This window comes from Rhododendron vialii, chromosome 3a (genome assembly GCF_030253575.1).
Source record: "Rhododendron vialii isolate Sample 1 chromosome 3a, ASM3025357v1".
Taxonomy (NCBI): domain Eukaryota; kingdom Viridiplantae; phylum Streptophyta; class Magnoliopsida; order Ericales; family Ericaceae; genus Rhododendron; species Rhododendron vialii.
In genome coordinates this window covers 28,059,279-28,174,356 of record NC_080559.1, presented here as the reverse complement: position 1 = coordinate 28,174,356, position 115,078 = coordinate 28,059,279, and the positions used below count along the sequence as shown (strand labels likewise).

The 115,078-nt window shown below is 38.0% G+C and overlaps 12 protein-coding genes across 30 annotated transcripts; 5 read left to right on the top strand and 7 right to left on the bottom strand.

The window, feature by feature from the left end:
- The first annotated feature begins 6,518 nt into the window (after positions 1–6,518).
- Positions 6,519–10,380, top strand: LOC131319577 (remorin-like). Its single transcript, XM_058349910.1, has 5 exons — positions 6,519–6,973; positions 8,656–8,721; positions 8,826–8,913; positions 9,498–9,579; positions 9,963–10,380. The coding sequence occupies exons 1-5, from the start codon at positions 6,778–6,780 to the stop codon at positions 10,155–10,157; spliced, it is 627 nt and encodes a 208-aa protein (XP_058205893.1). The 5' UTR covers positions 6,519–6,777; the 3' UTR covers positions 10,158–10,380.
- A 221-nt stretch (positions 10,381–10,601) lies between these two features.
- Positions 10,602–16,130, bottom strand: LOC131319576 (transcription factor MYB17-like). Of its 4 annotated transcripts, none has more exons than XM_058349907.1 (4): positions 15,657–16,130; positions 14,324–14,550; positions 12,290–12,419; positions 10,602–11,458 (listed from the first exon to the last, which is right to left on the bottom strand). In XM_058349907.1, the coding sequence occupies exons 2-4, from the start codon at positions 14,454–14,456 to the stop codon at positions 10,855–10,857; spliced, it is 867 nt and encodes a 288-aa protein (XP_058205890.1). In that variant the 5' UTR covers positions 14,457–14,550; positions 15,657–16,130; the 3' UTR covers positions 10,602–10,854. The 4 variants fall into 4 exon arrangements, with proteins under 4 accessions (XP_058205890.1, XP_058205891.1, XP_058205889.1 ...); XM_058349908.1 differs by having other exon boundaries at positions 14,324–14,516; XM_058349906.1 differs by having other exon boundaries at positions 14,324–16,130.
- A 12,267-nt stretch (positions 16,131–28,397) lies between these two features.
- LOC131319575 (transcription factor LAF1-like) lies at positions 28,398–32,203 on the bottom strand. Its single transcript, XM_058349905.1, has 3 exons — positions 31,902–32,203; positions 29,998–30,127; positions 28,398–29,167 (listed from the first exon to the last, which is right to left on the bottom strand). Exons 1-3 carry the CDS (start codon positions 32,029–32,031, stop codon positions 28,564–28,566), a joined length of 864 nt encoding a protein of 287 aa, XP_058205888.1. The 5' UTR covers positions 32,032–32,203; the 3' UTR covers positions 28,398–28,563.
- An 11,644-nt stretch (positions 32,204–43,847) lies between these two features.
- Positions 43,848–49,000, bottom strand: LOC131319573 (pre-mRNA cleavage factor Im 25 kDa subunit 2-like). Of its 2 annotated transcripts, XM_058349897.1 has the most exons (7): positions 48,765–49,000; positions 48,308–48,353; positions 45,405–45,498; positions 45,228–45,301; positions 44,774–44,860; positions 44,455–44,565; positions 43,848–44,190 (listed from the first exon to the last, which is right to left on the bottom strand). In XM_058349897.1, the coding sequence occupies exons 1-7, from the start codon at positions 48,998–49,000 to the stop codon at positions 44,119–44,121; spliced, it is 720 nt and encodes a 239-aa protein (XP_058205880.1). In that variant the 3' UTR covers positions 43,848–44,118. The 2 variants fall into 2 exon arrangements, with proteins under 2 accessions (XP_058205880.1, XP_058205879.1); XM_058349896.1 differs by having other exon boundaries at positions 43,848–44,565.
- Positions 49,001–49,092: 92 nt separating this feature from the next.
- Positions 49,093–55,346, top strand: LOC131319574 (uncharacterized). 6 transcript variants are annotated; one of them, XM_058349899.1, is made up of 7 exons: positions 49,095–49,238; positions 49,484–49,560; positions 52,759–52,819; positions 52,898–52,989; positions 53,080–53,225; positions 53,790–53,871; positions 54,959–55,346. In XM_058349899.1, the coding sequence occupies exons 3-7, from the start codon at positions 52,783–52,785 to the stop codon at positions 55,070–55,072; spliced, it is 471 nt and encodes a 156-aa protein (XP_058205882.1). In that variant the 5' UTR covers positions 49,095–49,238; positions 49,484–49,560; positions 52,759–52,782; the 3' UTR covers positions 55,073–55,346. The 6 variants fall into 6 exon arrangements, with proteins under 6 accessions (XP_058205881.1, XP_058205882.1, XP_058205885.1 ...); XM_058349898.1 differs by lacking the exon at positions 49,484–49,560 and having other exon boundaries at positions 49,093–49,238; XM_058349902.1 differs by lacking the exon at positions 49,484–49,560 and having other exon boundaries at positions 49,147–49,283.
- A 5,538-nt stretch (positions 55,347–60,884) lies between these two features.
- Positions 60,885–62,503, bottom strand: LOC131319572 (WD repeat-containing protein RUP2). Its single transcript, XM_058349895.1, has one exon. The coding sequence runs from the start codon at positions 62,353–62,355 to the stop codon at positions 61,213–61,215; it is 1,143 nt and encodes a 380-aa protein (XP_058205878.1). The 5' UTR covers positions 62,356–62,503; the 3' UTR covers positions 60,885–61,212.
- A 7,084-nt stretch (positions 62,504–69,587) lies between these two features.
- On the top strand, positions 69,588–77,509 carry LOC131319567 (DNA mismatch repair protein MSH3). Of its 2 annotated transcripts, XM_058349882.1 has the most exons (12): positions 69,589–70,629; positions 71,297–71,488; positions 71,804–71,968; positions 72,408–72,506; positions 72,601–72,858; positions 73,339–73,593; positions 73,680–73,811; positions 74,166–74,426; positions 74,513–74,584; positions 75,353–75,502; positions 75,820–76,311; positions 76,884–77,509. In XM_058349882.1, the coding sequence occupies exons 1-12, from the start codon at positions 69,697–69,699 to the stop codon at positions 77,196–77,198; spliced, it is 3,324 nt and encodes a 1,107-aa protein (XP_058205865.1). In that variant the 5' UTR covers positions 69,589–69,696; the 3' UTR covers positions 77,199–77,509. The 2 variants fall into 2 exon arrangements, with proteins under 2 accessions (XP_058205866.1, XP_058205865.1); XM_058349883.1 differs by lacking the exon at positions 71,804–71,968 and having other exon boundaries at positions 69,588–70,629.
- Positions 77,510–77,617: 108 nt separating this feature from the next.
- Positions 77,618–82,491, bottom strand: LOC131319571 (pentatricopeptide repeat-containing protein At2g20540-like). 2 transcript variants are annotated; one of them, XM_058349894.1, is made up of 4 exons: positions 82,252–82,491; positions 79,680–81,641; positions 78,825–78,926; positions 77,618–78,266 (listed from the first exon to the last, which is right to left on the bottom strand). In XM_058349894.1, the coding sequence occupies exon 2, from the start codon at positions 81,327–81,329 to the stop codon at positions 79,692–79,694; it is 1,638 nt and encodes a 545-aa protein (XP_058205877.1). In that variant the 5' UTR covers positions 81,330–81,641; positions 82,252–82,491; the 3' UTR covers positions 77,618–78,266; positions 78,825–78,926; positions 79,680–79,691. The 2 variants fall into 2 exon arrangements, with proteins under 2 accessions (XP_058205877.1, XP_058205875.1); XM_058349892.1 differs by having other exon boundaries at positions 79,680–82,491.
- Positions 82,492–83,449: 958 nt separating this feature from the next.
- On the top strand, positions 83,450–87,791 carry LOC131319568 (splicing factor-like protein 1). 5 transcript variants are annotated; one of them, XM_058349887.1, is made up of 3 exons: positions 83,457–83,554; positions 84,656–84,780; positions 85,302–87,791. In XM_058349887.1, the coding sequence occupies exon 3, from the start codon at positions 85,307–85,309 to the stop codon at positions 87,500–87,502; it is 2,196 nt and encodes a 731-aa protein (XP_058205870.1). In that variant the 5' UTR covers positions 83,457–83,554; positions 84,656–84,780; positions 85,302–85,306; the 3' UTR covers positions 87,503–87,791. The 5 variants fall into 5 exon arrangements, with proteins under 5 accessions (XP_058205867.1, XP_058205869.1, XP_058205870.1 ...); XM_058349885.1 differs by having other exon boundaries at positions 84,656–84,827; XM_058349884.1 differs by lacking the exon at positions 84,656–84,780 and having other exon boundaries at positions 83,450–83,554.
- A 192-nt stretch (positions 87,792–87,983) lies between these two features.
- On the bottom strand, positions 87,984–94,789 carry LOC131319570 (single-strand DNA endonuclease 1). 3 transcript variants are annotated; one of them, XM_058349890.1, is made up of 14 exons: positions 94,588–94,789; positions 94,278–94,435; positions 93,288–93,349; positions 93,071–93,198; positions 91,990–92,041; positions 91,814–91,886; positions 91,621–91,694; positions 91,227–91,286; positions 90,951–91,107; positions 90,402–90,501; positions 90,197–90,279; positions 89,762–89,862; positions 89,146–89,276; positions 87,984–88,685 (listed from the first exon to the last, which is right to left on the bottom strand). In XM_058349890.1, the coding sequence occupies exons 1-14, from the start codon at positions 94,653–94,655 to the stop codon at positions 88,160–88,162; spliced, it is 1,773 nt and encodes a 590-aa protein (XP_058205873.1). In that variant the 5' UTR covers positions 94,656–94,789; the 3' UTR covers positions 87,984–88,159. The 3 variants fall into 3 exon arrangements, with proteins under 3 accessions (XP_058205873.1, XP_058205872.1, XP_058205874.1); XM_058349889.1 differs by having other exon boundaries at positions 90,927–91,107; positions 94,588–94,767; XM_058349891.1 differs by lacking the exon at positions 94,588–94,789 and having other exon boundaries at positions 90,927–91,107; positions 93,071–93,202; positions 94,278–94,329.
- Positions 94,790–96,036: 1,247 nt separating this feature from the next.
- Positions 96,037–99,042, bottom strand: LOC131319566 (uncharacterized). Its single transcript, XM_058349881.1, has 2 exons — positions 98,673–99,042; positions 96,037–96,307 (listed from the first exon to the last, which is right to left on the bottom strand). Exons 1-2 carry the CDS (start codon positions 98,853–98,855, stop codon positions 96,233–96,235), a joined length of 258 nt encoding a protein of 85 aa, XP_058205864.1. The 5' UTR covers positions 98,856–99,042; the 3' UTR covers positions 96,037–96,232.
- A 3,015-nt stretch (positions 99,043–102,057) lies between these two features.
- LOC131319057 (F-box/LRR-repeat protein At3g48880) lies at positions 102,058–107,950 on the top strand. Of its 2 annotated transcripts, XM_058349163.1 has the most exons (4): positions 102,165–102,216; positions 105,474–105,554; positions 105,653–106,051; positions 107,064–107,950. In XM_058349163.1, the coding sequence occupies exons 3-4, from the start codon at positions 105,693–105,695 to the stop codon at positions 107,620–107,622; spliced, it is 918 nt and encodes a 305-aa protein (XP_058205146.1). In that variant the 5' UTR covers positions 102,165–102,216; positions 105,474–105,554; positions 105,653–105,692; the 3' UTR covers positions 107,623–107,950. The 2 variants fall into 2 exon arrangements, with proteins under 2 accessions (XP_058205145.1, XP_058205146.1); XM_058349162.1 differs by lacking the exon at positions 105,474–105,554 and having other exon boundaries at positions 102,058–102,216.
- The last annotated feature ends 7,128 nt before the right edge of the window (positions 107,951–115,078 follow it).

The following is a 115,078-nucleotide window of genomic DNA, read 5'->3' as shown; positions in this document are numbered from 1 at the left end:
TTGCATCAATATTGTTAACTTTAAAAACAATTGGCTTTTGATTATACCACTGTGGATGGCCTAAGAACTTTGTTCCATGTATGTACTCAGCTCTGGTTCAAGGCCTGGAGGCTGATCTGAGTCTGGCCCGGACTTCACTGGGTGATCTGTAGGAGTTTCTTAAAGCCCAAATATACACAACTTGAGGGCCATTTTGTTGTATTTGAAGAAATAGGGGGCTTCATAAAACTTTTAATTTGAAGTTCGACTTTTGCTTACTTCTTTTTTTTTTTTTGTTTTGTTTTGTTTTTGATCGGCACGTGCTTGTTATCAAATTTTGCGTCAGTCCATACAGATGTTACTTTGTTCCGACTCTAATTGGGTCTTTCACGTATTGACAGTGAGATTGTTCTTTCAAAAAAAGTGTCATTTGCAGTCTAATAGTTTAACTCTGGTGTTGAGTACCTGGGTTTGGAATTGTGGTCAGTGCGTATTCTTTTGTGACATGTTCAACTTTTTGGACCTCAAAGCATACAAAAAGCACAAGGAATCAAACTCGGAATATTGTTTACGCACAGGCTGCTTTTATTGGAAGAATATAGAATGCTGTAATGGTTGAAACAATCGAACTTTTGAGTGGCATGTATTTGACAGGGTAGTATGTATATGCATCATACCGACACCTCCGTCCCAAAAAGATTGGCCGGTTTGTAGAACGAGAATTTAAACATAATGCATTGTCTTTTAAGGAAAAATTCAAAACCTTTTGCCGCTACCGGAAGACAATGAGTTCTTTCAATGTATCAAAAAAAAAAAAAAAAACTTTTTCATTACCAAAACTTATTCAAAATTTTTGTTTAGCAGAAAATTTGACATCCTTTCAGAGACGGAGGAATATATGGGCCAACCCATTACGAAAAGAACACATTATGTGTCCAATCAAAAGTGTGGTTCCTAGAGTTTTGTTGCACGTGGAAGTAAATTTCAGTTATGGGACCACTAGAATCGGACGGCTGGGATTCCCCCAAGGGGGCTTGGCAGTTGGGGGAGAACTTCTTCGTCCAGGGAATCTTTAACGAGGAGTCCGAGCTGGCGTCATGGACACCTCATCATCGTCGCGGAATCTTCCAAATTACTATCTCATGGGGCCCCCACAACGTGGCACACTTGCTGGCTTTCGCGATTTTACCCTCTCAACACAAACTAGCCGACACTCGGCTCCGACAACTCGCCCTTCAGTTTTAATGCTTGTGCAATTCCAACCCGATTCTTCCTCACCAATAAATTTGAATTTTATTATTATATCTTTTAAAAAAACGAGTTTAAAAAGTTCACATCGGGCTCTCGGAAGGGAAATTATTCAATGCTCCGGGAGTTTACTTCCTCCTCTCACATAACATGTGGGGCTCACACGAAATTCACATATAGACTTTGCATGTTATGTGAGAAGAGAAAGTATATTCCGGAATACTAAATAATTATCCCTCTCGAAAACTGAAAACCAGCCCGGTGATTATCTGCCAATAAGATACTTATATTTTTGTTTATGCGTGGCAGATGGATTGCCACATAGCAAAGCCAAATGTTTTCGTCGAAAGAAAAACAAGTGAGCCATCCAACACATACACATGCTCTCACGTGGGTCCTTAGATGGTCGCTTTCTACTGGTTTTGAGATGTGGCTCTTGGCCCGTCTCATGGTATTTCTTGTCTTCAAAGAGGATATTTGGGGCTTGAGAATTTGCAAAGACTTCGAACTCTCTTTGATTGTTATTCCATTAATTCTCGCCAATGTATATTGTATGACCAAAACAAAAGAGAGGAAAAAAGTGGTTTTGTGGAGTAACACATTGAGAAACACCTATTCGGTGTTCCTATAGGCTTCTCCGCCTCACCACGTGTTAGTATAGAATTTACTAGCAAGCGTATGAACTCCATGTCTACGTGTTAGAGGAGAATCTCTACGGAATCTACTAGAAGTTGTACGATTTCATTAATGTCCACACGTGGTGGTAACTAGAAAGTGTATAAACTCCACGTCAACGTATGATGGGTTCTTGTGGTTTTTTCTAATGCTATTTTATACAGAGAGCAAAGGAGATGAACTTGTAAAAAAAAAAATGTATATATGAACTCTGCGTCAACGTATGGTGGAAGAAAACCTCATGAATATTTGTTTCTCGTGATGTCAATTGTCCGGTAAGAATATGAAACTCTTGTTAATTAAATTTTTAATTTTCCTTGGGCATAATCCCAACTCCCTCAAGAGCCACCCGAGTATTCTCAGCATGATCAGTTCTCGACAGGTAACGGTGTGGCCTCTAGCTACTTCGGCAATGATCGAGGGGTTTGAGGCCCTACTGTGCAACCAAAATTTACATGAGCTCATTTTCAAGTCCAAAATAGTGTTCAGATATCGTTTATTTTCATTCGTTCATTGAGATCACTTCCGTAAACACGGAGCTAGTAATCCAACATTAATAGGTCACATCAGGACCTCTTATATGTGTGACCTTTAACAGCTTGTTTGCAGGACAGATAAGATTTTGGGTGGATAAAAAAGAACAGTGAATATGTTATAAGGGGTGATTAGTTAAGGAAGAGATATTAATGGATGAATGTTTTGTTTGAGACGAAATAGTTCACGAGGGAGGGGAGTATGTTATCCCCGGACTATTTTATCTGTTTTCTCAATCGCTACCAAAATCGCTACCAAACACCGGATTAAGAGGGAAGAGGATAATTCATCCGTAATTCGGCAGAAAAGAAAACATAAACAAATACTAGTAGAATGTTGGCTGTATCACATGACATGTACTGAGTATCTATTTCGGTGACAGTAGCGTCACTTGTGTTTTTATTTATTATTATCAAAAGAAAAAGAAAGATTGTGTCATCACATGCCAATTTGAGAAATACTACTCCTAACAAGTGGCTTCTTGCCAATTCATTTTTTTTTTATAATCCGGGTGCGAGCCAACTTAGGCGACTAATCTCTCCGTCTGTTAAGAATTTAAGAGGCGTTATTTAAAGTTAGAACAAAATTCTATATGGACTGACTCAAAAAAAAAAAAAAAAGCTCGTAAATCTAAGGCATTGATCACCGGACTATCGTTGGGTGTTTCTTTCCATTTCTTGTTCTCATTGATGATCGGCAGATATTTTTTGTGGTGGAAAAGAAGAAGACGATCTATTGAGAGAGTGTGAAGAGTGATTGATTGCTATGTGGATATGTAATAAGCCGCCTTCCAATACCCGCGACAATCTAATCCTATCATCAAATCAAATGTAAGAACAAGGTGGGCCCATTATTACAAGTGGGGAAATTAACAGAAAATAGTAGAATGGAATTTGTCGTCGCTCAAATGCTTCGTATTAGGGCTGGAAATGGTGGGAATTTTTTTGGGTAATTAAAACACGCAGTGGGATAGTCATGGTTTTTTTATTTTTTTTTATTTTTATATATTGGGGATGGTTACGAGACACAACCTTAATAAATATGAAATTAAAATAAGCGAAGATATGCAATGAGTAATACTTTTTGCAATGAAGATGAGAATTCAAGTAAAATACAGTATTCTTTAGTAGTAAAATTTAATTAGAGTGGAATTTATGTTATAGTAAAAAAAATAACGTATTTATGTAAAAATATCTAGAGTATTTTACATCATTATTTGCCTTTGAATTTATTTCTATTTTTGTTTATTGTTGGAACATTTCTAAAATATTAATGAATATTAAATGTAACTATTGGTGAACGGTTTTATTCCAGGAGATGTGTCTATTTAGGTTAAATGAATTAACATAAACATTGGATTTTAAGCACAAAAGGTGTGTCTTTTCAGACTAAATGATCAATAAGTGTGATCAAACCAAAATGTATGACTATTAAGGTCGCATGAATAGATATGACTATTATGAATAGACATGGCTATTGAAATTAATCAATGAGATGCAATCTTTGGCTAATAGTCATAGTCTATGCCTATGAAAAGGCAAATGATTTTGCCAATTCGAAGTTGAGAGATAATCAGAACAATTCTGATTGTTATTTCTCTCTAGAATTATCTTATACATTTGTTCTTGGCAAGCTCGTAAAATTCGATGGTATTCGGGTCTCTCTTCGTTAGTGCATAATGCAGTTAGATAACAGTTGGAGACTAAGATTCATTTTTATTTTGGAGGCAACTTCACTGTAACCCGGTACACACCAGATTCTCTCGAATTGGTGGGGGTGAATATCGTCTTAAGGACAACGACATTGTAACGTGACTTGAAACATCTCTGTTTATCCTCTTTCATCAACTACGACGAAGTTGCACCAAGATTTCTTTCCTTCTTTTTTACTAAGGATTTGATTTGAATTTTGTTTTTGTAAATTCTAGGGTATTAGCTAGGAAAGTATTTTACTAAAACATCATTACTCTCTACTTGTTTAAGGATGGTTATTAATTACTGTACTAATAAAATCTATTTAGAATTCTGATCTCTTATTTCTCCACTTTACTTTATTTGGTATTTTTTGGAATCAACAAATTGTTTGACGCATTTACTCTTGGATATTCTTAAACTAAACATGCTTAGAAAAGAATTCTGTTCTTTGGAGATCCGTCGCTAACCAATAAATTTCAAACTCGTTGAATTGCTTTATGTTCTTCTTAAGCTTTCGCGACTTCAACTTTTGATATTTTCTGCATATTTTGCTAACAGAAGACGAAATTTAACAACCACGAAAAGCACACAAGATGGTAAAGAGTAGTTATTACTCCCCCTTAACCAGAAAATACCAAATTTGGAAGTTGAATCAGACTCCATGGTCATGATCCAGTTTCTTGCTACAAATTGGGATGAAACACACTAATTGAGTGCTCTATTGAATGATTGCAAGTACCTCTTGTAGCAGTTAGGGGTGATGGAAGGTAAACATACCTTTAGAGAGGGCAATGCATGTGCGGACCGGTAGGCAGATTTGGGACTTCAAATGGATATGGGGTTTCATATTTTAGATAATATGCCTAGTTGTATTTCTTTTCAATTAGGGGCGGACGCCCAGAGGGTTGCATATCCTAGACTCATGTACTCTTCTAATTTGTTTTATTATAATTCTAGTTTACCAAAAAAAGAGGCTCTTGTTAATATGTGCCCCAAAGGCATATGATAAAATTGCATTAAATGTTCTATTTCACTCTACTTTTTACAGGAAATGTAAAGATTATGGTAGAGTAATAAATTGTTTCTTTAAGAAGACTCAGTTTTTTTAGTATGGGACTGAAATGCCCCCACGTTACTCTTCCTTCCCCATCCCCTCCACCAATCTCTGCAAATCTTCCACAGGGACCCGAATTAACCATTAAAAACCCTCAACATTCGAGTTAAAAAAAGTGAAAAATTACTCACCAAAATCTAACGAATTCAAATCAGATTAATAAAGCTGAATGAATAAATTGTAATTTGCAAAAAGGCTAGGTTTGTCTTACTAAGCTGTTTCAATTGTGTTTTGTCTCTTTTATTCAATTTTTTTCGTATTTGTTCAATTTTATGGATTATTGGTTTGTGTCGATGAGAGAAATCTAAAAAGTTCAAAATTAAGTTTAATTTTTTTGAATAAAAATAAAAATAATCAAAAAAATTTATCTGTGTTGGATTATTTGTCTTTATTCAAAAAAATTAGTTTTGAACATAATTTTGTACTTTTCAATTTTTTCTCGTCGAGAAGAACCTATAATCCAAAAAAAAATTGACATAAAACTAAAAGTGCGAAAAAATTCCAAATTAAGGCAAAAAAAAAAATTCAACTATCCAGCCAAAAAAAGATTGACGTAAAGAAGGAACGTTTTTTGTTAATCTGTTGAGTTTTTTAATTAATATTGTGTTTGTTGAGTTTTTGAATCTGATGTGAGTTTCGTAATTTTCCAATGATTTTTGATAGTGCTCAAGAACGGAAATTAAATGCTGAAGAGGGGCTAATATAGGATGTTTGGTAGGAAAATGGGTTATAGTTTGGGTAAATTGGGATGCCAAAAGACAATAGAAGGTGAAAGGGAAAAAAAAAAGAAGAAAGAAAGAAAGAAGGGAGCACAAATAAAATTGAGCGGAGCGAAAATTAAGGGGTATTTTTGTCTCCACAGACATGTTTTACTTTTTATCCAATATTCCAACTACTTTCACTACTCTCTATGAAAGTGGGGTTTAATTGAACATTATCGTGTACTTTGGAGGCACATATTAACAAAACTCTAAAAAAAAGAAAAAAAAAAAACGAACAGTCATGTTCATCAAAATACTCCTATCACTTGCGTATCTTTGCTTTTAGCTTTTCCTAAAACGGATATTTTCACCAATTGTCTACTCTCTCTCTCTCTCCCCTCTTTTCTTTCTTTTCTCAATTAGTGATGTTCGGGCCAACTTATTCGCATCTCAAATAATTTCTTTTTTGGTCCGGTCCAGGCGAGGATCGATCCGGTCAAGACAAGTGATCCTCGCCTGGTCTAGAAATTCACAAGAATTAATTTCTTGCGGCTTAAGTCCAAAAATTGAACATTGATCAAATGCATGAAGAGCAAATTCACCGACGAACCCAACTAAGGCTTCTCTCTCATAACGCATACGCACACTCCGTGCCAGCTCTTAATTGGCCACCCATACCCACCAAATCCAGCTAGTCTAGCCAGCGACAGTTACCCCTTTTCCTCTCTTTCCGCTCCCTCTCTCTCTCTCTCTCTCTCTCTCTCTCTATCTGTCTTTGAGTGAGTTGTGGGATCATCATCTTTCTCTTTCTTGGTAGCCGAAAAAGAAAGAAATGGCAGAAGTTCAGGAGCCCAAGAAGGTTGAATCTGAGACCCCGTCGGAGCCTCCACCTCCTCCGGCTCCGGCCCCTGCTCCAGAACCCACCGAAGCTCCGACAGACGTAGCTGAGGAGAAATCCGTCATTCCACCACCTCCCCCTCCTCCAGAAGAAAAACCCGATGACTCCAAATCCCTCGCCGTCGTCGGACGTAACATCTCTCTCTCTCTCTCTCTCTCTCTCTCTCTCTCTCTCTCTCTCTCTCTCTCTCTCACGCACACTCACACACACACACACAACAAATATTTATTTCAATTCGATGTCTTTTTGGGTAACTAGTCCAATTCTCTGTTATCTTGAAGAATTCCGAAAGTCCTTCGGAGTTACTCTGTCGGGTGAAAGATGCGATTCAATTCATTCGCTATGTTTTTTTGTTGTTGCGGGTATTGTGTCCTGAGACAGCTTACACGCACACTAATTCTTACAGCACCTGCCCCTCCCACAACTGTTTCACACGCATAAGCTTGGGTTGAGGTGGCCCCAAGAACCTCCAACTTCCAATTGATTCTCTACGTTTGTGATTTGAATGCTGATTTTGGCGCTCCACTTTTGTACGGAGGCCCTCCACTTTTAACGTGAAAGTTACTAGTAACTTCATAAACAAAGTGGAGCACCTGCGACAAAAGTGGAGCGCGAAAATTATTTTCCTTGTGATTTATGCAAATGTTTTTGTTTCTTGGGAAGGAAAAAACTCGATCTGAACTTGATAATTCTGTTAGTACTGTTTTGGTTGGTGTGGAGTTTTGAGTATAGAGACTCAAAATCAAGAATTCTGATTTATATGTTTGTCCTCCTAGAGTTAGAAGAAGATTTATCGAGGGTTTAATTTTCTTTTCTACTTTGTTCTTTAGAAATTCTTTTAGTACTCTCTTCTGTTCATATCCTAATTTTGTTTCGTATTCAGCATAGGAGATTCTGGATCCGTGAATTCATCTTGTGGGTTTAAGTTGTGAAGTTGGGAGCTTTTCTCTTTTAATTTAATTATAGATTTAATTTTTAGTTGGTTAGCTTGCTTAACTTCTTGCTGGTTCCGGCCAATATTGCATAATTTATTTGTTCGAGCTTTCAGATTTTGAGTTCAAAATAAAAAATTCAGATATTCAATGAAAAGCACTAATCAGTTAGATAACCACAAATCTGGAAATGAAAAGCCAGTGAAGAGTGCCTGTAAGCAGTTGTAACACCAAAATCAGGAAATGAAAAGCCAGTGGATCTCTCTCTCTTTCTGTGCGCGCGCGTGTGTGTGGAAGCTGTTATGCAGGAAGGATTATTTTTGGATTTAATATCTTTTGACACTTGGCACGGAGTATACTCTATTTGGCCTTATGTTTTTGTCAATACTAATACCTAATATGAGCAAGAAACAGATTCATTAATTTGATTTGTAAATAATTAAACACAGTTGGGTGACTTAATAATTAGTTCACAAAGTATAGCCTATTGGTGAGTATGATCTTTACTAATTTCTTAAAACAAACAAAACAGATGCAATCGAGAGTTAGTTTAGAAAATGAGTATGATGTACTATCTCATGAAAGTGATCATGACGACTATGTTTAATGGTTCAATTCTATGTGTTTAAAGGGACTTCCTTGGAACAATTGAACCTATGGTTCAAGATTAGGGCAACTAATGATCATAGGAAGTTATAAGTAGTTCCCTATTGAGTTCTGTTGGTACGAACTTGTGTATGGCTTAAGAGACAGGAAAGTTGGCAATTCTTGGCTTGTGTAATGCAGTGTCCTTAAGTTTTGAAATCCCAAACAAGAACCTTCGCAAATTTCGCCAATCTTATTTTTTGTTATAGTAGTTTCTCTTTTTTTATCAATGCAGATATTCCAGATTCTGTGGATGAGAAACCTGTAGAAGAGAAACCTGCTGAGGGTTCTATCAACAGAGGTAACAAGAAATTACTTGAGTGTTCCTCTTTCTACCTCATACGAAGCTTTTTCTACCTAAAACAGAGCTTGAATTATTAAAAGCGATTATCTTACTTTTTTCAGATGCTGTTCTGGCCCGAGTTGCCACAGAGAAGAGGATATCTCTAATCAGAGCATGGGAAGAAAGTGAGAAGTCAAAAGCAGAAAACAAGTAAGGGTATTCTTGAATAGAAACCACTCTTTTTTTTTTCCTCAAGAACTGCGAAGTTTATTCTGCCGAATTACTATGACGAAGTCATGATGATGATTATGACTTGCAGTTTATCTTCACTATTTCCGCCAAATAATTCTTTTACGGAAAATCAAATTTGACGAGAAAATCACTGAATCCGGACCATCTTAATCTGACATATTAGCGCTACTCTATTTTGGCATCATAGTGAAGTGCGGGTGGAAGTTCACCCAATAACTGAAACATACGACGTTACTGCAGGCATTGTAGTGTATTCTTGGGCTTTTTTCTTGATCAGATCGTGATTGTGGATTGTGTATTGTGTATTGTGTATTGTGTATTGAATCTTGCGTTATTTCTGTTACCATTTTCCCCTTCGACATTGTTCGCAAAAAACAATATGCCAAGGATTATAGGCACCGTGATATGCTTCTGTTTTATGTTTAAACCCATTAATAGTCTGAGAGTCCTGGGTCTAGGCTATATACATTGTCAGATATTTGTTTCCCAGTAATCAAAACAGAAATGTATACCGGACCTTACAATCTGAAATTATTGAACAGAGCACAGAAAAAGCTATCTGAAATTGGAGCATGGGAGAACACCAAGAAAGCTAATGTAGACGCTGAGTTGAAAAGGATGGTGGTAAGAAGCTTTTTTTCTTTTCTTGACCAGTATGTGTTTTCTGTGTGCTTGCAGTTTTGCAGACCACTATGTGGTGGGAAACTGTTTTTGGTAACGAAAGCACCCGTATTTTTCGTATCTTACTCATTTTTAAGCAGAATGGCTTTGCAGAATATGATGTTTTCCCAAAAATTGGGTTATATTTTTTACAAAACACTCTTGCAAAACAAGCTTCAATATGTCAACTAAACAACGATATGATGCTGGGAAAATAAGTACGGCAAACAATCCTCAAAACTCCAACCGAACATAGATTTCAAAAGTGGGTACAATTTTATGTCAGCACACTGGAAAAGGGGTAGTTTTTAATCAGAGCAGATATTGTTTGTAAATCATGTGAGCAGGAGAAACTGGAGAAACAAAAGGCTACGTACGTGGAGACCATGAAAAACAAGGTAGCAATCATCCACAAGGAAGCAGAAGAAAAGAGGGCAATCATCGAAGCCAGACGTGGCGAAGATCTTCTCAAGGCGGAGGAGATAGCGGCCAAGTATCGTGCCACTGGAACTGCTCCCAAGAAACTGCTTGGGTGCTTTTGAAGATGACAGAATCTAGTCCGGTTCGAACTCATGGATTCCTGTTTGTAAAGTAGCTTCTTTGTGATTTATTTGTCAACTTATTCGATTGAGTGTGGTGTAGTGTGTTTATTTGCCGGATAATTTGTTACTGTTCATTTTTCTGGTGTGCATAGGGATGGATTTGTGTTTATACCATGTGGACAAAATAGCTTATTGAATTTGTAATAAATAGGTTTGGTGTGTACATCTGTATCATGTAAAGCATAGAAATGCATCACGATGAAAAATTCACGTCTCCGATATAATTCGAGGCTGTTTGAAAACAAATTTGCTAATAACAGCAGGGATACATAGCTGAAGAATTGGAAAAAGCAAAAAAAAAAAAAACTTACTCCCTCAGTCCCAATTTATTTGTCCGTTATGGGACGGATAGAGTATCACCGTTTACGCACACCCATTGAGCACTTGCGGAAAAAAAACCCCCATAATATAGCATTGTAAAATGTAAGGTAGAGAACAAAAACACATCCAATTATGTCAGGACCTTGTAGTTACCAACTTAACATCAAAACTGGGGAAATCGTTTTTCACTACCCGAGCCTAATTTGGTAACCATCAGGTCCAATTGAAGTCTGGGAAGCTGTAAGGTGAAACTCAGTTAATTTTACTAGATTGGAAATCATAATCTATAACAGAGCAGCACCATCAGCTCTATTTGTTAAAGGAAAATGGAGACATCATCTGGCTGTCCTTGTAGGAATCCCATATCGTTGCCACCCGGGAAATCTAGCAGCATCTTCAACGCTGAATCCGAAGAGTCGTCTTCTAATTCATACGAATTCGAGGAGTCTGAACCCACCATCAAATCATCTGTGAAACTTTTGGGACTCTTATACTCCTCCAGGCATTTTTGGTCACCAGAACCAGACCCAACTTTCATCGATGAGGATGTTTGAGATGTTTTTGGGCTTTGGCTTTCTCTTCCATACTGTTCGTTAATCTTTCGGAATGATTCGCCGACCTCAGAATTCCATAGACGAAGGAAGAAATCGGAGTCTGTTTTACCAGTTGACGGTGGATTGAGAACCGAGTCCATCGACAAACGGGCTTCAGCCTCTACCCTGGCGCTCTCCCACTGTGCCATGTGGGCAGTTGATGGGGACTTGGGTTTCATATCGATCGACTTTTGGAAGGAAGGGGATAGTTTGGAGGCCTGCATGTTAAGGCCCAAAAATAAGTAGCGCTTCTTTAGATGGGAGTTCCAGAAGTTTTTAACCTCGTTGTCTGTTCTTCCTGGTAGCTGGGAAGCAATGGCAGCCCACCTGAAATTTTTTGAATTCAGTTCGTGTGAAACCGGAAACTGCCCATAGTTTGCATAACTGCAAGAAAGTTTAGAGAACTAAAGAAGAGAAACTTTTTCTGGGGAACGAACAGCCTAAAGTTTAGAATACATCAGCGTTTTCATCTCCTAGGGCCAAGATGGAATTTATCCAAGTAGAGCACAGCAGAATCAGCAATCCCATATACATCACTCAACCTCACGAGTTTCTCTAAGCATTCCCTATTCAACAAAAGTGTGAGGTATGTACTAAAACTGAGGGAACATGATTAATGAAAAGTGTTATCTATTTTGCTCAGCTCGAATGAAGCTCGTAGTAACTCTATGGTGAGTTCAAGTTTATTGGCAAGTCTTACAGGGTACTAGTTAAGTTCTGATAACTACCCCGGAACATTAATGGAATGTATGACAGTTGCTGTCACAAAATTCAATCCATATATAGAGCTGTTAAGTTCCAAAGGAGGAGAAAAATTACGCAACATTCCAGCAATCCGACTTGGCACATTTTCTTTATGAAAATTTTACTAGTGTTAGCTCATGCTTGTGATGATCTTGGTATGTGATTGTTGTACCTGCAAATATGTCATCCCAGATACGGTTTGCAACAAGTTTGTGTGTATGCTAAGGAGCAACCTATGGACCATTTCGACTCTCGTGAATGTGAAGCAGGATGAAATCAAACATCCAAAAACAACTGGCAGTGATATGACATGATCACTAAGTCAAGTGAACTGTTAAAAGACTTGGCAATATCCTCAAACCATATTCAGTGAAATGGAGCCCATGGATGTAAGGGTAGAGGAAATTTTATTACTTGTTACCAAGCATGCCATGAAGCTGGATAATAGTACTCTCTTCTTCAGGAGTGAAGGGACCCCGTTTAATGTCGGGGCGAAGATAGTTTGACCACCGGAGCCGACAGCTCTTTCCGCATCGACTGAGACCTAATACACAATTAAAGTTCATGATTTAAATTCAAGGACTTAGAGAACTACAGGCTGCATCCTACAAAAACAAGAAGCCACAATGAAAAATAACAAAAAAGTAGACATCCTAATACTTGAAGCATGGATGCTGGGATAGAGGGACAAGGGGACTTATTAACTGCAAGTATATTTATAGAGGCTAAAAAAAACTCTTATAGTTTTGATTGGTGATTTGTGAAACTCTACGTACATACAACCTTTCTAGTTTTTTTCAGGAGCTATTGGCATAGTAGTAAACTAGTAATCATCGTTCTTTGTTTAAGGCTTTACGGTGAGGTTCTAAGTTTCTGTTCTTTTTGGATCTTGGCCTTTACCAAGCCTTGAACCCTTGACCTTGGGGTTTTGAGGAGTAACACCACCCCCATCAGGTCAAGGAGGTTCTAAGTTTCAAAGTTTGTAAACATCCAGTGATCATAATGGACTTCCAAATCTTTCCTTTTCAACGAGCCACACTTCATACTGAGATACTCTTCTCGAACAAATGTCTTGCGATTACTAGGGTGCCAGCTTCTTTAGTCAGTTTGTTAATTTCAGATGCGTTCTCTTCTGTTTTGTAGCCCTATGGGCAGTTTTGACAGATAAAAGAAAATCCAAGGCCTTCTTCTACAATCTCTGCATAACCAAGAAATAAATAGGTCAAACTTCAGTTAGACCCCGTGTGGTTTAGTTGATGTGCGGTTTGAACCCCTGACTTCTCATTTATCAGCACGTAAATTCCCTGTGGTTTGTGGACTAAGTGCCCAGTCACATTTTTAATTCGAACTGACAGAAAGTGTATCTCACACGGACCATTCTTAAGAGTGAGTGAGTGTCATCAAACAAAAAAACCCTTGGGCCTAAAGAATCTCAATCTTGCCATTACTTTCTCCACCCCCAAGTTTCAACCAGTAAATCAATTTCTCTGCTGCCACAACATGTTCTCCACCACCATTGAGGAATGTTTTCACTTCCATTTTCCCAAATCCAAAATCCTATTTCAAAAGATAGATTTTGACATACCTATAAAAGTAGTATTCATGGATGATAAATGGAGATAGAACCAGCAGACTCAGGCCAAGGAAGTAGATGAGGGTAGCAAGGTCAATTTACAAATTTTATTAATTTTCTTGTGTTATTTTATTAGCAAGAAAAGGTGGAAATTGGAAAATAGAGATCCCCACACAATCACATATGCACATGAACTTGTCCGCAAACAAACAAACAAAAAAACTTCTTTGTGACTTTCGTAACATCCAAACAATAGAGCATGACCAACTTTCTTCCTAACTTTTCATCCTCGTCAGATAAATAAATGCGAGAAAACAAGATTTCTTTTGTTCTTTTCCTCTTCTTTTTTTTTTTTTTGATAACTCGTTGTCCGGACCAGTTCACGCGCACCTCGACTCACCTCGACTAATTTTATGAGGTCCCAAAGTTAAAGACCGGAAAAATCCTTCGGTGACCCTGAGGTTTTGAATGTTTGGCTTCCGTGGAATTCGAATATGTGACCTCAGATAATATATACATTTATTTGTTTTTTCAAATCCACTCGGTCAAAACCTTTAGATTGTTCTTTCCTTTCTTTCACTGTACCTTTTACCATTTTCACTTGCTAACAAACCAAACAGACCCTACCACATGAACTTGTGAGAGAGAGAGAGAGAGAGTTTGGGGATCTACACAGAGCTATTAAACCAACAAATGAGCTTATCCGGTGCAAACATGTATCTCAATTGCATCAAGTAATCAAAGAAATCATGCCCAATCCAATAAGGGACAATATGATGCTGCTGGTAATCATAATGAAAATGATAATCAAGAATTATAGCAAGTGATTTATGAAGAGAAAAATGAGGAATTTAATAGTAATTAATTAAATAAACCTGCTCGCTTGGGTAGAGAACGCCAGGTACCATGGCCGTGTTCGGCAATGTAGTCGACAAGTACGTTGTCTTCTTCCGGAGTCCATGCTCCCTTCCTCACTTGATCTTTCTCACAGCAAGGCGATCTCCCCATTCTTCTCTCTCCTCTCTCTTCTCTCAGATCTCTCTCTCTCTCTCTCCTCCTTTCGATCAACTGGTACAGTAGTAATTGATTCACATACCCATTACTGCTATCACATGAGAAAACTAATGTAAGTTAGTACTCCAACTAGTTAATGAAAGTGGTCAGACGTCGAATCTCATCGTATTAAATGCCACGGATCCTCTCTCTGTCTGTGTCTCTCTCAATCAACATCTACCGAAGCTTATTATCGCCGACATCCGGACGCCTCGAAGACCGTCTGCGACTTCGCCTTCAATTGCTTGTACTCTCTTCACACACACCCACACAAACTGACTCTTTTTGTCACGTTTTCGAGAGGGAAGGATGGAAGGACAGATCATGACAGCCTTAATTAAACCCCGCAAGCATACGGTGAAATTGATCTCCAGAATTAGTCAAAGATTAGTCAAAGAGCGCAAAAGTTAGTCCAGACACTTGAATTGTTTAAAAATAAAAACTTAAGATTCACAATTAATTGGGTTTAGCAAAATGAATTTGTTTACACCATGTCGACGACATTGTGTTGAAATTCATTCATAAGAATATAAGAATTTACGAGCGTCTGACTTGCTGACTGTCAGTTAACTAACTGCAAATCTCCTCTTTTATTGAGAAGTAATATGAAAATTGATTTTGACACTCTAATTTTAACTATTGACGCTACACTATTTGTAATCCCCTACTTGAAATTACGACATACCCTTGCATGTGTGAGAAAATAGATTAACATTAACAAAATAAAAAATAATTTTGTAATTTTACAAAGGATAAAGACAAAAAAAGAAGAAGCTAAATATGAAGTGGAAAAATCACTTTAGTTAAAGTTAGATATTAAAAAATGACATTGGCGGAGAAAAGGACAGGTCACAAGATTTGCAGTGAAATTCGAGCTTTATTTATGCAATCTCACCATTGACAGAAACAAAACAAGAAAAACAAAATACTCCCTTTTTTTTTTTTTTTTGAGGAAACAGAAACATAACTACTAAAAAACTCCTATAGTTTATACTTTATAGACACCCAAATATATATGTACGGAGCCTTTCAAAAAAATTTACTCCATAAATTTACGGATATCAATGTGGACATGCGTGTGCATGACAGACAGAGAGAGAGAGAGAGAGAGAGAGAGAGAGAGAGAGAGAGAGAGCTATGAGGCGTGATTCTTACCGGGAAGTTATGGGTGAGGTTGAGGAGAGTGGAAATGGGGGCACATTTTAGAGAGAGAGCAGCAGCAGCAGAGTTCAGAAATGGTGGACAGTGAGAGGGGGAGGGAGAGGACTATTTGTGTACAAATTGGGGAAACTGGGTTAGTTCGACTAGAAATTTATAAGGGGTTTTGCTTGGGAATCACTTTTTCCGTTTCGATTCTTTTTTTTCTTTTATCTGTTGGGCTCTTCTTCTGATGAGAAAAACACTCTCTGTTGTTCTTTACGCGTGCCCTCAAATAAAGACAACAAAAGAGTGTGTGATCGGAAAAAGAGAGTAAATTTCAGTCGACAAAGAAAGAGAGATAAGAAAAGAACAGAGGAGAGATTGACCTCTTGTGTTGCTGACTTCAATTCTACTGCTACAAGCCGACCATATAGACCGAATCACTGCTGTCGTGGTGTGAGATGATGATGGGTATCCATCCCCATGTGCTACCTAACGCTTTCGACTTTTGCGCAAAGTCATAGAACGGGAGCGAGAGAGTGAAATCTTTTTTTTTTTTTTAAAGAAAATGTAATTGTTGAAAGTATTGGACTTTTGAGCAAAGTCGCGGAAACAGGAGCGAAAGAGTGAAATCGTTTTTTTTTTTTTAAAAAGAAAATGCAATTGCTGAAAGTTTTGGACTTTTGCGCAAAGTCGCGGAAAGGGGAGCGAGAGAGTGAAATTATCTTTTAATGAAATTGTAATTGTTGAAATTTGGGGAAACAAAGCTTTGGATATATAGTTTAAAGTCTCGATTGATCGAGCTCCATCCCATTAATTGTAAATAAGTATTTATTTTTAAAGAATCGAAAAAGAAGAGTTAAGTCGCCTAGGTTGTAACTTTTGTCAATTGGCGTCCACTTTTTGTTTTGTTTTTTGGCATGATAGAATTTTAGAATAGAATGGTAGTAGCAATTGTTAAATTAATGTGACAAAACACTCTAAAAAAGTGTTACACGATCGTTGGGCCAAATATCGAGGTCTAATTGGCATCAACGTGACTATACCGAAAATTGGTGATTTGTTACGTACTGAGAATAAGTTATTCACAGAGGTGGGCAATCTCATCCGTCTGTCTCAACAATGAATAGTTGAGATATGTTTTTAAATTTTGACCGGTAATAAATATCTTTGATCTCAATAATAGTTTGTTTTTAATCTGAATCGTTCAAAACATCTCCGTGAATAAGTTATTGTTCTCTTTGTTACTATGCAAAAGGATGTGAAAATTTACGATGTTGCCCTCCCTTGGAAGCAATGTCAAAGATTAGTAGGCCCTATTCCACATTCCAAAATAAGAGAAAACCTATCAGTACCAACAAGAAACGTAAGGAAATCGTATGGACGGCCGCGCCGGGCCGTCTCTGCCAACAGGACGGCCGATCCAAGCAGTTCAAAACTTCTAAAAAAAAAAACGAGGGGGTCTTTGCGAGAATTAACGGCATCTGATATGTGTACGGTGCTTGATCTAAACGAGAGGGTCTACACGATGTCCCTATGTTTCTCGTCGGTACTTATAGCAGCTCTCCTTAAGAAATACAGAGTAAGAACCTATTTTCAAGGCTTAAAAATAATGGGTTTACGAAAATAATTTTTCAATTTTTTTTGCAATGTTTGATAGATTTCATCGAGATCTCTCAAACGAAATCTATATAACATATTTTTTAATTTCAATAAAAGTTTAAAAATTATAAATAAATATTTATTTTTTAAGAGGCAAACCAAAACTCCACCGTACACTATGAAGCATCGAAAATGACGGACTCGGTCAAAAGATCACCTTTTTTTTTCCAGCTTGTGTAAGATTTTACCGCTGTCGGGTACTTGTACGGATCAAAGTATAATGGTGCACACTGCACACATTCAATAAACAAAATTAATTAAAAAATCATCCTAGGTAGCCATACCACATAAATTTGGTCGGGAAGAACACATTCGTTCAAAAAAAATAGCTGCGGCTAGGGTTTTGGTCTAAAGGAAGGGGTCTGCCCCCCTCCCTACTCCTCTTCTCTCCTCGTGTTTGCGTGTATCCCTTCTGTTTTGCACTTGATTAAGGTAGATGAGTGGCGCTTTCAAGCTCCGGCATTCAGGCTCCGATAGTGCCATGTGGATTTGTTTCCAGTCCGTCTCCTCCTTATCTATTCAAATCTGAAAGATGATGGTCGACAGCGGATCATAACATCGAGGATGGGGTTAGGGTTTTTACTGTAATTTTTCCCCTTTGTTTGATGATTTCTGTCTCAGACAATTCTTCCAGTTTAGTTTTTCTAGATCCGGTGAGGAATTATTTTCTTAGTTATCTTTAAAATGGGTGTTGTGGTTTTGGATGGTTTTGTGCTAAGCTTGTCCCAGATTAGTGTCAGACTTTCTAGAAGCGAGGGCTCCTAATTTTGCTGGCGTTCTCTCATTGCCTCGAGCCGCCGACGAATTGGCTTTTAGAGATCAGATTTGTGGAGGAGTTTCCATTGGTGCTCTGTATAAACTTTGATTGGACTATCTGCCAACCTTGGGGGATTGGTTGTCGTGATCGCAAACTCATCATGCCTCGAATGTTGTTTTCGGTGAGAAGAGAACATTAGACTCGCGCTTGGATTTCGGCATTAATTTGCCCCTGTCGTGCCCCCATCCGACTAGGGTTTTTGTAGTATTTTCCTTTTCACCGTATTTGGAAACCGTTTGGGTAATAAACTTCAAAGGAGGGTGATCCAATTACTCCTATGGTCGAACTTAAATTAAGGGTATTATTTTCTGTGAAAAGAGAAAAGATATACTATTTCTTAATTTGGTCCCATGATTATTTTTACACTTTTGTGCTTAATATTACATTAAGTTATACATGGACATTTTTTTTTTAATTTTTTTGACTTGTAAATACGAAGTTGTATACCTGTCAAGATGAACAAATATTTTAACATATTCTAAAAGGGAAATAAAGGCAAAAAATAGAGGAAAGGGAGTATTAAAATGCCCTTTGACGGTAAACAAAAAAGGGCACTAATGGATTACAGTAATCCAAATTCAGCAGAAAATTAATGCTTTAAAACACATTGAAAAGATAAATTGAGATTCTCTCATGTGATCATCTGCATTTGAATTCTCAGGTGATACGCATAAAAATCGCAACGGATCCATTCAACAACATGATCCATTTGTTTGTAAACATCGATGTTTTTAATGTCTATCCTAAAAATCAAGTCGATAAGATATCGACAAAGTCTTTGCCGAATTAAAAGGTAGTAATAGACCAAGTCTTAATTTGCCGATTTATGATAGTCAAAAGGGTAATGGACAATTACAATTAGACCATCCATTTCTCTTGTGATAAAATATGATTCGTTAAGATAAATACCGATATGCAATTGACGTAGTAATTTTTTCCATTGATGATAAAAACATGGAGACTGTGTCCGCTTTAGGTCTCTAAAACCAACCTCTCTATGCGTACGGTTCTCAATAAATTTTTTCTCGATTATTATTCACATTTATCTTTTCTATTTCTCTTTGGCTCATTACCCCAAAAACCTAAACCAAACTAAGTCTGAACCTTTATAGTGAACGGCTTGAATCATCAAATGGGATTGTGGTGGATGTTATCTTGAAGAACCACTTAAGGGATTATCAAATCCATGGATATCGATTCTTCTCATTCAATAATTTCTATCATTATCACGTGGAGTGATAAAAAAGAGAAAATGACTAAAAAAATGGAAATCAAATAAAATTGCTTACTTATCGTTTGATATTTTATTGGAACTATGTTAATAAGTGCTTAGAATATTTGTGAACGAACCTTTCAAAGAAAAAAGAAAAAATATTTATTAACATCACTTTCGAAAAAATAACACTCCATTAACATGCTTTGAAATATTTATTCAATCACGTGAAATGCGTGTTAACAAGAAATACATTTTTTACTTTTTAAAAAGACGTGTAATTACCAACTCTTAGGGGTTTTTTTCGATTTTCTCCTCCTGGTTTGGGTTCAGTCTATTAGGCCTAAATCAGTTCCTCCATGTGGCTTGGAGAAGATGGTCTTTGGATGGTCAGATAGGTATATCTAAGACCTTATTATCACTATACTTTGTGTTATGAGGTAATGAATCTTATTTTTGCTATTTCAAAAAGAAAAAGAAAAAGACATGTAATAATTTTTAAAATAAAATGAGGCAGCAGTTTCAACATTGCTCATTTATTCTCCTTTTTCGAATAGATCGATTCAGAGCTAAAAATTTGTGTTCTGGAGAGGCCAGATAATTTGAAACAGTTAGCAAATAAAACGATAGATTAAAAAGGGATGTTCGAATTCCACGAAGGCCAAACATTTCAAATTTTGGGGTCATTGCCCGCTAGAACTTTATTTGGTTCTTAACTTTAAGGTCTCGAAAGTAATCAAGGTGCGCTCAAGGTATGTCGAAAACCCGGTTATAAAGAATAAAAAGGATCGGATGATATTTGTAATAATGGGTAAGGGTTGGAGACAGTGCAAGTGTGTAACAGACAAAAACACAAACTATAATAAACCAAATAATTCGAAACCAACAATTGTGTCCGTGGCATTAAATTACGAATCTCTTAAATTCATCTCTTTTCTGTATTTTGTTAATGCTGCAGAGGTTAAATTAAAGTTGGATCAAGTACTAGCCATTCTGAGGCAATCAGATGGTAATTAAAGTCCTCCAACCCCATGAGACCGGTTGTAGGACTCGTGTTCACGGCACTCCTTGTGATAGATTCCGCAATTTTTTTTTTGCTTGCGGACTTCTAATCTCGACAAGCTTTTTGCGTGCGAACTTCTAATTTTGACTGTCGGAGATCAAAAGTAAGCATGCAAAAAAAACTTGCGGGATCCCTCATAGGAAGGGGAGTACATAATATTTTTATTTTTACCTGTTTTAGAGCGACCGATCCAGCCGTTCATTTCGGCATAGACGACTCGATTAAGATTCGAGTCACCAATTGCCGAGATGAGCGGACGAATCGGCCGCTCTGCACTGCTTTAAAAGGTGTTACTTGACAACATCCCTCAATCCATATTTTGGACTAGGTGGGATCTCATCCCCCGCTTTTCTCCGTCTTCAATTATAGGCTTTAGCTTAAACTAGTGGGGTTCTCTCTCTCTAGTTTAAGGGTAGATTTTTGAGAAGCCAACAACCGGCCAGATCTGAGTCTAACTGTGTCAGCAACTGTTCAATGTATGTGCGCGTGTGCGTGCATCAAACAATTTTAAACACAATTGTGTACGTATGCTCACTAAGTGTTTCTTGCGTGTCGAGACCAACCTCAACCAATCAAGTTTTGATTTCCCCCACGACGCAAATTACAAATTAAAGGACGTGCATGTGCATGTGTCTTTTTAGGTCCCATGAATCTGTGTCTATTATGAAGAGATGGGCCTCTGTCGCCTATGAATCGGATGGATGGGTGTAACTAAATAAACATACGTCTATTTAAGGTTTGGTGTTAATTTAATTTTATAGGACTATTTTTGTCTTTAGCCTTTGCATGCCAATACGAACTAATTAGGATTCGTCGTCTCATGTGATCGTCCTATGTTAGGAGCGATGAGACTCACCATAGTTGTATCCTAATGTATGAGTCGTTTGTTTTAAAAGTCTCAATATGTATACATATAATTCACGAAATCAATAAGTTAAGTTTATTAGGTATCGTCAAAATATTTCGTCGAATTACACTAACCATTTGAGATGTCAGAACTCTCATTTGTTCACCTCTCAAAACAAATGTGAATTGTTAAAATAAGTATCGATGTCAGATAAACGTGATTTTTCACCACAAAATTTTTACATCAAGACATTCAAAATAAACGGCTCAACTATGAAAATGGGTCGTACTTACCTTAAAGTGATCACAATGAAAGTGATCATTTTTAACAAAAGACTTCTTAGGGGGTTGGCAAAATAAATAAATGACTACCACAAAAGAATTTAACACGTGGAATCATATCTAACACATGTACTCCTCTCTTAAGGACACTTGTTAATATGCATGGAATAACTCATTTATTAGGATAGAACTCTGGTGAGTCTCATCTCTCCTAACATAGGACGATCACATGGGACGATCGATCCTAGCTAGTGCTGCAAAGAAAGTACTATAATTACATAAAGTTTTGCTAATCAAAAATCATAGCGGCTCGTTTGTTTCACGAGACTAATATGCAATCGCATAAGACACATAACTCATTTGACGACCAATAATTGGATTACATGCTTAATTTGGACTGTAAGAACTTTGCCCGAAGCCGTTTTAAAGCAATCATTAGCAAAATCCGAAAGTTAAACATTTGGTGAACCAAACAGGCCCATATTTTTCGATAGGAAGGAAACATACAATAAAGTTTCTGTAGATTGCTTATCCAAAAAAAAAAAAAAAAGTTTCTGTAGATGATAAACATGCATTGATTTCTGCATTAATGATTAACAAATCATGAACCGATCATTTAAATTCATCGATAAGATTAAGTAACAAAAGAAAATACAAGCATTTGAGCTTCTTAAATATTGCGACGCCGTGAATCTATGTACCGCCCCTGAGCAAAGGCGAGCAAGCCACTTATACTTGTCTTGGGCTCACATAGTTTTGCTAAAATGAACGGGCCTAAAAGATTGTGTAGCATTCATTAAATATAGGTCTATAAGATGATATTCATTCAAATGTGCATATCCAAGAAGAAAAAATTGATTATACGAGAATAATTAGCACTTTTGCTGCTAAAAATACAAGAAGGCTTATCTTTAGACGGTTTTTTATATATTTTTTATCTTGTTGAATACGCATAATTAGAACCTTAAAAATATTATTAACTACATTCAATCTTAAAATTATATAACAACTCACCACTCAGCTCGTTTGCATGCCTTTTTTTTTTTTTTTGATCCTCGCTCGTTTGCATGCCTAGCCTACCCTTTTCCAGTTGAATTGTACTATCTATTTCTATTAACTTAAAAAACAAGACGTTAACTTCCATTCTCTTCTATCTTTTCTTGTTAAATTCCATCCTTATCCAAGTGCAAGAAATTAAATAATAGCATCTCTATGTAGTATATTGCCACAATTTTACTCAAATGTACTCCCAAACAAACAGACGGTAATTATTTGAAGAAAACTGATTTTCGCGCTCCATTTTTTATTGATGATGCTTCGATTTTAACATAAAATTACTAATAACTTCATGAATAAAATAAAATGCCATAGATAAAAAGTAAAACGCGAATGTTAATTTCGTTAAAAGGAAACAATTACCCTGTCTGGGTTGTCAAACTTTTCAGCCACCCCTGGCCTATTTGGGCTTTCATCGTCAATCAATGAAGGGCCTACTTTTGAACTTGTACAATGCCTACCTACGACTCTTAAATTCATCCGCTTTTATTTCTCGGCCCCACCTTACCCACAATGTCCTATCTTTATCAGTCCTGCTACACGCAGGGACAATCCGCAGGGACAAACGCGTTTAGCCCCATTTAGATCCCGAAAAAATTTAAAAAAATATTCATAAAGTTTTGAATATTATTTTATGGGGCCCTGTAAAAAATCAGCTCCAGTGGATATCGGTAAGTATTACTTTTGGAAAAGTAGGGGCGAATTGACAGTTTCGCCCCTACTTGTCCAAAAGTAATACTTACCGATATCCACTGGAGCTGATTTTTAACAGGGCCCCATAAAATAATATTTAAAAATTTATGAATATTTTTTTAGATTTTTTTGGAATTCAAATGAGGCCAAACGCGTTTGTCCCTGCGAATTGTCCCTACTCTTAGTTTTTTTTGGATCTTTATAGGCTTTATTATTTATAGCCTTCACTCTTTGGGAAATATGTAGTAGTATATCAAGAGAAATGATTTTGCCACTCTTTGTATTTTTGCACCAAAAATATATTTATAGGAGAGTGACGTTAGTAAAAAAGGGAGTAGTAAAATCAGCAGCCTATATCGAAAGATTCAAAACATAGCCTTGGTGAGTTCCCGGGATACTCCCTCCGTCCCCTTTTTTTTTTCCCATTTTGGGAGTCCGTATCATGTTTTAATTAATTATATATTGCAATCTATAATATTTTAGGTGATTTTAAAAATATAATTTAAAATAGCTCATTGAAATCTATTAAACAAAATTTATATTGCATATAATCAATATTACCAATTAAAAATTATAATTAATTTTTTAGCCGGCTAGAATAGGATGATGGACAATAGAATGAAAACAGAGGGAGTACTTAATTTTTTTTGTCTTTGGACTAACGGCAATAAGCAATTTGTTTTCACTATATGATATTTTGACCCCGTAATCAATGAAAACACAAGCTTTAGTCCATTTGCTGAATAACGGAAACTCATCCTCAATCCAAACTTTTGATCCCCGTAATCTGGTGTACATAAAACCTCTTTTGCGGGTGTGGGTATGTGTGTATGAGAGAGTGTTGTGGTATGGTATGGTTTGGAATTATGTTGTGGTATGGTATGGTATGGTATGGTTAGGAATTAAGGCCCAAACTAGTACTCATTCCGTCCCTAAATAAATGTCCGGCGCGCAAAACTAGGCCTTCAAAAAAAGCATTTGTTTCGTTAAAAAAATTAAATTTTTTTCACAAATCAATAGATAGCAATAAGTTCTATTGTATTGTGAAAAAAAATTAATTTTTTTAATGAAAAATATGCATGTTTTGTAAAGCCTAATTTTGCGCGCCGAACACTTATTTAGGGACGGAGGGTGTACTTAAAATTCATGCCCTGTGAGTTGTTCGATAAACAAAACAGTTACGAATCTTTGACAATTCCTCTTCAAAATATGTCAACCTGACTATTTTTGCAAATAAAAGAAAAGAGTCAATCGCAGTTTATTTTGCGAATTATTTATCTTGCTTGGAAGATGTAAAAGATATACTGGAACATTGCGATTACGCACTCTTCGAATAAATTTTTTTTTCTTGGTCAACGAGATTCGTTCGGTTATATATGTTTCTTGAAGAGACATACAGAAAAGAATCCAGCTTCTTACCCAAAAAAAAGAAAAAAGAAAATAGTCCAGCTCAAATGGATAAAGTTTTGGATGGATAAGGAATAAAACTGGATACGTTATGAGGGATTAACTAAGAGAGAGGATTGTCTTATACTCGATTTGAGTAATTGTTGATATGGGTAGATAAGAATAAGTGAATAACAATGTATGATGTATGAATTTACTTAATTGTTATCATTAAATAATTATATTGGAAATACAAAAAAGATTTGAAGGTCAATTTGGTCTTTCTCCCCACCCGGATAAGCTTATCCTAAGATGGGGAGGAATTAGCTATGGCCCCTCGAAGAGCATAAGCTCTCCCCCTTTCCCTTATCCCCTTTCTTCTCTCCCTACCAAACACCATCTTCCTTCTCCCTCTCTTATCCCCTTCTTAACACCCACGCAAACAGGCCCCAGAGACGTCAAATTCGCCTCAACCTATTGACAAATTACCAAGATTGGCACTTGTCCTCCAACGGTCCAACAGCAATTTTTGGAGGATTTTTAAAACATGAAATTCTATCAAATTTTAATCCTAATTTCTCTAATGTTCATTTTTGTAGCAGTATGGTGAATTGGGGACTCATCTCCCCTCCAGTTTCTTTACCTCCAATCTCCCCTTCAGTTTGTGTTTTGTGGGCTCTAGCTGATAATCGGAACTGTTTATCATGTAGATCTTATCGAGACGAGTGAACTTATCAAAAATCACGTTCGTCGGATTTATTTGTATTGATATCTGATTGAAACACATTTATTTGTTAAAAATGGTGTCGGGCACACTGGATAGGAACCTGTGCATATGTTCCGATCAGGTATCAATACAAATGTGATGAACGTGATTTTTTGATTAGTCACTCGTCTCAACGAGATCTACATGATGAACAATTCTGATCATCAATGTGGGCCCTATATGGGCTCACAAAATGCAAACTAGAGGGACAAATTGGAGGGCAGCTAGCCATTACTTCTTCTCTTTTTTTTTTGACAAAAGTGAGAAGTACTGCATTGATAAAGCCCAACGGCACTTACATAACGAAATTCATTATAGATAATTTGGACAAAGCCAAACTAATCATCTAACTGCTGAAACATAACAAAAAAGAACGAGGCGATTATTTTAATGATTGTGGATCTGAGAGTATATTAGGGCATACTTCACTTATATTCCCTGTGGTTTGGGTCATGTGAACCTATACCCCTGTAGGTTTAATTTGTTCACATTGTGCTTTATGGATTTGTGCAGATGCACCCAATTAGCGAAAAATAAAGCAAAATCCACTAACATAAACGATGAAAAGTTCAATATCCCCTCATCTTCTTCCTTGAATCTAGCTACCAGTTTCTCTCCTATACCAAAAATTAAATCCTAACTGTTGTTGTAGAGCTTGACGAATATTACATCCATGCCAAAATTCAAGTCAATCAAAGAATGAAAATCTCATGGTAGAATAGAATTTATTATGAAGTAGATATTCAAATTTATACTTTTTGTTTAACAAAAATAATTTTTTTCAATCACTAAGTTATTGATGTCCACTACAAGAAAATGCGGATTTAGCAACACAACGAAGTACATTGGCAAAAGTGTATATGGGTTGGCAAAGGTTTTCGCCGATGAAAAATTTTGTGTCGGCAAGCTGTCGGCGTTGATATGTTGGGAAAGAGTTTCGCCGATGTGAACTGTCCTTCATCGGCAAAAGTATAGTTACAGCGACGCGGGTTTGCATCGGCAATTTCTGTCGGCAAATAGTATTGTGTCGGTAAAAAGGGGTATTAAAATCAAAGAGGAAAACACTTTTGCCGATGAGATTTTTGCATCGCCGAAAGTCAATTTTAAAAAAAAAAGTTGCTACTGCCGTTATATTTCCGCCTACCCCATGCTTCGAACTGTGGACGTCAAGTCACCGTGTCCTAGATCTATCTACCAACTGCACCAACATACTCTTCAATACTAATTTTGCAATATCTATCATATATCACTTACATACGCAGTACATATACAGTTTTACACTAGATACAGTATAACATACTCTTATATATAGTGTTACTAGTACTTTGCCCGTGCCTACGACACTATGCATCCCGGTAGTGCTGTAGGCACGAGAATTTTTGTAATATAATTTGTTTTTTTATGTTAACGCCAGAAGCCGAGCAGTAGGTAAAAAGAACCGATTGCATTTTTGTAATATATTTGTAAGAGTGTAGGTGTTTTTTTAAGAGAGTTGAAGAGCACACATCAACCCTTGGATCAAATGAATCTCAGCCCTTCTTTCAACTTGTATTTGTGTGGTCTCCACACCTTTGTGTTTTATTAGGTAAATATAAGTACTTTATATATATTTATAAAAATATATTGTATATACATTCAAATAACACAAACACATATACAGAGACGGAACTACTATGGGGCTTATGGGGGCCTTGGTTCGGAATTTTTTTTTTCGAAATTTCAATATTAATATTAGTTATTTTTTGATTTGCTAGGAACACTTGGATATTGTATTTTTTATTGGATGTTATTTGACATTTAAATGAATGTTATTAGACACTTGGATATTAATATTAGTTGTTTTTTTTTTTGTATTGGATGTTATTAGACATTTCGTATTGTATATACTCTCTCTGTCCCACAAAGTTTTTTTTGTCCACAAATTTAGAACCTAAAAAAAATAATTCAAACTCTCTTTTCGTATTGCATATACTCTCTCTGTCCCACAAAGTTTTTTTTTCCACAAACTTAGAACCTAAAAAAACAATTCAAACTCTCTTTTCGTATTGTATATACTCTCTCTGTCCCACAAAATATTTTTTGTCCACAAACTTAGAACCTAAAAAAATAATTCAAACTCTCTTTTTGCAAATTACTAGAAATCCATGTGTTCTTTAAATTTTTGCAAAAAGTGAAAATTTAACTTTTGCCGACACAAAAATGTCATCGCCGAAAGATTTATCTTTTGGCGATGCACATTCTATCGCTAAAATTTCCCCTTAGGACAATCACCGACACAAAAATGTCGTCGCCAAAATGCTGAACTTTTGCCGATGCACATTTCGTCGCTAGAAAACAAATTTCGTCGGCAAATATTTCGCGGGAGAATATTTCCCGCCAACCTTACTTTTGCCAACAACATTGCCGATGCACTTACTTTCATCGCCAAAACATCTACATTTACCGACACGAACTAGTTTTGCATCGGCAAAAGCTTACTTTTGCCGACAAAAAATGCATTGCGTCGGCAATCGGGTCGCCTTTGGTGCATTTTCTTGTAGTGGTCTCGTCGACATTACTTTTTACAGAGACGCCCTACTCATTGATTAATACATTACGAACGGCTCATATAAAATTTGTAATATATTGGTTAGATTTAAGAAGCGTGTATGTGAGATACACCTCCGTTAACTCGGATAGAATTGGATGCATATACAATTTTTTCACAGAGCATAGGTGGTGCGGATGCAACAAAGTAAACGTAAGGAGATGTATCCGCACATGGTTCAAACCACAGCAGATATAAGTGAAGGTTTCCCTATTTGTTATCTTGAAACTCTTGTATTCTTATTTCGTTATTATTAATGGAGTTCGTACTATTAAAGACAAAAACTACGAGAGAATCCTATATAATTCACCAAAAAAAACAACCAAATTCAAAGAAAATGACAAAGAAAAAATGTGAATGTCTTTCAACATAAATAAAGGGATTATTCAGAAGCAACTGTACACAGTAAGCTCCAAATTTCTTTTTGAAAGAAAACAATTTAAAAGAGGACCTTTTACACCGTAGGATTCTGAAGTCCAGTTTTATTCAGTGTGAGAAATTGAGGTTTTTTTTTTTTTTTGTTCCTGGAAGAATAACACCTCGTACGTAGCTCATATATACATTACGCCATTGGTCATATCGAAATGGTTGCACATATCATCCTCAGTCTCATTCACAAAACTACCGAACCCGCTTTCGGAAAACCAATCTCCTGACTTGATGAATTGCGGATTGAACATTTCCTCAGCGGAACCATTGCTTGATTCCAGCTGAAACTCGCCGCCAACCAAACCCTGATCGTTCAGGAATCCGTTGAGAAACGAATCCGGGATGCTTGGGTTGCGGTGATCAGAAGGATCCTTGGAAACTGAATTCCCGAATCCCCCCTGCCTTTGAAACTGATCCAGTGCTAGCCACTCGGCAAATAAAACCTTCGGGGTTGGCATGTTGCCTTGTGCCATGGCCTGATTGGCCTCGGTTGATGATCCGTCTGCGAACTCAAAAGACTCGAAGCTTGAGTTTCGGTTTGTGGAGTTCAGCGAAGAGATTGAGGATTCTGTGAAATTTCCAGTGCTTGGACTTGTGTTTTCGGTTTTGTTACGGAGGTGGTCAGCGTGTTCTGCTTTGGCCACTTTCTTTTTCAGATAAGAATGCCAGTAGTTCTTTATCTCGTTATCTGTTCTTCCGGGCAGATGCTGAGCGATTTGAGACCATCTGATCATTTGCACAACAAAAGCTGTTATTAGCCTCCCAGTCCCAAAGGAAAGGTTTCACATTCTCGTCTTTGAAATGGATTAACAAAAAAGTTGGACAGAAAAGCAAGGGCAACTTTTACTTCTATCATTCCAAAAAAACGCTACTAACCCATCATTTTGGTGAAGAATTCTTTATAAGAATTTTTTGGGTTGGAATAGAGTTCTCCAGGACCCGGGATGCTACTAAGCGGGGTGCTAAGTGGCATCCGGCCGTTCATTTCGGCATGGATGGTTCAGATTAAATCTGAACGCATACAGATCTGAACCGTTCATTGCTTGGTCAAAATTCAAGCCGTCGATTCTCGAAAAGAATGGCCTCATCGACCACTCGGCACAGCTGCCAAGCGGGGGCGCTTGGAAGCATCTCCCAATCCAAATTCTCCGTGCAAAACGGACATTTTATATATATTTTTTTCAGTCTTTCTGCTTTCTCGGGGCCAATGTTAGTTGCGATTGCAACGCAAAGATGTTATAATCAAAAGAACAATTATTCTTTCACTAGAAGGAATCTTCCCCCACATAAAGCTGATGCTAGTCAACCATGAGATTGTACAAGAGAAAGGTTCTTATAGGGGTAGTTCCACCGTACGAAGGTGCCGCGCGCCAAGTTTCGGTCACTATTGTCTAAACGGTATTTGTGATATATTTTTGTATTTTGCACTTGTTTTTCACTATTGAAGACAAGTCATTTTCTCTAACTAAATAGAGTAAACAATATTTTCAACGAATTGTCTTTTGCCATTAGGATGAAGAAAAGAAAATTTAGTGAAAAGTACTCGGCATGCTTACTTGTTGCCTAACATGCCATGGAGACTCAGGACTCTCTCCTCCTCTTGTGCAGTAAATATTCCCCTCTTTAGGCCAGGCCTCAGGTAATTAATCCACCTTAGTCTGCAACTCTTTCCATTCCTTTGCAATCCTGAATGTAATGTAAAATAGGATATCACAAATGTCAACCACAAGGGCATATTAGACAAATCCAATACTAATCAACTTAATCATTAATCCCTTCCCTTCGACCTCTCACAAAGTTTTTTTATTTTTTATTTTTATTTTATCGTTGTTGACTCAAGCTATATAAATTGGTTCCCAAAATTCTAAGAGAATATTAAAGATCCCTAAAACCAATCATTAGGATTTGATCAGGCAGCCAATCAAATTGATCGGATCATGTATTTTTGTTTTTACCACGAGTCCGAAACACTTGGATGAGAAAGACAAAGCCAATCATAGGATCAGTTTCAGGTTAATTTTACTTGTTTATCTTCTTTAGTGAAGTTTTTTGTTCCCTGTGTGGAACTTTTCCTATACCCTTCGTGGATATTATTTCATTATACTTTATCATGAGATCGTACCCACTTCATATGGATAATCAGAAAGTTGAGAATCGTTCTTTCCAACGGAAGGCTCCGAATTTTGGGTCTTTATAGCCCTTTGGGCATTTTATGATGATGATAAAAAAAAAAAAAAATTCATAGGATCAACTAAAGCAACTTAGGCAATCTCGAAAGTGAAGTTAAAAAATGTGTTAAATGACGCAAAAGTACAAAATTGAGGCTTAAATATGTTTATTATATTACAAATTACGTAGTTTGTGAATGGATGCTGCAATAGTTGTTTTTTAAAAAAATTATCTTTTGGGAGCTGTTAACCTATATGCTGAAGTAATTATTTAAATTAAATATAGGTGAATTATCAAAAAATAAATTGATAAATTAAATATAGGAACAAATGTACTCAAAGTCCGTCCTAGTCCTTTTCTCTCCCCTTCTCTCTCCTCTAATTACGCAACCAGGATTTAGCGGGGAATCACGTGGTGTCCCAATCCCTTCCACGATTACGCATTTACATGAGATTCATAAATTTAATCGTGGATCCCATATAAACGTGTGATTGTCGGGAGGTGGGACAGCACGTGACAGTGAATCTAGAAGACTAAATATTTTTTTTCCCGCTGCCCGGCCTTCTCCCTTTTGGCTTTTTGTTTAATTGTTCTCCCTCCCTCTCTCCTCTCTTATGGTCTCAAATAAGTGATTATGCTGTGCACAACACAGTTAACATCTTTTGCACCAGTTAACTACACAGTTAACATCATACCTTATGTGGTACGACCTACAAACAACTTAACTACAATATCGAAGCTGGAAGTGATTTTGCCACTCTCCTCTTCTCTAACGACACTCTCCTTTTTTCATAGAACAAATTACCTAACAGAGGCACAAAAGGGAGTGACAAAATCATTTCCCTATCGAAGCCAGCTAAAATAATAGAATATAAATTATCTGAACAATTTTATGAATTAACACTGAGTTTAGTGTCTGTGACGGTTGGAGATGGGTGCACACTACAACAGTCAAAAGGACGTAATTTTGAGCTGCACTGCGGCGCTCTGCAGTGCGGGCTGCACTACAACATCCCTGCATGCATCCCTTATCGCCATGCTTGTTATGTCGGGGTTCGAACCCACCTAAGCTCTGCAGTTTTTATACAGAGAATGACATGCAAATTAATTAAGCTGGGTATGATCATTCAACCTCCAGCTTTTTTCTTTTCGTTTATTTATGATAATTGCAAGATTTGATTAACCCTAAACCGAAAGAATACACAGACCCCATTTAACCTGCAGCTTGATCAAATACTATAAGTTGGCTTAAAGAGATTATTTGGTAACATAAAGGAAGAAACGAACTTACCGGCATTGAGAGGAACAGAGGTCCAGCAGCCATGGCCATGTTTGAGGATGTAGTTCCTGAGCCTTTGATCTTCGTCTGGTGACCATAATCCCTTCTTGTGCTTCAGCTGTTTTGGCTTTTCTATCCCCATTTTTGGGGCCGGGAAAGAAAAATACTGTTGGTAATTGTTAATCAATCACCAGTTCTAGAGAGAGAATTATGAGAACTTAAGACGGAGAGAGAGAGAGAGAGAGAGAGAGAGAGAGAGAGAGAGAGAGAGAGAGAGAGAGAGAGAGATGATGATGATGATGATGAGATGACACGGTTTGTGAAAATGAGGTTTATGGAATTTAAAGGAAAGATTAGTCGTACCATGCTCCTAATTGTTGTGAATTAAAAAATGTTCAAGGAATAATTAAATTTGCAAAGCTTGTTTTCATTTGAGGGGAGCTTAGAATTACTCCGAGGGATAGCTCAAGTGGCAGTAAGGATGAGCTGTAAATCCAGACATCACGAGTTCGAAACTTAGCAAACTTTTGATCGAGGCTAGACCGCTAGAGAGAAATCTCTTTTGAATCTCCTAGGCCCGATAGGGCCAGGGAAGAGAATAGTCGAAGTGCGCATAAGTTGGCCCAGACACCCTAACCGTATGTCGAAAAAAAAAAAAACCCGGAGAGAACTTATAATACCCGCCATCGCCCCTTTGTTGTTAATGATAATGATAAAACAGTGCGTTCGTAATTGACTTGTGTAAAAAAATGAGTTTCATTTTGATTAGTTTTTGTCCCCTTTGGCGGATTTGTAGCCTTGGACCACAAATGACTCTTGGAGGCCAGGCCAGTTTGTATTGTGTCACCAACCAGGCTGATCTCAAATTAAAATTGTGATGACATATAATATGTGACTCCATGTCACTCCCTCCCCCTTGCAAACCTAGGGCTAGTTGGTATGCAGTAATGATTGTTTTTGGTTTATAATTGTTTTTTTCTTTTCTCGGGAAAAGTTCAGTAGTGTTAGTTTTTGGTTTATAAAATGTTAACCGACACCAGGGAGAAAGGGAATGTGTTTTCATCTGCAAATTGCTCTTAAAATTTACTTCCTCCGTCCCTAAATAAGTGTTCGACGCGTAAACCTAAAATTTTTAAAAAAATGCATTTGTTTTGTTAAAAAAATCAAATTTTTTCCACAAATGAATAAATAGCAATATGTTCTATTAGATTGTGAAAAAAAATTAGTTTTTTTAACAAAAAATATGCATTTTTTATAAGGCCTAGATTTGCGTGCCGGACACTTATTTAGGAACGGAAGGAGTAACAAAACTGCATTTTAATGAAAGTCTAAGTCATATGCCTCGAGGAATTTAGGAACTTTTGCTTGCATTTGTGTTGTTTGATTTACAAAAGTGTCGCGGCATACTCGCGTTGAGTGTTTGCCACCCGCCCTGCCTTACGATGAGGGGTGATTTGCGCGGTCGCAAGGACACCTTGCTTTGGGGTCTAAGATCTCTCCATGAGTAGGGGCCGGGAGTAATTGTCAATGCGATTTTGTGTACTTGCATGTTGCTAACTATAATTGCCTCGCACACCAAAGAAAACACATTGCAAGGTCTGAAAATTCGAATATTGGTCATATTCACGGACCAAAAACTCATGCTTACCTCATGATTTTAGTGATATAACTCTGCCTTCTTCAATGTTGACTTTTGTCGAGAAAAAAGAAAAAACCCAAACACTACGTACCTTCATGGCTTCATTCTCAAGAAGAGAAAATTGTTTTAAATGCGCTGATGATTCTCATTTCCTAATACGAAATCAACCTCAACCGGCCAATTTTTACTCCATCATTGGTTCCTGAAATTTATCGGCACCTGTTTGGATCGATTCATTTTGCTTGCATGTTTGTCACAATTTCGGTGTCTCTGCTTTTGCCTTTGATCATAGTTCATCATCATCGTCAACGGCATACACATTCATTAGTGTCGGCGCCATATTCCTACCGACCATCGTCCAGATTTGAGTACTCCTTTGGTTACTTGCTCTCGGGTTATTTACCTAGGGTGTTCGGCACTTATTTGGTCTTTGGTAAGAAAGTATTCATTACTAAAAAATCACATTAAATCATCGAGTTCCATGACCTGATTCGGAGTACTAGATTCGCGGTTGGGCGATTTTTCTCTCGCCCGACCCTTATTGTTTAGAAAAACTTTTTGGTATAACGGGGATAGGAGGGGTGGTGGTATCCCTTTCGGTCTGTTTTCAATTCTTTGGTCATTTTTTGAGCACATTTAAATGATTGGCTCTGTTCATTTTGTAGATCTCGATAAAAAGATTAATCATTCAAAAAAAATCTTGTTCATCGGATTTCAATAAATACATGATCGGCACACATCAATATTGAAGAAAACAAAAACTAGATCAAAAAACACACTGAATCGCAACCCAATTTTTATTTTTTTGTAATTTTCATGTGTGCCGATCATGAATTTACTGAAATCCAATAAACACAATTTTTGGTATCATTAATGTTCTCGTCGAGATCTACAAAGTGAACTGACTCGATCATCAAAATATATTTGGGAAATGGCCGTAAAATTGAAAATGGACCAGAGGGGGACACCACCACCTCTCCTATCCTTGGTATACATAAAAGTTTCTCTATTATTTATTATCACGTTTCTTGTTTTTAAATAATTAAATAGCCATCAAGAGTGGCTATTTAATTTCTCAAAGATTTGCAAATGATTGCCCGTTTTCCAGGCCACTTTTATCAAGTCGGTGATCACAATCAGAACTTGGGTTTTAATTCCACATTCCATGGAATGCTAATTAAATAGTTGGGTAGCGGATACTTAATTTCACTCGTGTTAGAATTTGTAAAGTTCGTGATTTAGTTTTGAAATGAAAACGATCTAGGTGATTTTTTGGAGAATGACAAGAAATTTATTATAATATGAAAGAAGAAGTAAAATAAAATACTCTCGTCGTGTGCAACTATTACAAAAGGGTCACAAGCATTTTTTTTATTGATTTGAGTACAAAAATTACACTGACGGCCACCTTCGTAAAAACTACTAGTGGCGAGAAAACATAGAGATGTACTGACAATCAACGCTTAACAAGTTGCAGATAGTAGTTACGCAACCGACAACCCTTATTCACAGAATTCTTACCAAAGACCAAGTGCCCAACATGGGGGGTGGGGCGGCGTTGGGTGGGTGGGTTTGTTAAGAAGGGGAATAACAGAGGGAGGGAGAGGGAGAAGGAAGATGGTATTTGGTAGGAGGAGAAGAAAGGGGGATAAGGGAAAGGGGAAGAGCTTAATGCATGTTCTTGGAGGGGCCTTAGCTAATCCCATCTTAGGATAAGCTTATCCGGGTGGAAAGAAAGTTTTGCATTCCCAATGTACCTATTTAATGAGAGCATTTACGTAAATTCATACATCATTCATCCACCTAATTTTATCAATCCATATCAACTACTACTACTTAAACCAAGTATAAGCTAATCCCTCCTCATAATATATCTAATTCTTATCCACCCTTCTTCCTTATTTACTCAAAATCTTATCCGTCCGACAAACGAGACCTAAATAAGAGTTGCCGGTAGCGGTACTACCGTTTGCAGCTTGTCATGCATTGAAATCAATAAAAATACTAGTTGTGACCCTTGTTGTCATTCTCTTAAAAAAAAAGAAATTCATTTTTCGCCTCGATCGTTTTCATTTCAAAACTAAATCACAACCTTAATTTACAAAACAAAATAATTAAGTCGCTTGGAAAACGGGCAATCATTTGTGAATCATTGGGCAATTAGCCACACTTTATGAATTAGCTATTAATTATTTGATTATTTAAGAACAGGAAACGTGACAATAAATAAGGGTGAGATCAAAAATCGTACAACCGCGAATCTAATACTCCGAAACCAGCTCATGAAACTCGGTGCTTTGGTCCGGTTTTTTAGTAAAGAGAAAAATACTTTCCCGATGTGAAAAATCAGTATATATACCACTGTGCTTTGGTCCCGAGCTTTTTCTTTTCTTTTCTTTTCTTTTCAAAAGATTACTTCATTGATAACGAAGAGAGTACAATGAACTGGCGATCATCTCAAAAGAGGAAAAATAGCAACTACAATGGGGCCTAAACACCAAGAAAAACATTCAGGATCCCACATAACCAAATGCGCAAACAAATGGAGCACAACTCTGATCAATGCAACACCAGACAAACAACTATAAAAAATTAAAACACACCCACATAGGGGTTAGGAAAGCCCCCTCAACAAGGGAGAAACAGAAATGATAGAGATACCTACCAGGGGGAGGGTTTTGTACCGGCCGTCTCCGGCCACCGGACGATTGATCCGAGCCTTCCAAAAATTTTAAAAAAAAACCCGATGAGGCTTATGTGAGAATCAATGGCATCAGAGATGTGTAGGGTGCTTGATCCGAGCACCCTTTTTTTGTGTATATATGTATATGTGCATATACACGAAAAAAGAGGTACTCGGATCAAGCACCATACACATCTTGGATGCCATTGATTCTCACGAAAGCCTCCTCATTTTTTTTCATAGAATTTTTGGACGGCTCGGATCGGCAATCCGGTGGCCGGAAACGGCCTGGTGGCGGCTGTCGGTTCGGTACGAAATCCCTCCCCCTGTCGGTACATATAACAAGACTCGGAAAAAATAGGGGAAAAAACCTAAATCAAAACATAAATTTCTGTAGTCGTTGTCCTTTCCTTCGCCCAGCTGCCTTAACCCACTATCCTTTGTCACTAGCAGTAAGGGGTGTGCACGGGTTTGGCGGGTCGGGTTTGGTCCCGACCCCGACATGTCGGATAACATTATTTTAGGCTCCAAATCCGAACTGAACAAGTGGTAAGAACCGTCCGCGAATCCCATTTTTTACGTCGGGTCGGATCAGGTCCAACGAAAACCGATTTAATCTTTATGAAATGTCGGGTTGGGTAAGAAACGTACCACTCCCAACCGAAATTTGATTTTTACCAAAAAATAAATCAGTACCCAACCGAACCACATGTTCAGCCCCGCCCAAAACCCTTCGGGAGGGTCGGATGAACGGGTTTTTTGCACAGGCCTACTAGCAGTAGATCAGATTCGCAATAGACAAACCGAACTAGAAGCAGACGAGCCGACATGAGACAGCCTCCAGCGGCGCCGGCGCCGCCGAAGACAACCCCCTTCGATTGTGGCATGAAAACAGAGGAGAAGAGAAAAAGAGGGAGAGAAGACAAAGAGAAGGAGAGAGAAGCCGATTACATAAGAGAGAGAAGAGAAGAGAAAAAACTCACAGAGAGGAAAAATCCCACAGGGGAAGACATCCCTCCCCTCCTGCCGCTCAATTTGGGTGTGAAATCCTGGGGAGAGGGGAAGGAGGAAGGAGGGCGGCTATGGTTTTGGAATCCTAGAGAGAGAGAGAGAGTTTTACCCGTTCCCTTTGGTCCCTAGTTAGAAAGGTGAAAAATCTTATCAAATGGATTGGTAAGTGATATGCCAATAGTACTTTCGGTTCTAAACCGATTGAACCACACGCTATTAGATACGTAGTATATGTGTGTATACAAATGTAGTAATTCTATGAAAGAATTCCGTTCAAGGATAGGCTCATCCATAAATGACGTCTATTAGATTTACAGTAGCTTTCAATGACTTCTACTATAAGCGGCTCGTACCAAACCAAACCGTAGGTAAAATAGTTCGGGTTGGTTTGGTTTTCTTAGTTTCACGGGCCACTTTAATCCTCGAAATCACCGTCAATCCGTACGAGTTGGTTTGGTTCTTGATTTAGCAACAATATTTGTTCTTCTATGTACTTAATTTGCCAAAGCCACACCGACACTTTCTGATCGACTTTTGAAAATTTAAAAATGTTTTGGGATTTCTCTCGGAAAAGTCTTTGTTTTATCACACTAAAACTATGTCTTCAGAGTATTCAAAACTATTTTTGCTAGAAAGGAGAAATATATAATTAAGATACGACAACGATTGGTGTTTTGTTTTCAGTGTAATAATTTAAGAAAACAAGTGTTCTGATAAACCATATATTAAAAATCAGCTTTTTTTCTTCATTTTTTTTGTTCAGGTCCTAGTTTTATATCCCACCATATTCTTTTTAATATATAAATATACTCTGTCAAAGCTTGTATTAGTAGGCTCCCTAATGAAAGTAGTATTTTACTAATTAAGAAGTTTCTAACTAAGGAATCTGAATAAACTAATATTATTATGTCAACCCAAATTCCCATTGGCTTGTCGAGAATATGTCGCTTATTTCCCTTTAAATAATATGTAGTAAAATTACACATTTTTTCTTTTAATAATATCCAAATTGATCATTCGATATCTGATCGAAAGGGTACACTTATTGATCAAATCATGATATTAAAAGCTTGTGTAGGAAATGGAACTAATTATGGCTTTGTTTGACAGTACTGTAATATGCCCCAATTCTTAAATTTAAATTCCTCCGAACTCATTTTTTAAACTCACCTTGGTAAACATGTCAAATGATTCCAACAAATCATCTCGTAAAACACACAAAGAACAATGGTTTCGTAAACAATCTATTCCATCAAATATCAATAGGCACGTGAATAAGTTGTATTTTCGTTATCAAATGAACAATTTATGTTATAATTCCGTCCATTTTATAGAATAAAATGCAATAAGTTCGCGATGTGTTTTGGTATGTGGTCGAATTGATTTTTCGTAGACATGCTCTTCTTGAGATTTGTACCAAATGAACTGTACAAATCATGATGGTAAGTTCAGGATGTGCTAAAAAAAAGTGATAGCTTGAGATATGTGATATGTATGGGAGTTATCATCATAAAAAAATTACTTGTAGGACCGATCATTCATAACATTTTATTTCGTATCGTAACTTTTATACTAAAAATTCGTAACTTTTCATCATATGATTCGTAACTTTTGAGTAATACATTCATAACATTTTGGGAATCATAACATTTTAGTGTATTTCAATGAGGGTGCATATGATACACACCCAAATAAGGGGTGTGTATTGTAGCACTTCCCTGGAATATATGTTGTCGATAAATCTGTACAAATCCTGTTGAGGGGCTTTCCTAACCCCTATATGGGTGTGGTGTTACAATTATTGTTTGGTATTTGGTGTTTGCTTCTCTGGTGTTGCGTTTATCCGAGTTGTGCTCCATTTGCTTGCGCAATTGATTGTGTGAGGTCCTAAACGTTCTTCTTGGTGTTTAGGCTTCTATAGTGGTTGCTAGATTTCCTCCTTTGGGATGGCTGCTTTTTCGTTGTACTCTCTTCGTTATTAATTAAGTATTCTATGATAATTTGAAAAAAAATAAAAATCTGTACAAATCGTCATTAGCTTCAAGATAAATCAAGATATGAGAGAAATTTCAAAGATGGAAAAACATTTGTTTTAGGAAAGTTGAAAGAATTATTATTTCTAACAGTACTAGCTAGTACTTGGTGAATTCCGCTTCACAAAGAAAGGAATAGCCAACATCGAAGGATAAAAAAGTCACGTCACGAATTTTAATGGAATTTTTTTTTTTTTTTTACTGTCAAAAGTTCTTCTAGGCTATGGAGGCATGATCAGGTCAGTTTGGCAAATTCATCATTTGGGTATTTTGGTCCTTAGCCCACTTAAAAAAAAAAAACAAGGAATTGAAGGAATAATCTGAATCATCATTTTGGACTAGTGTAGTACTTTAAAAAAAAATATCTGTTTCGTATTAGTCTTCGAGGAGTTTAATAAGCACACATTAGACACTTCCATACGACAACATTTCTTTGGACATTTACTTTATGGATCTCGTGAAACAGACCAATGGATAAAATTCAAGGCAGTGAATTTGTGTTAAATTTAATTAGTAGGTAGGTAAGAGATATAATAATTTAATAGCTTCTGTAGATATTTGACTTGGTAATCATGATTAGCGTTGCGCTTAATGTTTGTACTAGGAGATTAAATAATAATGACAATAATATAATTACAATACTTGTGCAAATAACCGTGTTGCCAAATGATTGATGCCTATGACATATTAATAGTATATGGTTACATTATCGAGTAAATAAATCAACAAAACAGAGAAGTTTAATAGTAGTAGCTTTCATCAATAATTCTTCTATTAATATTGGGTGTGAATCCTCTTCTTTTCCACTGGTTTATGCAATTGTATATGTATATGAATATATTGTGGGAGGTATTAGAGCTTGTGGGAATTACTTATTATGTAACAAATTCAGCAGGGAATCTGACTTTGCTAGCTAGAAATGAGATTCCAACAATTCAAAAACTCCATAGGATGAGATCAGCCTGTTTCTGTTATGCTTTAGACTCGATTATTTTGTATGCAAATTGCAAAGCATTACGGTTGGCTTAAATGTCGAGGCCTGAGACTTAAAGGTTTGTTGTCTCTTAAATTTGCATGTTTGAAATGTCACTAATGCTATATAGTATTAATTCTTTTCGGGTCAGTCCATACAATATAGCTTTGCTTTGGTAAAAATTGGGACTCGCGCAAGTAAGCAGGGGAATTAATCTTCCAAAATTAGTCGAGGTGTGCATGAGTTGGCCGCTGAATTATCAATGAGAAATTTGTATGCAAATTGCACATTCAGCACTTTTCCCAATGTTTGTTCTGTTTGGCGGTATCGGCAATGTGGATATAAGATGCCCTCCTGGTGCTGAAGGGAAACAACACACGCTATGTGGATTAATAATTCCTAAGTCCAATTTGATTTTCGATTTTTTTTTTAAGAAAGTGCAAGAAATTCATTACTACTACAATGATAGGGTCCAATTTGACATTCCCTGTTTACTTAAAAAATAAACTGAAAACCCCTTAGTGGGCATGAGAAAGAAAATAAGTGCCGTCTCCGCGAGGTCGCATTTTTCAAATCTCACGGAGGCCAAAGGGCCACTGGAGGATTTGCTCGATCGTTAACTTCAGAGCTTCGGAATTACTCGACGTGCGCACAAGCTGGCCCAGACATCCGGTTATAAAAAGAATTCGACGAGTATGAGGGAGGCTATGAAAGTATGCAGTTTAGTGGGTGTACGAGTAGTTTTTTTTTTTAATAACTCAAGTGTCCGCCGCTTACGTGCACCTCGCGGGCACAAGAGATTTGTAGCTAGATCTCCTTTTGATTCAATGTTTTTTCCGAAGTGACTAGTGCAGCCAAGGTTTTTGTCCTGACTAAGCTTTGAAGGTAGCAATTGGGACTAACGAGTGCACGGACCATTATCATATATATATGCTGAGTAATTTTGATAGTCATTTATTGATCAGATCTACCCGTTGAGATTCGAACCTAAGATCTTTTACAAAAAAAAAAAAAAGTCTCGTACCCTCGTAGCCGATCATTTACTTAACTCCGCCTGTTTAGATCACCTTTCGTTGCAACTTGCAACATCAACATGGTGGAGGGGAGGACATGGTTAGCTAGGACCGAAGATTGTTCAGCTAGCTAGCCTGTGTAACCAGCGGCCCAATAGCTCATGCCAATCGGCCTAGTATTGGGCCGAGATCAGCAGATGCGAGGCGACAACAAAGTCCGCGATTGACAAAGCCCTGACCGATAATGGTCGGGGCAACGTGGCAGGACACAGACGAGTACTTGGCCACGTTGCATTGACACTATCCAAGTCCAGGCGTTATGGAGGGTGACGTAAGTAAAGAGCGAATTGCATGTCGAATCAGGGTGACCCTGACACTTTGGGTCCCACCACATACAAATTTCTATTTCTTTTTTCCTTTTATTTCATTGTGAAGAGTTTCGGCTACATCAATATGCGAATCCTAACATATGTAACGGTTACCTCACGTACCGAACACAGTGTTGACTTGGGGTGCAAGTCACTAAGGCGGGATGTACTTACAGAGGGAGGTTGCTCAAGACCATTGGGTTCATATGTTGCTCCCCTGCACTGGATGCACATATGTATTACCTATTTTATGTGCCCCTAGACACCTTAAAGTGACATAATCATCAATATACATTATGAATCTCCTACTAAAACTATAGCAAAAACTATTGATGGGGACGGTGCTATGTGTTCCCAAATGAAATCTAAGTGTTTAAAGTAAAAGTAGTTTATTGTCAATCCGAAGGGGTTTGGTCAAGCGGACATGAGAAAATAACTAAAAGGTTTGCACCTTAAAAGGTCGTGAGTTCGCATTTCACGAAAGCCAAATATTTCAAACCTTGGGACCATTGGAGGTTTGCCCGATTGTTAACTTCAGGATCCCGAAATTAGTCAAAGTGCAAGCAAGCTGTGCTGGACATCCGATTATTAACCCCAAAAAAAAGTAGGAGTAATTACTTTCGCAAAGATAGTGACACTATTATTTTGTATATTGTGACACATCAAAACATATTGTAGTAGTGTATAAGTTTTAAGGAATATATTATCATTAGCAAATGGGGGCAATCCGTGTCGTTTTCTGTCATCCCATGGCGTTAGGTGATGCAATTTAGGCCACGCTTGCCATGTTATTAATTAGGAACACTAAGATTAGCAGCAGATTAGTTACGGAGATAACACAAAATTAGGATACTGAGCACGGGCTTGATCGTTCCTTGTCACCCCTGTTTTGGCGTTAATGATACTCTCTCTCTCTCTCTCTCTCTCTCTCTCTCTCTCTCTCTCTCTCTCTCTCTCTCTCTCTCTGTTACTTCAAAAAGTTATACAAAACTGGGTGAAAACCTCTTTCTTGATTGAAGTTAAGCCATTTACCCAATAAAAAAAAGCTACTAATATTCTGAAAGAGAATTGGTAAACGACTAGAAGCCTTTGAATTTCAATGTTCTTATTTTAATTAAATAAAAATCACTTACCAAATTCTCTTTCGCACAGAATATCAAAATGGGTTTGGTGGCTAATTGAGTTTATTATTTAAGTTTATCTCCACTTCAACTACTACTTGGAAACCCCTATATCCCTTGGTTCAAGTCCAGAAGCTTTGTAATTGCAATTGGGCAGTAATACTATAAAACCCACAAGTCATTATCAGCATGAATAACGAAATTTCCATCTTCCTCGTGATTTGTCGAGTCTTTTAAAATAAAAAAGACAGACTGGTTCGGGAGTCACCGACGAGCAGATTTTTGTCTTTACATCACTTTGGAATTCTCATCATCCATTGACTTGGTGAGCTTGAGCAATTTGAGACTCTACGTAGGGGATCCGGGGGCGCCACCAAGCGTTCCCTGCTAAGCAGGCAAAACGGCGCCGTTTTGACCATGTAAATTGAGGCTCTACGTCGGTTTTCACACGCTTAAAAGTAGTGCCTATTTTGCCCGTTGATACTGGGCGTATAGGTTGGAATGCTTGCATCTCACCTCAGTGTAGGCAGGAATACTATCCAACCATGTAGGACATGCGGCCCAGTTAGCACTCACCCAGAAGGAAGAAACTAGAAAGGTTGTCCCTTTTGGAGTCTTGGGACTTAACCTAAAGATGTCATCATAGGGCCGAGCTAAAAAAAAGATGTCATCATAGGCTTGTTCCTCTTGAGCCCAAAGCCCAAAAAGCCTGGCAAAGTTAAAAGTGCGTACCCTACGCCATCTTATGTGTCCAACCTGGACATCATCATCCGCCTCCACAATGCCCCCCGGGATGAAATTTCTAGCTGGCATGGCAGAATACAACACTCCGTAGCACTAAATTTTTGGATCGAATGATGCTGCATTGCTGCTCGCCCGCTAGTTCCAAGCGGAGGCTACACATTTAATTTGACCAGATAGTTCTATTCATCAAACATTGTTCCACATTGTTATTCTCTCTGAGAAACATGTTGGATTTCACTTGGCAAGGAATAGAAACACCACAGCATTATTCCACCCAAGTATTCATTCCAGTATAGTATCATGCCTAACCCCATCCCCTAGAGCAGATATAAAAACGAAAGATTCATGCATAAAGCTTTACGAAGTCACAAACTTTCAAAGAAAATAAAAAACATTTGATTCGTAAGATTGTTGTCATGACTTGTAGTCAGAGTCTACTATGATAGCATAAGTACCTAAGCTGCCTCAATTAGTAGTAGCACATATCAATAAGGAGTAAATTAAAGCCCAACATTAGAGGGTCATCCTGTAGATTTGGATCATCCTGTCATCTACAAAATTTAGAACTGAAACAAACCAACTTGAATTCTCCATGTCTCCTTCGAGATTCTGGTTCTGGTAAAAGCTCCTGGAGTCGATGAAATTTATGCATGGATCATGTTGAACTGAAACCTAGACAACTGCTGAGGAATGGTGGATATAACAGGCCCGTATCTCTGCCACCAAACAAAAAAGAAGGGTTTTAAGAGTTATTTGATGAATTTGACATGGTAGGGGGAGGAGGAAACGGAACAGCTTACAGAAGACATCCCAAGGAATCAAATCACGCAATCATGATGGGGGAATCAATGATCCAATGCAATGACAGAATAAATTTGAATCTTACAATTGATTGAGACAAAACTGAAATCGGAAAAACTAAATGAAAAAGAATAATGAAATCCACTTTGGAAACTGGAAAGTGCTTCTTCCAACCATACCTGAACATTATCATAGAGTTCAAACAATGGAACAGCAAGAAGTTTCAGATTTTTTGGCACGGCAAAGTACTCTCTTTCAGAAAGGTGAACAAGGTAAAGCTTCTTACATTCCTGCATTACCAGGCAGAAGGATCAGACGGCAATGAAAAATATTAGGCAAACAAGGAGGTGGGGAAGCAATCCATTCAAATGAAAAAGATCTATGTAGTACACAACAGTTGAGCTCTTCGCTGCCAAAACTTCCCGTCGATGTGAGCTCTTGGGGAAGATCGGCCTGTTATCAATTGCAGCACAATTCCATTGTACTCCATCTGTTTACCTTAGGTTTTGATATGTGGGGAGGGCAATATGGATACATAATGGTTTCAAAATTTGGTCTCCACCAAACAGCTACACACTCTCCTATCTGCAATTAGATGACAATTACAAAAATAAGGTCCCATTAAGACTAACCACCAAGTACTCTTGCAATGAATTGGAATGAGAAAATAATGGCATCCAGTCATAAACATGCATGGATCCACACACACACACAAAAAGGTCATAAACATGCGATAACATGTCCCCACCAGAAGGCCTAATCGTCTTGAAATCTTAATCCCCATGAAATGTAGCATTTTTGCAAAACATTTTTAACATTAGTTTCATCTCTTTTTTTTTTTATCAGCACATTAGTTTCATATTGTGCGCCACCCTCTTCCATTGGAAATCATATACGTTTCCCTCTTCCTCCGAACCAGCTTATACACGGAAATTATTATAGTTCATAGTACCTGCCAATCTGGTTGAAGAGTAGGTGTATTAGCACCAAGTTTGCTATTTAGTTTTCTTTTCAAACCTTCAATCTCTGCAACATTAATAAAAGAGCATAAGAACTAAAATGAATTCTCAAACAGTGAAAAAATACACTTTATGAACAATCATACAAGGGAAGTCAGAAAACATCGCACCATTCTCCCCAGGTTTCAGACGCCCACCAGGAAGTTTACAAAACGTGTTTCCAATTTGCAGAAGAAGAATATGAGGATGGTTATGCTCCTGCACCTGTAAGATTAAGCAACCTATTCAGCATTCAACTGATAATAAAACACTCAACACTAACAGCACGATTTTTAAAGCAATTTTGTGATATATGTCTTGAGGCATAAGTCAGGGTATCGATTTAGCTTAGCTTAATACTTAAAAAAGAGAGGGTATATCTAATGACCAGGAGGCGATCCATGAGCATGTAAACTACACTAACTCATTCGATCATGAATTTAATGGAAAACATATATAACTTAGAAGTTATTGTCATATCAATCAAACACCAGGTATGTAAATTAGAAATACGCACACACATACCAAAACTTAGGCATCGTTTGATAAGTGTGATAGATGTGGTGGGATTCATAATGAGATTGGATTAGGATAGGATTCGTAATGAGATGGGATTAATAGTGAGGTTGTTATATCACCCCCTCATGTTTGTTTTGCAAGGGATTCGACGATAGGATTGTTAATAGCATGTTTGTCTAGATCCGGTTGGGATAGGATTATACCATTATTCCCTTTTGTACCCTCAAGCCATGAGAATAAAATAAGAATTTATAATAATATTAAATCAAAAACAAAAACAAGTCTAAAAAATTAACTTTTCTCTTCATTCATACTACAGAGCTCCATGTTGAGGTTGGCGGCTGTAAAAAATTACAAAATCATTGTCCAGGGAAGTGCACGAAATCCCCACCATGGGAATTATAACTGAAAATCCCCACCATGGTGGGGTTTATTATTTCTGAACTTCTCCGAAAAAAACACAAACCGCCGGAGGCTCACTGGAGCTGTGCAATAGTTACGTCGATGTGAGTTTTCGTACTAACCGGAAGGAACTTGATCCGTCTATTTCCAAGTCTTCACTCTATCTCAGTGGTAAATGTCGTCGGTTGACTTCAGAAGAAGAGACGCGAAAATAGGGGAGAGGGGGATAAGGATTGTGAGAAACGAGGAATATATGCTCTGAGTAGTTTGGGAATTAGTTATTTTTTGGCAACTGAGCAAGGGGGACTCAAGATAGGATTGCTAATACCTGGTCCATGGTGGGATTCCTAATCCACCAATTTTGCCAGATTGATAATCCCATGTGCTTCATAGTCCGATCCTCACTTGCGAAACTAAACACGGGATTAGGGGCCCCATGGGTTTACTAATCCAATCCCATCCTCTAACTCACTTATCAAACAAGGTAGAGTACTATCAATGCTATCAGCTAATAATGTGTCATGCATCATCTATGAAAATAAGAGTAATAGAGAGCTAAGAAGTAATTAGGGAGCACTAGTTGCCTATACATATAGACATCCTGTCATGTTCACAGTTGAACCCAGAAGAAGCACACAAGGCTCTAACTTAAAACAAGGTTAAGGAAAGGTTGTATAGTCTTCCCAAATTCTTCTAGGTTAGGTTAATTTACTCGACTAGAAAGGGGGCCAAAAGACACTACATTCTTTTCTGCTACATGGACAATTAAAATGGAGCTGCTAGTTTGTATATAAAACACCACGTGTCTATCAAAATGTATTTGACGAAAAATTTATCACATAATTGTTTAAAGTAATGTGCCAATGAAATATGTAACTGGATAAGTGTAAAACATGCATCTTCACCATGCCCGTGGAGTCTATCTCAGTTAACACGAAGTTATGCCAAGCAAGGGGCCCACGGGGAATTCATCAGGAGAAGTTTGACAGCTGCCCTAACTGGATGTCAATCCGAAAAAGGAAAAGCATAGCAGAAAAGAAAAGATATGATAAATTATGTGCAGACGAGGTCCTAAAGCTGGGTTGGGAAAGCGAGTAAAGTTCTATTACAAACACCGCTATCCAAAATCCCAAGTCTGCATTGTTCAGGCCTAGCAGGTTCAAGTTGCCCAATTTACTTGTCCGTTTCCATACAAGATTACCAGGGTGAAAAAGAATGTTGCCAGACAAAATAGCAATTACTTATTAGTGCTGTGAGTGAGCATCAGGTTCTATACTGACACAGAGTTAAGATCCAGTCATCTTTGGAATAGCAAATAGTGATCTTGTAATCTCACAAATAACTGACGAAGACAAATTACATGATCTTGACATGATTTGAGCGAAGAACACTGTAATAACCAAAAGAAAGGGTGCACGTTATTTTATTTATATGCTTCATTCGTTCTGTCCTTACTTGCATGACAAAAGGGAAAGACAACACATAGAATCATCACTAAACCAATTACAAGCACATTCGAATTCACAACTTTCTATCCCTGATCAAATCAAGCACCAGGGAGATGATAAAAATCATGTTGAAATAAAGGAATATTGAGGCGAGATCGACGTGAAGACAGACCAAAAGATGTTAACCCTATCCATCAATCTTTACCCTTGAACTTTTCTCTAGGTATATATGCTTTTGAAAACCTACCACATCTTAGTCAAACCTATCGAACAATGTATACTTTAGAGACCCAAACCACTGGAAAGTTCTGTTTGTTCCAGTTTCATGGGCAGAATCAAAATTCGAGTCAACTTCCAAAGGTTGCAGCTTCCACATCAGACTTCCAATCAAACCCCAAACAGTTGATGATACCAGAAACCACAAAATCACTCTTCTAGATCGTTTCAAGTGTACGGGTGCTCTCAGAGAATGAGAAAATTTGAGTTGGACAAATCCAACTTCTACTTAGACAAGACATAAAGCAGGTGTTTCCAGTCTAAATTGAAGTTAATTTGGACTACCCCAGCCAACGGTTCCATCAGAGAATTATCCAAAAATAGCCAAATGCAATCACAACACACACATCAGAAACTCAAAATGTGTACACGTGAGAGAGTAAGAATACCAGTAGAATCGCCTCAACGCTAGTCCGCATTCCTTCTTTCGTATAACTGTCATACAAGAACAAAACAAAGCAGTCAAAATCTCAACATTTTCCCCTACAAAACCTAAACACTGAAATAAACTTGGGAGAGAAGCTTCCAATAATGCAGGACACTTGGCCGCAGTAACATAATCTAGGGTTTCGTTACTAAACTATGCTCAAGATCGAATTTTTTGAGCTCCAAAACGGTTTACCCAGCGATTATATACATATATAGCTTTGATAATTGAAGTTAGATTATAGAATTTGAATTGGTTTTGTTATTTTTCCCACTCGTATTTTGTTCTAGAAAAGATAAAATTCTGTTATCTCCATAGGCCGAGGTCTCTCCCCGTTTACTTTTTTCTGTTTCTAGATCTGTTTCTAGAAGCACAGGAAACCTATAAACCTAGGCGAACTAAGGTTTTCCAATTCTTACTTGAGTTTCATACGAGCAAGGCGATCGGCGACGGAAGTATCTTTCTCCATCTTGGGCTCCTTGGTTCCGAATGTGTAGCTCGATAGCGGATACGTGTTCATACCCATCCCCATCCTCCCTCTCTCTCTCTCTCTCTCTCTCTCTCTCCTGTGGACTGACCGGCGAGTGATCGAGAGAGGGGTTTGAGGAGCAAAAATGCTACATACACAACAACATAGAGCACAGCATGACGTCATCACTAAACGACATCGTTCCGCTTACAAAACAAAAAAAAACAACAACGCGTTGAAACAGGTTCCGCCTTCCCAAATTCAGTGAAGAGAAGAGAAGAGAAGAGAAGAGAGAGGGGACCCAACCCCAGTGCTGCCCCACCGCCGGCGACCACCACAACCCAACCCCAGTGCTGCCCCACCGCCGGCGACCGCCACCACCACCGGCTTCTGGGCACTCCGACGGGGTTACCCCACCACGAAGGTCTCTCTCTCTCTCCTTGCTGAAGAAAAAAACCCCTAAATTGAGGTCCTGGAAAAAACACCCCTAATTCGAAAATTAGGGTTTCATTTCGAAAAAAACCCTAAATTTTCTTGGTTGACATATCTAGTATGGCGTTTTCCCTCAAATAGTTTATTTTTCCTTAGGCCTTGTACAGTGAAATTGAGCATTATTTTGTGTTTCTTATTCTATCAATGATATTTCTGTGATTTTGGTGGCAAATCCAGAAGATTTAAGTGTGGACTGGTTCGATACTTATGAGGGATTGAGCGGTAACTGAATGAATCAGAAACTTTGTATCTTGGTAAGAAATTGGTACATGCACTTTTATGGGTTGGGTTTGTTCAAGATGTAACGAGAGCTAGTTCAATTGACTGCATTGTCCAACTCCTAAAGATCCATGAATAACATGAGACTACCTAATTATATTTTGGTTCTGATCTGTATCTATGAGTTTGGCCCTATTAACTGTAATGCAGCTCTGTTTAGTTTTGTAAAAATGCTTTGTTATGGAAACTCTATCAAATTAATTGCTCATACTTGTGTTTTATCTGCTGCACTAATGGTGACATTCTGACATACAACTGGCTATTCCATTTCCTCAGACAACCTTGTTTTTTCTTTTACTTTGGTGGCAAATCAAGAGGGAAATCCTTTCACAGCATCACTAGGAAATTGGCTTGGGCTACTATGGTGTATTACATATGGCAAGAAAGGAACAACATGGTGTTCAAAGGAACCCAAAGACCTCAATTTTCAGTCCTTCAATTTCTTAGATGTTTCTCTTGTTTTATTTCTGGGCTCTATCAGTACATGACACTAGCATTTGGCCAAAACCCAAATGCCATAATAGCTCCGTAGAAGTATATTTGTTTTGTGTTTCTGAAAATAGACTAACCATGATGATTCACACCCACAAATGGAGCAAAAGGCATTTTATACCGTTTATCAAGTACGTTGTGTCAAAGGACACAACATCACCGAACTCCTTACAAGTTGCCCTACTCCTTGCATCAGCCTAGAATACATTCCTTAGTTGACCCTCATCATCCAAATTCATTGCAAAAAAGAAGTCAAATTGTCAGCTTTCATCTTCATGAAATAATTGTGCATCGCCTCAGCATCTCCTTCCACAGCTAGTGAATGTCGCCATTTATCCACATAATTTTGGCAATCTTTCTAGATATATGGAACCTTACCAGGTCCCCCAGCCTCAATCTAAAGTGAGTCATAAGTCTTGTTCAGTTGGATCCCGGTTCTATCATTCAATTCAAGCTTTCTTTTCATGTGTTCATCGAGTACCCTATTGCTCTTGAAATATCTTGCCTTTCTCGGGCTCTAGTCATGATTGTGCTCTAATGCCAACCCAGTTTAACCTTCATTTTCCATCCGGGTGTATCACAACGTAACGTGAGCTGGACAACCAATTTTTGCTTGTGGCCGTGGTCTAACCGGGTTGCTTGTTTCACCCTTGCCTTTCCAACACGACTGCATTCTATAGTTACATCCTTCGACTTTCCATCTTTTCCCTTTCTCGATGTTCTTTTTGCCACAACAAACCCTTTTTCTTTAGCATATCTTGAGTAATGCAAATAAGCTTCCTCCGATGTATCAAATATCATTCCCTCTTTCGGTTCTTCAACTCCATGTATTTTATGTTGCCTCCTTCCCAACTTCGGTAGTATCTATTTCATCACATTCTTTGTTTGAAGGACTACTCCATACCTATTGTTCATCTCCATTGTCTTCACTCCATACCGCTTCTTCTTCTCCACACTCTTTGTTTGGAGGCATTGCCGACGGAACAGAATTTGGCAACATCATCTGGTAAAAAAAAATGAAACAATTACATACATGCCAAATCCCATTTTGCCAAAATAATGAACTGATAATTCAATGAATAGACTGAACAACGATGTAAGATAAAAGAAGCTAAAACACAAGCCAATTCGACACTCAATATATCTCAAGCTAGAACAGTATATCTCAAGTGCAATACATTAATTGACTCTAGATTTGACAATTCGACATTCAAGCCAATTTGACTCTGGGTTCAAAATGAAACCCTTATTTTCGAAACACATGGAACCATTAAAGAAGACACTAGCGAAGCAAGTAACTCTACCAATGATTCGTCCATTCAAAATACCAACCCACACCCAAGTAATCAGTAGATGATTTTGGCAAGCTCATATTGTGATACACTGTCATGAATTCAGTGCAAAACCTACTAACCCCTAATTCGAAATGAAACCCTAATTTTTGAATTAGTATTTTTTTTTTTCCAGCAACTCAATTTAGGTTTTTCTTTTCTTTTCAGCAACTCCTCTGTTAAGGGTACTAATTGAAACAAGGAGAGAGAGAGAGAGAGAGAGAGAGAGAGAGAGACCTTCGTGGTGGAGTGCCCAAAAGGCGGCGGTGGTGGCAGTCGCCAGAGGTGGGGGAGCACTAGATTGGGCTGCGGTGGATTTCGACAATTGTTATAAATGGTGCCCCTTTTTTGGACATGAATTACATTTACAGTCCACGGCTTCAATTAACTCAATAGTTAGGCATGCTACTCTCAGAGTTTCAGGTAGCTGGAAACAATGTTCTGAACAAAAGTAGATGTGCAAGATAAGATGACTCCTTCAATTCTATTTCTGTCATCGAGTGCCTTCACTGGTCTACTAAAAACAGTGTTTCTTGGCGATTGAACACTAAAAAGTTACTTCCATATAAAATTGATGTTCAAGATGCTTTTCTGGATTTTGGAAAAAGTAGCGTTCTCGACAGATTTACTACATTAGGTTTGTTGATCTGTTCTAGTCCTTCCCTTGGCAGAAATTATATCTCTTTATCTTGTAGTTTCGCCTTAGTTGCATGAAGCGGGAGCGGGTGCAAGTGTGGGAGCAAGCGAATATAGAAGCTCCCAAGGTTGGGAACCGTATTCATATGTTACGAGAATTTTGTAGCAAAGAATACATACTCTAAAAGTATAATCATTTTAGGGAGTAAAAACATGGTTCAAGACCGTAAGAAAAGGGCTAGTGTTACAATGTATGGTTTTCTTTTCAAGGTATCATGACTTGGGCTGTATCTGAGTTAAATTGAAGACCAATCTATGAAGCCAAGTGATAAATCCCTTTTTTTTCTATATAAGGATTGTACAAAAGCTCTCATCTTACTTACCAAAAGAAAATTTCAACTTACCAAAAAAAAAAAAAAAAAGCTCCCATCTTCATAAGGAGCGGGCTCCCGTCAAGTTCTTTAGTTGGGAGCACAAGAGCACGCTCCTAAGGTAGGAGCAGCACCGTTTTAGGAGCTCCCTACAACTAAGGTTTCACAATATGGCACCTCATAATTCATCGATGTAACAAATGTGGTCAGTAGTGTTCTAATGTTTATTGTGATTTGCCTCATAAGCCCTAGAAATATGGTGAATAGGTTTGTCATTTATTTTTGTACTTTTTTCTTTGCTTTTCATATGAATATAACATATTTCTTCTTTTGCTATCAATAGATTTCATATTGACATTGGTGTGAGATGGCAATAATATATGGGCTGACAGAAGTCTGTGCAGGTTCTCCTGGTCCCAACTTTATTATCCATATCCTAAAATGTATTGGCAATTAATTATTATATGGTTTGCTTTCAACAGGCTTAGCTCATCCTAAACAACCATACCAGATTCAGAAATATAGCAGATGCACACCTAGTAATTATTGTGGCGTTCAACTTGTTTCTAGAAGGGTAACTGTGTACTTCTTTTGTTGCTTTGTTTCTACTTTTAATTTGCATTTGTTGACTCTTTGAAGATTTCCCCCCCTAAACTCTTGGCAGATTCCTAGGGCAAAAACCTGTCTTGCAACGTGTTTCCGCATCAGATATGTTGCACCTGCACTGAGAAGTCATCATGGTTTGAGCTACGACGACGAGAACTTCGTTGAGGAGCCAATTTGGTTGACTTTGAAAAAGGAAGCTTTCGGGTATCTTACCTACAACTATGTTCCTTAAAAAAGTTACTAAAAAAAAAACAAAAAACCGACCCTTCAGTCTCCATCAATTGGGGCTGGCTACGTGAATTTTTTTTTGAGCTGTCAATGGCATCGTATTTCGTGATAACTAACAAACCTTGATTCTTTCTAACTACCATCTCGAAAGTCAATTTTGGTCTACCTCTCCCTTTAATGCTACAATCTACCGTAACCATATCACTTCTCTTAACTACCAATCTACAATAGACATATCCAAACTACCTTTATCTATTCTCTTTCATCTTATCTTCTATCAATGCTATGCCTATCATCCGGCAACACTTTTCTGTTTTAATTCTATCTAGTGAAGTCTTGCCACATATCCATCTCAACATTCTCATTTTATCACTCATCTTACTTGCATTGTTTTTGTTCCTTAACATAGTAAATCAATCCTTTTGCGTTACTTGAAATTAGCACCTATTAGGTGAAGCAAATGAGGAGAGATTTCACTCCTTGACATCAATGTGAGAAGCGAATACTTAAAAGGGATTGATGAGGTAGTGTTTTTTCCAGGGCTTTGAAGTCTTTATTCATCTTCCTCCTTGGGCAGCCTAGCCAGCTGAAGTACATAGAGTGGCCGAGTTTCCAGAGCACGGTTAGTATATCACAGTTGAAGATAGCAAATACATATACTTGTATTTTCTATATCAGAGGCAAAAGGGGTTTCTTTTTCTATTGGGGGGTCTAAAGGGGTCCTTGAAGAGCCCTATAGGTTTCTATGTCTTGGATGCTTTTGACATGCATGTGCTTCTATCTCTCATGCATTTTTCTGAGGGAGGACGTGCACATATGCCAGATCATGAAATGGGAGGGCATGCCTATGTGCTTAAATCTTATTGAATATGATTTCCTGCTTTTATCTTCCTGTTGATCTTGAACCTTATAATCTCACCGACCAATCCTGAAGCTTGATCTTGATTCTTGAAGTTCTGTTAACTTGCTTAAGTAAAATCAGATCTCATCTCCTTACTCGTGTTAATGGGATAGGTCATAACCGTGATAAAGAAACAAAAAATTTCCAATGACCAGGGGCATGTCCACATGAGAAGCCATTATGGGTTTTCCTTAATGTGGAAGAACCAGCTATTCATAACATTTGTTTGTAAGAAATGTAGTAAAACTTATGGCGGTTGCATCTTTTGACTGTGATGTTGAATTTGATTTTCTGTTGGTTGTTAATTCCTATATAATTCCATAGGGAGGGGGTGTAGAAGTATTGCTAGTGAATATATAACAATTGCTCTTATTGGATGGCTAGCTTCGGATCACTTGCAAGCTGTTTGATGTGCATCATCCTTAAAAAAATAATATAACTACGCAGATATGTACGTGTTGCGATTTAAACAGTGAGCCAGATTTGTGGAGCTGCAAAGATTTTAATTTCTTTGGAAGATATTTAAGGCTTGTTGGCATAGTTTGCAAAAGCCTAGTTTCATAAATTTGTTTCCTCAGAATACAGTATGAAACTGTTAACGGCACGGTGTTTCCAGCTGCCTTGGAAACCATATTATTGTGTCCTGAAAACTAGTTCTTTTTCGTTTCTGCCATAATATTAACTAGCTTCCATGTCCTATTACTAGGAGAAGAAACTTATGTAAGGTGGGAGTTAATTTGGTTTTGATCAGTTCAAATGCGGCATACTAATTTCCCTCCGTCCCCACCTCCCGTCCCTGTGTGTGCAGCTAAAGACAGCTTCCCTCACTCTCATTCTCATGGCACTTCTTATAGTTGCACTTGCTTCAGTTGACTCTGCCCTCTGCTATCTACTGGCCTTGTATCTGCGGAAGAGCCCATGACAAGGTGTTGCCGGAATACCTGGAATTGATGACTCAACCCTACAGGATTAAGCTGTTCGAAGCTGCTTGTACAAAAACTGGCCTAAAAAACTACTTTTTGTTGGAGGTTTTCAGAAGCAGAGGTCACGGACTCACGGCTTCCTTTATTACAGTGGAAAATCACGCAAAAACTTGTACTTCTTTTAAGTTGTTCTTCTATAACTGTAGTTTTCCTTATTAGGAAGAACGGAACAATATGGTCAACATTTATTTAGTAGTGTCTTGTGTTTAATCATGGCTCTCTCTCTCTCTCTCTCTCTCTCTCTCTCTCTCTCTCTCAAAAACACACGCACGCACACACCTACTAACATGATAACATCAACCTGAAAAGCTTGCTTATGCATGGGCTACACTGGAGAGCAATTCAAACTACAATCTTCTGGGAAAGACGTTTGAACCTCTATCTTCAGTATGAAACTTTTTTGAAAGGCGAACAAAAAAAATTTTATTGCTCTGAAAAAAGGTTTACAAAACAAGTCCTTGTTGGCAAAAAGCCAACAAAGAAAACACCCACCGGATGCATAAGATTTTCACGCTTTTTTTTTTTTTGAACGGCATATGATTTTCACACTTGGCCATTGTGTTCCATGCAATATCGACAACCACCCTGTGTTGGTCGTGGTTGTGTAACAAAATCTGTCCCAAGCCCAAATAAAGGGAAATGGTTGTGCATCAGGTGGCCTGAGCACATAGAAAAATCTCAATCAGATTTCTAAATTGGCATATTATCATAGCCCGTGTAACAAAATATTTGTTTTCGCAAACTAAAGCCGAATGCTACAGTTTAGAAGCAATAAGTCCCCATACATAGCCACCACCATCACTTCATTTTTTTCCCCTCTTTTATAAGTACCAGTAAACATGCATGTGCGGTGAAAGCAATGTCAAGTTATGTAATAGTGACAGTCAATAAAAACATGTAATTATTAGACAATTATTTTCTGTTGAAGCTTAAACTCTCAAGAATGATCATCTTTCTTCCTTCCTTCATTGCAAGATAGAGTTTTCTTTAATATGAGGCAGAATAAATAAAATTAAGATTCTCTCGTAGGACGATCCTTTCATGTGATGCAAAATGAGAAGATATTCGGTGGTAAGTATTATTTTACATATCACATTAGGAATCATCCAAGGGATCGTCATGTGAGAGGTTCTTAATTCCACATTGACAACCATTCAACGATGAAAAAAAAAAAAGCGTAATGCAGTATTCATCTATGCACCATTGATCTACAACTTTAATCATATTTATGGCACGCCCTTAACAAAATAGTTAAGTCTTAGCACCCTCAACAATAGCGATATATTTACGGATGAGCTGGTCATTGGTTTCCATTGAATTATCATTTCTATCTTTGTTTTTTTCAAAGAAAAAATAGAAAACATGAGAAGTTAGATGACGTTTATTTATTTTTCATTAACTGGCTTCCTTCTAGAAAAAGGAGTGATAACAAGTATGGGCCACATAAGATCCGGCCCACTACGCACACCCATGAGATTATTCAACGCACGCCACACCAAGAGAAAAAGGAGTGATTATTGAGTGGCTTAGGCTTCTCTCCACTATAGAAAGTGCAGGTCAGGTATAGTGTCCGGGTTATCTCGATCCGCACGTAGTATTGCACCGTCACACCATAGCTCATGTTATTATGGGTCTATACAATCTTCGACCCTACATCAACATATGTATGGTGGGTGGAGAAGGACCTCAGAGTGGCATGTGACGGTGCTCTAGGAAACTGAATACTATTAATTCTTGAAATTATTCTAAGAGAAGAAAAATATGGTTTTCACCGTTTTTGTTATGCTAGCTAGTCCCAAAAGACCAATATATTCGGAATGGGTTGTCTGCTACAGTACTTATTACACTTCAACTTTTTGGTTAGGACAACAAGAAATTAAATACTAGTAGTACTCCACAATTGCCCAACAAACCAACCAAAAGGTGGTCTTTTTTAGTGCGACCCAAACGTAAGCCATATTAAATTGCCTTGGGTTTTAAAGGTAATATATGCTTCTTTCTTTTCTTTTTCTTGACTTTTTGGGAAAGAAATGTAGTCATAACAACTAAACTGTTGGAACCCAGAAGTCAAGTTTTTTTTTTTTTTTTTTTATTTTTAAAAAAAGAAAAAAGTACAGAAAAGGCGAAGATGTGAACATTTTATCCACCCCATTAATCAGGCACATTGATCAAGTTGCTTCACAAATTCCCAACATTTGACTATTATTATATCTTGAAAGTTATTTTAACTTAATTAGGTGAATGCCTAAGTGCAGTGGATCCATTGAGAGCTGTGTTCACAAATGTGACCATGCTTCTTGGAGTATTTACAACTGTATAACATGCAGCTGCACGAGTACTTGGCAAGGATTTAACAAAATTAATTCAGAGAAAAGAAAAACACAATTAACTCGAGTTCTCACATTAATTACAAAAACTTGTGTCGATTGACTTGACCTAATTTAAACTAGTCTGAGAACCAAAAGTAATTAATCAATCAACCTTGAAGTCATGCAGTATTAATTAATTTGTTCCTATATCGATCGATGGATCTAATACTCTGAAAAATAGTTCACCACCGTACCCTACACTCTCTACTGAAAGGTCAAAATATCAAATCTTTCTGAAAACAAGAATTGATTGTTAGTTACAGTATATTGTATACAAGTATTTCGGTAGTTTATTTATTCTCGCACAAAAATATTTCTTAAATTGTCATGTGTCAATCGCAAAAAATAAATCGAAGTATATCTTAAGTACTGTTGAGGACCACACGCATTTGATGTCATGTCTCAATATAATAACTCGTTGAATGCAATAATACTATTGCACTTGATATACTCCGTACTATATAAATCGCTGAGAAATCTTTGCTTTTCGTGGTAATGAAGAACATATCTGTGAGTGATTATTCAGTGATTTTGAGGCACCGCCACATGGTGCTGCAAAAGCATCATGCACAAGACCATTGAATAAATTTTCACAAACTACTTTGTTAGTTCTACTGTACTGGAATTCCATTGTCCACTTCAGCATTTAAAAGCATTGAAAGTTGTGTTATGGGAATTTTGAATAGCAAGGCCAGTCATTATCCCTTCAATTTTGAGCTTCTCCATGCGACCAGCGCTTCTTACAGTACTAGTACTACCTTCGTCTTCGTCATCGTTGTCATCGTCTTCATCTTCTTCGATCTTTCTTTTTTGATCAAGACAAGATGTATACCTTGGTCCACATGTAATTCATTCTGCATCAGAAATACAGTATTATGTGACATGCCCATGCATTTGCATTACTCTGAACCAAAACCAATTCCCAGCTTATCCTTCCACTTATTTGTCATGATATCGACCGGGCAATTCATATTGCCATCAAAGATACACACGCAGAAACTCAGAATAAAAACGAAAACAAACACGCAAATGAGTTGCCAGTTTTTTGTTTTCCGTTTATGAAAAATAAGAAATGAGTTTTTGTTTATCTATTAAAAAAAAAAAACATGTTTTGTGACCATAATAGTTTTTTGTTTATTAGCAGTTTTTTAGGCTGCCAAAAAGTGTTTTCAAAGTAAATGAAAACGTAATTTTTGTGTTTCTAGAGTTTCTGTAAACTAGTGAAATTGATTATGTATTTTGTAAACGAAAACGGTAACACAAATATATTTATGGTGCATGTTTCAAAAAATATCAGAATCAAAAATAAAAAATAAAAACTTTGCCAAACAGAGCCACTAAGATGAGCCGATTGCTTTCCGAATTTATCATTTCCATCTTTGTTTTTTAAAAGAAAAAAAAAACATGAGAAGTTTTTTTTTTTTTTGATCCGCAACATGAGAAGTTAGAGATGACGTTTTAATTAATGTAAGTAGTAGTGTACTTCCTTATCCTCTAGGGAAAAAATTTCAGGGCCAGGTGAGTACCATGTGATGTCTGTTTGGCGCATCTGAGCTGTTTATTGCATTTTTGGACGTCTCAGATTTGGAGAGAGAAAAGGGAGAGAGAAAATATTGGGATAAGAGGAGAGAGAAGATTTCAATCCGAACCGTCCAAAAGTGTATTGGACAGCCCGAATGTGACGAGGAAAAATGTATTTCCCAAGGAATTTCTCGAATACAAGTTCTAGCCACATTTGAGTTGTTGAAAACGGTTTAGGACAAAAAAAACTGTGAACCCTAGGCTGATGACATAATCCGGAAAGTAAGCAATTTCTCTCTGAGTAGCACTACGGTCACCGCATGGATTTCGCGGTGACCATCCACTGCACTTCTATTGAGGCTCATTCTGGGCTTCAAAAAAATACAAAAAAATATTCATAAATTTTAAAATAATATTTTATGGGACATTGTAAAAAATCAACTCCAACAGATATCGGTAGATATGTTTTTTGAATTTGTAGAGACGAAACTGCAAAACTAAACAGTTTCGTCCCTACGAATTCCAAAAAACATACCTACCGATATCCATTAGAGCTGATTTTTTACAGGGTTCCATAAAATATTATTTTAAAATTTATGAATATTTTCTGTATTTTTTTGGAGCCCGGAGTGGGCCTCAAGGCGCGCGGTGGACGGTCACCGCATTTTCATGCGGTAGTGTACCTAGACTTTCTGTTTCTCTCATGTTTTAGTTGCATGAGTGATGGAATGTATATACATGTAATAGGGTTTGCCCGTGCCTTCAGGCACGACGTAACTCATTTTGAATATAGCTTTACTACTTAATACACTTTGTGGTGTGGCCGGATAATATATGAAATAGGATTAGACTTTTATTTTCTCATAATTAGTGCATTTCTTAGGTAACAGAATTTTTTGATATGTTTAGTCTTCTTCCATATCAGAAAAACGTGTAAAACTTGAAAGGAATGTAGAATGAAGGATGGAGATTTATGTAGATGGGAAAAAGCTAGACCGTTCCGTTGGATTTACGTAGGACATTAAGATTTGAAAACTGAGCTCCTTTATTTTATAGACACTAGGGTTTACCCGTGCCTGAAGGCGCGGCACAACGCATTTTGAACACAACTAAAATGAATTATAAAACTATTGAAATGATAGAGAGATAGGAGGAGGAGTAAATGATTGGATTCGTGACCAAAACTAATCTAGAGGGGTGTTTGTTCTCAAAAAAAATCACAAGGCCGGGGGAGCGTAGCCTTTAGGAGCGGAGAGCTAGAAGAAGGTGTGTGTGTGTGTGTGTGTGTGTGTGTGTGAGAGAGAGAGAGAGAGAGAGAGAGAGAGAGGAGGAGGAGGAGGAGGAGGAGGAGAGAGTGAGATATGAATTTTGACATGAGATCTAATTAATTACTATTGTTTGATAGAGCGAGAGGGAGAGCAGTAAAATTTATGGAGCAAACCAATGATTAGGATTTATAGAGAGATAAGATTCAAAAATCATTCTCCCTTATTATGTAGATATCTACATATATAGAATAACCAGGTGTCTTGACCAACTTTGCACACACTTAACTAATATCAAGACCTTGCAATCGGTCGAGTAAAGCCAACATTAGCTCCAAATGAATTGCTAACACCTGGAATGTTGATTATAGCAAAGGCGAAAGCACAATATACGATTTCCAGCTATTCTAAAGTAGAGTATTGTTGATTATAGCGAAGGCATATGCACAATACACGATTTCCAGCTATTCTAAAGTATGGAGGAGTAGTACTATAGATCTTGAAGTCCAGGATAACATAATATAGCATGAAACGATCTGTCAGCAATATTTATATAAATTCATCCCCAAAAAAAAAAAATGGCCCCTCTCTTATTATATCTCTCTCTTTGATTGAAGTTTTCAAACTTTATATATCATCAGTAACTAAATCCAATATTCTCAAATCATGAATTAATTTGTAAAAACATATAACCAAAAACCGAAAAACGTTTTTACAGAGCTTTCTGTAAATAAGGATTTACGGAATCCAATCACGTGCATCCAAATTATTTTTGGACGATCTGGATTGAAAACCAATTGTGACCAGTAACAATTAATCGTGACAGATCAAAATTGAAAACAAATCGCAACTATTGATTGTGCGAATGAACGACTGTAATTGCGTCACTCTGTAAATAAGTTTCTTCCAACCAAAAATCTCACCTCATAAAAACAACTTCCTCTTACCCTCAAACAGCTGCAAAACCCCGTCCGACCCACCGGCCACAAGGGTGCACCCATCCTCTCCCTCCTGCCTCCAACAGACGCTGCTGACGAACCCACGGTCGCACCCCGGCTCACCTGCCGGCTCGAACCCGTGAACCCAAATGGGCTCGCCCCACCTCTTGTCATACACGAAGACCTCGTTGCTTTCCGACCCGCAAGCCAGCAAACCGCCCCGCCTCCACGCCGATAACCCGACGAATCTCCGGCTGTTCACGTGCCCCTTGTACGTGCGAATCGGGCCTTGATCCTCCGTGTCCCACATCTTCAAACACCCGTCGATGCCCGACGTCACCACCGTTCGGTGGTCGAGGAACCGGACGTACGACACGGCCCTCGAGTGCCCGTCGAACACCGTTACGGGATCCGCCATCTTTCTGACGTCGTAGCCGTAGGCTTTCCTGTCGGCGCATCCGACGGCCACCAGTGCGCCGCCGAAGGGGTTAAACTCCACGCAGCAAACGGAGCTCCGTCCGACGCTGGGTTGGACGCGGGCCACGCATCTGCCCCCGTCGCAGCGCGGGTCCCACATTTGCATGGTCCCGTCGTCCGAGCCCGACCCGCCCAGCACCGGGTCCAAATGCGAGTAGTCCATGCTCCACACCCGCCGCCCGCCGTGCTCGTCGCGTTCGAAGACGGGCACTCTCCGCTCGAGGTCGTACTCGGTCACGACCCCGTCGTAGTCCCCCGAACCAACGACCCGCCCGCCCGAGCCGGGTTTCCAACGGAGGCTGCTCAGCTTGGCCGGAGTACATATGCAAAAGTCACAAGCGCTGTTGTGGTCTAAAACAGCCACTTCATTCTCAATTAATAGTGTTTTGAAGTCGTAGACACGGATTTTCCGGGCAATCCCTCCGGTGGCCAGGAGAGCACCGGAGGGATCGAATTCGATGACACCGACGGTGTTGGAGACGGCTCCGGTGGCGGCGCTGGAAGAAATAACCGTGGACAGAGTGAAGTCCCATTCACGCCTGGGTTTCTCTGCTTCTGATTCTTTTTCGTTTTCTTCTGGGTTTGGTTCTTGGTGTGGGTTTGGGTTCTGTGGTTCGGTTTGGGGATGGGAGTGGGTTGGGAATTTGTTCATTGCCCATTCATATGAATTGAGGGTGTATTGTATTTGACTTTTTTTGTCTGTGGGAGCTGGGGTGGAGGAGGTGTGGCTTTGAGTTTCTTTCAGCCAATGACAAGGTACCGTTGTGTAACTAAACTGGGTTTATGTGATGTGGACAATTTTTTTTATTCTTTCTTTAGAGAGAGATGCCCACTTACAACAAAATTCTATAACATAGGGTTAACGTTGTGGGGGCCAATATCGAGGCCAACATCCATTCTGCACTCGAGACGTTTTTTGCTGGCGCGGAGCAAGTATATTGGGAGAACTAACCGCCTTCACACGTCGGTGCTGTATGGACAGCATTGCGAAGCCCCTCATATCCGTCTATCGCTAAGTGCAGGGCTCTATATTGTCCTTTAAAGATTAAGTTGTATCTTCACCTAACAGTAATTGATTTTAAATGAATTGGTTAGCATCAAATCCAACACGTACTTACGACATCATTACACGTCAGTACTAGAGCCCACCATTTCACCCTAGTGTTAACGTGTAAGAATTTTGTAAGTAGAATCTTGTTGCAAGCGTAGCAATTTTGTCCCCTGTTTTTTTTCCTTTGAGCTCCTGTACTCTATTGGTACTTATTATATTAATCTAATTATTGATATAGTAATAAGTGACAGTAGACAGTTAATGACGAATATGCCATTTAACTATATCCCCACAGGGGGACAGAAAGGAACACGTACCACACAGAAGGCCGAATCTCATATAGTACGTTCGTTAATTAAAGAGCTGTACTCGATACAACTACTGCAGATATAACTTTACGGTTAAATCTGTAGCACATTTTATAGAGAATTTCTTATAATAACCGGGTTTTTGTGTGAGCTTAAAGCGCAGCTCAAAAATTTTAGAAGCCCTAAATTTAATGACCAGGTATAAACTTTAAGTAGCCTCAAAATTTGAAATGTTTCACCATCATCTTCAGGACAAGACTATTCCGTACGCCAAATCTCTTAGAATAAATAATATGTAAAACATAATCAAATCTTATTAGAGCAACTCCAATAGAAGTGATCAAATTTTCAGTTGCAGAGCAAGTTTTGACACAACTAATCCTTACAACCTTGCTGTCAAAGTAGGCTTCAAATTTTATATTGTTTTTGGCATCTTTGCGTTGCTGCCCAAATTGGCATCCAGCAAATATTGGTCATGCCAACTGGTTTGTTTCAGTAAAATAATAATCAGGATGTCTTAAAATTGTGAAGGAAGCAAAATTTTGACATTGTGGTTCGTGATAGAGAATTTTTTTGAAGGAAAAACTGAAAATTTTGACATTGCGATTCGTAATAGAGATTTTTTTTGAAGGATGTTGAATTGTCACAGAAGTTTTTGAAAAATTTACATCCACAAGTTTAAAGCCAATGTTGAAGATGCATGCTCTCAGGATTCTGGCTTTCATAAAAGGATCATTGCAAGACAAAATTGAAATTAAAACTCAAAATCAAAATCAAAATATCTCTTTCACCCACCCCACCGGTCTCCACTTCCAATCCATCAATCACTCATGTTTACGGTATCCATGCAAATGCGTGATTCTGAGTCCCTTCACAACATTTTCTCAAGGACGGTCCTTAATTACCGAGAAAGTTATTATGTCCAGTTGCGTTAACAATGATCCCTTAAAATCCGTAAGGGTCTTTTGAGCATTTCTCCAACCTATGTCAACTCATTGGAAAATAATTTCTCATAAGTTTACAAGGTCATAAATGTCGTGGCACTATGGTCCGGGTGTAGTTATCATCAATGTTGTATTTTATTTGCCGTGGCATACAATATTTAATATTAGTGGAGGAGGCAAGAGAGACGCTGTGGTTGCTTTTGTGCCTCAATTCAAGAATAGATGATGTGGATACGAGCTGCTCTCAGCCACTCCCTTACGTGGTCTAAGCCATGCCTTTTGTCTTCTCACAACTTGTCACGTTCTAACCAACTTTTTCTCTCTTGTGCTTTAGTAAATGTTTTGACGTACAAATGTGGGGATACCATAGGTCCCGTTTGCGGGGACGGAGCCAGGGGAGGCAGGCGGGGTCCTGAATTTTCGAGGCTGTTAGGCGCTATTTGAAAATGGGGTCTCTTATGTTAATATATAGATTATTTGTTCAATAAAGGAAACAATATTAGTAGCATTGTGGTTCAGTGAAAAATTTGCTGTTGCAACTGTTTAGCACCATAGGACGCGAGTTTGAGCCTCAGACGGTCAGACCTTTCATTTTCGAACTCGCGATTGCCTATTTGGCGTGAATCCTACCACTGCACCACATTAGCCTTCTCGTTAAATACTTTATATAATGAATATTTATTATATTCTGTTATTTCGGGGCACTATTATTGAGCCAAAAACTGGAAGTCTTAGGCGGTCACCTGGTGGGCTTATGCCTAGGGCTGGCTCTGCAAGGAGGACAAGTGGCGACGGTCGCCACTACAACGATTCCGAAAAATGCAATTAATATATTGAATTAAACTATTTTATCACCAAATTACATAAACCCACCACCCCTAAATTTTTCCAGTTTATTGTTTTATATAGAAAGCCTTTAATCCTCTAGTTTTTTTTTTTCTTTTCAAAAAAGAAGGCCTAAAAATATAGTCCAACACCAAATTCAATAGGCCAAGTAAAATATTATGAAATATGAGGTCTACATTAAAAAGAAATCAAACTTCACACTGTGTTTTTTATGCAAACTATGTAAAAAATGAAAGGGGAAAGAACCTAAAAGCAAACAAAAATAAAGAAAGCAATGTATCCACGGCTATGATTGAGAGGCGTCAAGATTTGCGAAAAAAATTTGAAAGTCGAGAAGGACACATATACATTGAAGAGAAAATCTTATTACGGAGGTGCTGTAAACAAGCTGTAACAGAGGTGCTGTAAATAATTATTTACAGCACTCAATCGTGACCGTCCTAAAGTGTTTTGGACAGTCAGGATGTTAATGAAATTTTTCAGGGGAAGAGTTAAACTATTCCCCGGAAAAGTTTTATTAAAATTCGGACAGTCCAGAATACTTTTGGACAGTTGTGATTAATTGGTACTGTAATCATGATGTTTACAGCACCTCCGTAAATAAGTACTATCTCACATACATTGAAAAAGACATTTGTAAAAGTTTTAATGCCGATTCTATCATCGATGTTTTTAACGGTATAAAGAATACATTAGTTTTGCACTGTATTTTCTTTCTATCAGCGAAAGAAAATTTCCATCATTATAAATGATAAAAGGTTTGCACTGTCATGATCTACTGTTGGAGGTAATCCATTCAAGTAATTAGAGATAATTTGAGAACTCTGTTCGAAATTTTCCATACCTTCTTTTATCGGATTACGAATGCTAATACACTTCCAACTGTCACCTCAAGTTACTCAAAACCATTTCCTTGCTTTTAAGTTTTAAGGTACTGATCACTGATCAGGGAGGAGGAGGAAGTCTGGGCTAGACTTTGGTCTTGGACTCTTGGCAGATGCAGGAGGCTAAAGAGGATTTTTTTTTTTTTTTTTTTGTGTGGTTCAAACGCTTAGGGTGTCCGGTTAGCTTACGTACACCTCAATTAATCCCCTCCCCGATTCATTTCAGGAAAGACCATTCACGTCAGAACTATGGAATTCACAAGAATTACTTTCTTGGGGCCTGATCTCCAAAATAGAACTCAGGTCAATTGTGAGGATAGCAAATTCATCAACTAACTGAACTAACCCTTGGGGCCAGAGGCTAAGATGATCTGCCACGACAGGAACTTTTGTTCGGATTCCAACTTAGTTTTAGTTTTAATTTTGTTTCTAATCATTATCCTACTTCTTTTTCCAATCATTACTCTATTTTTTTAATTATTATTTTCTCATCTTTCTCTATTTCTCTCCAATCATTACCCTTATCTTCAATCATTACTCTATTTCTATCTCCATCCACTACCAAAACTAAACTAAACTATACTCCCAACCAAACACTACCATAATTTTAAGATTTTCCCATGTCTAGTTGTTGGTAGATTGTGTTTTTGAGATTTCCCCTGTCTACTGTAGTTGGATGTATGCATATGTGTGGTCCACATGCATATATGCATCTATTTATACAGGGATAGATTCTCATTTGCAAATTGATTAGATCAACCACCAAGTTTGTTTGTTTTTCTTTTTCTTTTTTTTTTTGTCAATTGATAGAAGTGATTATTTTACATCAGATATGAAGTATAACGTACAAACCCGAGATACTACATCAATTGTGAGAGTCCACGAGATAATCAAGCTCAACAACTCTACAAATACAATAAATAAGTCCATTATAGGGTAGAAACAAATAAAGAAAGGAAAAACTCTCAGAGGGAAAAACACTCACACGCAGGTGGAGGGACTCGAACTCCTAACCTTCTAATGAGATTCAAGAGTCCTGACCAACTGAGCTAGCCTTAGTTGGCTGATCAACCACCAAGTTGAGAGGGTGCAGGGCAGGCTTGGCAGCTTACAAGCCAGGAATGAGCCTTGAATTTCTACGATAAAAGTGCAGAGGAGAACAGATATGCATACTGATACATGCGTTGGTATTTTTTGATCATCTCTTATGCCAAAAAGCAAATGTCTCCATCGGAATACCTTTAAAAAAAATTAAGACCCTTATCAATTCAGGCTTCCATCTTTGGGATAGGATCGATGGGAGTAGGATCCAGGACCACCAATGGCAGCACCTGTGGATCACATTAATGATTCTTCCCAAAAAAAAAAAAGGTTACAACAACTTATCTTGTGGAATTTCGGCTGGCCAACAATGTACATGTAGCTAAAACCACAACGGTTTTTTCCTTATATGGTTGAGCAAAGGCCGAAGAACCAGCCAGCCTAGCTAGCCTAGACTATGCGCTGCTTATTCACCGCGGTTTGGACCCCACACTTCCTCCCCCGGCCGCTTATGGATTGCATAAACTCTAAAAGGTTGGTTTTGTGGTTAAGGTCTATGACTTAGAGATCTTCTTCCTCCAAGTGCTATCTCAGTCGGTACGGGTTTTGTCTTGGCTTTAAATAGGCCCATAACTAGTGGACGATGAGATTGATCTCAGGATTAGTCGAAGGGTGCGTAAGTTGGCCCGGACACTTGAATTATCAAAAGCATCTAAGGATAGTGTTCTCAAGAATTGGACGGTGGGCGGGCCTATCACGAGCCACTTTAATGATTTGATTTTTTTTCCCTGAGGGTTTGGTGTTCCTAGCATACATCTCAAATATCTCTCAATCGGGTTATGTTTAGGCGGAGCAAGAGACTTGGTGATTGGTGGCAGCAATCTTGACAGGAAAAAAAAAAAAAAAAAATCGATCAGATTCTAAGGAACGTTTAATTCATATGAAAATTATTGATGACTTTTGTGGTACTTTCCTTGTTGTTTGGATAGAAATTAACCTTAACCGCAACTCATATATAATTGTTAGAACTTGTGGCTCGTATTAAGAAGTTCTAGAAAGAGGTCAGATGCCGGAGCGGAACGAGTGGGCGTACCCGATTTTGAAGAACCACGTATATTCTCTGTATTGATTTATTTACTGTTTTGATATTCGCATATCGTGTGTGTGTGTTTCGGTCCTACAATAACTCGGTGTAAAACAAGGATCGCGACAATTGGACACATGAGCGCAAATCATTTACCGCAATTTGTTTATCGTGCTTGTTGTAGTCATGTCAAACTTCAAGGCAGGTTGCCTTAGGTTTCATCGTGTCGCTCTTTTTCTATTCTTTTTTTTTGGGATTGGAGGTTTATTCGGTTGTTAACTTCAGGGCGCTGGAATTAGTCGAGGTTCCCATATGTTTCATGGTGTTTTTTTTTTTTTTTTCATGGATAAATGCTCCATTGTTTCATCTTTTTTTTTAGAACAAAATAATTTCATTGTAAAAAGTTGAAATCCAGCTCGACATTTTACTCCAAAGCCCAAGGTATTGGGGATCACCCTAAACAAGAATTGAAGGGAAAGAGATCTTTTATGAGTCTTATCCCACTTGGTAACTCTTGTCCTTCTTATGCGGGGAGGTTAGGGGTCGAGATCCGTTGTGAGCGTTTAGAATTCAAAAGTATGGATAGTTTTTAAAATTATCTGTGAATTAACCTACTAACAATCACGCTAACATCCACTAATGTATATAATATTGGAAAGAAAAAACGGGGGGGGGGGGGGGGTGTTGGGATCATTATAATCCAAAATTACAAACATCAGGTTTCATGGGCCGGATTACATCACTGACGCACACAAAGTAAACCAAAGAGGTAGCCCAGCCTCCTATATTTCACGAGGCCCAATGAAATCAGAAGTTGACGGCCCAACCCAATCCATAGGCAGGGGTTCATGAGTGTGAATTTTGAAGTAAATGGATGTACCAAAAAAAAAAAGAAGAAGTAAATGGGAAAAGTTTTGGAAAGGAAATTAAAATTTTAAAAATATGGAGAAAATAAAGGAACAATAAACAAAGCCGGTGTAGAAAGACTATTTATTTCTGTCTTCTCAAAAAATAAAGGGAGACAAAATATCAAAATTTATCTTCTCTACATTATTTCAAGTGGTTATCCGTTTCACTTAATTTAAAGTGGAATAAGTTGATTTTGTCTTTATTTAAATTTTTTTTTCATTTGTTAATTTTGTACAAAAATTTTGTAGATTATTGATTCATATTGACGAGAGAAATTGAAAAAGTAAAAAAACAAAAATTACTTTTATACCCACATATTTTGAGAAATAATCAATTTTTTTTATAAAAATATTTAAGTAAAAGTAAAAAAAAAATTATTTTTGAATTTCTCTATACAAGACGAATCAATAATCCAAAAAAATTTGGCACAAAACTAACAAGCCCGAAAAAATTAAATAAGAACTAAAAGTGCTAAAGATTAAGTGGAATAGGGCCAGAAGATTAAAGCGTGTGATTATGAGTTTCTGTCAATGCCGAGTGGGTACCACGGCACCCAACTGAAGTGGTGCCCGAGTGGACACATCCAAAAGTGTTTTGGACGGCTTAAATTAAAACACTCTCTCCTCTCTCCCCCACATTCTCTCTCCTTTTTCTCTCCTCAAATCCAAGCCGTCCAAAACTGAAATGAACGGCTAGGATATACCGAGCAAGCACCACCGGGTATGCGCTCAGCACTGAAAATTTTCTCGGGCCGGGGGCACTGAGGTGGAATACTGTTCGTGCAATTGGGGAGAAGACGGAGCGCGCCAAAGTGCCAAACCATATCACCCAATACAACACAAAAGACCCTTTTTTACTTCCCCCACCGCCAAAAGAATCAAAACCAATACTCCACGGCTCAACCCCACGACGGTGCCACGCCCTCCATGGGAAAACAGAAGCAACAGGTGATTTCCCGCTTCTTCGCTCCCAAACCCAAACTCCCCTCACCTTCAACTTCACCATCAGAATCACCATTACTCCCAAACCCGCCAACCCCTCCCCCTAAGATCACCGCCACTGTCACTTTCTCACCCTCCAAACGCCTCCGCAACTCCAACCTCACGTCCCCCACCTCCTCTCCCTCCAAAACCCCAAGACTTTCTTCACCCGATCCGTCCCTCCACCAAAAATTCCTCAACAAACTTCTAGAACCAACTGAAGACCTTGCAAGTAGTTCCCAAAAAAACCCACTTTCTAATCCCAAGTATACCCCACTGGAGCAACAAGTCGTGGACCTCAAAGAGAAATACCCAGATGTTCTTTTGATGGTTGAGGTTGGTTATAGGTACAGGTTTTTCGGTGGAGATGCCGAGAATGCGGCTAGGGTTTTGGGGATTTATGCCCACGTGGATCACAATTTCTTGACGGCCAGTGTGCCGACTTTTCGGTTGAATGTTCATGTAAGGAGGCTTGTGAGTGCTGGGTATAAGGTGGGTGTGGTGAAGCAGTCTGAGACAGCGGCAATTAAGGCCCATGGGTCGAACAGGTTGGGGCCTTTCTGTCGCGGGTTATCGGCATTGTACACCAAGGCCACGTTGGAGGCTGCAGAGGATGTTGGAGGTGGCGAAGAGGGGTGTGGGTCGAGCAGCAACTACTTGGTTTGTGTTGTTGAGAAAGGGGTGGGCGGTGAGAACGGGAAAGAGAGTGGGGTTGATGATGTGAGGATAGGGGTAGTTGGGGTTGAGATATCTACTGGGGATGTGGTTTATGGGGAGTTCAATGATAATTTGATGAGGGCTGGGCTTGAGGCTTTCATTTTGAGCTTGTCCCCTGCTGAATTACTCCTTGTGGAGCCTCTCTCTAAACAAACTGAGAAGGTAGCCTTTATTTGTAATGAGTTTCATTTCCTTCGAACAAGTTAAATAAATATATTCTCCTTCTGGTTGTTTTATAATGCTTCGCTCCATGGTTGAACTGAACCCCCATCCGTTTGTTGCTTGTGTGTAGGGTGCTGTGTAATATATCTTTCAAATAATTGAGTCATCTTTGTATAAATAGAAGAGATCAATATCACCTAGTGAATTGAACGAGGTAGGACAGTTGCTATCTTGCTTTGGGTAAATAAAAAAGAGAGCTTGCTAATGTAGTATGTGAAATGTGTGGAGCTACACCAAAGTCTATATTGTATGATAAAAACACCTTAGAGTTTAAATCAGACGTTGAACAGTTGTTGCTGGGTGTGGATGTCAGTGTTTAGGATTTTATCGAATGGCGATTGTGGAAAGTGGACTGGAGGTATATTAGGTACACAATGTAGCATACCCTCGTTTCTCCTCACAAATTTCTCTTCCGAGTCTACTACCTTTCTTCCCTTAAATGGCAGAAACGCCCTTCTTGTAATCTGGAATCTTACATATTACCTGAAGTACTAGTTTAAACTTCACTTCCGCTATACCCAAGTTTGCATTTTTTGGAAGATGATTTTTCATGCTTGTATTAGTCATCTGTTCTGGTTTGGATGACGACTGAGAGCTATTATCACAGTTGCTATTGGCATATGCTGGACCAGCCTCAAATGTCCGCGTGGAGCGTGCCTCAAGATATTGCTTCAATGAGGGTGGGGCACTTGCTGACGTGATGTCTTTATACGAGAATACTAGTGAAAATGGCTTGGGGGATCAGCAAGAGGAAGGAACAGAGGTGAGAGAGCGGGGAAATAGCCACATGGCAATTGAGGTATACTATGCGTTTTTCGTCTATGTACATACTGTCCTGAATTTTAGATCATTAAGTGGGTATGCCCTGCTCCTACGCTGTTACAGCATGCTGATATGCTACATTTTGAATAATAGTGAATTTCTTGGTTCATGCTTCATAGTAGTCCATGGAGCATTGTCCTCTTGCTCTGGCAATCCAGAAAACATGCACTTTAGTTATCATTTCTGCTTTATTGAGCTTGTGTTTGTTATTTGTGTTCGGCTGGTTTGTTTTCATTGTGCATGTTCTTTTTCAATCTCCATTTCTTGTTAACTATGCATTTTTTGCTTTAAGGGAATTATGGCCATGCCAGATTTCACTGTCCAAGCATTAGCTTTACTCATTCGTCATCTCAAACAATTTGGATTTGAGAGGATTCTTAGCCTGGGAGCTTCATTTCGGCCTTTCTCGGGGACCATGGAAATGACTCTTTCAGCCAATTCAATCCAACAACTAGAGGTAATTGACCCTTTTGACGAGGTCATTGAGCTATTATATGCTTGGAAAACATTACCTAGTGCCATTTTCAATCTGTACTCCTGATTTACAATGTGATAACATATCATTGACCTCAACAACTGGATCCCATTTATGCCAGCTTTGTGCCTGTCTCATTGTTTGTCAGCCTTGGAACAGTGCTAAGTGCATGGGAACAAATTGATAACATTCGTAATCAGGTTGGAAGCATAGGAACTTCCTTTGAGTTCAAATTTTTGTAGGAAGTTTAACATATATCTGTGGAATCAGTTTGCAATCTACTCCATTAGTTAAAGAGATCAATGACATTTTAGCTTCATTTCAAATTCTGTTTTTTTTTTTTTTCCCCTCATGTAACCTTTTCCTTGCTTTGTCTATTTATGACAATATATTTTGGGTTTAACCTGTTCAATTGTTTCAGCTTTTAAAGAATAACTCTGATGGATCTGAGTCTGGATCCTTGCTGCACTGTATGAATCACACACTTACTATATTTGGGTCAAGGCTTCTGAGGCACTGGGTATGAAGGTGCACTTGGTACTTATTTATTTTGTCTAATGCTTGTTTACATATTTCATGACATTGAGTTTGAGTTTTTGTGGTGGATGGTATAGGTGAGTCATCCTTTATGTGATCGGAACATGATCTTGGCTCGTCTTGATGCTGTTTCTGAGATTGCAGAGTCCGTGGGATCTTCATCTTCTAAAGCTTCATGGAGTTTGAGCAACATTGATGAGGGAGGCCATGATGTCACATTTGTGCAACCTGATTTTAGTTATTTGCTTTCTTCAGTTTTGACTGCCCTAGGAAGGTCACCTGATATTCAGCGTGGGATAACCAGAATCTTCCATCGAACAGCCACGGCATCTGAGGTAGCACGGCTTATCATCAAGCTTGGTTTTGCATGCTTTTATATGATCAGTTATTTGACTCCCTGAACACAATTTCGCCATATAGTTCAATTGGTCAATAGAATGTTATGAGCAGAGTGTTGTGCAATATATTTTTCAGCTCTTAATATAATGTTTGACGGACTGAAGACTGGCTAAATGGATAGTCCTTCATGCTATTCAGTGTTGATATGATCAGAAGGTGCTTGGATTCAGCACTATGTTAGAGAGACATTTTCTGAACTAGCTATTATTTTTACTTGTTTATTTCCATACTTTTGCTTCAAATCTTCTCATTTCTTTGGATCAAAACCGACTAGAATTAAATGCGAAGAGTGATGGTATATTTCTAATCTGAATTTTTTTAAACTAAGGACGTTTTATGAGCATGAAACAGCTGCTTATTGTTGTTCTATGCCATCGATTGTGCTTGGTTACCGTCTTCATGACTTGATGTTACAGTTTGTGGCAGTCATTCAAGCTCTCTTAGTAACTGGAAAACAACTTCAGCAACTTCACATTGAAGAAGAGGGCAAAAGTAAGAGTGTGTCGAGAAAAACTGTGCATTCCGTGTTGTTGAGAAAGTTGATTTTGACAGCTTCATCATCTAGTGTTATTAGCAATGCGGCTAAACTTCTGTCTGCCCTGAATAAAGAAGCTGCTGATCGAGGCGATCTTCTGAATTTATTCAACATTTCGAGTGGACGGTTCCCGGAGGTTTTATAAGCAACCTTGCTTTTGATTTCTGCTGCATGTAACCTTCACCCATTTCTCCTGATCATTGCTAAACAATCCTTGTGCAGGTTGCTGAAGCTGGAACAACAGTTCAATTGGCAAAAGAGAAATTGGATTCAATGATTGTTTTGTACCGCAAACAGCTTGGAATGCATAAATTAGAGTTCATGAGCGTGGCTGGCACAACGCATTTGATAGAGGTAGTTCCATGTAGAATATTCTTCCCAATTTAAGTTTTGAAATTTTCATTCTATTCCATTACACTTTTCTCCATGGTTTGCGGAGTCTGTTAGTTTAGGGAACTACTGTTTCTTTGCATCTTAATATGATGCCATGTCATTGATATTAAGGAATCTTTTAAGTTTGTTAAAGCACTGGTATTGCAGTGATATATTTTGTCGAGCATAACCTGTTTTGCTTGTTTAGTAGAGTTTGTCATATAAATGTTTAGTATTTACTTCTTGTTTGGCTTGTTTGGTGTCCTTATCATCTATTATCTGATCTCTACTCAACTGGCGTATGTGTGGCCTAACTATATGTAGCTTTAATGGCAGATGCCATCAGATGTCAAGGTACCATTAGACTGGGTGAAAGTAAATAGCACTAAGAAAACAATTCGCTATCACCCTCCGGAAGTATTGACTGCCCTGGACCATTTAACACTGGCACAAGAGGAGCTTGGTGTTGTCTGCCGAGGTGCCTGGGATGGCTTTCTTGAGGCCTTCGGTAAATATTATGGAGAGTTCCAATCTGCTGTTCAAGCACTATCTGCTTTGGACTGTCTGCATTCACTTGCTATACTTTCAAGAAATAAGGTTTATATATCGAAGGACCCTAAGAACTTTGATTGGTCATCTTGCGACTTCTGACTTTAAATTATCTCCTTAACTTTCTGTCGCAGAACTATATTCGTCCAGATTTTGTAAATGATGCTGAACCTGTTCAGATACATATCTCTGCTGGTCGTCATCCGGTATGTTAGCTGACATTGACTCGTGTCTTGTGTGCTAAAAATGAGAAACTTAAATTGTATGACTATTCCTCTTTTTATTCAAATCAATGCCTAGGAGGTTAAGTGCCCAACTACGTTAGATAATACTTCATGTGCGCAATATGAGGCCATCTCCTTGGACACCTGGGAGCTGGTAGGAGTATTTGCTGTGATAGTACCTTACGAAGGCTGTCACTTAATGTGTTTGGAAAATTGTTATTGTAGATTTTACTTGTACCAAATACCACTTCTTTCGTGAATAGCCTATTGCATTAGTGCTAACTTTATGAGTTTTTTTGCTTAAATTTATTTATGTTTATAAATCACGCCATAAACCACGGAATACACGTAAGTGTGGTCGGTCCTACAATACGCTTGGTTGTGGAGCACCCTAAACTTGCAGAAATGGTATGGTTTATTAGGTGTCTCTGACTTTACTCTTTCACTTCCCATTTAATTCTGTTGGATTGGTGGTCTAATGAATAATCTATGTACCCTATTGTCTTTGCAATTTCATTATTGGCCTAATAAGGCTTTGTGGATCGCATATTTAGATGGCTTAACATTACACTTTGATCCTGGCCAGGGATCTCTCTTTGATAACTACAGCTGTTGAATTGGTCAAATTGAAATTATCAAAAACTAGAAAAGGAGTATTATTTCCTTCTAGGTTTGCAGTGATTGTTAGTTCTGACTTCTGAATCAATGTGATCCCCTAGTTCATTGCTCACAAAAATCGTTTTTTACCAGGTTATGGAGACTATATTGCAAGATAATTTTGTCCCAAATGACACACATTTGCATGCAGCAGGAGAGTTCTGTCAGATAGTGACAGGGCCAAATATGGGAGGGAAGAGTTGCTATATTCGCCAAGTTGCTCTGATTGCCATAATGGCTCAGGTTGGTTTAATCCGCATTTTTCAGTTGGGCACAAACAGTTTACTTTCTCCCCTGCTAATGAAGAAGTCCATTGTTATTAGGCACAAGTTTGCTTGTCACTTCAATATGTGCGTAAGTTAGAATAAACCCCTTCTTAAAGTTAAGCACTCGTCCTGCTCCAATACTATTGAGAACTATCATGTTATGTTCAGAAATGGATGTATTCTGTACAACCAACTGTAAGGGTGGAAACTGTTATTCTGATTTGAAAAGTTATTGTTATTATTTTCTTTTGGCAAAACATTTTATAATAAATTTCTGGTCTCTGATCCCTCTAGGTTGGTTCCTTTGTCCCAGCGTCATCAGCAAAACTGCACGTGCTTGATGGCATCCACACACGAATGGGTGCTTCTGACAGTATCCAGCAAGGACGGAGCACATTTTTGGAAGAAATGAGCGAGGCATCCACCATAATCCATAATTGCACTCCCCAATCTCTAGTTATCATTGATGAGCTTGGGCGAGGCACTAGTACACATGATGGGGTTGCAATTGCTTATGCTACATTGCATCATCTTCTCGCACAGAAAAGATGCATGGTTCTATTTGTTACCCATTACCCAAAAATAGTCGACATCAAGAACGAATTTCCAGGCTCTGTGGGGGCATACCATGTTTCATACATGACATCACAGAGTGTAACAGATGTGATGGACTCAAATGATAAGAATGGTGATAAAATGGACCATCAAGATGTCACGTACCTTTATAAGCTTGTGCCTGGTGTTTCAGAGAGGAGTTTTGGATTTAAGGTTGCTCAGCTTGCACAGGTAAATTGCCATCTTCTCTCTCTCTGGGCCAATTGTTTGACCGCTCTAGACTAAAGCAGAAAGACTTCGAAATATTGGAATTTAAGAGCATATCCAATGCCATTTCTCTTGCCAAAGCCATTTTTGGGCAGAGGTTAAAGAAAAAGCACTCCAATGGCTTTGCCATTTCTTGTCCCAAATTTGGAAAGTCATTTCTTGACACATCAGCATCATTGTAGCTGTCTGTTGTGCAAATCTCCAGAAGATGGTCAAGGGATCCTACGGCCATTATGGGATAGGTGGAAAAATGACCTTGGCAGCCCAGAGTGTAATCGTGCCAAAATTTGTCAAAATGCCATTGTAGCATGCCAAAATGAGACTTTAGCTTTGAAAGAAATGATGAATTTGAGGAATGGATATTGGTTCTTTCAAACAATTGAAAAAAATAGAGCTCTTTGGCCAGCCATCCACACTCGTCCAATCTGTACTTCAACGAGTTAAACGATGCCAAACCAAATTTGAAGTTGCTTCTAAACCTATGTGCTTAGTTATCGTATTCAATAAATTTGTGCTAAATTTGCTTCATTTTGCAGCTACCTCCTTCGTGTATTCGTCGAGCTATTGTCATGGCTACAAAGTTGGAGGTAGCAGTAGGCAAACGAGAGGAAAGTAGACTGGCACTGAAGACACGGGACAAGAATGCAGAAACACAAGAGAACGTCTTGAAATCTCAAGATTGTCCGCTTGCGCAAGGCTTTGAGATAGAAGAATTGACTGACAATTACAGGGTGTTTTTCGAAAACATCAACTCTGCTTTGGGGGACTGTGACCTAGCAAATTCCTTCCAGTTTCTGAAACGTGCTAGAAGCATTGGAATGGAGTTGATCAATGAGTACAAGACCATTTAAAAGTGTGGTATTCTCTGCTGCAATTTTTGTATTGTGTTCTTCTCAATCTTTCCCTTGCAAAGGGCAAAGACAGTTGGCGAATTTTCCTATAGCAGCACGAATACTGCCTATCAAATTGATTGGATAAGCTGCAAATTTTGTAATTAGTCATGTGCAGATGTCGACACAAGTGAGTCTGGAAGTGGCAAGCCATAGCAAGATCTTGTTTTTGAGGAGGGTAGAAATTCCTATGTATTTTCACTTTAGAGTTGTGTAAGTTATGCTCTGTATTGTACAGTTCCAAGAATGAAATGAGTGGAATTTCACAGTAACGATGGCCATGTCATCTGCCATATGATGTTAGGAACTCGTAAGATCCAATATGCCTCTTCTTTTGCTTTGTTGCACAAAGAAAACAAGAATGATAAGAGTTGACATAGTATGAAACATTCAATTTTATATTTGGCTACCCGAGTTATTTGATATCCTAGATCGTCAGCTTTTCAAAAAGAAAATTTTCATTTCCTTGTACACTACATTTCTCAAAACAAGCCATAAATCCAAGGACGTTACAATCTTTACAGCTTCAAATGAAGCATCAGATAACTTGTTAACTTTATCTACATGTTGCTTAAATTCATATCAAATGAGATATTATCAAGTCCAATATCTAGACCAAAAAAAAAATGATCTGTTTACACTGGCAATCAAGACCAAAATCGCGTGCGCCTCCGGAAGTTGAATGCCACATGCCCAATCGGTATCTGATGAGACTACCCTAAGGAAGATACAACTGAGCCCTCCGGAGGGCGTGCAAGTCTCCGACGCAAGTCAAGATGAATGCCACATGCCCAATCGGTATCTGATGAGACTACCGTATGGTAGATACAACTGAGCCCTCTGGAGGGCATACAAGTCTACGACACAAGTCAATGCAATAACTGACTGACAGTTGTATGCCAAAATCAGCTCAAGCAACTCAAGTTCCAGATTCAGACCCTGGATTAGTCTTTGGACAAATACCATTCGAGCTTCATTCCACGCCAGCCTATAATGATCCCAGAGATGAAAACAATCACTGCATTCAACCTGTCACACACAATGTAGCACGGACACGGACACCGCAATTTTTAAAAAATGGAGATACGGACACGGCGGGGGACACACCACGTGTATAAATAAATATATGTACATATATGTACACACACACACACACACACACACACACATATATATATATATATATATATATATATATATATTATGAACCATTGTATATGAATAATTTCACAAATTGTATAAATTTTTTTCAAAGAGAAAATTACAGTTTAACCCAAATATTTTGAATAATTTCATATTAACCCCCAAAAATTTAAAAAAATATTACATTTTGACCCCTAGCCGTATCCCCGGCGTGTCCCCAGCCGTGTCCCCTATCAAAAAAATAATAAAAATTATTGGACACACCACGTCACGTGTCCAATACGTGGACACGGCGCCCTTTTGGGGTATCGGTGCTACATAGGTTATACGGTCTTGAGTAGAACTCAACCCCAAAATCTAGCTATTGAAGTGAGGGTGCCCTCACTCTTATATTCTTCATATTACTTTGGTATCCAAACGATGTGGGACTTCTCTTCACACAACCACCTGTTGAATTCTCTTGTGATCGCATCTTGTCCTACAACCTCCTCTGCCATCTCTCTGGAACGGTTAGATGCGTGTCTGATTCTTTTCCAAGTGACCATTCTGTGCGCACAGAAAATATGTAATGAAAGCAATCAGTATGGAAGGGTCATTCTTAGCTATAAGAAGAAAAGCCAAAATGCGTGTCATATAAAACAATCCAACATGGAGCTATAGAAAATGTACAGTATCATACATCCAAAAAATTGAGCGACGCCCATTTTCTTTTCCTTTTTGGGATGAATATCTTAGGCTCATGCCCCTGGTTCGTGCAATTGCTCATCCCACACGTGCAGGTCACCAAACTCATGACCTACACTTGATGAGGCATGTCTCAGCCCAGCGTAGCACTCTGCTAATTCTTTGGGACTAACCCAAGCTACTTAACTCAGACTTTTAAGAGTTGAACATAACAAGTAAATAAAACTTTATTGATTACAAACACTTTGTACTCTAAATTTGTGTACAAACAACACACACTATCACTCACAAAGGATGACTCTCTCTCGCACAAGAGTTAGTTCACACAACTAGGAAGACACAAACTTTGGACACCTTACTAAGTCTCTCTCGCACGAGGCTTTTTTTTTTGAACGGCAAATTTTTTTTTTTTTATTAATCTTTGAAGATAACAAAGACTAACAGGAACAAGGAGCAAGGCAACAAAAGTGCCCGGTCCGAAACTCAAATGCTAGAGTCAGTACACACAACTCTCTCACACAAGAGTTAGTACACACAACTAGTTACGTGCACCACTTTCTTACACTAGAACAAGAAAAAGAGAGATCAAGAGCATAGAGTGAAAGTAGTTTTTACACTTTCCCGCGGTCATATACTTTCACTTGCATCCTCCAACAGAGTTTCAAGCACATTGCCATATCCGCTTTGGTGCAAAGCCAGCAGCTCTAGAATCCAGTAGATAACCTCTGTATATGGATTACAACGATCTCCTGACGTAAATTTTTCAGCCACATTGTTGACCTCTATCACACTGCCCCCTGGAGTCTTCTTCATGCTCTTACTTCTCATGAGTTTCCTCATCCTCGACACGCCATTCCATCTCCCAAGTTTTGCGTATATGTTCGAAAGCAAGACAAAGTTCCCTGCATCATCAGGTTCAAGCTCTAGAAGTTGCTCCATTGCTATAACAGCTACTTCAAGATCACTATGAGTTCTACAACAACTCAACAGAGAACCCCAAATCGCTGAATCGGGTTCCATTGGCATGTTCTTTATGGTTTCAAGTGCTCGATCAATGTGCCCTGCTCGACCAAGGAGATCAACCAAACAACCATAGTGTTCAATCCCTGGCTCTATGTTATAATCTTTTCTCATAGAATCAAAGTACTTTAATCCCTCGTCCAAAAATCCTGCATGTGTGCAAGCTGATAAAAGTCCAACAAAAGTGATCTCATTTGGTTCAACTTTTGCCCTCTGCATCTCTTGAAATAGCACAATTGCTTCACGAGCTTTTCCATGATTTGCTAATCCTCCAATCATTGTACTCCAAGAGATCACGTCTCTTTCTAGCATTTCATCAAACAGCTGCCACGCTTGGCTTACGCTTCCACATTTTGCATACATTTCAATCAGAGAATTACAAAGACAGGTTATGTGCAAAAACCCATTTTTCTCTGCATAGAAGTGAATCCATTTCCCAAGCTCAAGAGCTCCCAACTGTGCACATGCCGGCAAAACTGCAATCAAGCTGACCCAATCAGGCTCAACTCCTTCCATTTGCATTCTCCGGAAAACATCCAATGCCTCGGCATCAAACCCATTTCGCGTATACCCAGAAATCATTGCCGTCCAAGTGACGATTGTCTTCTCTGGCATCTCCTCAAACATTGCTCTAGCTCTTCTCACCTGGCCCAATTTAATATGCCCAGTAATGAGACTGTTCCATGATATTACATCCCTCCCGCTCATTTCCTCAAACATCTTGTGTGCATCACTTAAATTGTCACACCTTATATACATATCCAACAATGAATTTTCAATCACCGTATTGGACTTCCACCCAAATTTACAAGCGTGCACATGAACTTGCTTACCCAGGTCAAGACACAAAAGACCTCCACAGGACTTGATCACAAATGGGTACGTGAATTTGTCAGGAAAAATCGGGTCTTTACCTTGTGGGTCTCCGTCTCTTAACATCTGCTTGTAAACATTGATTGTGGATATATACAAGTGGCTATGAGTATAAGCTCTAATCATGGCATTGTACAAGTAACTATTTGGCTCAACCACCTGTTTGAAGAGCAAAGTTGCATACTCTATTTCTCCATTCTTATCACATATATCCACCATTTTTGTCATCAAGAAGCTGCTTTGTGCCAGTGAGAACTTGACAATTTGGGCATGTACTTTCTTCAATCTTACTATGCCAACCCACTTCTGCAATAAAGGTGCAAACATATCTTCCAGCCCTCTGATCGTCAAGACAACCATTTTCCCAGCCATCAATAATCTATGTCGTTGACATTGATCCCTCTTTGATTGCTGTTATAGAATTAGTCTTCCAGCTACTTTAATTAATCTGGTTTTTTCTAGATTTTGTTTTTGGGAAATAACCCTCTATTTATTCTTGAAAATCCTTCTAGCCACAAGTGTAAAAGACTCTTTTTTGTCATAAATACTTTTCAGATAAGTATTATGCAAAATTGATTCTAGTACAGTTGCATTAAGTTTCTAAACCACACGAGCAAAGGAACCCTTGGAATTTGAGTTTTGACCGAACAACTACATATGGAAAGTGGCCACAGTGATTGAAACCTGAAAGTGAAGAAAGATTACGCAGTCAAAATTGCTAACTCGGTCTCAAAGATTAATGCTCCAAATTTCATTGATGAGTGAACGACAAAGATTGACAAAACTCCCGAGAGTTTCTTCAAAAAATCAGTTAATTGATCAACGTAAGCAAGTTCATGCTGCTTTAGCGAGAATTGTACTTATAGCAAATGGGCGGGTTTGGTCGGGTTTTTACAGGTTGTGGGTTGAATGTGGGTGGGTCGAATACGGATCAATAGTAAGTGGATTGAAACGCGTCGGATCGAATATGGGTCAAGCTATACCCAAACCCGGCCCGGCCCATTTTCCTTCATTCTTCCCCCTTTTCATTTCCAGATGAAATTAGATTGTTAAATAGAAACTCTAATCATTGACCAATACAGAATGATAGCAGTTTCGTGAAAAGAATTACGTCCAAATAGTAGTTTCTTTACATAAATAATATACGAACAAAAGACATATACACACAAAGAATAAGAATTAAGAAACTGGATCAATGCAAATTGCAAAACCATTTCTTTGGGAAGCAAGGAAGACTAACGAAAATGCTGAGTACGAATAAATCGGAGAACAATAGGTCGAATTGAAAACTAACGACAATGACGCTGAAGGCGGCGGAGTTGCCGTCGATGACGGGGGACATAGGATTGAGGAAGAAACTGAAAAAGGTCGGGGAGGAAGCGGAGGAGGTGATCAAGGAAGTTATCGAGAAGGTGGAGAGAGAGGTTGAGTCGGCGGCGAGCTTCGGGGTGTGGGGCACAGGCGGAGGCGGGGCGAATCGAGGTGGTTGGGGTTGTGTTGCTGAAATCAGTGGGTTTAACCCAATTAAAAATCATACGTATTTGAATACGGGTGGACTTGGGCAGATTATATATGGATGAATTTAGATGGGTTCTTAAAGTTGGATTCAAATTGTCCACTTTTAAGTACCTATATACATAAATAATTAATTATTAATAATATTAAAAAACAATTATATAAAAAATAAAATTCTGGTGTTGGGTTATTTTGATAACTCTAACTTTTAATTCTGAGCCCCCTTATAACATCTTCAATCCTTACCAATTTTATTATCTATATCTAAAATTTGAGTGAAAAATCTGAAAACTCATCTCCAATGCATATTCATTTTCCTACCCATTTTATTTTGAGTTTTACCTTTTTCCTCACCCAAATTTGGAGAGACCCAAATTTATATCTATTTTTCTCAAACTCTTATTTCACTGTCATTAAACAAGTATGTTACTTATTAATTAACTTTCATTAATTACAAATGTATCACTTATTAATTATAAATGTGTCATTTAGTAATAGATATGGGTAAACTAAGACTTGGAGATGTCTTATACAAATTAAGCTTTTGACTCAAATCTCTACCCAAATATTGGTGAAGAAAAGGGTCACGACCAGTGAAACTCTTAGGGGTGGTTTGGCATTTTAATTAAGTTAGAAAGCTTTTTTGTCATTATTAAAAAAAATTGTATTTGTTAATTTTTTTCAAATTTTTAAAAATTATTGATTATTCATACAAATCTAAAAAGTAAAAAATATGATTAAAAATTAATTTTATGAATAAAGATAAAAAAAAAAGTCATAAACCAAAAAATTCGTTTTTATTAAAAAAAAAATTATGATTGTACAGTAATTTTTTACTTTTTAAATTCCTTTCAAAAAAAATTAACGAAAAGTTAATAAATGCAGATTTTTTTTAAATAATAACAAAAAAGCTTTCTACTTAATTAAAATGCAAATGGATAATCTCATGACTATCCATCCCACCCTCCCCTAGGAATATATAGAGTATATATATACGTAAATCAGTCTCCGAGATATGGATAGAGAGATTGATGACATTGTAGCATAATGGTTTTCCGATGACAGGAATGAAACGATCGCAGGTACCCATTTCAATTTGGTCTTTTCCTTTCTCTTTAAGAACTCCTATCCCTACCTATACGTATATGCTAATCTCTATTTACAAACATGGAGTCCAATCTGTACGTTTGCAAGCAATTTTTGTGGGTGCCGTCGAAGTTAATGCAATTTTTATTTTTAGTCAAGAATCCTGAGGAGTTAGATTTTCCTGCCGCTCGTCACTGAATTGGTTTCAAGAACAAGCTCTATTTATAAGTTTTTGTGAACCCACGTAGATCTAAATTCCTGCTTACCTCTATCTGAAATGGTCGATAATGGATTTGTACTCTGCGGTGGCGGACGCATGATTTGTACTTAGCGGCGGCCTGAATCACGTGTATGTCGGTATTGATATCGAAAATGTATATATCATTAAGTATGCATCAGTAATTACAAGGTATGAGGTAGAGATTATGCTTGTATACGTTGGTGTCATTTGAATTTATAAACAAAACAAAACAATGGTTGATAACTGAGAATTTTAGGGAGTTTTTTCTATGCATATATGAGAAGTTTTGGAATTTTTTGCGCCTAAGGGATCTGCGGGGGCCAATCCCAATTTTTTTTTCCAAATTTATCCTAAAAAACTAGTATAATAAGTTAAAACATTTATAACCGTGCGGGGGCCGGGCACCCCCTTGTGTCAGCCCCTGAACACTCATCTCTTAAATTTCGTGTATTTCAAATAATTGTTCAGCTTATGGAAATCCACTGCACAATGATGTGTTTATCATTGAGAATCTGTCATGAAGACTGCTAAGATGTTGGTAACGAAACCTTGACAAGATGTGATGGAGAATAAGTTTATCTTGTTGAAGTAAAAGCACAGGTTGAACAATTAACTGGAAGCACTATATGTAGGCTTTGGTCTGGTGTTTGAATAAATCTAATATGTAGATCTCAACACTTAATTGCACACCTAAATTACTTTCGTGTCTATATTTTAAGATGATGAGTGAGGAAAATGTATTGTTTGAACCACTTAGGTTGTTGAATGTCAATGCGTCACTCCCTTTATCGGATTTCTAGTGTATTCAGGAAATGTTATTCAATGAACTGAGATAATGTTCTTTTCTTCTGTGTAGGATACTCTCATACTCCATTTTGGTATTTTCGAACAGTGGCATGTTTGAGCCTTAGGAATGGATTTGTAGTTGTAGTCTTGCAGATATATCTTGCTTTAGGACATTGGTGCTTGCCATTTAGAAACGTATGTACGACGTAGCTTAGATGACTTTGAAATAGTCTAGCTGCAAGGTGGGAATTGGTCTAGCTGCAAGGTTATTCATCTTGTGCTTAACAACTCACCTGTTTTTTCTGCCTCTTCTAACAGAACGTTGTTGTTCCTTGTGCTTTACTTTTGGGATAAGTTTTGCACCTAATAGTCTTAAATGGTAGTTATGCTGATCCGAAAGTAATTATGAATACACAAACCTTGCACTTTTTATATTCGAAGCGTGATTCTAAATCTGTTAATTTTGTTATATGTTTGTCATCGTTTGGAAGATTTAGTTAATTTATTTGAATGTTTTGAAGTTTTCAAATTTTCCTCAACCATTTCAGCTGATCTCATTTTATTGTTCTATCGATGTAACATTATCTCTCGTATCACTTGGTACTTGTTTCCATGAAAGGTGGTCTTTCTTCTATGTTTAGAGTGTTTACTTGTTTGCTTACTTTTGAATGCAGCACTCCAGTTTTTATTTAGCAATCATAGCTTTCATAATGCAGGTACGATGAGGAAACCCAAAGCTTCATATAGTTCCAGAATGAACTCGTACTCCAACTTTGAAGTCAGGGCTCCAATGGAGGAGCCTGTTGTTGAACATGTCCCTGAATCTTCTCCTAAGAGTGATAGTGATGACAGTGAGGAGTCTGAAGAAGACCCAGAAGAGGAATGTGAAGAGGATGCAGAAGAGGAACTTGAAGAAGATCAGGAAACGGGCTCTGAAGAAGAAGACCCAGAGGAGGAATCAAGTGTTGAACCATTTGAAGAGTCAGCTGAGGAACCTGCGGAGTCCGTTTCACCAGATGAGGACGCTTTGAAAGAGATAATATTGAAACCGTCTTCTCTTGGTGAGATCGATGGAGATGATCACCCATCAGGAGACTACCAATCAAGAGAAAACAAGAGGTCACTGGACGTGACAAGTGATTTGGAGCTGTGTCAAGTCATTCAAAATAAGTTCAGACAGGAGGAAGCATGCAAAGCAGAATCAGATGCTGATAAACAGCAGGAGGATACTGGAAGTTCTGGAAAACGAAGGCGTAGTAGATGGGATGAAAATGATGGGAAAACTGAAGAAGGCAACGAGACCAGTAAAAGAAGGAAAACCAGGTGGGCTAGTAAGGTAACAGATTTAAAAATGCTTGGCCCTATTCAACTTCCCAATTTTGTCACAGGGTTGGTTGGAAACAATATGGATCCAAAAATTCAGAAGTTGAAACTTAGACTGTCAGAGTTAAACAGCAAGCTGCTCAGTTCAGAGCTTCATGACGACAGGCCGGAGGAGAAAAGGTCCCCTTCTCCCGAGCCGAAGTACAATAACCTTGGTATAAGAACAAATACGCGAGAAGCGAGGCTTCGCGAGAAGCTAGAAGGAGAACGCCGAAGGGTCATTTTAAAGTTGGTTAAGGAGAACCCAATCTTCAATGCTCTTCCCGATTACAAGCCTCCGAAGCTCTTCAAGAAACTTTACATACCGGTGAAAGAATATCCTACTTATAATTTTATTGGTCTTATAATTGGCCCAAGGGGGAACACACAAAAGAAGCTGGAGAAGGAAACTGGAGCTAGGATTCTACTGCGGGGTAAGGGGTCTGCAAGAGGACCTGATAAAAATAATTCTGAATCTGACAATGAAGACTTGCATGTCCATATAGAAGCAGATAACCAGCATTCTCTTGATGCAGCTGTCGAAATGGTTGAGAAACTGCTAATTCCAGTAGACGAGGGTATGAATGACCACAAGCGTGCCCAGTTGAAGGAGCTTGCGGAACTGAATGGTAGTGCATGCAGGGTATGCAAGGAGGTAGGGCATAAAGGCTATGCTTGTCCCCACCAGCAATCTACTTTCAAAATGGTGATCACATGTGCAACATGTGGAAGCTTTTCTCATCCCTCGTCGAGTTGTCCGTATTCGACTGCAAACACAAAAGGCAAACCCGACAGAGAAACCAGTGATGCAGACCTCTATGTGGGCTATCTTCCTCAAGCTGTTGATGAAAATCGGTTGAGAGAATTGTTTTGCCCGTTTGGTAAGATCAGTGAGGTGAAAGTTATTATGGATCGAAATACCGGTCTAAGTAAAGGTTACGGTTTTGTTAAATTTGAAAGCTCCATTGATGCTGCCATGGCTGTGACCCATATGCATGGGCTAAAAATGGAAGGGAAGGTGCTAGCAGTAAGAGTGGCGGGTCGGCCATCGCCACAGGGAGGATTGGGCCACCTTCCTATGTACCCTGGACCACCTGCGGCTATTTGTGTTAATAATGTCCCGAGCCATTTGAACCACCTTCCTATGTACCCTGGACCAATTGCAGCTATTTCTGCTAATGCCCTAAGCTTGAGAGCTTTGCCTGAACCACCTGGATATATGCTGCCTGAAGCACAATCCTCCTTCCAAATAAACGAGGGATTAGGGTTACCTTCTTCCTCTCTCTCGTTAGGATCCCACAATCAGCTTGTTGAAAGTAAGGGAATGGATATCCTTCCGTCTGTTTTCTTGAGTGCTGCAGGTTCACGACTTACAAGCAACTTTGATTCATTGTACAGATATCCAAACCAAATCCCATTCTCATCCCCTGGTTTGACATCACTATTTCCTGGCAATCGGGATTATTCTGGTTCCCAATTTCTGTCGTACTCTTCTACGCCGACATTGAAACCATCTCCACAATATTATTTCAGTCACACACCTGGGAGTTCCTGAATTCCTTCATGAGAAATGGGGCAAGTGAGACCTCGGTGCTTGCAAAATGATGGCACAAGACTACATTGTGCATCGGGTGGTTTTTCCATTGGTGTCCGCCTTATTATTTTCTTTGATATGGATTGTTGTGCCCAGATGTGTATCAGTTTCTTCTTGCAGTGGCTCTAGATTTGGTGTTTCATCTTCTTTTTGCAGTACCTTCGGTGATGTCCTTCTGAATTGCCTCAGAAATTATAAGTGCACTATGATAGGCTGGTTATTAACAATTTACTATCCCTAAATTTGTTCATTTTTGTTTTTGGCCAACACTTACCCTGGAGAAGTTGATTTCTACATTGCATTTCCATGTCCTTTAGGTATGTAAACAGAAGCCAGGAAAACAATTTATCCAAAGACTTGGCACAGCTATGAAGTACTGCCCGAGGGTTTATACTAGAATCAAATGATATTATTTGCCAGATTAAAATAGGACAAGGAAACAAATGATAATAGGTGTAGGCACCTTTATCTGTAACATTGCTAGCAGCCATTTTATTTCAACACCATTGAAGACTAACATAAGCATACTAAGCGTGCTGTTACACTCGATTTCTAGAAATCAAAGATAGATACATAATGCTCTTGAGCTACACATGATTCTTCCTTTATAGTTGGCAACTAACAGTCTTGTCTAATGCTAGCTAAGAACAACCTCAACTCTCTTGCCTTCTTTGCATGCTCAGGAGATGCTTCAATTTCTGACTCACTTAAGTCGATCATTTCAATACAGTCGACACTGGCTCGTTGACATTTTGAAACCATGCGACTTGGCACAGAAGGGGACGGGCTCAAGAGGTCAATGACTTCAGTTGTTGCCGCATGTGAACCAGTAGGGTAGCGTCCTGACACATTGTTCCTTTCAACCTTGCCTTCTAATTCAGTAGGAAGCAGAAGCAGGTTTTGTTTCATTTGATCGACTTCGATCACCGCGTTTCCATTAGTCGATTTTGCTTCCATGGTTAAAGAAGCTTTCTGTCTGGCATTGCTCTCAAGTTCGATGTCAAGAAGCAGGTTTTGGAGTTTTAAGTCAATTTCTTTCAGAGGTGCTCTGTTCTCTGATTTCTTTGGTTTGGGTTTACGATGATTTTGTTTTTTCCCTTGAGCTCTTCGCTCCTCAAACTCCAGAATCTTTTCAGGACAAGCACTGAGGGGAAAACGGAAGAAATTAGAATTTCCATTATTGAAAGGTACGGTTCTATCCTACCATAGTTAAAAAATATTCTGCATCAAATATTTACATCAGTATAATAAGAAAATGACATAAGACCTAAGTGGAACTAATTCATCTCATTTACATCTATAACAAAAGTTTATTAACAAGAGATCATTGTTTAAGAGATTATCACTCACTCCTAGGCTTGATTGGAAATAATAGAATTCCTTTACTGTTCTCAAAAAATGCCAAATGAACTTGAAATGGCTTGCCTGGATTTTCTTTATGAGAAAAGCAGAATGGAACATCATTCATTCAACTCAAACAGGAAGTTAAGTTAGAAAAGTACTTCAACATGCCCACCATGAACACCTCAAAGGGAACACAACCTATTATTTTATACGAATTAAGTTGTTCTACAAAAATGACAACCCTGATAGAGACTGATTACCTCTCAACGAGATCAGCTGGTACTATAGAGGTGTTAAGTCCATGCATTTCTTCCCAGGAAACTTCAAAGCATTCTTGTCCATGAACTTTTCTTGGCTTGATGATGCCAGACACAGGACACTTAACGGGCATCTGCAGTTGGAAAAAGAATCATCAGCCCACACCAATTGCAGGCACATAGATTTTGATACCATGGAGTACAAAGACGAAAGCCAACTAGTATCACATCGACTTTCAACAATTACAAGCTATAGATGCTGGACATGGTTGACATTTCCTGAAGTGAATCTGTATCATTGTTCTTTGTCATGATTTTGATGACCACGGGTTCCTATAATCTGTTTAAGCAGTTGCTTCATAGATGAATGGGTCAACTAGCTTCATGAGGAAAGGATGGATGTACTGGCTCCCTTAAAAAAATTGCATTTGTTTCAAACCCCGAGAAAAAAACATTAACATTCTAACTGCGGGATATCCAAACAAGCCTAGTAATATTAACTCCCAAGAACCTTCACGGAAAAAGTTTGCCTTCTAAGGCATGAGTCAAGAGGAGAATAAAGTTCAATAAGCCGTACAATGACTGAGGTTACAAGGATCAAAGAACAGTCGAATAGTACCTTATCCAATGGAAGACGAACTCCTAGTTTGGACGAAGTAGAACGCAAATTAGCAAATCGCCGCAAGTCTCTTTCAGCAATCTTAGGCAGGATATACTCGTCTGAACCACAAGTACCAAACAAGATATCATTATGAGAATGAACAGAACAAACTTTCCTCCCCATGGAACAAGAAGGGCAATTTTTGGAAAAACGAAAAAACGAAAAAAGTGATGCTCAAAGATCTCATGCTTCCTCACCCCACCTGTAATTTCAGGTTTTGGAATGATAGTACTTGTATGGTGTTAAACTATAATCAAGTTTCTAGACTTTCAACTTGTCAACAAAAAAATGTATTCAATAATTTCAACCACCACAAAAAGTCTGATAAAACCATGAATCAACATGAGGAGAGCATTTGTGTGATTGCAAGTGCAGAATACATCATCTAAAGACCTGTTTTCTCCGGAGGCCAGTCAAAAACTTGAGCACACATCTGCTGAAGTTTGATGCGGTGAAATGGATGCAAAGCAAGAACCCTGCAATAGTAAAGTAGTAGTTAACAGTTGGTGTCATAATGTTTCCCACTTCCTGCTTCTTCTCAGCAAGTTCACAGCACTGTTTCTAAACAAATGAAAAACAGAAGCAGTGAAAGGCAAACCTATGCACAACTTCAGAATCAGCTGAATGGCACTTTGGCTTCAAATATGCATCAATAACTTGCAGGAAGTGATCTTCCCCTTGTAAATCATGTTCAATTCCTACCAAAACAAGGATCGCAGCAACAGTTAGACAACAAAAGATTTAGAGACCACAAGAACACATAAATAAAGCTGTCTCCTTTTAATGCCTGTCTAGATTATGTGGTAACGTGGAGCCTAATTCTGAAGGAGTAGCTCAATCAGGGTACTAGGGCACTCTATTGAGCCACGATGTGATAGATTATACTGACTAGAATTATAGACTTTTCCTGATATTGAAAAGTCAGTTCTTGTTGGCTTCTTGTTGTATCACCCTTGGGAGAAGAATGTCCGAATAGTGCTTTATTCCTAGCTGCCTTAAGACCCGTAGCTAAGCTGGTACTTGAACTGTTAGATAATCAGTCGGTGATAACATCACTGATAAATATACTGATGAGAGGTGATGACATTTCTCTAGTCAGGATACGATAATCTATTGACACTACTATCCATAATTTTCTTTTCTTCACCATTGATGTTAATGTCATGATTCAGCTCATTTTCTTTGGAGCTGCACCCCTGTTTCCTTGAACCCTTTAACTTCTTTGCAAATGACAATCCTTCCAACGCAAGCCGTTGAAGAACTGCATTATCACCCGCCGACTTAACAATCTGGCAAGCTGACTCCTGCAAACCAGGTTGAAAAGCTTAAGAGTCCGTCAACCAAGCACACGTCACAAAACCTAAATTGAATTAAGTAGAGAAAAGATCAAATAAACTGAGAAGCAGCAGATTATTCAACTTACCGGGCCTAGCCCACGAACACCTGGGGAGTAGTCACTACCAAGAAAAATGGCCAATGTAATCTGAAGATTAGAGGTCAGTTATAATACTTAATACTGACATAATCCCACAGGATAAGCTACAAACTGGAATATTTGATTTACAATAGAAGAGCCAAACCAGTTGCTAACACATTAAATAGAGAGGTAAAAGCCGTAGAAACATTCATGATAATTTCGGAGACCATGGTAAAGAAAGAAAACATGCTAGAATGTAAATCCATCGTAGTGTATTTAAAGAGAAGCATTTCCTGAACGAGAACTATTTTTGTTGACTCAAAATGTATCAGAACATTGTGGTACACTAGGGAAAATTTTAGGGGCTATTTCATCAGAAAATATCCGGAAAGAAAATTACCAAGGAGTTCCTTCCAAAGCCAAGTTTTCTCTCAATGTCAGCCATCTCATAACAAACTACATAACCACCTTCCCCTAAATTATTCACAACAAATCATCAGTATTAGCTCACATAAGAAATAATCGAAATGATAAGGCCCAAAGGGATAACATGGTTTCTATACTGCAGGAGCAAGGAAAAAGCATATGCTCACCAAGGCAAATATCTCTATACACTGTCCTTGCACCAAACAGGAAGATATCAGAGTCCGAACTGAAACATCCGTCCTGGTGACACGATAAGAACAAAACCAGCAGCAACGATTACCACAAAAATAATGCAACAGCAATGAGATTGTCACCAAAAGAAACACAAACAGGTTTTCCTTACACATAATGACTCTGAGTTCAACAATGCACACTGAGCTTCAGCTTCCTCAACCCTGAGTATGGTTTGGGCAGGTGAAGGTGCAACTAAGGGTTAATATTAACTTGTAACATGAAAGGATGATTATAAGATTATAAATTAACCTGTAACATTCAAATTTTCACGAATCAAAATTTAAAAATACTTGCATCACCCACATGCTTGTCATCCCAAAAGAATACATATACAGAAGTTGCTCTTCCTTTAACTGTAAACATGCCAATGACGAGTCTGATGCATATGTCTATATGGTTAAACCAATAAGCAGATATTAAGGTAATGAAATCGCAAGGAATTGCATCCCCAGGCGTGTACATTGCAAACCAACTTCTACTCCTGATCTTAGAAACACGACGGAATTTCTTTTATCATTGAAGTACTCATTTGCTACCCTCATAAATGTTTAATGCACTTAATATTGACTAAGTTTAGCTCCAGTGAAAATGGATTCTGGTTCACTAATTGGGCATCAAAATTAAGGAAATATTGGCAGATGCCAGTGAACTATACAATTGAAAAACAACTTCCTAGTTCCGTCATATTGCGCACTTTAGGTCATGAAATTTGAAAATCCCATGTTTCTTATTCTAAAGAACACTATGAGAAAAGTAAAGCAGACCTCTGAAACAGGCAAACTTGAACAGATAATAACTTGAAGTACCAACCCTGAGACGGTCTACCACAAGAAGGGACACAATCGAATGAAAGGTAAGAAGGTAAGTGAGACAATTTCTACCGGATATGCGACATCTCATTTTGTCTCCTCTGTTGTGTATTTTCTTGCAAAGGAGAAGAAAAGTGTCATCTTTCAGTCATCATTTATTGTTTTTATGTAAAATGGAATGTGTGCACTGCACACAGTTGACCATGCAAATCATATATTGGAGCATCTCAAAGATCAAATAAGGAAATACATAAAAGTAGAAGAATGGGATATTAATCATCATTAATCTTCCATAATCCTTTCCTATTTGTCATCTTTACTTCTGATGACTCGTACTTTTGCAGGATAGAAAAGATTTTTCCAGAGTAAAATCAAAATTACCCATCTAAACTTGGAATCCCAAGAGCCACACCAAGCAGTTTGGCCTCTTTTATCATACAAGAAAACTCGGATCCCATATTTCTTCGAAGTGGAGCAACTTTCTGTGTATTTGTTTCATCCTGTGTGACCTACCTTCATTAACTCCAGTTAGAACAAAATTATCTCAAAACTTAGAAGTTCAAATGAAGGGAATGTAGTTGTCCAGTAAGAATCCTACCTCAGTTCCGGACTTCAAGCGCCGCCTATAAGTGGATAATTTGATAGCTGGAATTGATCCATCTATGAAACAACAAAGATCATTGACTAGTTCGATTTTTTTCATCTATGGAAAAAAGGAAAGAAAAGATAGGAATAAACAAATAGAGAATATATAGGTCCTAGATATTCCCCATTCAGAAACTATCTAACCAAATCGTGGAAAGCTTAGAAATCAATTATATTCTTGAAATTCTTATTCGTCTGAAATTCAAAGCTTGAAAATGAGAGCCAAGCAACCTATTTTAGCCTACTTAAGAGGTACGGATGCTGACCTTTACATTATGTTGATCTTTCAGTAAACTCACTAAGCCTCGAAGCCTTTTACCCTAATGACATGATCGTCCCCGTATGTCAGTGTTCTACTATTGCAACATTCCAATGCACAAATTCCTTATTGTCAAAAGCTTAGTACCGACATTGAACCACTATCTTCCACAAGAACCATTTATCATTACAGAGTTTTCTTGAATATTGATGACTAGTATGTTTGAACAAAACTTGCTATTCTCCTTGAGATATCTTGTATGCTGATGAAATCCATTCAAATACGGCTGTGGTGAATGGCCTGACAAATGGTTAGCCATATATAATCCCATATGATGATATAATCGATATTCCAAATTCTGTATCCAATGTTTTGACGCATTGGTTGTCAACTGGATATCTACTAGTAAATTCAAATGCCTAAAATGACCTCCATGGGCCCAAGGTGCTAACTAATTACGGTGGGAGGCTCCTTTTAACCTAGTTCACTGCATACCAAAATATAACAATTGATAGAGATCTACCTAATTGCATGAGTATCCGTCATAAAAAATTCCCACTTGAAATTGCAAGAAAAAAATCAAAAACGTAAATGTTTTTATCAGGTAAACAATATAGCTTAGTTACACAAGTTCAAACCAAAAAAGAGGGAGGGGGGCGTGGAAAGAGGGTGAAATTAGAGTACCAGTAACAAAGATAAGGCTGCAATTCAAAGCAATGAGGGCTCGGAGGCGGTGGAAGAGACCCTTGAGATAAAGCTTGTCCTTGAGGGGACAGTGGGACTTGTTGACATTCTGAAGTTGAACCATCCAACAAGACAAATCTATGCATACCCTTTTATTCCTAGCACCCAAAAGCAAATTCTTTGAGCGTACGCAAAAAGATGCACATCTGTTTATGTACTTCGGCATAAAGTTTAGGTTTGCAGAAAGAATAAGTGGGCATGTGATTTGAGCAACTAAATCGAGAGAGAGAGGAATAACAGTAGGACTTACTTGAGGTGATGAAGAGGGAGAGTTTTCTTGCACGATTCTAGGATGTCCCACAGGTTCTTCACCCCCATCTTTGCCCTACTTCTTCATACCAGAGTTCACTGCACTCCCGGACGAGAGAGAGAGAGAGAGAGAGACGACGGGGGAAAGTTGGGGAAGAGGAAAGTTTAATTTTGAAAACAATTTTGCTAGCACCACTCACTTTAGGTTGAAAACAATTATAGTCAAACATACACTTACAGTGATGAGTCCCGCACTGTCTTGCATGTGGTACTAAAATTATTGTTTTGAAAAATCCAAAATTTGTATGTAATGTTTATCTTTTACAGATTACAGATTACATAGCTTTTTTTTCCCGCTAATTTGGTATAGTGATTTTCATTCCCTTTTTATAACCACGCTTCTTTATTTTTTGTCTTCTAATTGTATGAATTTGCATTGTTATCTTTCCAGATGTGAAGGAGTAACAAATTAATTTCGCAAATTCACATTACATAAAGATAAAAATAGAAATAAAAGTGTAGCTATAAAAAGGTTGTGAAAATCAAACGACTTTTCAACAAGAAGAACAAAACAATGATACATCTTTCTCGTTTTTTGTGTCATTTCAATCTTTCTGCGTTTTGTGTCATCATACGACACTGTTCTATCCAATGACATTATACATCATTAGTATCTGTTGGTTATAATACTCTGTTGTGCGTTTGGGATGGTTGGACTGGTCATAGGGTGGAGTACGAGTTTTACTTGGCCTCAAATTCATTCCCTTAGTTTGAAACCCGGACTCCATCTTTGATCCTAGAACTTACAGAGGATCATACAACTCATTTCTCAACTTCAAAGCACACAGGAATTAAGTTTGGATCGAGGAGCCCCCCACCCCACACACGCGCTTCCAATATGTCCATCTGTGTTAGGTTTTGGGTTTGATGCTTTCAGTGTGTCATCCCGATCTTGCATGATACTCACGGTTTCATGGTAACTTGCTTCTGGATGGCTTTATGTGTGGTTGAAGATGGTTACTGAAGGGGTTGCCAAGTGAAAATAAAAGAAACTGGAAGAAGGATTTGAATTTGAAGTGCAGAGAGTTGAAGAGAGTACTAATTTGGATGGGGCAGTGTTATTCAAATTGTCAGAAGCTTCATTGAAACTGTCGGAAGCCATGGGAAACTTTTGGGTGCTTATAAAACGCACTGACGACAACAGAACTTGATGCCTCAATCTACCAAACAATGTTTTAAGTAAAAGAGAAAATACTAAACCCTGTGAATCCCTAGTCTGATGAACCTGGGACACCTCTGGTATGTCATAAAGCAGAGTCCACCTTCCCTGGTATTATTTCACAAGCAAAAGTCCAGCAATAGAGTACCCATCAGACCTTATCGAGGAGAATGCAATTTGCTTTTGCTAAGAGAAAACTAATCATACATTCTGCAATCCATCTGGCAAAAATGAAGGGGGAAGTCCAAGAGTCATTATCTTATTCAAACAACTTATGATGCTAACAACGTCACGTTCATCCACAAGCGATATATCAGCAGTACATTGACGAAATTCAGGAACCCTGAGTCGAAAACAAAAAAGGCAATACTGTTCTCTGACAAAAGCAAGTTTGTATAGATGTTATGGCCAAACAAGCGACTACAAATCAATATTCCTTCTTCCCAAAGTTCTTGCACCAGAGCTGCGAAGGTATGGGGCGAACTGGGTGATGTGGCCGTTGCTGCAGAAGAAGAAAAGAAAATGTTTTTAGCATGTCAAAGAACTCTTATCACAAGCACGTGGGAACACCCACACAATCCGATGGCAGAGTCAAAAGTTAATACATTCATGGAGATTTTGTCCTATAAGCATTTCTTCCATGAGTAGATACGAAGCTCATCACTAAACAAGAAGCGTAAGCTGGTAGTAGTCAAGGACAAAATGTGGAGAGATCATAGAGATGATGTGGTCCTTGGAAAAGGAAAACCTCTAACACCAGTAAAAATAAGTGCATTCTATTGAAGTTGGACGTGCACAAAAAGACAAGAAGAATGCATAGACAATGCGAGAAATATATGTTACATCAGCACGGATACGGGGGAGGATGCATTATTTTTGTAAGATTCATCTAATCCTCACTCTTCATGATACCATGACATGCTTGGTTTCATATTTTGCAAACGTGTCTTTAATGAGATGATGTTTGCAACCCACAATAGAGTCAGAAAATTTACGTATAAAACAGCTACAGGAAAAATATGTGTCAGAATTCATTGGAAAAATAGAAATCTTACACGTTACACAGTAAATCAACTCCTTACCAACTCCATTGGGTGCATGTCCAACAATGCATATAGAACACCCATGCCATATCCTTACCCAAGTGTATGTGTCCTAGACTCCTACAAGAGTGCTTCACAATTTAGAAGAATCAATGTGACATGGTTGAAGAATCCTATGGTAATAGATATAGTCATAACATTTAAAGGTGAAAACGGGCTTGTGTGGCTGATAGTCTTGCAGTAAGTTGTAAGAGTTCAAAGACTCCAACTGACATGACAATGGCACAGTGATCCAACCTAAAGACTGGATCTGGTTACAGCCACGGCCTAAGTGCATCATTTCTATAACCTAAAACTGACAAGTGAATGCTACGGGATTGGAAAAGTAAACCACATAAGATGAGAGGTCAATCTCTTAGACCTTGTTCGTTTGGGGGACTCAAATCCCCTGGGCAGTCTCCAATAAACTTTATCTATCTCTCTCCATTCATTACTCTCAAAAACCTCCCTCAAAACCCCCAAACAAACAAGGCCTAAGACTTGTTTTACACAAAATCTAATAGCCTGACTCAAAAAGGATCTATTTGTTTTCTGATTCATGATCATGTTATTTCACACCAAGGTCAAACATGAAAACGGGGAAATGGGGTTAGGGGAGGTACAAATGGACATCTGCAACAATGATTTTATACTTGCGTTTGGCTTGATGAATCATTTCATTTTACACAAATGTTGAAAAGGTATATCATAGAGCATATGGTTCAATCACAGTTTCCCCCCTGTAAATAGATCAATTTCCAAGAAAGTAATGAGTTACAAGCTCAAACTACAAACTTTCTTTCCAACTTAAAAACAAAATAAATAGGATGAACCTTGGGCAAAGAAACTAATCAATATCTATGCAACCCACTACCATTTAATCCAATTCAATGCTGCACAACTAAAACTTCAAAATGCACATAGAATAAACAACAATAGAGGAAGTGGTTAAGGGCAGCAGCCAATTTATGCTGCACCCTTCTTTCCTCAAAACAGTCCTCTACTTCTCTCTATTTTGATATCTGCTTCTAACCAAGTTTCAAAAGTTAGAACTTGTAATTCCTTGCTCGAAAGTGACAGAAGCACTCATATTCACAACTCGCTAGCAAGGTGCGCACACTATTAAAATAGAGGTACCAAATGCACAAAGCTCCCACATATGCGAGGTTTGGGGAGAATTACTATACACAGCCTTAACCTTGCAAGCAAACAGGTTGTTTCAGATAATCCAACCTGTGACCTACGGGCCACAATGGGCCAGCTATACTGCTGCACCAGTCCACCCTTCAAGTGCATAAACTATTCCTCAACATTATTTCCAAACCCTTAACAAACTCAAAGGTCACGGGCATCATTAAACATAGATCAGCAAAAGATCAAATACCATGATTCATATATCGAGATCATGGTACTGTCACTGCCCACTGACCAACTCCAGTACACCAGAACTCGAATCAAACAGCGAAAGATGTCCTTTGAAACAATTACCTCAACAAAAACAAAAAGCCCTAAAAAACTGGACTTCGTTGTCACTTCCGGTAACTAAAATTGCAAATACCAAATCCCAGATCGAGCAAGCTCGCAAACCGCTTTCCGAGAATTAAACATCTAATCATCTCAACTTCAGCAAAACAGATAGGACCATCCGCCGAAAAGCAACCAAAATGTTCGACTAGACGCATATGTAATGCGTGTACGCATATGCAGATGGATAGAAAAGTAACATATACTCCTACATAATAATAGGGAGAGAGAGAGAGAGAGAGAGAGAGAGAGAGGGGTGACCTCGAGTTCTGCGGATTTCATGGCTATGGGGATGCAGATGAGGAAGACGCCGGCCATGGCGATGGCAGTGTTGCGCTTCCAGTGCTTGGGCCTGCAGTTGGGCCCACCGGTCATGGTCCACACCTTGGTCCTGAAATCACCTGCATCTCCGTGGTGCCCGTGGTCTCCTCCTCCTCCGCCCATGTTTGCCTTCTCTCTCCTCACTCTTTTTCTTCTTCGATTCTCAACTGCTAAGCGGAAAATGAAGAGGTAGACGAGGATTTATCCCCCGATGATGAGATGTAATTGGAGAAGACTGGAAAACACGTTTATCCCCCCTCAACTATCATCTTGTGTCTAATTCATCCTTACAACTTCCAATTCAAGTTGGCGTGTCTTAATTATTATATTGTAACGATAATAGCACATTATACTTTTCTTACTATATCAATGAAGTTCATTTATCTTCCCTTAAAAAAACAACGGTTTGTTTGGAACTTGAGAAAACAAGCGGAAAAGAAGGGAAAACAATTAAGAAGGAAATGTTAGGGAAAATTAAAGAGAAATTACGAAAAATTTTAATTTTGCATTTGAAATTTTCCCTTCTTTTTCTTTAAAAACCAAATAAGGGAAGAGAACTGTTAAAAGTTTTCTTCTTAAATTCCAACGTACCCAAAAAATATATATATATATATTCTTCTTTTATTTCTACTTATTTCCCCAATTTCCAATCACACCCTAAATCATTTACCGAGTATGTCTATTCCTTTTGACCAAAATAATAATAATAATAATCTACCGAGTATGAAAAATGATAGGTACACCCTACATATATGTTTAGACCACACACATATAATTGTGAGAGGTGTGTGATTGGTGAGCGTGCATGTAGCATTTGTTGTCCAAGTATTTTAATCATAATTCATTTTGAGACTAAATTCTATCCACCGCCGATGTAAAATCTCATTTTTCCACCACCGTCCATTATAGGCCCCACCGAGTTTCTATTCTTGTGATCTATCCCACAGCATAAAATTGTCATACAAAAAATCAACTTGATCAGAAGTCGATAGATATATATAAATTTTAATTTTGGTTTATAAAATGGACGATCTGATTTCTGTCAATAATAATAAAAATAAACTGTCCATTTTACAAAGCAAAATTTAATTTTTGATACTCTATCGATGTCGGATCAAGTTTATTTTTTGCATGGATACACTATTATTTGGGGTCTACAAGATGAATAGTTCTGATCAATAATAAACACACGGTAAGACCGAAAAAAGTGGTGGTGGAAAATGGGGTTTTCCATCGCCAGTGAAAATAATTTAATCTCTTCATTTTAGTCCTTTTGTTAAAAAAAATCAATTGATCAAAAAGGGTGGGAGTAATTATACATTGAGAGAAATCGGATTATACCAATTGCGATGGGACTCTTCTCTCTTCCTTTCTTCATCTTCAAAAATTTCCCTATACGATCTCATGTACAGTTTCAGCTCCAACAGACATTATAAAATGAAGTATACATAAAACTATCTCAAATGATGAATTTTTATCTTCAATTAGCCCCATTCTGCGTGGAACACTTGTTTATAAGCCTTAATCAAACCCAAAAGATAACGACACCCCTAATAACGGATAACGGTGACGTCAATATTATTAGATTGTAGTAAATTATTAATGGTCCATCTTTTCAAATAACTTGGCGTAACAAAAAGATTGAGAAATGGTTCCCCACCATCTTAGAATCCATCGTTATGGTCTCCCAAGCAAAACTTATACTCCTACCACCCAAGACTAGGCTTTTAAGCGCGTTATATCTCAACTGATCCGACCTAATTTTAATTAGGAAGCCATTTTTAATTGATACTAATGCGATTGCAAGTACCAAACTCAAACGACAAATAAGATTTCACTGCATTAATTGTTCATTAGCCAAAATAAAAAAATACAAATCTTGCCCATTTAAACCAATTTCCCAACATTTTTAAAAACATGTACCGTGTGGCACTGACGTGTATAAAAAATGAGTATAAAATACGCATACAAACATGTAATGATAAAGGATAAGCAAATGAGTTCAATGAAATATATATTTCGACTCGATATTATTGCACAATATGAAAATTAGAATGGCCATTTTGCAAATGATTTACTATACGTAACCTATGTGAACCAGCAAAAAGCTTTGGTAATCTATATCAAGTAATTGTAATTTCCCTTTAATTTTCAATAATTAATAGCAAGCCCTTATTTATTGTCCATGATAGACTTTCTAAAATCGAGTGGTTTGCATATGATCTTACGCTAACTGAGTTTTTATTTAGTTTCCCAAATACTACATGTGCAATATGTAAATAAATTCCTATAAATACTTGGACAACGGAGTATTATTTATGAGATTTATGGTAAGATTTTAATATCCCTACGTAATTTTCTAATAGAATATCCTTAGGCCCATGAATTTCCTATACTACCCATCACATTCGCACCTTCTTATAAAATTTGGTCACATCGTGATAAAAGAAAAAAAAAAGAGTAAAAAATGGAAAGAAAAAAAAAAACTCCACCAAACTAGGAAGTAGAAGTTTAAAAGTTACAACCTGTTAACACAACACCTTCTTAAAATTATTGGGCTTCTAAATTTTAACAGAAAGTCTACCTCCACCGCTCTGTTTCACCGCTTCCCCGACCGCTCTTAATTTCACCCTTCAGAGAATTTTTGGACTGTGAAATCAAGAGCGGTTGGGAGAGTGGTGATACAGAGTGATGGCGTAAACTTTCTAATGCTTTGTTTGGATGGTGTTTTGAAAATTTTTGAGTTTATTTTTTAGGTAATGAGTGAAGAGAGAAATTATGATAATAATTGAAGATATGAATAATGAGTGAAGATAGATAAAGAGAGAAATGAGAATAATACTTGAAAAGAGTATGAGTAATGAGTATTTTTTGAATTGAATTTTATCTTTTTCAAAATTGCATCAAAACAAGACATTAAAAGGGTAAAATGGGGTTAGGTACGGTTGTGTTTGGTTGAGAGTTTAGTTTAGTTTAGTTTAGTTTTGGTAGTGGGTGGAGAGAGAAATAGAGTAATGATTGAAGATAAGGGTAATGAATGGAGAGAGATAGAGAGAGATGAGAAAATAATAATTAAAAAAATAAAATAATAATTGAAAAAAAAAATAAAGTAATAATTGAAAACAAAACTAAAACTAAACGTTGAACTGAACAAAACCGACTCATTGTTTTCCCCCTCTGCCACAAGTTCTACCTACTTGACGGTGAACCAATGGTAAGTCAGTGCCACGTGTACTGATCGGTGGGGGCAGGCTTGTCCAGAAGCCTAGGGTCAAGGGTTTGCATGGTTTACCAGGTAGTTCGTTAAAACGGCCAGGGTCTTTTCAGTCATTTCATACTTGGAAGAATCTGATTCCCTCTCCTCCCCATCTCCAGTTACTACTCCAACCCCCATAATAAAAAGAAAAAAGATTCAACCGATTACGACACAGACAGGCAAAGATCTGCTAACAGCAAGCAAGAAAATAAGAAAATCATGCTCCAGGTCTCACTCTCTCTCTCTCTACGCATGTAATTTTGCAGGCATGTTTAAACATGTTGGTTGTTTCTCTATCTGTTTATGCCTTGGCAAAATGAAGGCTTGATCGGGGCAGATCTGAATCGGGGACGCTCTGGTTAGAGATAATTGAGATTGTTGAAAGGGAAATCTTGATGCGTGGAGTTTTGTTTGTGGGTTTTGGATTGTAGGTTCCATGAGTAATTTAATTGTCAATTTCACATATGTGTAGCATGGCAATTGAAATTTGTAGATCTCTTCTGGGATTTGAAGAATTTTGATTTTGCCTTTTTTTTTTAATCTGAATTTTGATTTTGCCTTCAGAATTGGAAATCAGATTATTTATCCTTAGGTTAGGACTTTCTTTTATTTTTCTTGTCCTTTTTTTGGGTACAATTGACACATAAGTCATAGTACAATTGACACATAAGTCATAACAAGCAAACCCCTCTCTCAAATCTCAGATCAAAGATTCAAGATTGTCTCATGATTTCTCCAAGAGAGAGAGAGAGAGAGAGGAGGAGGAGGAGGAGGAGGAGGAGGAGGAGAAAGAAGAAGAAGAAGAAGAAGAAGAAGAAGAAGGATTGTTTGTTTTGTTCTCACAAGTCCCAAGTGAACCAAGATAAAAAAAAAAAAAAAAATCTTTAACTTTAATAACATTCATAGGGTTATGTAGAAAACACATCAGACAACAGGCTGGCTGGTTCTTGACTTTTAATTAAGCTTTTCGATGAATCGTATCCAACCTTTGAAAGGACAAGAATTTGGCTTCATTTCAAGCCATTTCTTGCTTATCTTTAACATTTTCTTAGTTTTTCAGTTCCATGGCGAATAGCACGACTCAGTTACCGAAATTTTTTAGTTTACATTCTTGCAACTGATTTAATATCCAAGAAGATTCAAGATGCTGTGTTCCACCTGCTACGTAGTGTAAAGTGTTCAACACAAAAATAGCACTTGCATTTGTTAGGCTTGCTTACGAAAAGGACACGCTGAGGATATAACTAACAGATTTACCATATTTTTATCTCTAACAATTTAAGCTTTTAGATGGATTGGTTGTTGGCTTGGTCACCTAAGTCACTGGTCAAGGTAGGCGATTGGTGAATTTGGCAATAGAAGGAGTCAAATTCTCGTGTTCAATACTAGATCTCCTCACATACATTCATTTATGGCCACATGTACTAAATTTTCAACTGTCGTGCACATCACCCAGTGGGCAACATGTCACTCGTTTATGGGTAGCCTTTATTGCAAGCTACTGCTGATTGTGTGTTGGTGGGCAGTAGATACCGGATTTTAAGTTGAAGTAAAAGACTTAAGCGGTTTGATTGGTTACCAATCTAGGGTTGTGGAAATGATGTGATGGCCTGAACTTGCTCTCCAGTGATGGGGGATACTAATGTGTTATTTCTATAAAAAAATTGGTCTTAGGTCCATTATGTGAATTTCATAAGCCCACAAGTCCACCTCTTAGTTTTGTAAGGTGTCAAGTCCATTTAAAAAAGTTCATAGTAGGCCCATTCCACTCCCTAGGGTAGGGTACCCTAGGGTTTAGGCACTTTCATAGGATTTTAGGGTGCATTTTCCTATTATAGGGTAGGGTACCCTAAGTACCCTAGGATTTAGGCACTTTCATAGGGTTTTAGGGTGCACTTTTCTATTGTAGGGTTTTAATGGTTTAGGCACTTTCATAAAGTTTAGAGTTTTAGGCACTTTCATAGGGTACCCTAGGGTTTAGGTTGGATTAGGTGTGTGGATTTTTGTGCTTACACCAAATCTCCCTTTTTTCTATGTTCGAGAAGTTTAGCTTTAAAATGTGTACAAACATATATAAACTTTGAAGGCACTCTCGCTCCGAGTTTATTTTTATGGACATTCTCGCACTCTCTTGCTCGCTCCACAAGTTCTAATGACTTAGGTTGTTAGGAATTTAACAATAATTCGTTCTACTAGGAATAGGAACTATACCATAATGTATTAGAGAAACTCGAGCTTCGGGCAAAGCACAACTTTGTATGTTAGTTTTCCTGTTGGTCATTGTTATAATTCAAGGGATGATTTAACCAGTGGCGGAGCCAGGATGTGTACCTGGGAGGGGCCAAACTAAGAGGAGAAAAAGAAATGCGACAAAGATGAACTTTTGAATATTTATTAAGGGAATTGATTTTCACACTCCCCTTTTTTATATCTACACCCCTTTTTTTTTGTCTTTTAGCAAAAAAAAAAATACATTCACTTTCAACACTAAAAAACAAAGAAGGGAGTGTGGATATAAAAAAAGGGAGTGTGAAAATCACTCCCCTTTAAGTATATTAAAAATAATTGTAGAATTTAATTAAGTATACGAAAAAAAGTCCTGACTATTAAAATCGCAAAATGTAGTGTTTTCCTGTTTTGTTTTAAAAAAGAAAAATTTTAAAATGACAGAGTGTTATTCCACATCAATTTTTTTGTCGGGAGTGTTATTTCACTTCAAATGTAGCAAATGGACTGGCAATCAATTGGTGGGCGCCCTATACTCCTTGCATCAGTCTCATCCCATTTCTCCTAGATTAGTAGTAGTAGAATAAGATTTGTCTTGTAAAAAACAAAAAAATGCATGTGAAACAAAAAAAAAAAAAGAGTCCAAATTGGGGGGGGGGGGGGGGATTCCCTATACAACTCTGCCGTTGGATTTAACATTGTTTTCGAGAACTGCTTTTGCAAAACAAGTTCAACTTCAAAGCCAAACACACCATACCTTGGAGAGCTTACTCTCTTATTGATAACTCAGACCTGACTTTGTAGAAGCTTGGCTACTTTAAAAAGTTCTTTGAGTTGAAAATCATCTGTTGAACTTGTTGGGGAGGTCTGTTTTGACTTGTCTATGAGCTACAACTTCTATTTGATAGAATCATAGAAAAGTATAAGTTGCAGGGATAACACAGGTAACGGGTCAACGACGGTCACGTGATTAAGTTAGAAAAGCTTGTCGTCCGGATGCAAACACACATGATATTGCATGAACTCATTTCCATCCAGCAAATTTCTGCTCAATAAGAATTCTTAGAGAACCAATGTATTTGCAACTTTGTTTTTCTGGTGCTACATTTTAATTTTACGGATATTGTGTTTCTGCTGCTTATCTTAAAAGTTCTTTTTCTTTTTAAGATGTTTGTTTATGAGCACTTGTGGAGTTAACTTTCAATGGGTTGACCGATTTTCCTGAAACGGTTATGAGATTTGTCTGTTGATGTGTATAGAAAGTATTGATGGGTTTTCTGCATGTTAAAGACGAGAAACTAAATTCCAAATATAAAGCCAATAAGTGTTAATAACGGATGGTATGGCTTCATTTTTCTGTAAGATTAATTAAGAAGGTTGCAAGAACAAGTGATGAATTGCGGACTTCTCCTATTAATTACCTTTGTTGTTTATGTAGGCATTGTGAAGCAACAAGCCTCCTCGGTCAAGCTTGTTAAATGGAAGAAGGTGCATCGATTGGGAGAAGATGGGAGGAAATGGATATCGACATATTGGTGAGGATATTTCAGTCTTTTGACATATTTGAGTTGACTTCTGGTATTGCTCAAGTTTGTAGCACATGGCGTTTGGCTGCTTGTGATCCCCTGCTGTGGAGAACTCTTGACTTATCGATGTTGAAGTCTAACTTCATCAAAATCCCATTAGAACCATATGTTTATGTGGATGGCCGGTCTGATAAGACGTTAACAAAAGTGTTGAAGATCGCTTTGAATCTAAGCAGGGGAAATATACAAAAGCTAATTTTCCATTTTAATCTGTACGTCAGCGATGATCAGTTGACTTACACTGCAGAAAGGTATGTCAAAGAGGTTACTCGTACTTGTATCGTGAATATACCCTATTTCCTGTTCCATGGCGTCAATGGTGTACACACACATATGATTATCTGACGGGAGAACATGTTTCTATTTAAGTTCAAAATATCTCTTACCTTTCCTGGGCTTGAGATTATACTTAGCTGATACCGCATTAATGAATATGATGCTCCTTGCTTGATTCGCATGCCAAACTGGAAATTCGAAAAAATTAGAGGATTAGTGTTGGGGAGGGGAGGGATGAATTGTGGATTGGATTGGCTACTCATATAAGGACTTCAACCTGTCCTCTTTGGTGAGTTGGAATACAAGAGGCTGTCGTTGAGAAGATCTGATGACAATCATGAAGGTCATCACCGAGAGTTGAAACAATATAAGCACAACTTTGAAAATATCCTGTTAATTAACTTTGCTACTATGTGGTTAATTAACTTTGTAGGAACGACACAGCTTTTCCTTTTATCCATAAGCATGCCTTGGATTTTCTTACTCTCCGGCATAAAGAAACATTTACATACTATCAGTTGTTTTTTGCATTTCAGAAATTTGATGACATCCTAGGGATGACAACAATTAGCATTGGGGTCGTTTCAGCACGACTTTAGTGTTCTAGCTCAGCATTTATTCATCAACAGAACGAGTTGAGCAGCTTACCAAAATCCTCAATTCTTCATTAATGGGGATTGCTGAGGGGTAGACTAGGTACAAGCCTAGCATTTGACCGTACAAAGCAGATGCTCCCAGTTTCAAATCCACAACCCCAAAGGTGTTGGTCACGTTTCAACCAATGAACCAGTGGATTTGCTTCTTCCACCCCCAGAATAAGATAGTACAATAAATTTAACGTGAAAGGAGTAATAACTTGTTTGGGAAGCTTTTTTTGTCAAGAATAACTCATGGTTCATATTTGGTTATCACGCAGTTTTTTATTTAGCTGGACTTGGAAAAAAGGAGGATTTAGTGACAACTGGTTGACTATCTTTCCTATTGCAGGTGCCCACGGCTAAAACGACTTGTAATGCCAGCTTGGAACCGAATAAAGAAAACTGGAATATGCAGGGCTATCCGCATGTGGGAAGATCTCGAGTCCCTCACAATGCCAAGCATAGCAAATCCGCCATACCTCATGGAAGAGATTTCAAGAAACTGCAAGAACTTTTCCGAACTCAAAATCATGGGCCCTTGTGACACCTCCTTTGCATCCACATTAGTTGCATGTCTCCCGACCTTAAAGGTTCTAAGCCTCCGTTGCTCAACCATATTGAAAGATGCCCTCATCATTATCTTGGATGAGTTACCGAATTTAGAAGTGCTAAATATATCTCACTGTCTCCTTATCGAAGTCCCTCCGTCTCCTGCACCAAAAAAAGTGCTCAAGGAAATCGACGAGTCTATTCTGGAGAAGGCTTCTAGGTTGCGCGAATTTTTGACTTGCATGGATAACTCGTGTGTTATGTGCCAGAGAGCTAGAAGTGATGAAGGGCTGATGAGGTGGTACAAGTATGAAGAAGGGTTGTGGAAAACAGATGAGGTAAGATCGCTTGCGCTTTAACTCATGCACCCCCAGGTGTTTTTCAGCCAGCTAATTTACCCTTTTTAGCTTGGAGTGATTTTAGTAAATTATGTGCAAAGGAACAGGAATAAAACTTTGGTCGAGTGGATGTAGCAGTAGGTTTTGTGTTAAGTATATCCTCCTTATGAGCGGCTGGCCGTGGCGGAGGCTTAACCGGCTGGCGAGGTTTTATGTCCGTATTGTTGTTGTACATATGGTGATTTTTTTCTTTCAGTGTTGTTATAAGTCATTGACATTGCTTTTGCTTTCTGGTGTCTATGATGACCTTTTATAGGTATTCCCTAAGCTAACTGATTTATTTTGTCAAGTTTTCGTGTGTTATTTTTGGGAGTTTTAGAATGGCAGTAGTGAATTGACTTTTGGTTATTAATTTCTGTACACGAGGATGGAGCGTTAGGAGGACTTAACAACATGGAAATGCCCCCAATGGGGTGGAGATGTAAGCCATGTGAAGAAATATGTATCATTTGGGAAGATAGAATGTTGTTGCCTGGATATTTGGTGTGAGAACATGCGTGATTATTTTTTTGTATCCCAAGTTTCTCTAATATTACCAGTTGTTTTCTACTATGCACCATTCTATCACATCGTTTGCTGCGGTTCTCAGAACAACTTTTTAGTGTTACTGTTTTAGTTTCGGAAATTGCACGAATCGTTCTGTATTTGCGGGCTGCTTGATTTGAATGGTTATCGTACCTAACCAGAACTGTGTTTCCGTTACCAACTTTATGATTGTTTGGTGAACAAGAAGCTGCAAGAAAGTGAAGGAAAACAGTAGAAACAAACAGTGGCCTGGCATCTATAGGTTTATCCACTCATACCTGTAGGACACCTGTGAGAGTGAATATATATTTTTCTATCAGGTCCGTGAAGCATGCATTACTGAGATTGTCTAAACAATGAATGATCACCTTTTCTTTTGTTGTTTTTGCTAAAGCCAAATCAGAACAGAGGAAGGAGAAAGGCAAAAGAAACAAAGTAGCAAAAATCTGGGGAAACCATTTCATGTGCTAAGGATTAGCTTATCGCACACAACCTAGTATAAGAAAAGATCTCAGATTCATAATAAACTACAAAATAAGTATATAATTCTTGTTTTTTTCTTCTTTGATAAAAGGTAAGAGATTCATGCAATGCATGAGAGTGAGTAGGTTGGCGATGAGCAAGAGTTGAATCATTGAACATACATGAACTTAGTTAAGCACTCAACTAACCGGGAGTTGAACCATGGAACATACATGAACTTAGCTAAGCATTGAACCATGGAACATACATGAACTTAGCTAAGCACTCAACTAACCGGGCATACATGAACTTAGCTAAGCACTCAACTAGCTAAGCACTTAACTAACCGGGAGTTGAACCATTGAACATACATGAACTTAGCTAGGCGCTCAACTAACCGGGCATACATGAACTTAGCTAAGCACTCAACTAACCGGGCCAGCTTGCAAGTTCCATGCGCTTTCTATTGTTAGCATTTATGAATTTTAAAAAATATAACTTTAATCTAAGGAGGGAGGGAGAGTACAAATCAACTTTGTATGCATGTATAAAGGTGTAATTGGCAAAAAATGGTCGGTGGGGCCATGATCCCTCCCAGCCCCCACTGTGTAACTCCATCATAAGTCGCGTGCGTAAGCGCGAGAGTGAAAGCGTTTCTGAAACACATCCAAACTTATTAAAATTCGGAAGAGCGAAGATTGAAGAGTGCAAGTGGGACCTCAGAATTGAGAGCGGGAGTGAACACTATTTTGAAGGCTCCGCCAATGTGTCTTGAAACAAAGACATACTCTCAATCGAATTTGCCAATGAGGTCGTATGTTCAAATTACACAGAGGCCAAATATTCCTAACCTTGGGGCCATTAGTGAGTTTGCCCAATAACTAACTTCATGGCTCCAGATTTAGTCAAGTTGCGTTCAAGTTGGTCTATACATGTAATAAAAAATCGAAATTGCCAAAGGACAAGGTTACAAGTAATGAACATAGGTAGTGACCGATCACCTAATAGACAATGACGACTACCAATCTAGCGGTTTTCTGTCTCTGTCAGGATCTTTGTGACCTAATTTGGGTTCGCAAGGTGTACGATTGTACCAGCTCTGTTCCACTAAAATTTTTATTTTTAAGTATTTATTTTCAATTTTATGAGATAGTTCATTCTTTCATAATACATCATTTGTAACGACCCGGATTTTTGACCCAATTTTTTTTCCTAAATATAATATTATTAGAGTTATTTTCTTTAATGCAATTCTTTTTTTTAAATACAATTATGCATGTAATATATACATGTATTCTTTTTAAAATTTTCCTACACATAAATTACTTGCATGCACAAATACAAACTCCTTCCGTCTCTCCGTCTCCCACTCAGTCTCTACTTCCTCCATAACCTTTAAATCAAGCCAAATTCGTCCATTCCAAATCCCATGAACCCAACCCAATTAAATTTACTTTTATCCTCTTCCACCAAAATTCTCCTTTAAATACCCCACCTCATTGACCCACGAAATTTACACCACAATATTCCCCACGCCCTACCAGTCCAAAAGAGAGAGAAAAATCAGAGAAACCCAAGCTTCAATCAATGGAGTTTTAGAGAGAGAAAAAAAAGAGAGAGAAAAGTGGATTTCGTACCAAGACCCAACCGAAACTCAATCCGACCATTCCAATCTCTTCCTACTACTCCTAGCATCACCAAACGTCGTCCAATTCGGTCCCAAGTTCCCTTGATCAAAGAACCCGAAGTTGTCTTCTCCAAATTCTAAGTTTCGGTTCAAAATCAATTCGATTCAATTCAAGGTATTATAATCTATTCCAACCTCTTCTTTAAGTATATTAAGTGTTTATATGCTTAACCCTAGATCCCGAACGAAAAAAATATAGTTTACTGCGCGTTTTCTGCCGTATTCATCAATTTGATATTACTTTTGATCTCGATACTCTATTTGTAATTATTTGCAAAGAAGATGACCTTTCTGATATTTATTTTACAAACCGTCTGATATTAGTATTATGAAAAACTACTGATCTGATATTATTTTCTTACAATGTAATATCAACTTAGTATAAAACGTATTAATTATATCAGTTTAATTTATCTGGTAGATTTAGTTGTTTTTAAATGTTTCAAAACGACTTTTCGACCTTCCGAACATTATTTTTGACCTCCGAACTATTTTTCCTAGACTTTTCTCACCTGAAAGATCATAACTTGTTAAGATCATATTTTTTTTATTTAATTATCTATTTATTGAATTATTTATTAGTTATCTATCAAGTTTACTAACAAAAAATCTTTGCGACCTTCCAAACAACGTTTTAACACCCAAACTAATTTTTCCTAGACTCCTTGCATCTCAAAGATGATATCTTGTTAAATTAATATATTTTTTATTTAATTTACTATTTATTGTTATTTCTATAGCGTTTTCAATCAAAAATTCTTTACGACCTTATAAACCTTATTATAAATGCCCAAATAATTTTATTTAGACTCTCTACATTCTGAAGATGAAATTTTGTTAACCGCAACATATTTTAAATTGTAAATTATTTATTATCTATTTACTTCACTTTTGGTCACTTTATTTAACGTCTTTATTTAAATAAATTTCGTGACCCTCCAAACCCAACTTTCGACACTCAACTGGTTGCATAGGACCTTTAGGACTCTTATTAAGGTCATGATAAATATTCTAATATTTTTATCTAATTAATGTATTTAATTAGTTTTTAATTAATCTATTATCTTAGAATTAATTAATAAGAGCCCAGAAAATTTTCCTTTTAATTTCTTTTAAACATCTTACTTTATTATTTTCATTGTGATCATACAAAATTAAGGGCAACGGCCCATTCATAAAAGGTTGTGTGATTATTTTGCTTGAAGGTTGTTTTAATTATTATTCGTTTTAATTGTATATTGCACTATTACTTGATTTGAATGTTAGAATGGACCCTAGAGACATGGGGTGGTATGCGAATAGAGTTCATTTAGACGATGCTAGGTAATGGATGAATTGGAAAGTTTTGTTTGCTTTAGAATGCCTGCAGGCAGGATTTTGAGATGTGATGAGTTGAATGTGATGGTTTGAAACTGGCAAAGTAAGCCCAGTGTTGATTGATGAATGATGATTGGCAAAGTAAGCCCAATGATGAATGATGTATTGATACTGGCAAAGTAAGCCCAGTAATGATTGTGAAGTGGTATATAAGATAAGCGAACCCTAGTTATGATTCGGGCATGATAAGCTTTCTTTTGTTGTAATGAGAGGGATACACGCTAGGTACATAACTGAAGTGCAATCCGCGACAACAAAAGAAAATGAGCTCATGGGACAGGGCATAGCTAGCGGTTGGGGAGGAAAGATCTCGCGGAGAGATCTTAGATTTCACATTAGGTTATGGATAGTAATGAACTGGCTTATGTGGAGAATATTTGTTTGGCTTCTTCGATTCAATATTATCTTGTTACCTGCTAATTGTAAAGTAAGAGGGATGGTTGGGTTGGATTATTCTACTGGGTGATTTATCACTCACGGATACGTCTGTATCCTGGCAAATCGTTTACTTCGGCGATCAATTTGCCAGTGGGCACAGGATTCAATGGAGATGATTCAAAGATGGTGCAGTTCAACACGGAAAGAATATCAAGAACGAAGATCTAGTATGCTTCGAATTTGTATCAAGCCTAGAGTCAGCTCTGAAGTTAATGTATTTTGAATCAGCAAATTTATCTTGTGACTGTAATAGCTAAACTTTATTTTGAAAAATTATATTTATTTAGCAAATTTTCTTAAGATTTTATTTTATATTGCTTCCGAAAAGTCGGGGCGTTACATCATTTTTAATTTAAAAAATAAATATACTTAGTTAGTGGAACGGGTGTGCTAGCTAATTGCAGTTTGTTGAGATTATTGCAAGAATAAATGTCACGCATAATGTCTCATTTGTCCTTGCCTAATCTGGTTTCCTCACCTACCAACTGGTCAAGGCATCCATTTTTTTTTTTTGGAAGAACAGGAAGAAATGCATTAATAATGAGGAAAGTACAACTACACTATTGCCATTACAATAATGAATACACACCAGCGACGAACAAAGACCAAACTAGGGCCTAAGGAACATAACACACCGTACGAAGCCGCAAAACACCAAAAACACCACATATGCTATCGCCAGAAGATAAAGGCCAAATAGAAGGCCAAAAAATGCCGACGACCAGCGAAGACCAACATGAGCCTAATGATCATGGCATCCATTGAGTCCCTCAACAAAAAAGTGTACAAAGTTGGTACAAACTGACTACCATATTCAAAATTTAGAATATGAAAAATATGATCTCTTGAAGTTAAATCTTCGAAACTATTTCGGCTAGGAATCAACTAACCAAGTTTGCCAAGAGGCCTTTGGCCTAATGACATCAGAGGTGCACATAAGTGTCAGAACAAAGGTAAATAGTTCAACTCCTTTTTTTAATGTGCTAGTTTAAGTGCCAAAATTACTGAAATTCACCTATAAAAAATAAATCAACTTTGAAAGTAACGAAAAAATTATTTACTATATGACATTGATGATTGATTGAAAGTAATAAAAAAACTATTTACTTAACGAAAATACTATTTATATTTGCTTTCTTAATTTTCAATATTGCGCTTCCTGTCTTGTGATAAGTAACCCTTAACAGGGAAAAAAATTTGCAAACAGTTGTTATAGAGACTTGTTGATGCAAACAATTGGGTCTGATTCCAGACCCAATTGCTTTACAAATTGATTTATACTCATTAGTTTTCTTTATTTAGGAATATTTAAATATTCATCATCTTTATCTATGCTATGTAAGAATTCATCCCGCCCTTTTTTCGTGCTTATATTTTCATGCTCTTAGTGTGTGAGATACCTTTCTTACCATTTTCACTATGATATACATATATTATGTTATATTGCTTTCCTAATTTAGTGGGATTGGATTGAATTGATTTTCCAATTTAATGGGATTGAATTGGATTATTTTCCTAATTCAGTGGGATTTAGTAAATTTAAATATTATTTATTTATTTATCACCATGTATTTGTGGAATTGATTTTTTTTAGGAATATAACATGATAGATTGACCACATCTTTGCATGTTTTCTTCAATCTTTGAGGTTGCCAACCAGACAACAAAAAGTCATATTTTTCATTGATGTTATTACACGGAACATGGCTAAATTACAAAAAGAAAGAAAGAAATAACATGACATACTCAAATCGTTACATGGTTAAATGGTTAAATTACCATGACAATTACAATGTGGACACGATAAATATCCCATGACGATTACAACGTGAACACGAAAAATATCCCATGATTTGAACAAATATTTCATGGTAAACGGTTCAAATAATTTATCAAATGAAAAATAACAAAAAAACATGTTTCATGGTAAATGATACAAATAGTTTACCATGAAAACTAGCGGTCGACGGAGGGCTTGACGTTCTTGATCATGGAGGCACCAACAGTGGAGTAGCGGACGTGGCTGATGGTGAAGAGTCCAAGGAGGAGGGATAGTTTGGACTTGAAGATATCGGAGATGAGGCGAACGACGGCGACAGAGCGAAGGACGTAGGACAACAAGCGGATCGCCATCGGTTCTGAATGCATTGATTTTGGCAAAGGTGAAGTTGAACGATAATGGCGACAGAGCATCATTCTTCTGCGACGGCCAAGATTTGAGTGTTCTAGGCAAATCACGGCGATGGAGAGCTATTCGATCGCCGACGAGACCTTCCTGGTGCGGAAACCGCATCCTCCGGTGTTCGATCTTGATGTTGATTGGTCCGACGACTGTCGATGGAAGGAAGCCGGCAACGGCCAAGGTGAGGGTAAGCGCGGCGGGGACGAGGACGGGACTGGATTGCAGATGACGAAGAGCAGGGTGGTGAGGGCGAGGTCGCTGAGGGTGCTGACAAGGAGGCCAGAAAGGATGGTTTGATCGGGAAAAACCCGTTTTCATTGTAAATGATACAAATAATTTACCATGAAACGAAAACCATCATTACTGTAATGGTTCTTATACATGCAACGAGCAGAGAGGCGGTGGCGAGGCGACGACAAGCAGCGAGTGAAGAGGCGGTGAGGGAATTCGCACCAATTAATGGAGGACAAACATGGTCTGGATTTTCTATGGGTTTTTAGAAAAATATGGAGACCAAATTACAAATGGAGGGGGTATCGGTTATAAATGGATTGAGTGGAGAAATTTTAAGGATCGGTTAGCGAATTTGTTGGGATTCAATGGCGAAATCAGTGGGGATCGACCATCGGTTCTTTTGCGGGGACGGGAAGTTTTATTTTTCAATCCCAAATTTCGGTGCTACACACACACACAAGGGTACTTTTGGGATTAAAAAATATAGAGATGAAAACATAAGCGTTCAAAAA

Excerpts from the sequence above, each read along its gene's own strand:
- LOC131319057 (XM_058349162.1), top strand. The coding sequence starts at position 105,693 with ATGGAAGAAGGTGCATCGATTGGGAGAAGATGGGAGGAAATGGATATC. Across the intron at positions 106,052-107,063 it reads TTGACTTACACTGCAGAAAG|GTGCCCACGGCTAAAACGAC; the intron begins GTATGTCAAAGA and ends TTCCTATTGCAG.
- LOC131319576 (XM_058349906.1), bottom strand. The coding sequence starts at position 14,456 with ATGGGGAGATCGCCTTGCTGTGAGAAAGATCAAGTGAGGAAGGGAGCA. Across the intron at positions 12,420-14,323 it reads TTCTCTACCCAAGCGAGCAG|GTCTCAGTCGATGCGGAAAG; the intron begins GTTTATTTAATT and ends ATTGTGTATTAG. Across the intron at positions 11,459-12,289 it reads CATGGCATGCTTGGTAACAA|GTGGGCTGCCATTGCTTCCC; the intron begins GTAATAAAATTT and ends AAAAAATTTCAG.
- LOC131319572 (XM_058349895.1), bottom strand. The coding sequence starts at position 62,355 with ATGAACAAATTCCCAACCCACTCCCATCCCCAAACCGAACCACAGAAC.
- LOC131319568 (XM_058349884.1), top strand. The coding sequence starts at position 85,307 with ATGAGGAAACCCAAAGCTTCATATAGTTCCAGAATGAACTCGTACTCC.
- LOC131319566 (XM_058349881.1), bottom strand. The coding sequence starts at position 98,855 with ATGGGCGGAGGAGGAGGAGACCACGGGCACCACGGAGATGCAGGTGAT. Across the intron at positions 96,308-98,672 it reads TGAAATCCGCAGAACTCGAG|CAACGGCCACATCACCCAGT; the intron begins GTCACCCCTCTC and ends CTTCTTCTGCAG.
- LOC131319573 (XM_058349896.1), bottom strand. The coding sequence starts at position 49,000 with ATGACGTCATGCTGTGCTCTATGTTGTTGTGTATGTAGCATTTTTGCT. Across the intron at positions 45,302-45,404 it reads TCTGAAACCTGGGGAGAATG|AGATTGAAGGTTTGAAAAGA; the intron begins GTGCGATGTTTT and ends TTAATGTTGCAG. Across the intron at positions 44,861-45,227 it reads CTCTTCAACCAGATTGGCAG|ATAGGAGAGTGTGTAGCTGT; the intron begins GTACTATGAACT and ends ATCTAATTGCAG.
- LOC131319577 (XM_058349910.1), top strand. The coding sequence starts at position 6,778 with ATGGCAGAAGTTCAGGAGCCCAAGAAGGTTGAATCTGAGACCCCGTCG. Across the intron at positions 6,974-8,655 it reads ATCCCTCGCCGTCGTCGGAC|ATATTCCAGATTCTGTGGAT; the intron begins GTAACATCTCTC and ends TTATCAATGCAG. Across the intron at positions 8,914-9,497 it reads AAGTCAAAAGCAGAAAACAA|AGCACAGAAAAAGCTATCTG; the intron begins GTAAGGGTATTC and ends ATTATTGAACAG.
- LOC131319571 (XM_058349892.1), bottom strand. The coding sequence starts at position 81,329 with ATGGCTGGGAAAATGGTTGTCTTGACGATCAGAGGGCTGGAAGATATG.
- LOC131319574 (XM_058349898.1), top strand. The coding sequence starts at position 52,783 with ATGGCAATAATATATGGGCTGACAGAAGTCTGTGCAG. Across the intron at positions 53,226-53,789 it reads TTGAAAAAGGAAGCTTTCGG|GGCTTTGAAGTCTTTATTCA; the intron begins GTATCTTACCTA and ends TGTTTTTTCCAG. Across the intron at positions 53,872-54,958 it reads GGCCGAGTTTCCAGAGCACG|CTAAAGACAGCTTCCCTCAC; the intron begins GTTAGTATATCA and ends CTGTGTGTGCAG.
- LOC131319567 (XM_058349882.1), top strand. The coding sequence starts at position 69,697 with ATGGGAAAACAGAAGCAACAGGTGATTTCCCGCTTCTTCGCTCCCAAA. Across the intron at positions 72,859-73,338 it reads GAACAGCCACGGCATCTGAG|TTTGTGGCAGTCATTCAAGC; the intron begins GTAGCACGGCTT and ends TTGATGTTACAG. Across the intron at positions 74,427-74,512 it reads CTATACTTTCAAGAAATAAG|AACTATATTCGTCCAGATTT; the intron begins GTTTATATATCG and ends TTTCTGTCGCAG.
- LOC131319570 (XM_058349889.1), bottom strand. The coding sequence starts at position 94,655 with ATGGGGGTGAAGAACCTGTGGGACATCCTAGAATCGTGCAAGAAAACT. Across the intron at positions 91,695-91,813 it reads GTATAGAGATATTTGCCTTG|GGGAAGGTGGTTATGTAGTT; the intron begins GTGAGCATATGC and ends TGAATAATTTAG. Across the intron at positions 89,277-89,761 it reads TTCGTCTTCCATTGGATAAG|ATGCCCGTTAAGTGTCCTGT; the intron begins GTACTATTCGAC and ends TTCCAACTGCAG.
- LOC131319575 (XM_058349905.1), bottom strand. The coding sequence starts at position 32,031 with ATGGGGATAGAAAAGCCAAAACAGCTGAAGCACAAGAAGGGATTATGG. Across the intron at positions 30,128-31,901 it reads CTCTGTTCCTCTCAATGCCG|GATTGCAAAGGAATGGAAAG; the intron begins GTAAGTTCGTTT and ends CATTACATTCAG. Across the intron at positions 29,168-29,997 it reads CATGGCATGTTAGGCAACAA|ATGGTCTCAAATCGCTCAGC; the intron begins GTAAGCATGCCG and ends GCAAATGATCAG.